Source organism: Castor canadensis, chromosome 6 (assembly GCF_047511655.1).
Source record: "Castor canadensis chromosome 6, mCasCan1.hap1v2, whole genome shotgun sequence".
NCBI lineage: Eukaryota > Metazoa > Chordata > Mammalia > Rodentia > Castoridae > Castor > Castor canadensis.
The window spans coordinates 37,061,456-37,186,630 of record NC_133391.1 but is presented as its reverse complement, the minus strand read 5'-3'; the positions used below and the strand labels follow the sequence as shown (position 1 = coordinate 37,186,630).

The 125,175-nt window shown below is 46.1% G+C and overlaps 6 protein-coding genes, 3 non-coding genes and 1 pseudogene across 26 annotated transcripts; 4 read left to right on the top strand and 6 right to left on the bottom strand.

Annotated features, from left to right (window-relative positions):
• Nucleotides 1-29,928: 29,928 nt before the first annotated feature.
• Mrpl51 (mitochondrial ribosomal protein L51) lies at nucleotides 29,929-31,558 on the bottom strand. The gene is made up of 3 exons (XM_020158203.2): nucleotides 31,319-31,558; nucleotides 31,124-31,234; nucleotides 29,929-30,540 (listed from the first exon to the last, which is right to left on the bottom strand). Exons 1-3 carry the CDS (start codon nucleotides 31,392-31,394, stop codon nucleotides 30,344-30,346), a joined length of 384 nt encoding a protein of 127 aa, XP_020013792.1. The 5' UTR covers nucleotides 31,395-31,558; the 3' UTR covers nucleotides 29,929-30,343.
• Nucleotides 30,669-30,800, top strand: LOC141424518 (small nucleolar RNA SNORA51). Its single transcript, XR_012449428.1, has one exon. It is a non-coding gene; the product is annotated as a small nucleolar RNA SNORA51 (small nucleolar RNA).
• A 71-nt stretch (nucleotides 31,559-31,629) lies between the features above and the next one.
• Nucleotides 31,630-58,954, top strand: Ncapd2 (non-SMC condensin I complex subunit D2). The gene is made up of 32 exons (XM_020158254.2): nucleotides 31,630-32,448; nucleotides 33,274-33,423; nucleotides 40,221-40,296; nucleotides 40,565-40,623; nucleotides 41,098-41,279; nucleotides 41,566-41,708; nucleotides 43,336-43,463; nucleotides 43,537-43,660; nucleotides 43,844-43,991; nucleotides 45,990-46,187; nucleotides 46,712-46,846; nucleotides 46,944-47,031; nucleotides 47,125-47,305; nucleotides 48,645-48,769; nucleotides 49,100-49,324; nucleotides 49,826-50,000; nucleotides 50,239-50,323; nucleotides 52,618-52,751; nucleotides 53,060-53,192; nucleotides 53,279-53,363; nucleotides 53,441-53,608; nucleotides 53,890-54,062; nucleotides 54,703-54,817; nucleotides 54,890-55,013; nucleotides 55,101-55,256; nucleotides 55,585-55,762; nucleotides 55,842-55,936; nucleotides 56,475-56,555; nucleotides 56,701-56,884; nucleotides 58,026-58,152; nucleotides 58,258-58,413; nucleotides 58,614-58,954. Exons 2-32 carry the CDS (start codon nucleotides 33,297-33,299, stop codon nucleotides 58,694-58,696), a joined length of 4,191 nt encoding a protein of 1,396 aa, XP_020013843.2. The 5' UTR covers nucleotides 31,630-32,448; nucleotides 33,274-33,296; the 3' UTR covers nucleotides 58,697-58,954.
• Nucleotides 34,572-35,147, bottom strand: LOC109682782 (prefoldin subunit 2 pseudogene; annotated as a pseudogene).
• On the top strand, nucleotides 40,695-41,020 carry LOC141424569 (small nucleolar RNA U85). The gene has a single exon (XR_012449467.1). It is a non-coding gene; the product is annotated as a small nucleolar RNA U85 (small nucleolar RNA).
• A 2,382-nt stretch (nucleotides 58,955-61,336) lies between the features above and the next one.
• Nucleotides 61,337-65,780, top strand: Gapdh (glyceraldehyde-3-phosphate dehydrogenase). The gene is made up of 12 exons (XM_020158266.2): nucleotides 61,337-61,456; nucleotides 61,713-61,753; nucleotides 63,676-63,775; nucleotides 63,852-63,958; nucleotides 64,061-64,151; nucleotides 64,278-64,393; nucleotides 64,484-64,565; nucleotides 64,716-64,867; nucleotides 64,953-65,031; nucleotides 65,123-65,206; nucleotides 65,292-65,389; nucleotides 65,505-65,780. Exons 2-12 carry the CDS (start codon nucleotides 61,731-61,733, stop codon nucleotides 65,572-65,574), a joined length of 1,002 nt encoding a protein of 333 aa, XP_020013855.1. The 5' UTR covers nucleotides 61,337-61,456; nucleotides 61,713-61,730; the 3' UTR covers nucleotides 65,575-65,780.
• On the bottom strand, nucleotides 65,505-79,129 carry Iffo1 (intermediate filament family orphan 1). 6 transcript variants are annotated; one of them, XM_020158265.2, is made up of 10 exons: nucleotides 78,284-79,125; nucleotides 74,703-74,763; nucleotides 74,488-74,583; nucleotides 73,577-73,717; nucleotides 73,291-73,299; nucleotides 72,516-72,697; nucleotides 72,271-72,391; nucleotides 71,919-72,014; nucleotides 68,772-68,902; nucleotides 65,505-67,660 (listed from the first exon to the last, which is right to left on the bottom strand). In XM_020158265.2, the coding sequence occupies exons 1-10, from the start codon at nucleotides 79,048-79,050 to the stop codon at nucleotides 67,558-67,560; spliced, it is 1,707 nt and encodes a 568-aa protein (XP_020013854.1). In that variant the 5' UTR covers nucleotides 79,051-79,125; the 3' UTR covers nucleotides 65,505-67,557. The 6 variants fall into 6 exon arrangements, with proteins under 6 accessions (XP_020013854.1, XP_020013849.1, XP_020013852.1 ...); XM_020158260.2 differs by lacking the exon at nucleotides 73,291-73,299 and having other exon boundaries at nucleotides 72,516-72,673; nucleotides 78,284-79,123; XM_020158263.2 differs by lacking the exon at nucleotides 73,291-73,299 and having other exon boundaries at nucleotides 71,919-72,011; nucleotides 72,516-72,673; nucleotides 78,284-79,123.
• A 458-nt stretch (nucleotides 79,130-79,587) lies between these two features.
• Nucleotides 79,588-90,056, bottom strand: Nop2 (NOP2 nucleolar protein). Of its 2 annotated transcripts, none has more exons than XM_074076212.1 (16): nucleotides 89,910-90,056; nucleotides 89,576-89,685; nucleotides 88,132-88,177; nucleotides 87,884-87,972; nucleotides 87,465-87,697; nucleotides 85,539-85,594; nucleotides 85,267-85,421; nucleotides 84,968-85,167; nucleotides 84,736-84,825; nucleotides 83,686-83,773; nucleotides 83,469-83,609; nucleotides 82,322-82,461; nucleotides 82,080-82,169; nucleotides 81,854-81,976; nucleotides 81,461-81,689; nucleotides 79,588-80,299 (listed from the first exon to the last, which is right to left on the bottom strand). In XM_074076212.1, exons 2-16 carry the CDS (start codon nucleotides 89,679-89,681, stop codon nucleotides 79,710-79,712), a joined length of 2,376 nt encoding a protein of 791 aa, XP_073932313.1. In that variant the 5' UTR covers nucleotides 89,682-89,685; nucleotides 89,910-90,056; the 3' UTR covers nucleotides 79,588-79,709. The 2 variants fall into 2 exon arrangements, with proteins under 2 accessions (XP_073932313.1, XP_020013793.1); XM_020158204.2 differs by having other exon boundaries at nucleotides 79,588-80,284.
• Nucleotides 90,057-91,044: 988 nt separating this feature from the next.
• Chd4 (chromodomain helicase DNA binding protein 4) lies at nucleotides 91,045-121,707 on the bottom strand. Of its 12 annotated transcripts, none has more exons than XM_074076204.1 (40): nucleotides 121,548-121,707; nucleotides 120,528-120,705; nucleotides 116,911-117,032; nucleotides 116,498-116,713; nucleotides 116,166-116,284; nucleotides 115,822-116,063; nucleotides 115,464-115,591; nucleotides 115,098-115,233; nucleotides 114,786-114,964; nucleotides 114,338-114,577; nucleotides 113,280-113,483; nucleotides 112,967-113,172; nucleotides 112,512-112,643; nucleotides 112,331-112,427; nucleotides 111,359-111,550; nucleotides 110,690-110,890; nucleotides 110,382-110,519; nucleotides 110,001-110,122; nucleotides 109,698-109,871; nucleotides 109,224-109,365; nucleotides 109,003-109,134; nucleotides 108,773-108,890; nucleotides 106,910-107,034; nucleotides 106,383-106,620; nucleotides 106,058-106,233; nucleotides 101,101-101,281; nucleotides 100,930-101,016; nucleotides 100,752-100,840; nucleotides 100,517-100,650; nucleotides 100,048-100,192; nucleotides 99,775-99,940; nucleotides 99,416-99,513; nucleotides 99,188-99,314; nucleotides 98,751-98,822; nucleotides 98,327-98,464; nucleotides 97,982-98,090; nucleotides 97,742-97,874; nucleotides 93,072-93,270; nucleotides 91,832-91,995; nucleotides 91,045-91,660 (listed from the first exon to the last, which is right to left on the bottom strand). In XM_074076204.1, exons 2-40 carry the CDS (start codon nucleotides 120,625-120,627, stop codon nucleotides 91,643-91,645), a joined length of 5,739 nt encoding a protein of 1,912 aa, XP_073932305.1. In that variant the 5' UTR covers nucleotides 120,628-120,705; nucleotides 121,548-121,707; the 3' UTR covers nucleotides 91,045-91,642. The 12 variants fall into 12 exon arrangements, with proteins under 12 accessions (XP_073932305.1, XP_020013863.1, XP_073932306.1 ...); XM_020158274.2 differs by having other exon boundaries at nucleotides 93,075-93,270; XM_074076205.1 differs by having other exon boundaries at nucleotides 101,101-101,278.
• LOC141424549 (small Cajal body-specific RNA 11) lies at nucleotides 99,598-99,738 on the bottom strand. Its single transcript, XR_012449450.1, has one exon.
• Nucleotides 121,708-125,175: the final 3,468 nt, after the last annotated feature.

The following is a 125,175-nucleotide window of genomic DNA, read 5'->3' as shown; positions in this document are numbered from 1 at the left end:
TTTAAAAATAAAAAGTATCAATAAATTTTAACTGCTTCCTTACCACTTAGAATTTTTATCTTACATTTTGACTTAGATTTATATGCATATAAATTTTTATAGTTCTCTCTCATACATACCTAAAAATGAAAATTTAAAAAGAGTAACACAGTAACTTTATACATACAGCTTCACATTCAGAGACTGATTCTTTAAGGGGTTTTGGTTGTTTTGTTGGTTTGGTTTTTTGAGACCAGAGTCTGGCTATGTAGACCACGCTCGCTTCAAAGTCCTATGTAACACCAGCTAGCCTTGAACTCGCGATTCTCTTGCCACTACTTCCCCACTGCTGGGATTATGTGTACACCTCTTTGCCTGGCTCTCAGACTGATTCTCCCTCCACTCATCACCACAGTTCCCACTACCAGGTTTTGAACTCAGGGCTTTGCACTTGCTGGGCAGATGCCCTACAGCTAAAGAAAGCCACACCCCCAGCCCTCAGAAAGTGATCCTCCATGATTCAGGTTTTGCACTCGGTTTAGATGAGTTTCCACACCCTGTGGTCCTGTGTGCATGCCATCCAGACCTTTGGTGATGCAGCATTTCCTAAGAGACAGAAAGTGTTCCTCTTATGGCTCTGGAATTTTCTTCCCAGCTTCAGACTCATTTTTCAAGTTTAATGCTCATGAGAAAACATGACAAATACAGTATGACTAATGTCTGACTAATAGCTAAAGAGAATCATCCCAGTGTAGGAGTGTGGAAAGCAGAGTACGAGAAACTGTGAGAACTTGACATGAGCACAGCTATGCCCAATAATGTGCAGGCTGGGATGGGCACAGCCCCCAGCCACAGAAAGGGGAGAAGGTAAAATGCAGCACAGCTGCTTTTCCTGAAATGTTAACATCCAGAGTGTAGCAATCGCAGGTTCCCCCTATCCTAATAACTACAGTGTCACGCTGCCCAGAGAACTGCTGCTTTACATCCTGGTTTACCACTGTATATAATACACTCACTGGAGGTGATGGGGGCTGTTGTGTGTCTCCATCAGAGCGCCCAGCCCACCTGACCCCAGCTTTCTGCATGTTTGTCTTTTGTCTTTTGTTCTTTCTCAATCTCCTATAGTTCCCAGTTAGGTTTCTAGGACGAGCTCACACAGGCCATGAGATAGGAGACGTTAAAATGCCAAAACAACGAAAAAAGTAAGTGGCTTCTATACCAATGGGATATAATACACAGCTTCCAGTCTTGCTCGCCCTCCTATCCATCCAATAGAAGCCACTAACGTAACCTATCCAATATCACAATCCTGCTTAAAACTCTTAAGCAATTGCTCTTAAAAGCATAATGTATTGGTCCCTCTCTTCCCACTCCAGAGAGGGCCTGCTTTCACTCAATTAAAAGTGTACTCCTTTCCTAATAAACTTCACCATCACTTTCACAACATTTCCTCCTAAATTCTTTTCTCTAAAAAAAGTATAATGTGTTAAAAATCTATTTATCGCATCCCATTCCTAAAATCACATCAAAAATGACAATTTGTAAAAAAAAAAAAAAAAGTGAAAATAGTGTATAAACCTTCACTCTTCACAGATGGATGGAACTGTTACCTGCAGAATGAATGCCATTACCCACCTTCTCTCCCTTACAGAATTTTAAATCATTTGGTTATTTTAAAATTAGAGATTTTCAAATAAGTATAGATTCACATGAGATGATCAAAACAACAACAACAGAAATACAGACAGGTTCTCCTATACTTTACCCTATTGCCCCAGTGGTAATGAAACCCAAGTTTTGGACTCTAGGCTCCAAATTGAAACTTAGTCTTCCATATGTCAAGTCTGGCCACTCACCCATATACACCAAATAAAGAGACATTAGTGTGGATGGGGAGAGAAAGGAGATTTATTACACGGCTCAGGACACTCAATGGGAAGAGGCACAGTAAGCATTCAACCCATCTTCACCCATCTTCCAGGTACAGACATGAGTTTTAGGTTTAAATAGAAAAAGAATTGGGACAGGGGACAAAAGTTTATGCTTAGTTACAGTCCAGTCACAAGTGCAGCCTTATTCTTTAGGGGTTCCAGAGAAGTTGTTACCCAAGACATTGTCACCTGGCAGGTAATCTATCCTGAGGAGGCGCTCCTGTTAGAAGTAGTTTCCATTCCTTGTCATAGAGATGTTATCAGTTCTGTCCTTCCCGGAACCCAAGATGATTGTAAAGTGACTGCAGAGAGAATAGCTTAGAAAGACAAATGCAAAATGAAGGCAGGGATGCCTTCATTTATCCTGCTTTTAGTTAACTGTGGGTCCAAGTAAGGAGTGCAGTGCTTTTCAGCAAAAGTAGTTTAAGCACCTCTTACAGTAACAGCTTGTAAAAACACACTACAATATTAAAACCACATCGTTTATCAGAACTCATTAGTTTGATATATACTAATTTATAGGTTAGTGGCAGGGGAGGTAGGTTTGTGCAATTTTATTACGTGTAGACGAATGTAATCACCTCCACAGTTAGGACACAGAACTATTAACTTACCACAAGGCTCCCTCATGCTACCTCTTTTACAACCCCTCCCGTCTCTAACCCTAGCAATATCTATAACTTTATTTCAAAAGTATTATGTAAATGTGACCATATAGTATATAACCCTTTGAAGTTGGCCTTTTTTCACTCATTGTAATACCCTTGAGATCCATCCAAGTTATTATATCAGTAGTTTTCATTGCTGAGTAGTACTCCATTTTGTTTAACCATTTACTTACTGTTACTTTGCTTTTGCACCTTTGTCAAATCAGTTGGGAGGGATAAAGAGGAATGATGGATGGGATTAATTCAAGTATGATATATTTGATATATTTTAAGAACTTGTGCTGAAGTTGTAGAGCACCTGCATAGTAAGAACAAAGCCCTGAGTTCAAATCCTGGTACACCAAAGTAAAAATCAGTTGTAGGTGCTGGTGATGTAGTTCAGTGGTAAAGTACTGGCCTAACATTTGCAAAACCCTGGGTTTGATTACCAGCACTGAAAATAAAATCAATTATATACATTTGCATGGGTCTATTTTAGGGTTCTCCATTCAGTTCCACTGACCTATGTGTTTATTCTTCTGTCTTTATTACTGTAGCTGTACAGTAAGCCTCATCATTGAGAAGAGTTACTTCTTCCACTTTGTTCTTCTATTTCACAATTACTTTAGCAGGTTCAGGTCCTTTACCTGAAGAGTTTTTGTTCTTGTTGTTTGTTTGTTGGAGATGGGTCTTGCTATTTTGCCCAGAATGGTCAAGTGATACTCCCTCCTCAGCCTCCTGAGTGCTGGGATTACATCCACAGGGCATTTTAAACATATTCGTGAGTTGACAAGAAAGCAAAGACTGTCTAAAGACCATAAATAAGTGACAGCCGGTACTCAGAGAGGAATCTGAAGAAGGTGAGTTTGAACATGTTGGTTTCTAGGTTGCCCCCCTAGAGGAGGAGACAAAGCATAGTGCTTACTCAGGGTTGGAAATCTGATAGAAGTCTCCTATGTGAAGCTGGAACCCCAAAGGCTACATCTCATTTAGAGTGGATTTTTTAAAAAGCTAGCACCCAAACCACCCCTAGGGAACCTCAGAGCAAATCACCTGGAAACCAGGTGCCTACTGGACTTTGTATTTTTCCCTTCAAATATTTGCAGAGAATTTATAACCTCAAGCTGTGTTTTTCTTTTCCTGCCTGAATTTGTTGTTCTCTTTTGAATGCGTTTCGTATCTCTTCTTCCTAAGAACAAAATGACAAGAATCAAGAGTGGTTTGGGGTTGATAGTTCCACCAGGCACCTGGTAGAAGGCAAAACCTCCTTGGATGAGCATCTTCAATCTAGGCCTTGGGGAATTTCCACAGACACAGTTCCAAGGGAAGTAAGTTGTGGCCCCAAACTGAAAACAAACAAGGAAGAAAGTGCCAAGAGTAAGAACCAGTAGAGACAGAGACAGGAATTAAGGAAATTAGAAAATCAAGCCAAATACTCCAATGTCTGATTAATAAAGGATCTAAAAGGAGAAAGCAGGATATATGACAGAAGGCAGAGAACAGTGTGTGTATATTGAATATAGAAGAAATACACTGGAAGTTTCCTAAATTGAATGAGCCTCTCCAGATCAAATTGTGTGTTGTGCCTGGCACAATGAAAGAAAGATAATCACATCAAGACAATTTTTTCTGCAATCTCAGAACAGAGAAGAGAGGATCCTAAAATATTCCAAAAACAGAATATAAATGAAACAGAAACCAGAATGGCATCACAATACAAGATTAGAAGACCATGTATCAGTGCCTTTAAAATTATGAAAAAAGGACTATTAACCTAGAATTCTATAACAACCAAGCTATAAATAAAAGATGAGGGTATCTGGGTGTGGTGTAATCTCAGCACTGGGTAGGTTTATTCAGGAGGATCATTTGAGGTCAGGAGTTCAAGTCCAGACTTAGCACTGTAGCAAGACCCTTCCTCGAGAAAAAGAGAGTAAGTCAGGCCATGGTGGCTCATGTCTGTAGTCCTAGCTACTTGCAATACTGAGATCTGGAAGTTCCAGTTGTGAGGCCAGCCCAAGCAAATAGTTCAAGAGACCCAATGTCAAAATAACTGTCTCATGCCTCTAATCCAATTGACAAAATTATAAGTGTATACATTAAAAAGAATGCTACTTATAACTTAAGGAAAAACAAAAGGCCAGATAAGAAATAGGAGTTATGTCACATGTCAACTGATTTTCCACAAGGGTGCCAAGACCATTCAATGGGGAAGGATAGTCTTCTTGGAACTGATGCTACAACTGCCTATCCACATGCAAAAGAATGAAGTTGGATCTTCACCTCACAGCACATTCAAACATGAAAGCTATCAAGCACTAGGATCTAAGTTCAAACTCCAGTTTCGCCAAAAAAATTTTAAAAGAAAATTTAAAAAGCCAGACATTAACTCAAAATATGGTGATGCATGTCTGTATTCCCAGCTACTTGGGAGATAGAGGCAGGTTTGGAGGTCAAGGACAGCTGGGCCAAGTTAGTGAGACCATGTCTCAAAACAAAACAAAACCAAAAGGGCCAGGGGTAAAGCCCAAGTGGTAGAGTACTTACCTAGCAAGCTCAGGGCCCTCAGTTCAATCCCTAGAACCAGCAAATACTACAGCACAAATGAAAGAAAAATTTGCACATAGCCAAGAACTGGTGGCTCAGGCCTGTAATCCTAGCTATTCGGGAGGCAGATATCGAGAGGATCGAAGTTTGAAGCCAGCCTAGGCAAAAGTTTGTGAGATCCTATCTGGAAAAAATTCATCACACAAAAGGTCTGGTGGAGTGGCTCAAGGTATAAGCTCTGAATTCAAACCTCAAACCCCAGTGCTATAAAAAAAACTTACACATAAATGTACATAGCAGCATTATTTAGAATAGCTAAAAGTGGAAAGAACCCAAATGTCTATCAACTGATAAATGGATAAATTTAATGTGGTATATCAATTTGCTGGAAAATTATTTTGCAAGAAAGAGGAATGAAGTACAAATACATGCTACAACAAAGTGAACCTTGAAAGCACTATGCTAAGAGAAAGAAGCCAGTCCCAAAGAATCACATACTGTACAACACAGCTTATATGAAATACCAAGAATAAGAAAGTATACAAAATGGATTAGTGTCATCTAGAACTGAAGAGGAAAGGGTAATTGGAAGTGATGAGTAAGAGGTGTGGGGTTTCATTTCAGGGTGATGATGAAAATTTTCTAAAATTTGTTATTGTTGTGATGGATGCACAACTCTGTGAACGTACTAAAAGTTACTGAAATTAGTAAGTTGTATGGTATATAAATTATAGCCCAATAAAGATATAACTATTTTAATAAGAAGCACAAATCCCACTATATACATGGCTCAGTAATAATATTTTAAAATTCTAATAATATAAACACTGTCTTCTGATTTATGCCAAAATCATGACATACCTATAATAAAGAGGACTGAGAAGTATAAGACAAAAGAAGGAAGGGGATATAAATCCAGTATCTTGACAAGATGAGTAGTTAATACAGGTTACAGATTTCCTCTTACAAAATCAAACCTGGAGAATCTATAGAAGCTATAAGGAATCATGAATTTCAAGAATTACCAACAAGCCAGACACCAGTGGCTCACACCCATAATCTCAAGAGGCAGAGATCAGAAAGATCGCAGTTTGAAACAAGCACAGAGCAGATAGTTTGCAACACCCTATCTCGAAAATACATAACACAAAAAGGGATGATGGAATGGATCAAGTTGTAGAGCACCTGCCTAGCAAGTATGAAGTCCTGGGTTCAAATCACAGTACAACCAAAAAAAAAAAAAAAACACAAAAAAGGCAACAACAGCAGCATGAGAATGCCCTGGGAAAACAAAGTCTATTGTTAGGAATCGAATTGTGTCCTTCAAAAATTCATATGCTGGATCCATAAACCCCAGTATTTCAGAATGTGACTTTATTTGCAAATGGGGTTGTTGCAAATGTAATTAGCTAAGTTGGGGTCATGCTGGAGGAGTCTGCGCCTCCAATTCAGTCTGAATGGTGTATTTCGAAAATAGGGAAATCTGCACACAGACAGTCTGTGCCATGTGACAATGAAGGCAGAGATCAAGGCAATGTGTCTACAAGCCAAGGAATACCAAAGACTGCAGCAAACCACCACAAGCGAGGACAGAGGCACAACAGATTCTCCCTCACGGTCCTCAGAAGGACTAACCTTGCCAACACCTTGATCTGACTTCTAGCCTCTGCAACTTTGAGACAATACATTTCTGCACCTTAGGCCACCCAACCTGTGCCACTCTGTTAAAGCAAACTTAGCAAGCTAATACAGTTACCATATGTATATGCTTGTGTGTATACATATATATATATATATATATATACATGTACATCCATGTGTGTATTTGTATATATATTTTTTGGCTCGGACTGGGATGTGAACTCAGGACTTTGCACTTGTAAAGAAGCACTCTACCACGTCAGTCCCTTTTGCTGTGGTTATTTTGAAGATGTGTTCTCAGGAAATATTTGCCCCAGCTAGCCTGGAACCTCAATCCTCCCAATTTCAGCCTCCCAAGTAGCTAAGATTATAGGTGTGAACCACTAGTGCCTTACTTATGCATATATTATACATAATATATGTGTGTGTGATAGGTGATAGGAATATCAAAGAGACTTGAGAGTATGCTAAAATGTGACTTGTTACAGATACTGATAAGGTTAAGAAACCACAGGACAGCTGGTGGAGTGTCTCAAGCAGTGAGAGTGTTAGCCTAGCAACAAAAAGAAAGAAAGAAACCAAAGGGGTTCCCAGCTACTCAGGAGGTGGAGATGGGGAGGATGGAGATTCAAGGCCAGCCTGGGCAAAAAGTTATTGAGACCCCATCTCAACCAACCAATAGCTGGGCATGGTGGGGTGTGCCTGTCATCCAGCTACTGAGGGAAGCATAATTGGGAGGATTACAGTCCAGACCAGTCTGGGCAAAAATGTGAGACCCTATCCCCAAAATAGCTAAAGCAAAAGGACAAGAGATGTGGCTCAATTGGTACAGCGCCTGCCTTTCAAGCATGAGGCCGTGAGTTCAAACCCCATTATTGCAAAAGAAATTTGTTAGTTTTTGCTAGATTTTTTTTAATTGACAAATAAAAATCATGTATGTTTATGCTATACAACATGATGTTTCAAAATATATATACATGTGGTATAGCTAAACTGAGTTAATTAACCTATGCATTACCTCACATACTTTTTCTTTTTAAGTGTTACAAAGCATTGTTATTAACTATAGTCAAGCTCTCTGGAACTTATTATTTTTGCAATACTGGGGATCAAACCCAGGGCCTAGCACTTGCTAGGCAAGCACTTACTATTTGGGATACACGCTTACCCATGTTCTCTGGAACTTATCCCTGAAACTTTGTGGCCTTTGACCAACATAACCCCATCATACTCCCCCTGCTTCCAGGACATTTTCATTATCCCCCTGCAAAAAATCTGTACATGTTAGAATTCACTCTCCATTCCTCACCCTTATCATATCCCCAGCAGCAACAGTTAATCTATATTCTGTCTCTGTGGATTTATCTGTTCTGAACATATCATCTAAATGGAATCACCTAATGTGTAGCCTTTTATGACTGACTTCTTTCATTTAGCTTGTTTTCAAGGTTCATCCATGTTGTAATATATAACACTACATTCTTTCTTATGACTGAATAATATTCTGTTGTATCAAAATACAACTTACCCATTCATCAGCTGATGGTCATTTGGGTTGTTTTCCTCTTTTGGCTATTGTGAATAATGTCCTTATTTATGTTTGTGATCAAGTCTTTATATGGATACATGTTTTCAGTTCTCTTGGTTATGAACCTAGGAGTGGGGTTACTGGGTCATATTGTAACTCTACATTTAACTTTTTTGTTTCACAAAAACAGGGTTTTCCAAAGTGGCTGCAGCATTTTATTTAAGGCTAAATGCTAACAGTTCTCTACAGTCCTCATAATCTGACTCTTGCCTCCATTTCCTGCCCTATCTTTAGGCACACATAGAAGCTCCACTAATAAATATCACTCATAGTTTTCCCATGCATAGCATACTATTTCTCACCTCTGAGCCTTTGTTTCTGCTTCATCTGGCTGGAAAGCTGATTAGCCTCCACTCTTTTAAGACAGACTACTCAGGCATTGCCTCCACCAGGAAGCCCTCTCTGCCCCTTTCCTGCTTCCCCCATTAGGATATACCTATTAACTGATTTCTCACTTATAGCAGCTGAAATTTTCCAAGACCTACTTGAAGTGCCATCTCTTCAACTAATACCTTTTCTGACCCCCTAAAAAGAACTTCTTATAGAACTCTAATCTTCCTACACAATTATATTGAAATTTATGTTTTTGTTTATATAGTCATTCTACACAAGTAGGATGAAGTATACTTGCAAGCAGGAACCAGCCCCATTGAAGGATGGACTGCAGGAGGCCCCAAAAGGTAATAATTAGCCAAGGAGACACTTCTCCTTCCCAGGAGACCTGAGAGACATCTCCGCCCTCAGGCAATACACGAGAGAGACTATAAACACCAATCTCCAACCTGACCCACAGGACCACTGATTTCTAGGTCCCCCTGAATGCCCCCATGCAGTCTTTCTCTTCTCTTCTCTAGAAACAAAATCTTTCCCACCTCTGTTGCTGGAGTTTGCCTGTGCTTTTATTCTCAGAGTGGACCCAAGAACCCTGAACACCTAAAATTCCTGCATGTGTCATCTGTGCATCATATTTGGCAACATACAAAAGGACAAGTCTTCACCTGAGGTTGGTACGGATTGCGCCAAACTGGAGAAGACTGTCTAGGAAGTGACTGTGATCATCCCGCACTCCGATGGAGTCTGTCTTCCTGGAGAGACCACCACAGCTTAGCTACGGTGAACCTCTCAGGCCGACTTTCTGTCTCTCTCTCTCTCTCTCTCTCTCTCTCTCTCTCTCTCTCTCGTTAAGGAGGGTTTCTCCCTCAGGAACCTGAGGAAAAGCTCCGAGCCCATTACAGCTGTAAGGCAAGCAACAGGGGGAAATCAGGGGCTTGCTGGGGGCTTATACTGGACTGCCAATGCTACATGGGCAAAGCCAGACTTCAGTGCACTGAGGCTTTTTCCCTCTCAACTCTTGACTCCCTCCCTCCTTAAACTCTCTGCCTTTCAAGATCTGACCCACTTAGGAGGAGGTCCAAAAACAGCCGGTGGAAAGGAAAGTTTCTCTTCAAGCTAAAAGGATGCTCTGGCCAGGGCAACTCCCCGGTGACACCCGAAGGCTGGAGATGCAACTTCCTGACCCACCCTGAGGCTCCAAAGGCAGCTAAATCTCAGACCCCTCCAGCCAGGTCTGCAGCAAAAAGACAATCAGATCTCTACACTTTCTTCACAGTTCCCATGGCCCGAGAGTGGAGGTCACCCTCACTTCCAGTGCTCCAATACTGCCCTCAGGCAGAATCGACCTGGGCAGCAGTGGTGACCAAAAATCCCTCATGTGTTGAGCCTGGAAACTCTCTTTCCCCCAATACTCAGCCTCTCCTTCCTCTTTCCCAAGTAGTTCAGGATGAGTAGCCTCCCCCTTTGTTCTAAACAGCAGTGGGCTTCCTTCTTCAGTGAATCTGGGAGAGATCCTTACATCTGTGAGAGACACCAGAAAGTGCTACCCTCTAACTTGGCTTAACTGTCTTTGTCAAGCATCTAGTTAAACTAGTTAAGCAGGCTCTGCAGTCTGCCCTCAAGGGGAAAAAAAAGTTAAAGGGACATCTGGTTAAGCAGGTCCCATAGTCTGTCCTCAGGAAAAAAAACAGTTAAAGGGATAGAGACCTCACAGTCTTCACCATTTTTGTTCTTACCACAATGAAAGAAAAAAACAATGCCTTCAGATGCTCCCTGTATTTTCATAGAAAATATATATATGCCTCATAGGGTATACAGGGGACAAGAGTCTACCTCATCAGGAGTCCCCATCCACGCCTCCACAGGGGTCCTCCCTCTGGCCATGTATGCTCTCTTGGTTACTTTGATAGAGTTGTTTTTAAATTATAAGCCTTCAGCTGGTAGAGGAGAACCAGGTACCTGGGTCACAGGGCAAACAGGCAAGTCAAAATGAATAGATAAGAAATTGATCAGGGTTCATTCTGGTGGGGTGGCTGCAACCGGAGTACCTAGATGTCTTCCTCACAGCCTTAGCCACAGATGGCAGTGACAAGAGAGCACAAGAGAGCAGTATGCCCTCTCCCACATAGAGTTTCTCCTCACCTGGGGACACCTAGGTAAAAGGAGAAAACCTCTGTTAAGGTAATCAATTTTCCCTTGTTTCCCTTTTTTAGATGGGGAATCAAGCCTCAAGGATCCAGGAAGAATCCCCTCTTGCCTGCTTACTAAAACATTAGAAAGATCTTGATCCAGAAAATCTTCAACAAAAGCGACTCAAGATTTACTGCACCCAGGCCTGGCCACAGTATCCCCTGAGAGATGAGGAAAGATGGCCAGAAGGAGGTAGCATTAATTATAATACCATTCTTCAATTAGATATGTTCTGTAAAAAGGAGGGAAAGTGGACTGAAGTCCCATATATTCAACTTTTCTTTTTCCTTAGCAACCACCCAAAATGGCTGAACAAACGCAGGCTAGATACCCAGACCATGGTGACCCTTTGAAAAAGCCCTCAAACTCCCTTGAGGAACCAGAACCAAAAAATGGTCCAATGCTCCATCAGCTCCCCGTCTTCCCCTTTACCCAGCTACCTCACACACCCAACATCATCCCATAAGACTCTACCCCCTCCAGTTAATTCCTGGAGGGGATAGGGCTCATGTTCCTTTTAGAGTAAGTGAACTTAAAGAAATAAAAAAGGATTTAGGAAATTACACAGAAAACCCAGATCAGTACATTTAGGCATTCAGAGAAGTTGGCCAAAACTTTGAACTGTGCTGGAAAGATGTAATGCTGTTGCTATCACAGACCCTTACTTCTCTGGAGAAATAGCAAGTACTAGATCAGGCAGCCACAGCCAGAGCCCAGTTTCACTTAAATAAGTGTGACCCAACAAACCTATCTCAGACTGGGTCCTCACAGCAGGAGGAGGAGGAGGGAGAAGACAAAGACACTGGATACCTAAAAGGGAACCCCAATTCCCAATTATGACAGGAGACCAGGCAGTCCCTAGGTATGATCCTAAATGGAACACTGAAAATGGCAAGGATGAATGGACCCGTAGCCACTTCATCCACTGCATTCTTGAGGGTCTAAGGAGAGCCAAGGTAAAACCCCTTAATTACTCCCAAGTCATGACTGCACAGCAAGGACCCTTAGAAACCCCAGTAGCTTGCCTACAGACACTTAAAGATGCTTTACAAAAGCATACCAATATTGTATCGGAGTCACAGGAGGAGATCATCCTAAAAGATAAATTTCTAACAGTCAGCCCCAGATATCCATAGAGCACTTCAAAAACTGGTGACTGAAGGGAGCAGATATCTAGACCAAAAGGTCCATATAGCCACATCTGTATGCTATAATAGGGACTTAGAAAAAGAAAAGAAGGATGTGGAGAGGGAAAAGAGAAAGGATAAACGGCAGGAGGCTCTGGTGGCAATGCTCAGAGAGGCTCCCCTGGGGCAGAATCCAAACCCGAGGACATCCTTTCAATGTGGACAGGCAGGCCATTTTAAGAGGGAGTGCCCCTGAAGGAAGCTACCCCCAGGACCCTGCCCCATTTGTCAGGGAAAACATTGGAAGGCACACTGTCCTTGGTTCCTCTTAGGGAACCAAGGCCAGAGCCTCCCACCCAATAATGGGTCCCAAGGCCACCCATACAGGCTCCTGTAACCACTGTAAACGCAGGGGAGCCCCGGGTTATATTTACTATCCAAAAGCACATGGTCAGCCTCCTTATCGATACCGGAGCCAACATTTCAGCTATTCCTTTCTCTCCTGGACCCAGGTCCTCCAAGAAAATTACTGTTCAAGGCATATCAGACCATCCCCTAGAGTGTTATTTCACTCAGTCTCTAGCCTGCTCCTGGGGAGACTTCCACTTCTGTCACTCCTTTTTAATTGTCCCAGAAACCCCCACTCCTCTGCTAGGAAGAGACCTTCTATCTAAATTGGGGTACAGCTCCTTTTACCCCCAGGAGAGTACTTTTGCTTGCCTCTGATAGAGGAACAAGTAGACCCCACGGTGTGGATGGATGGACATACCATGGGACGGGCACAAACAGAGGTCCCAGTCTTAATTCATCTCAAGGACCTCTCTTGGTTTCCCCATCAAAAACAATATCCTTTAAAACCAGAAGTTAAGGAAGGGATAATTCCCATAATCAAAGACTTAAAAAGATAGGGACTGCTGATAGAATGTTCCAGCCCATATAATACTCCTATTCTTGGTGTCAGGAAGGTACCTAACAAATGGAGGCTACTCTAAGATCTCTGCCTGATCAATGAAGCAGTAGTGCCTCTCCACCTTGTAGTTCCAAATCCCTATATGCTTTTAGCCCAAATACCTCCAAGTACTGCTTACTACTCTGTCCTGGACTTAAAAGATGCCTTCTTTTGCATTCTCTTACATCCTAAAAGCCAACCTATCTTTGCCTTTCCGGACTCCACATGAAAGTCTGGAAAGGTCACCTGAACTGTCTTCCCCCAAGGATTCAGAGGCAGCCCCCATCTCTTTGGGTTGGCTCTAACCCAAGACTTGGCAGAATGGCAATATCCACAAGCTACTCTGCTACAATATGTAGATGACCTCCTGCTCTGTGGACTGACTGAGCCTGTCATTAAGGGAGCCACTGAATCCTTACTAAACTTCCTAGAAGATAGAGGATATAAAATCTAAAGAAAAAGCCCAATTGTGTCAGTCTAGGGTTACAAATTTAAGTCTTGTCCTAGAGAAAGAAATGAGGGCCCTAAGAGAAGATAGAATCCAGAATCCATCCAATCCTGATGTTTCCTGTACCTAAAACTCTAAAACAATTTAGGGGTGACAGGATACTGTAGAATTCAGATTCTGGGATATGCAGACCTAGCCAGGCCCTTATATAAAATCCTTAAAGAAGCACAGAAAGATCCCCAGCCCTTTATTGAAAGGGATGACAAGTTAGAAAATGCATTCCACCAGTTAAAAAAGGCTCTTATGACAGCTCCCACCCTGGGTCTCCCAGTATAGGACAAGTTTCAATTATATGTCTATGAAAAGGGAGACCTAGCCTTGGGAGTGGTGACTCAGCTCCAGGGCATCACTCCCCAGCCAGTAGGCTACTTAAGTAAAGAATTAGATCAGTAGCCAAAGGATGACCAGGATGTCTTTGAGTAGTCACTGCAGTTAGCATTCTAGTGCCTGAAGCTCAGAAACTTATCCTAAACTGGGCCCTAACAGTTTACACCCCACACGACCTAGGGGTAATTTTAAACTCAAAAGGAGAACTTTAGCTATCTGACATCCATCTACTTAAATACCAGGCCCAGCTTCTGGGAGAGACAGAAATAACTTTATTTTTTTTTTCTTTCATTTTTCTTTTATTATTCATATGTGCATACAAGGATTGGTTCATTTCTCCCCACTGCCCCCACCCCCTCCCTTACCACCCACTCCGCCCCCTCCCTCTCCCCCCACTCAATACCCAGCAGAAACTATTTTGCCCTTATTTCTAATTTTGTTGTAGAGAGAGTATAAGCGATAATAGGAAGGAACAAGGGTTTTTGCTGGTTGAGATAAGGATAGCTATACAGGGCATTGACTCACATTGATTTCCTGTGCGTGGGTGTTACCTTCTAGGTTAATTCTTTTTGATCTAACCTTTTCTCTAGTACCTGTTCCCCTTTTCCTATTGGCCTCAGTTGCTTTAAGGTATCTGCTTTAGTTTCTCTGCGTAAAGGGCAACAAATGCTAGCTAATTTTTTAGGTGTCTTACCTATCCTCACCCCTCCCTTGTGTGCTCTCACTTTTATCATGTGCTCATAGTCCAATCCCCTTGTTGTGTTTGCCCTTGATCTAATGTCCACATATGAGGGAGAACATACGATTTTTGGTCTTTTGGGCCAGGCTAACCTCACTCAGAATGATGTTCTCCAATTCCATCCATTTACCAGCGAATGATAACAAGAAATAACTTTAAAGACCTGTCAGAGCCTAAATCCTGTATCCCTTCTACCAGAGGCAGGAGAAATCCTGAACATTCATGTGAGGAGGTACTTATGGAGAATTATGTTGCCCTACCTGACTTAACTGATTGGCCCTTAAAAAGCCCAGATCTAGAAGGCAGTTTCTTTGTCAAGAATGATGTCAGCCATGCAGGATTTGCAGTTGTAACAGAATTTGGCATCCTCAAATCGGGTCCTCTTCCTATTAATACAAGGGCTCAATTGGCAGAATTAGTGGCCTAAAACTGTCAAAAGAACAGAGTCAACATCTATATAGACTCTAAGTATGCCTTCCCGATCCTACATGCTCATGCAGCCATATGGAAGGAAAGAGGAATGCTAACTACAACAGGATCTCCCATTAGACATGCTCATGACATACTAGCCCTCCTAAATGCTGTTCTATTGCCTAAAGAGGTTTTGGTGATTCATTATAGAGGTCACCAAAAAGGGGAAGATAACATAGCAAAGGGAACAAATTGGCTGATGAAGCAGCTAAATGGACAGGCATGCAGGATTATATAGCTGGCCCTCTCCTCTGGGAGAGGACTCTTCTTCTCCCAGAGAGACCACAATATTGATCAGAGAAAAGTAAGCAAGCCTCAGACCAAGGGTACCAGTTAGATCACCGGGTCTGGTGGTGTCCCCTGGAGGAAAGTTATGGCTCCCTGAGGCACTCCAATGGACAATTCTTAAGACTCTCCACCAGCTCTATCATTTGGGCTTAGACAATACTTTGGTTTTGGTTAACAAAATGTTTGGGGGGACTAAATTAAGGGACACTTCCAAACAAGTTGTACAGGAATGTGAAACATGCCAAAAAAAAAATATCCCAATAATAAAAGACTCCAGATGTCAGGAGCACAGAGACAGGGATCCTATCCTGGGGAAGACTGGCAACTAGACTTTATCCATATGCCAGAGGGACCAAAGCCAAAACTACTGTTAGTATTTGTGGACACACTCACTGGATGGATAGAGGCTTTTCCTTGCAGTACAGAATGTGGTAGGGAGGTGGTCCGAGTTCTAATCACAGAAATAATCCCTTGCTATGGCCTCCCTAAAAGCCTTCAAAGTGATAATGGGCCTACATTTAAGGCAGCAGTAACTCAGGGACTCTCTAGAGCACTAGGCATAGAATACCACCTCCACTGTGCTCCCAATCATCTAGAAAGGTAGAAAAAAAAATGAACTTTTAAAAAGACACCTGGCTAAATTGGCCCAAAAAACCCACTTCCCCTGGACCAAGCTCCTCCCTATTGCTCTCATCAAGCTCAGAAACATTCCAGGCAAGCAGGGCCTGACCCCTTTAGAATCTCTATATGACAGGCCCTTCCTAACCAATGACCTTCTTCTTGACCAAGAGACAGATCAGTTAATTTCCCACATCACTCAACTTGCTAAATTCCAACAAGCACCCTCGGAGACCAAACAAGCCACCCCTAGGGAGAATACAAAGGGACTCCCTCTCTTTTGCCCTGGTGACCTAGTCCTAACAAAGTCTCCAAATCCAACCTGGGACTTAAACACCCCACTCTAGGAGGGGCCACATCCAGTTATTCTGTCTACTCCGACGGCAGTGCGAGTGGCTGGCCTGAATTCCTGAATCCATCACTGAAGAGTCAAGGGCTGGAATTCCTCTGTGAATGTCACATCTCCACCTCCAGACCCAAAATTGGAGCCTGCCTCCTTCTCATATGAACCTTTGGATGGACTAAAACTGCTGTTCAAAAAGATGACAAATGACACCTACAGATACAGGTAAGTCACCTTCATGAGCCTTCTTGATCCAAACCTCCAATACCTCCTAATCAGTCTATTCATTTTGCTTGTAATTCCTTTGCGAATAGGGCTAGCTGCTTACCGCTCCTTCTAATTGGACTAGAACTCAAAAGACAGCATTAGCATGTTCCTTTTATTTCTAACTATATAGCCATGGGGCTTGGTCTTCTGGGTATGCTAGCACCCTGTATGGGAAGAGCTACAGCCCTTCATGGAAGACCAACAGGTTTTTAAATCTCTCTCGAGCATTTGCCCTTTAGTGGAGATTTTCTCCACTAAAAGACTCCTGGGTTTGCTATGAGAGCCTGACAACCACTCACTTGCTGACATGGGTCCTATTAAATTTCACTCAGGGTCCTTTCTCTTCTTTGATATTTCTCCTATGCCATGGTTCCTCTTACAGGGGTCCCATGGAAGAACCAGCCTATTATGTCTTACTCTTGGCTTGGGTTCATCTCTCAGATAAAAATTCAAATGTTTAATGTTTCTGTCCCAGACAGCTATATACCAGTTTGTCATTCATCAATAGAAGACCTGTGGCCTATATACCAAAAAAAGGACATATTTGACTTCATACCCTTAAAAGTGACTATCATCTCACAGCCAGCTGGTGCTGTATGAATACCTCTAAGGGCCCCACTTTTATGGGTCCCAAGATACTTAGGGCTAGTGCTTGTAATGGGAGCCTCATCTCAAAGCTGACCAAGTCCTCAAACCTCACTGGTAAAAACTCTTATTGCATACTTACTACTGGCCATCACAAATGCATCTTAACAAAATATACAACAGGGTTAAGAAAACTGTATTAACTCTACCTTTCCACCCCCTGTGCCTCCATCTTTTACCAGCAGTCTTAATGTCTCTGAGTACTTGTTTCCAGGAGACACCTCTCAAGCCCAGGCTAACAACACCCAAAGTATTTTATGCCTTGAGGAAGGGTATCTCTTTGTAGGGAGGTCATAGAAAAAGAACCAGGTACAGGGACTGCCATGTCTACACTCAAACCATACTCGAGGGAATTGGGCAATTGCCCAACTGATACCTAATCCTGAACATATTTCTTTTTGGAATAATACTATACTACAACAAACTGAATTTTCCCAACAAACAGGAACAATTTCCCATAGAGATAAAAGGGAGATAACAGCATTAATTGAAGCCCTAGCTGGAATCAGCTATGGGATAATTGTCAATCACATAACTGCAAAAAACCTAATCAAAGTAGTAGAGGACAACTCAGACCAGGTAGGCCTTGCTATTAAGGACATACAAAGGTCTTTGTCATCCCTTGCCTGTATGGTCATGGACCACTGCCTGGCCCTAGACTTTCTTTTGGCTAAACAAGGGGGGGGGGGTATGTGCCATCACCAATATTTCCTGTTGCACATATATAAACACTTCAGGCATTATAGAGGAATGCACAGACTATGTTCTTCAACAGGCTAAGTGGCTCCAGGAGCAATCTCCCAAAACTCAGGTTTCTACACAGGTATGGAACCAAATAAAATCCTGGCTCCCCCCCAGAACTTGGTTCCTACCCTTTCTGGGGCCTATAGTTGCCATTATTTTCTTACTTGTGTTTGGACCTTGCATCTTAAACTTACTTGTCAAGTTTGTTTCCTCATCTAGAATCCATCAAACTACAGATGCCCCTGATGGAGATAAAAACGACCTACTACCACGGTCCTCTCGATAACCCCTCTCATGGTCAGCCCTGATGCTGTGGGCCCCTTCATCACCCCCGGTCAGCAGGAAGCAGTCACTGAATAGACTTCTTTGTCCCTATCCCTAACAGCAGTTAGGGCAACCACTGAGAGGGGGAACTTGAAGAACAGACTGCAGGAGGTCCCAAAAGGTAATAATTGGCCAAGGAGACACTTCTCCTTCCCAGGAAATGTCTGTCCACACCTGAGAGATATCTCCACCCTCAGGCAATACACAAAAAAGGCTATAAAACCCAATCTCCAACCTGACCCACAGGACCACCAGTTTCCGGGTCCCCCTGCATACCCCACCATGCAGTCTGTCTCTTCTCTTCTCTACAAATAAAATCTTTCTGACCTCTGCTACTGAAGTCTGCCTGTGCTTTCATTCTCAGAGTGGACCCAAGAACCCTGAACACCTGAAATTCCTGCACGTGTCATCTGTGCATCACTATCTTGGTGATTTAAGTTCCTCCAAATAATCTTGCAAGTCATGGTTCAGTGTTTATTGAAGGAAAATGCTATAAACTGTTTTATACCCAAATCAATACTGTTCTGTTCTTGAAAACAAGACCTTTTGTATCTTCACAGCAGTAAGTGTTTTATGAATGCCTATTGAATTGAATTAATCTCTTCACTAAAAATCACCTATTCTATTAAAATGTGTGTCTTCTTCAAGCACCTTATACTTAGCAGTCTCAGATACTTGGTTTTATAATTCCAGTCCCACTAAATTATGCACAGTATTGTTGGGTCTGGAGACCTAAGACAGATGAGTGAGTATCCCATCCCCCATGGAGAGGAATATCATTCCTGCATCCTGAGGAGATGGAGGCCTGCATTCCTGCATCCTAAAGGAGAGAAACAGAGTCTGATAGATCTGCCACAGGGCTGATGAGCAAAATGCTTTCCAGATTGTTTCCCCTCCCCTAATAAAGGTGCAAACCAAACCAGATCACCTAAGAAAGCCCACAAATCCATGGCCAATGAGAAAAATCCACCTAACCCAGAGTTAGAAAGTCCATAAAGACCCCAGCGTTCACCTGAGCAGGGAGCGACCAGCTTCCGGGCTCCGCTGTGCTTCTCTAGCTGTAGCCTTTCCTTTCTCTCTGATAAATCCTACTTTATACACCAGCTTTGACTCATCACTCAGCTGCCTCACAAGCCAGTTCTCTGCCTGTGAAGGCAAGGACCCTCGACACCAGCATGTAACATTTTGGCAACATACAAAGTGACTTCCTTTCTTCTGGACCAACGTCGGTATGTCATGAGCACCAAACCAACAGGGGCATAGCTAAGGTGCGACTGTTTCGTGTCCAGCATCCTGCTGGATGTTCCTACTGGGGAAACCCCCTGCCGAGGACTAGCCAAAAGCAGACTTCCTTGCACTGCTCGCCCTGCCTGTATCTTCGTATCTTCCTGAGAGACTTTCTTGTCATGATGTTAAGCCAGCCACTCCTTGCCAACTCTGGCCTCAAGGCAATTCCAGCTCTGGGGGAGCTCAAGCTCCCTCCCTGGGGGCCAAGACCAAGCCCGGGGTTTATTTGGGTACACTTCATGCTACGTTTGGGGAGTCCTGATTGGTTATGGCACCTGACAACTGCTTCTCTTTTCCCCCCTGTCTAATGCCCCTTTCTGCCTGAGACAGTGACTGGAGAGTGGAGGTTTTGTGTTGCTGAAAGTGTTCCAATACCACTCAGTGGGAGCAACCTAGAAGCACACATTGCTAATCTCTCAGGCATCCCTCAGGCGTGTGTCATGCCTCCAGGCTCTGCCTTCCCCTCCCTTACCTAAGATGTCAGGACACTTTTTCTGCTCCCTCCCTGATCTCACCACTGTCCTTTCTCTCTGTCTGTCTTCCCCTCCCTGGGCTTACTGGGACCCTGACCTCCCATGAAAAACTTGTAGCTTATGACTTAAGTTATTCCCACTAGTTTGTCAGCCCCCTCGGTCCAAAGGCAACTTTAAATCAGCTGCTAGGTACCAGCGGAGGCAGAGATGCTTACAAAAAAAGAACTGGAGCCACCACACTCGCCCTAACTCTGCCCCCACAAAGGGAGGAGGGAAAACAAACAGGTGCACTCATGCACAGGGATGTCAGCCCCTGGGCACAATGGGAACGCCTGCCATAGCTAAGAGAATCCATAGAGAGGACCCAGCATACATCCAAAGCTGCCAGCCACACATGGCAGTGGCTGTGACCCGCTGCCACTCCCCCTAAAATGGATAAGAGAAAAAATAAATGTGCACAGGGATGTGTACACAGGGAAGGGAAAGGGGCAACAGGCCACAGGATTAGGCCTAGGCAGACAGGGTCACTTTTCCCGGGTGTGGGGTGTGGGGTGTGGGGTGTGGGGTGAGGGCAACGCCTTGCACAAGCCCTGCTCCCAGCCCCACCTCACGCCTCAGGCCACCAAACCCATCCCTTGTAAGCCAATTGTTAGCTCAAGGTTATGGTCTCAAAAAGCACTAATGTCACCTCCCAGGAACAGCAAAATGGGCGCTACTGTGGTCTCTAAATGTCTCATTTAAAATTTCCTATACTTTTGGCCTCAGCATAAATTTTCCCTCCAAATATTAGCACTAGTCGTCCCTTGTGGTACTGTTATTGTCCCGGGACGCCCTCTGAATGCCCTTCTCTGACTTTACAGGCAATTCATTCCTTTGTTAAGAAGTAGCCTTTATTAAAGAGGCTGCCTGCTGTTAGAAAAAAGGCAGAATCCTAGCGTTTGTTTTTTCTCTTCTCACTGTGTCGGTCAGGTGGTCTAACCCGACCAGGTCACTTTTCCTGGTCCTAACCACGGATGGTGGGGGGAAAGTCATGAGAGAGGGACGCCTGGTCTCATCATTCCCAGCCAGGACTCTGACAAGAAGGGAACTGACCCAGTTTGTTGTTGGCTTTCTGGATGGGACCTGTCCCTTCCAGTCTTCTGGCCAAGTACTCAAGTGGTCTCCGCTGGCCTGTCTATTAAAATGTTAAAAGGAAATGTTGGAAGCTTTGTACTGAGGCCTGGCCTCAGTATACCTTGGGTGACCAAGGGAAGTGGCTTTCACAGGGTTCATTAAATTGCAATACCATATTCAAATTACACCTTTCCTGTAAAAGGGAAGAAAAGTAAACTGAGGTCCCCTATACAAATTTTCTTTTATCTCCAAGACCACCCATATTGGCGCCATAATTGCTATCTAGATACTCAAACGCTGGCCATTCTTTGTAAGCCACAGGATACACAGGGGGAAGGAGGACCAGAAAAGCTTAGCAATGACAAGGTCCCCACCCCTACTGCTCCACCCTCTGCCCTACTTTCTAAGCCACCCTAATATTCAGAACCTCCTAATGGGTGCTTCCCCCTTCAACAGGCAATGGTAGGAAGAGGGCATATGATAGTTGTCCCCTTCCAACTATCATATCTAAGAGAAATTTAAAAAGATCTGGGTAGCTATATTGATGCACCAGATCACTACATCCAAGCCTTTATCTCTGTGATCCAAACCTTTAAATTGACATGAAAGGATATTATGCTTCTACTAGACCAAACTCTTTCCTCATTAGAAAAGCAATGGGTTCTGGTGCAGGCCACTAATACCCATGGGGATAAATGTGCCTATACCTACAGGGGCACAGGCAGTCCCCTTGAAAGATCCACATAAAAATCAGAATGGTGAAAGGGGCTGGTAAGATGGCTCAAGCAGTAGAGTGCTGCTTTGCAGGAATAAAGTCCTGAGTTCAAACCTCAGTACAGCCAAAGAAAAAAGATATTTGGGGCTGAGGACATAGCTCAGTGGGACAGTGTCTGCCCAGCATGTGCAAGGCCCTGGGTTCAATTCCCCAGCATTGCTAAATCCAAAAAAAAAAAATTGTGTGGAGGATGAATGGCGTCAATGCTACTTCATCCATCTCCTAGTGAAAGGGCTAAAAAGGACCAAAGTCAAACCTCTAAACTATTCCCAGGTGACTGTAGTACAGCAAGGCCTTGAAGAAAACCCCCTTACCTTTCTACAGCGTCTTAAGGACGCTATCAGAAAGCATACCACAGTGGACCCAGAGTCACAGGTGAGAGAGGTTCTCCTCAAAGATAAATTTCTAACAGTCAGCCCCAGATATTCATAAAAAACTCAAAGTCTGTGGCTGAAGGAAAAAAATCATTGAGCCAACTAATGCAGCTAGCCATGTCTGTATACTATAACCCAGAACCTTACTAATAGGAGAGAAAAAGAGACATCATGACCTCTCAAAAGGGGCCCTACCCAACTGGGATCTGCATCCCGAGCTTGCTACCATTGTGGTCAAGAGGGGCACTTTTGCAGAGAATGCCCAAAACGGGGGACAGCCTGGGAGACAGCCCCGCCCCCAATCAGGACCCTGCCCTCTCTGCAAGGGTAACCACTGGAGGTCTAAGTGCCCCCATCACCAGATGGAAGGCAAGGTGCCACCTCTTATAGATTGATGGGTCCCAGACTCCTGTCCACACTCCACTTCTTGGCATCAATGTTGAGGAGCCTCAGGGTAGCCATAATGGCAGAAAAGTAAAAGGTTATTTTCTGGCTAGACAGTAGAGCCCATTTCTCTTTCTTACCTTTCTCTCCCGGTACCCAGTCTAATGACAAGGTTATCGTTCGGGGTATATTTGGCCACCCCCTAGAGCAATATTTTACCTGGCCTCTGGCCTGCTCTTGGGGAGACCTCCTCTTCTGTCATTCTTTCCTCATAGTTCCTGAAACTCCAGTACCCCTGCTGGGATGGGATTTACATCTCAACTAAAAGCTCAAATTCTCCTTCCCGAGGCAACTATTTCTGTTGCCCCTTTCTTCAGGAACAAATAGATCCCACAGTGTGGACTGTTGGAATGACTGTAGGGTGAGCCAGGACTGCCCTATTCAAATAAAGCTCAAAGATCTTTCACAGTTTCCACACCAAAAACAATATCCCCTCAAGCCTGAGGGAGGAGGAGACTTTATGCCTGTCATAAATTCCTGAAAAAAACAAGAGCTACTAATTAGTTGTTCCAGCCCCCTATAACAAAATTCTTATAAAAGTTAATTTTAAAATACAAGTTACAAAGTAAACAAATGGAAAGGATATAGACAGGTATTGAGTGTATTTTTTTGAAAAGTTAATGAAAAAAAGGAATGTTTTTAGATGAGAAAGCATTTTGTAAAAAGAGAGTTTGTCTTAAAGATTGCTCCAAATATGGAGAGGCGGGATAAGGACAAACCATCAAAGGGCTCAAAATATTATATAAAGCTTCTGAGTAAATCTTAAAAGTGTATAATAAAAGCTGCAGTGTGTGAAAAAGTTAAAGTTGACTATAATCTAAGAGTTGCCTAAAAGATTTTTAGGGTCATATCAAACTAAAATCTAATTCTCAATTTCTACAAAACAACAAGGTTATCTTAATATTGTTCTTCTCTGAGTACCATCTACAAAAAAACTGTTACAGGGAAAGATTTTGTTAAAGTAATTACTTGTGTTTTCTGTTGATCTTGTCAAGCTTTAAGTGTCTATACTTTATCTAAATATGGTATAAACATTTATAAAGTTAAAAGTGTAAATTTATATAAAATAATGAGCTAAAGCTCTCTTTCATCCAAAAGTGTTACATTTAAACTTCATCCTCACAGTCAGCCCCCATTTGCCTTTGAAGATCCCACGAACCCTTCACAGCAACTAACCTAGACAGTTTTGCCACAGGGCTTAAGGACAGCCCTCATCTTTTTGGACAGGCCCTAACCAGAGACTTATTAGACTGGCACTACCCAGAGGCCACCCCTCTTCAATATATGGATGACTTACTTTTGTGCAGAGCCACAGAGCCCCTCATCTGCAGGGTGACTGAGTCCCTTTTAAACTTTCTGGCCTCCGGAGATACAAAGTCTCTAAGGAGAAGTTTCAATCAAACCTCCCACAGGTCACCTACCTAGGTGTGGTCTTAAAGGGATGGACTCACTCCCTCTCCCCAACAGCAGTTGGGTGCTTGTCTCAGAGCGGGGATTTGTTGGCTGTGGAGACCTAAGGCAGATGAGTGAGTATCCCATCCCCCATGGACAGCAATATCATTCCTGTGTCCTGATGATGCACGGATGACACACGCAGGAATTTCAGGTGCTCAGGGTTCTTGAGCCTGCTCTGAGAATGAAAGCACAGACAGACTCCAACAGCAGAGGTCAGAAAGATTTTATTTGTAGAGAAGAGAAGAGAAAGACAGCATATTGGAGAATGCAGGGGGACCCGGAAACCGGTGATCCCATGAGTCAGGGTAGGAAGTGGGTTTTATAGCCTTTTTTTTGCATTGCCTGAGGGTGGAGATGCCTTTCAGATGCAGACAAGAGTTCCCTAGGGAGGAGATGTGTCCCCTTGACCTCCCGTGGTCTGTCCTTCACTGAGGAGATGGAGGCTTGCATTCCTGCATTCTAAAGGAGAGAAACAGAGTCTGATAGATCTGCCACAGGGCTGATGAGCAAAATGCTCTCCAGATTGTTCCCTTCTCCCAATAAAGGTGCAAACCAAACCAGTTCACCTGAGAAAGCCCATGAATCCATGGCCAATGAGAAAAACCCACCTAACCCAGCGTTAAAAACCCCAGCCTTCACCTGTGCAGGGAGCAACCAGCTTCCGAGCTCCACTGTGCTTCTCTAGCTGTAGCCTTTCCTTTCTCTCTGATAAATCCTACTTTATACACCGGCTTTGACTCATCACTCAGCTGCCTCACGAGCCAGTTCTCTGCCTGTGAAGGCAAGGACCCTCAACACTGGCATGTAACAGTATCACAGCCATTTGCATGTATCAACCTCACTCCCCATTCTGTACACAGCTCCTCACTGACTTAGCCATCCCTCTGAAACTCACTCTTACATACATTTCCAGAATACAAACTGGAGGACTCTTGAAATTGTCTAGGGAAGAACATTTCACAGTGGTTCTCCTGGCCAATGCCCATCCTAATGCCTGTGTTCTTGCTCTCCTATTCTTAAGCTTCCTCCCTTGAATCATACTACACGTCTGCTATTGCTAATCAAAAATTTAACCAGTTGTACCTCCAGGGATACCAATCTCTCCGAAACACGAGGTTGGAGGATTGGCTCGAGACTCCTTATGACCTATGGCTACAAGGGACCTTCATCAACTTCAGGGAAGAGGAAATCTTCATTTTTGGAGCCTGGGTGTACGCCATCATGAGGCTCAGCACCCCAACATTGTTTGCCAACTAACACTCCCTTCCCCTACGCCGCCCCTTGCCAGCTTGAAGAAGCCAGAGCAAACACAACGCCCCCCTTTCTTAACAAACAAAAAAGGGAGGAATGTTGGCAATAATGGCGCCGATAGGTTTTGGTTCTTATTGCACCCTTCAGCTTCTGTCTCCCAGGGTCACAGTCCTGCCTCAAGTCTAGCTTGAATTCTCCTTCTGTCCCAACCTCCAATCAACATGAACCATAAGATCCTAACCAATCAGATCGGGTATTTAAGCCCCTGCCCCTCTCTCTCTCTCTCTCTCTCTCTCTCTCTCTCTCTCTCCCACCTGGCAATTGGTCAGATCAGTCCTCTCCACGTGGTCACTTTGGGGCCTACATTTGCCTACACATACAATTCACTTCCTCCAAATCCAATTATTTAATGAGTATTTATTAATCTACCCATACTTTTATTGCACATACTGTAAGGGGACAAGTGTGAGGTGAAATAAAATGGCAGAAATGTCCCCAGGGACAAACAACAGAAATAATCCTGATTATTACAAAGGGATGGATGACAGAAGTAACTTTGTTGTAAGTAAAGGAGCTAGGAAGGCATACTTAAAAGAAAAACATTTAGGGAGACTGAGAAACCAGCTTAGCACAGAGGTGCTGAGGCACAGTAGTTTCTCTTCCTAGATAAGGAAAACAAGGTAAAACATTCCTAAAGACAGCCACGCAAAGGAGTGAGATATAGACTCCTAAAAAGAGAGTAACAAAGCAAACGTTCCCAAGATAAATAAAAAGGGGTCTCATCTGAACAAGCAGTAGTCATAAAATGTAGGTGATAAGCATCAAAGACAGGACAGACCCTCTTGGAATGATCAGTCTGATAAGGATGGAGGGAGGGGAGCAATTAGATGGTCAGGCTTGACCAAGTCAGTTAGGCAGTCATTTACAGACAATGTTGAAGGCAGAGTGGGAGAGGGGTGCCTAAATTATCCTCTACATAATCTCATGAATTTTGCTTATCCTACAGTTTAGCTCTTTGGGCTTAGCTCTTTCACTAAGTCCTACCTGTCAGGGTGCTTTGCTATCCCTTCAATAAACTTTGTGTTTGCTTTACTGTTTTTTGTTTTGTTTTGTTTTGTGATACTAGGGCTTGAACTCAGGGCCTACACCTTGAGCCACTCCACCATTCCTTTTTTGTGAAGGGTTTTTTCGAGGTAGGGTTTGCCTGGGCTGGCTTTGAACTGAGATCCTCCTGATCCTCCTGATCTGCCTCCTAAGTAGCAAGGATTACAGACATGAGCCACAGATGCCTGGCTGCTTGCTTTACTCTTAATTCCTGGTCTGTGGCATGAACTTGCTTTAACTCTTAACTGCTTGTCCAGCACCTTCAATCATTGACTGCGCCAATTCAGTCCAGTATTAATACCAGAAGAAAAAGCCCTGAAAAAGATATAAAATGTAAGTGTGGAAGACTATCTATAAATGTCTGCCAATACTTTCTCAGATCGCTGTTACTGCATGCTGCTTCTCAGTTCAAAATACAGCATGCATTTCCTTACCCCCTTGAAGATAAGGTGGAGCAGCAGAATGTAGTACAAGTGACACCATGACTTCTTGGCCTCATTTCTATCCAGCCTTGCAACTTCTGTTTTTGCCCTTTGGGATCAAGCCTCTATGCAAGTAAGTCTGGGCTAGACTGCTGAGTAATACACGATGTGGGAAAGGAACCACAACAATGAGACACCAGACATGAGTGAAGACATTGCTTAGCCCCAGAAAGTTCACAGCTGAATACAACCTCCTGATCTACCCCAACACACAACAAAATGGAGCAGAATTAACCAGCAGAACCCAGATAAACTAGAAAATGTTAAGTATTGTTTTCAGTCATGGCTTACAGTGTATTGTTGTTTATCAATGGATCATTGAAACAAATGGATTTGGATCAAATAAGGTAATCACCCTAATTCCTCTACTTTCAAATCCCAACTTGTGTCTACAAGTAATTCATTTTCTCTTGTTTGCAATGTTCCTTTTACTCTTTTTGTTATTATTTTTTCTCTTTTGAGACAATTTTTCTATGTAGCCCATTCTAGCCTCAAAATTCCCAAGTGGTGGAACTACAAATGTGTGCTGCCTCACCCAACTTTTAATAATTTAAAAATCATTTTTTCAATTTTGGTTTTGTTTTGTTTGGGGGTTGTTTGGTGGTACTGGGTGTTGAACCCAGGGCCTTGAGTATGCTGGGCAAGTGCTTTACCACTTGAGCGTAAACACTAGATCTTTATTTTTGAGTTGAGGTCTCAATTACTTTGCCCAAGTTGGCCTTGAACACAAGATCCTCCTGCCTCTGCCTTCCAGTAGCTGATTACAGGTATGTTCCACCATGCCTGGTCGAAAGCCTTTCTTTCTCTTTCCTTCTTTCTTTCTCTCCTCCCTTCTTTCCCTCCCTTTCTTTCCTTTTTATGGCACTGGAGTTTGAAATCAGGGCCTCACATTTTCTTAGCAGGCATTCTACCAATTGAGCCACACCAGCCCTGTTTTGTGCTGAGTATTTTCACGATAGGGTCTCATGAACTATTTGCCCAGGTTGACTTCAATGTGCGATCCTCCTGATCTCTGCCTGCTAAGGAGTTAGGATTAGTGGTGTGAGCCACAGCACCAAGCTAAAGCTTATGTTCTTTATCAACAGTTTATACCAGAGACTTGCTCATATCAACCTCAAGAAGCTTTCTGAGAAACATGTATCTCTTTTAGCCCAATATTTTTCTTATTTCATCAGGAATGTATTTGTTGACTCACTATTCTAGGCACTGGAAACATAGTAATTTAACCCTAATTGATACACAACTCTTTTTCTTCTCCCAATTGAGTAATGTTAAAGTTATTCAACTTTCATAGCCAAGCAGATAGTGTCATACTACAATTCATTAGACCCACCTCTACAGCTCTCATCAAATTATGTCCTCCACCATGTACCACTGATCATTCTCTTCCACATCTGAAATGTTCTACAGCCTTTTCTGCTTTGCAAAATTCAGCCTTTTCCAAGAAGCCTCTACTGATTAGGCCAATCAAACATACTCTCTTTTATAGGTCATTTATAACCTACATCAGTGGTTTCCAAACATGGCTGTTAGAGTCACCTGAGGAATTTTCTTTTCTTCTTTTGTGGTACTGGGGGTTGAACTCAGGGCCTCATGATTGCTAGGTAGGTGCTCTACCACTTGACCCACTCCACTAGCCCTTTTTTGTTGGATATTTTTGATAAGAGTCTCGTGAACCATTTGCACCAGCTGACTTCAAACTGAGATCTCTGCCTCTTAAGTAGCTATTACTACAAGTGTGACACCAGCACCTAGCTTGTGTTGATTATTTTTGAAATAGGGCCTTGCTTTATGCCCATGCTAGCCTGGACTTCGATCCTATTTGTGCTTTCCTACATAGTTGGGATGACAGGCATGAACCACTATGCCCAGCCATTGTTTGAGATGGGGGGGGTCTCAAAAACTTTTTACCCAACGTGGTCTTAAACCCTAATCCTCCTAATCAGCAAGGATTATAGGTTTGAGCCACCATGCTCTGCCTTTCTTAGGGCTTTTAAAATTACAGCAGTCATACTCTGAAAAAAGCAAAAGATTAAGCAATCTAAATGTAAGAATGGGACTGGCAGTGCTGTTGGAGTGGCTCAAGTGGTAGAGCGTTTGCCTAGCAATCATGAAGCCCTGAGTTCAAACTCCAGCACTGCCCTCCCCAAAAAAGAGAACAGGATTGGCTGAGTCATTATGGTACATTATGTGAGTATTTAAAACAATCTCCAAGTTCTATTACATAAAAAGCCAAGGTATGTATGTATGAAATGTTACTTTTTAAAAAATACATAAGCTTGTGCATGTACAGTAAATATGAAGATTAAAAAGGAACTTGAGTGCAAGGAAGAGGCTGCAAGAAAACTTTCCATCTGATATCTGATTACCCTCTTATAATTGTATTTATGGATAATTTTTAATTATTAAAAAAACAGGTAAAGGAGAATGATGGAGGGGGTAAATTCAGCAATGATATATTGTAAGAACTTTTGTAAATGTCACAATATACCCTCAGCACAATAATAAATAAATAAAAACATGCCTGAGGGAGTATGTAGACAAGTAGAACACTTGTCTAACATGTGGAAGGGCCATGAGTTTAATACCCAGCACAACAGTAACAACAAAAAACCTACATGGACGCCCATGACTCAGTTAATCTCTACTGATCAGTCCTTAGGGCCTGGGACCAGGCTTTTGAAATATTAAACTACCTACATGATTCTCTATGACCAGTCAGGCTTCATACCCCATCTATCTCACTAACATGGTACTATTAAAATGTGTAGGATATTCTACGCTTTTTTGCTCTTCCTATAATTTACCCTCAAGAGAAGTTACTATGCAGTATGGGGGTCCTAATATTTTTGATGAAAGTAATATAAAAAGTAGAATTCCATTTTTCTATTATATTTCATTTCATTTCTATTACATTTCATTTCAGTATAGAAGGATCTTTAGAAACACTTAAATGCCCAGTACTGAAAACAAAACAAAACACAAAAGCCTTTTAATACAAACATACCAAGACTAAGGGACAATTAAAAAATCATGATAGAGCACTTGCCTAGCTCATGCAAATTCCTGGATTTGATCCCAGGGTGTCAAAAAGTGGCAACAATAAACTGTTGTCACCAACTTTTGTTTTTTAAAAAAGCCATATAGTTACACTATAAAGGACAAGTGGTGAAGTCCAAATCTAAGACCCTAATACTTAGAGACAAGACAGGCTTTATAGTTTACAGGAATGAGTAGAAACAGCGCTTAGAGGAAAATAGTTATTTGAATATCAGATTCCAAGGAAGCCCCATTTTATTATTATTTCCTCATAGGGAAAAGTCCTGTTCCCCTTCTCCAGGGTGATAAATGTGCTTCTTCCAGTTTCCAGTTTTCTTCTCTACCGGTACTTCCCATGTCGGTTAAAATGTTTGTAGAGATAGCTGATACGTTTGTTAAGGTTGTGCAGGTCATCAAGGAACATCCTATTTCCAACCATCTTCTTCTTTCGGATACAACGCTGCAATTCATTCCCTTTCCAGCCTCGAAGCCATACCGGGCCTTTGATCAGTTCTTTGGGGTGCTTTTCAAAGTTTCCTGTAGAATGTGAGAGAACATACTAGTTTCAAGACAAGAGAACCCAACCTAGACCAGCTAAGACTTCAATCACAGTTGCATATTCCTATACATAAGGTATGACAGTATGGTATCAAGAGCACAGTCTTGGCCTCCTGGTGCTTACCACAGGCTGTGTTCTTACACTGACTGCATAAAAAGAGGAGACAAAGTAAACCTACTCCATATACACCTCGGCCCAGACCCTGTGCCTGTTCTGTACTGTGAACGGGGAGACAAGGGGGGACGGGAAAAAAAGTAAAGTCTTTGGAGCCAGGTATGTTTGGGTTTCAAATTCTGACACAGCCATTTACTAGTGTTGGAAAATTAACCTAACCTCTTGGTTCTCTCGGTTTCCTTACTTACAAAGTGATAATGTTAATGTGAGGATTAAATTAGATAACACACGGGGCACTTAGAACAGTGCCGCAAGCAATGACAACAGTTATATAAGTGCTTGCTTTTATTATTGGGAAGGTATCATTCTCTACACAAGTGAAAACGATAGACGTTCCAGTAAAACAGTGCTTCTGAAACTCGTATGGCGGGGCAGGTCAGGTCTTACCCAGGATTCCAATGTTGTCATATACTCCGAACATAGCCCTTTTCTCATTCCAACGATCGACCACTTTGGGGGGAGGAAGGGTAAGCCTTACACGGGACAATCCCGGAACACCTAAGTATTGGGTAGAAAAGAAAAGAATCAGCGCTGCTTACTAACTAGCGGATCTCGGGGCGTCTATCTACAGTAGTCACTTACCCAGAGAGAAACTTCTGCAGGCCAAGGGCACCCAGCCAAACAGGCTCCTACTTGCCCAAGAGAGGCCCCCTGTCATTGCGCTAGTCTCTCACTCTCAACTACACATCAAACGAGCCAGACAACGAGGACCCGGCGTGGCCTTCAAGAGCATTACAAAAGAGATAGTCCCGGCCGACCTCACGCTGGTAATGAGACGGAGGCAGCCATCTTGGGCTTTACCCAGGTAGCTTTGGGCGCAGGGCCCGCCTTGTCCACGCCTCCCCCAGCCACAAGACCCGCCCTCCGAGTTCCGGCCGGCCGAGGCCTGGACTGCCAGCCCTGTCTAGATGCTTCCGGTGTGCTCGCCTCAAGTTTTAGGTCGCCGGAAGCGCTGCGGTATGTTACTCGTGGCTGTGTAAGACTGCCCTGCACTGAAATTCCAAGAAAATTTACAGTGTCCCGTTTTCTTGGGCATCCTCAACTGTGAGGGAAATAAAGGATCAGAACCTGAAACCCGGAGCTTTGAAATATTCAAAGACCAAGCCTTTTCTGTGCCCCACCGCAGTCTTGCGTTTCGGTAGTTTTTATTACTCCCATTTTACACGGCAGGAGATTGGAGGCTCGGTGACGTGATGGATGTCACATAGCGGAGATGGCAGAACCTGATTAGAACCCAATCCTAAAACGCAGCCTGGACTTGCCACCTGACCTGGGAGTGGCTAAGGGGCATTACCACTGCCCAACTAGGAAGGCGACACCCCTGACAGGAACTGCTAGGGTCTCCTGCCCACAGACTGCCGCAAGGCAGGAACCTGAGCATCAGCCTGCAGCGTCCCTCCGCGGGAGGCGCAGGGGCGGAGCCTGGCTAAGTCCCGCCCCTCGTCCGCGCGCTCCGGCTTCCGCGCTAAAATTGGCCGGCCTCTCTAGCCAGCGTCGCGATTGGTTCCCGTGCAGCGGTTGGGGTTTGAATTCTGTGTTGGTGGCTTTGCCCGCGCGGTCACTGGCTCGGAGGCGGGTCTTTGCCTCAGCCTTCCGAGGATTGGCCAGTTTCTCCGCCAATTTGAAAACTGCTTCACTGATTGGTGCGTATTGTGCACTCGTGTTTTTGTGGAACCATTTCAGCCAGTCGACCAGAGTCAGAGGAGCCGCGGGTAAGGAGAGATGTGGTATGGGCAAGGGGCTGGGAGTGAAAGACTGAGAAAATCGGGTACGGACAATATGATGTAGGCTCGGGCAATACGCAGTCGGCAGGGAGGTCGAGGAGGATCATTCTTGCGGTCTGATGTGGTGGAAACAGTGTCTGACAGATCTGAAACAGATTGTGTGTTAATTTGGGCAAATCGCTTAACCGTAAATTTAATCGGGTTGCATTATTATGCACTGCGTGGGATTGAAATGAGGAGCGTTAGGTCGTATATGAAATACAGCCTAACCGAACCTGGCACAGGATGAGCAACTAGGTAACGTTCCTGCTTTCCCGTTATGGAGCCAGGACACCAACTAACCCATGCTGGGCCACTGCATTCTCCTTGGCTTAAGGCGTTTTACATATTAAGATAGAAATAATGACGCTAGCTTTACATATTGAGGTGTCACTGCAGTTCTTTAAGCACTTTTATACCCCCTTCATTCATTTGATCCTCAGAGCAACTTTGTGAAGTTACCAGAGGTTGCTAGCAGAGGCCCAGGGGTTACGTGACAACGTGACCAATTGACAGAGTCATGGATGACAAGAATTAGATTCTAGACCAGGGCTGATGTCTTCTTTTGTGTGTGTATATGTTACTAAGGTTTTGGACTCGGGGCCTTGCCCTTGAGCCACGCCCCCAGACTTCATCTCCTTTCACAACTTCAAAAATAATAGAAGCTTGTTGTAAGACTAAAAAAACATACATATTGGAAGAGGGGAAATAATTGAACCAGATAAAAAGACATCTTAGATTTATATCCTGGCTTTTTTGCTGTTTGATTTCTAGTCCTGTGAGCCAGTGGAAGAAGGATGCCTCCCCAACTGTATGAGTTCCATCTTCCCTTATCACCAGAGGAGTTGTTAAAAAGTGGAGGTGTGAATCAATATGTTGTACAAGAGGTACTGTCTATCAAACATCTGCCGTCCCAGCTTAGAGGTAAGACTCCATGACTACCGTTGTATCTAGCATCACACATGTAACACATTGTCCTTTCTGTTTTGTTACCGTGTGAAGTGAAGCTCCATGAGGACAACAAACATGTCTTTCTCATTCTGTTTTCTCCCTGGCATTCCATGAGATTCATGACACAGGGTACACTCATTGGCTGTCTTTCCTGAATTTTTCAATAAACAGTCTTGGTGATTATGGTTCCTCTTTGGGAGAAACTGTTTTAGATCTTTATCCCTTACCAAAATAAAGTTCTGGTAGATTTAAGAGTCATAGGAGATGCACAATGAGGCCAGCCTGGGCAAGCAAGAACCCATTTTAACAACATGCTGGATGTGGTAGAACACATCTGTAATCCCAGCTACATGGGAGGTGTAGGTAGGAGAATCATGGTCTGAGGCTGGCCCAGGCAAAAGCAGGAGACCTTATCTGAAAAATAACTAAAAGAAAAAGGGCTGGGATGTGGCTCAAGTGGTAGAGTTCTTGCCTAGCAAGTGCGAATCTATGAGTTCAAATCCCAGTACTGTCCAAAAAAAGTTACAGAAGATAGCTTTGTCAAGTCTGGCCTTTTTTAGGTAACACTTTTTTAGAGTCTAGATATCTTGTTTCCATTATGTGCAATAAAGGAAAAACAGTATACAGCTACCATACCAAATGAACTACAGTCATGCCTTGTTTAACAAAAGGGATGTGGGGATAGCCGAGAATCCTATTGTCAGGTGACTTCATCATTATGGGAACATTTTAAAGTACCCTTGCACAAACCTAGATGGTATAGCCTACTACACATTTAGGTTATATGGTATAACCTATTGCTCCTAAAGCCATAGTAAATAAAACAACAGGAGATTAAATGAAGAACAAGAGAAAATAATGCAATTAAATGAATATGTGAGGCTGCTTCTGGAATAACATGGAAAACCATTTTATGATCAGCTTTTTAGCATAAATTGTGCAAAGGCATTTCATTGTGATAATTGTGTACCTACATATAATGTTGCTTGTGCAAATTTATCCTATCTATAGGATAAACTTTTTTTTCTGATCAAAACATTTAATTAACAAAAACAAAATATTACAATAGCAGAGAAAATAATAATAATAAAGAGAAAAGTATCAGTGGGAGTCAAGGTAAAAAAAAAAAAAAAATTGCAGAGGCCTTGGTCTCTAGGAAACCAGCACTCCAGCTGAGCTGGCCTTAGCCCCAGCCCCTTCTGAGTTTTCCTTGGCTGCTGGCTTCTCATCTTCCCCCATGAGACGAATGTTGTGCTTTTCCTAGAGCTCATTGAGTTCTTTTCCCTTTGCTTGAAGTTGCTATGGAAGTGTCTCAATGATCTTCTGTATCTGCTCCTTGTTATTCTCCAAGGCAGGCAGCACCTCTTTGACAGTCTGTTCTACCAGCACACCTCCAACCATGCGGTAGCACTTGTGGGTTTCATCAGCCTCTTTCAGTGTATCAATCACTAGGCTATGCTCATTCAACTCCATCTCCAGCTCAGCTGTTTTGGATGCCAGGCCGATTGAAGCCAGCAATTACCTGCTCGGCCGACACTGCCCCCTTGCCCAAGCCACTCTTGCTGCTCTTCTAAACCTTTTTTTTTCCTTTGTTTTTCTGGGGTTTTTTTCTTTTTAAACTTTTTTTTTGGTGGGACTGGGATTTGAACTCATGGCTTCGGGTTTGCAAAGCAGGCACTCTACCACTTGAGCTACACTTCCAGTCCATTTTGCTCTGATTATTTTGGAGATGGAGATGGGGGGGGGGTGGTCTCTTAAACTACTTGCCCAGGCTGGCCTTGAACCTCAATCCTCCTGATCTCAGCCTCCCTAGTAGCTAAGATTATAGGTGTGAGCTAAATTTTTTCCTTTCTGGCTAAATTTTTTCCTTTCTTTTAGTAGTTTGTTTTTTTAAATAAGTAAAAGAAATATACTCTAAAAGGTCCTGGTACAGTGGCTCATACCTGTAATCCCAGCTACTTGGGAGGCAACGTCCAGGCAAAAAGCACAAGATCCTATCTGAAAAATAACTATACCTGAAAAGGGCGTGGCTAAAGTAGCCCAAGACCTGAGTTCAAACCCTAGAACTGCCAAATTAAATAAATAATACATTTAAAAGTATGGTATACTAAATACATAAACCAGTAACAGTCATCTGTTATCAAATATATACTATACATAATTGTGCTATATACTTTTGTAGGACTTGTAGTATAGTAGGTTTGTTTACACCAACATCACCACAAATATGTGAGTAACGCATTGTGTAAATTTTATAATGGCTGCAACAACACTAGGAATACTAACTTTTCAACTCTATTGTAACCTTACAAGACCACCATCACATGCAATCCCTCACTGACCTCAAGGACAGTATGTGGCATGTGGTTGTATGTACAGTGTAGTTACCAACTGAAATCTACAAATGGTCAAAAACAACTTGTTTGTTACCAACAAGACCCCATAATGCCATTGTACTTTTGAAATTGGTTTGTGTCCGGTTGCTTTGTAAAGGTATATGTGGAATGGAGGACTTTGGAGCCAGGCTGCCTGGATGTGTGAATCTTGAATAAGTTAATGAATTCTCTCTGTGACCTAGTTCACTTACTGTCTCCTACAACGAGAAGGGTTGGTTAATGGAGCAGCTTGATAATATGACCTCAGCCTCTCTCCTCCTGGCCTTTGCGTTATGGCTGTCAGATGGTCCGAAAATGGGAAAGGGCATTTCTGTCTATGCTCTTTCTTTCTTAAAAACTTTTCCACAGCCTCCCGAGAGTCTTACTCAGAATTGGATCGTGTGCCAATTCCTCTAATTGCTGGTAAGGGAAATGGAACTGCCCAGATTAGCTAAACTGATAAAGCTTATTATCCAGGAGGCTTCCTAAACCTCAACATATCATTTGTGAGTCAGGAAGTACACCATTCTACCCATATTTTTAGATATGAGCATCACCAGTCACACATGCTGCATACTGTAGAAAATTGTGCTTCAGTTATTACAGTGCATCATTTTTAAAATGGATGGTATATTTATTTTGTGGTGCTAGGGATTGAACCCAGCGCCTGTGCATGTTAGGTAAGCGCTCTACCACTTGAACCATGCCCCCAGCACTTTTTAAATTTTGTTTGTGAGACAGCATCTGCTACCCAGGCTGGATGGTGATTTTTTTTTTTTTTTTGACCAGGCCAATAAGTTCATTAATTTTCTACATTTACCTTTCTCTCTTGCCTGGACAATGGCATCACCTCCTGAGTCTTTCTGCTTCTAGTTTTGCTGGTGATTGTTTTTGAATCCTCTTTAGGACAATTACATTGCTTGAATAAATTTGGTGTTTAGACTCTAAACACCAAATAATTTCTACTAAAATCAAACCATTTATTTCAGTCATGTGCTATATGCCAGATTTGTTGAGTTGTAGGGGTACAACAGTAAATAAAACAGACAAGATAACAAAATTCTTTCTCTCAAGGCAACTCAGAGGCATAAAAGTTTGAGAAGTACCGATCTCCAGAGGTTTTAGGTGAAGACTAGCTTCAGTGTGAGTACTCTGGAAAGCCATTGAGTTTTGAGCACAAGAGTGATATAGTGTGACATTTTTTATTTTGGCCATACTGAGGTTTGAACTTGGCCTTGTGCTTGCAAAGTAGGCACTGTACCACTTGAGCCATACCTCGAAAATTTTTTTTATTTATTTTTTTTTGCAGTACTAGGGCTTAAACTCAGGGCCTCTTTCTACCACTTCAGCCATGCCTCTAGCCCTGGTCTGACTTTTTTTTAATGTGTGTGGTACTGGAGCTTGAACTCAGGGCCTATACCTTCAACCACTCCACCAGCCCCTTTTTGAGATGGGTTTTTTTTTTTTGTTTTTTGTTTTTTGCTTTGAGATAGCGTCTTACAAACTATTTGCCTGAGCTGGCTCTGAACCACGATCCTCCTGATTTCTGCCTCCAGAGTAGCTAGAATTACAGGTGTGAGCTACCAGTACCTGGCTTGGTCTGACATTTAAACTTTTCTGTGTTGAGCAAAGGCTTTAAGAGGCAAAGAAAGAAGTAGGGGGAAGTAAAAGGTTATTTAAAAGCTGGGAAGATGAGAAAGAATCAGTAGAAGAAACTAAGGATCAGTCATTGGGACAGAAAATAAATGAAATTGCTAAATTAAGAGAATGTTTCAAATATGGTGGATGGTTTTATATTCATATATGAAAGTAGAAGAATGAAATCTGTTGAAATCGTTCTAAGGAAGGAAGGGGAAAGAGGGAGAAAGATGGAGGCAGTAAATATTAAATACATTGTAAATATCACAATGTATCCCACTGTACAACTATTATATGCTAATAAAACTTAAAAAAAAAGAATGTTTCAAAAACAGGAGAGGTGACATATTTATTACTGGGTTTAGAGATATGGCGATCTAATAACCTTGACAAAAGCAGATTCAAAGGAATGGCGGGTGGGGGGGAAATCGTGACTGGAATAGGTTTATGAGAAAATGAGAGGGGAGAGATTGGAGATGATGAGTTCAGATAATGGCTTCTTTTTAAAAATGGGACTCTTACCTGTGGTGTTCTCAGTGAGAATGATCAGGAAGGGAGAGAGAAAACCCAGGGTCTCACACATGCTAGGCAAGTGCTCTACCACTGCACACCTAGCCTACAACACTAAATTTGAGAAAAGTGATATGAATTCAACAATGCAAACACTATGCATAGAAAAGAGACTGAAAAAAAATAGCCAGATGTTAACAGTGCTTGTTCTTTCTCTTTTCCATTTTTCCATATTTTCCAGATTACAGAGGAAGTTTTTACAGAGTGACTAACAGCTTATACTTACTGAGTTTTGTTGTGTTTTATCCATTTTGTGCTGCTATAACAGAAAACCTGACACTGGGTAATTTGTAATGAACAGAAATTTGCAGCTTTTTTGGAGACTGGGAACTCCAAGATCAAGGAGCTAGCATCTTGTATTTTTGTTGTTGTTCTTTTTTTGTCTTTGTTTTTCTTTCTTTTGTTTTTGTGGCAAGCATCTTCTTGCTATATTATTACAGAGCAGAGGGCAGAAGGGCAACAGCACAAACCCAGTCCTGAGCCCCTTTTTAATTATTTGTTCATTTTGGTTTTTTGAGACCGAACAGGGTCTTGCTTTGTACTCCAGTAGTAATGAACCTATTCGGTGCCTAGAGCTTGATTTCTACAAACTATTCTCCCATAAAAGGAGCCAGGACTCCACTGAGAGTGGCTGATTCCAGGGCTGGGCCAGGGATAGTATGAGGTGAGCCTAGGACATCTTGTGATATAAGAAAGTAAGAGCAGAAGTGAAGCAAAGGAACGTCTAATGCCCAAGTATGGGACAGCTTGAGCAATAAAATAAATAGTAGTAGATGAAACACAGAATAAAAGGAACTATCCATGAGTCCATTTCAATATAAATAAGCAGTTTAATAAATAAAGAGAAAGGGTCAGCTCATCCATACAGTGGGATTCTCATGAGTAAGCATAGAAGGAATGATGGAAATAGAAAATAACTAATGAGTAAACACCGCAGTAATGATTGTGACGGGGGGGAAATATCCATGGATACTTAAATTAGTGACCACAACTATTATGTGAAGCAGGGTGTATACATAATTTCAAAGTATTTTCCCAAGATACAGTCATGCATAGCTTAACAAAATACATTTTGAGAGCTATCATTAGACAGTTTTGTCACTGTGTGAACATCATAGTGTAATGCTGTACAAACTAAGATGGCTGCTACATCACTGGTGATACAATCTTACGGGACCACTGCCATTGATGTGGTCCATCACTGACTGAAACATCATGTGTGCGTGGCTATGCTTATTAAATTACAAAGGAGAAATAACTTTAAACGTCAACAGTACTAATATTGTCATTGTCTATCTCTTTTCTTATGTTGCTGTTTGTTCATTTTTTGTTTTTTTTCTTCAGTACTAGGGACTGAACACAGGTCCTTGCACTTGCTAGGAAAGTGCTTTACCATTTGTGCCAGCCCCCACAACTGCTTTTTAGTTTTTGAGATAAGGTCTTGGTAACTGCCCAGAGGGGCCTCAAACTTGCAATTCCCTTGCCTGTGCCTCCTGAGCAGCTAGGATTGCCAGCACGTACTACCATGTCCAGTTCATCATGTACTTTCTTGATCTGATGGATGAGAAGGACCCAAGCCTTCCTTCTGTGGTAGTCTTCCCAAAATACATAACCTTAATATAATCATGAGAAAATATCAGGCAAGCCTAGTGTGGTGGTACATGCTTGTAATCCCAGCACTCAGGATGTAGAGGCAGGAGGATCACAAGGTTAAGTCTACCTAGGCTACACAGTGAGTTCAAGGCCAGCCTGGTATATATAGAGATACCCTGTCTCAAAACACCAAAGGCTGGGGATATAGCTTAGTGGTATAGTGCTCACTTAACATGCACAAGACCCTGGGTTCAATCCCTAACACTGCAAAAAAAAAAAAAGAAAAGAACAAAAAAAACCCAGCAACCCAAATTGAGGGACATTCTATATAATAACTCACTATTACTCTTCACAAGAATGTCAAGATCAAGGCTGGGGAATGTTAGCTCAAAGGATGAGTGTTTGCCTAGCATGCACAAGGCCTTGGGTTTGATCCCCATACCACCAAAAAAAAAAAAAAGAAAAAGTGTCAAGATCATGAAAGGTAAACATTGGAGAAGTCTAAGGAGACATCAATTGAATGCATTTTGAATAGGATTTACTAAAAAGGCCTCTTTTCCCCTCCTAACTGATCAGTTTCTTTCATCTTTGTAGCATTTCAAGCTGCCTTCCGAGCTCAGGGGCCCCTTGCTATGCTGCAGCACTTTGATACTATCTACAGCATTTTACAGTAAGTAAGATACGCAGCTGGTACTTTAAAAAGAACTGGTAGGCTGTTTGCCTAATTTTGCATGTTAGTCCTGAAATTCCAAATTACAGATTCACTAATAAGTGGCTCTGGGTGCTGATAGCTCTACTAACATGCTTTTACCCAACTTGCCAGAATATGTATTTATTCACATGTATTTTCAAGCAGTAGATTCCTCAACTTAGATGTGAACCGTTAGAATGGGCTCTGCAGGTCCCTGTCTCACCCCCTCACTTTCTTTCCCTCATAGTCACTTTCGAAGTATAGATCCTGGCCTCAAGGAAGACACTCTGGAATTCCTGATAAAAGGTGTTCATGGGTCAGGGGGTAGGGGATGGAACGTGTTTGTTTGTATGTTTACTGTTTCCTACATTTTATCAGCCAAGTGATGATATCAAGGCTGTTGTGATTCAGTTGGTTTGGCTAAGCCCAGGGGCCTTTGATCTATGAAGGTCTGTAATCTTGGTGGACGATACAGAGTTATGTGCGTTCACTGTAAGGGCAGACCAACAAGAACTTTTTCCTACTTTTGAACCACCTCTCTTTAATAGGGGTGATTCTTCCAGTTGCCAGGGAGAAATTGTGTCAGCTAGAGTGAGAGTAGGAACAAAACATGTTTAAGGTATCGGGGTCGAGGGTCTTACAGGACTTAGCTGTGTTATGGCCACTGAGAGATGAAACACAGATCTTTGGTAATCTGATGGCTGCAAGTGCTAGGTGTTTAGAAGTTGGGGTATATGAAGAAAGTGAGTGAAACCAACTCCCAGATTCTGCCTCCCACAGTGGTATCCCGCCACTCCCAGGAGCTTCCAGCCATCCTGGATGATTCAGCTTTGAGTGTATCAGATAGAAGTGCCCATCTAAATGCCCTCAAAATGAATTGCTATGCCCTAATACGCCTCTTGGAATCCTTTGAGACTGTAACCAGCCACACAAGCCTCATGAACCTGGACGTGGGTGGAAAGGTAATTCGGAGTTCCTGGCTCACATATATGGGGTAGGGTAATTGATGGGAAAGAAGAGAACCCAATGATTCTGAGAATGCTTATTGTCCTTATTGAGGGTTAGGAGGAAGTACTCAAAGGTTTCACAAAATCTCCTCTGACAAGTAGTTCTGTACTTTGGAATTTGTAGTGCTTCTCTATCACCTTCTCCTTGTCTTCATACTGGATCATTTGTGGATGTAGACTGGCAGATCTTCACCCTATTTGTTTCCTTACTTTTTCTAAATGCATACATGGTCATTTTTAGGGTAAGAAAGCCCGGACTAAGACAGCCCATGGCTTTGACTGGGAGGAAGAGAGACAACCAATTCTTCAGCTTTTAACACAGCTACTCCAGTTGGACATTCGTCACCTATGGAATCACTCAATAATTGAAGAGGAATTTGTCAGGTGGGTAGTTAGGATGGCTGCAGGTAATAGTGACTTATGAGGAATGAGCACTCTGTTGCTAGCTATGCCTTTTAAATGCTTCATTTCATGCCTCAGTTCTATTTCTAACACATAGAAATGTAATCATGACATGGAGTTGATAGGAAGAAGATGAAGGAATATTAGGAACAATGTGAATTTATCATCTCTAGTGCCCATTTATTTATAAATAAAAACATATTTACTAAGAATGAGATGGGCATTATATACCTTGGAAATAAAAGGTTTTGCCCTCTAGGAGTTTATATTATAGTAGAAGACAATGTGAAATATGCTGCATGTTTTATGGCTTATTACTATGGAGCAAAATAGAGGGGGATGGGAAGCTTAGTGGGAAGGGCTATGATTTTAAGCCAGCTGTTCTAGCAAGACCTCTTTGATATGGCAACATTTAAGCAAAGATCCAGAGGAGGTGAATGAGAGATTTGAGAATGTTTGGAGGAATAGCAAGAGCAAGAAAAAGGAATAGCAAGTGCAGTGAACCTCAGGATGGAGTATGTCCAGCATGTACCAATAATAGAGAGGCCTGAGAATCCATAGCTGAGAGAAGGTGAGGGGATAGGCTATGAGGTCAGGGGAACAGTGAGGAGCCAAACTGCAGAGCCTGGTAGGCCATCATACTGACTTTGGCAATTTTTCAGAGTGAGATGGGGCCACTCATAAGCAGAGCAGTTATCTGACTCACTTTCACAGGGTCATTCTGGCTATTGGATTGAAACAGACTATGGAGGAGAAAAGGGGGAAGTAACAGATCAGTTACAAGGGTGTCCCGGTAACTCAGGAAAGACCATGGAGTGACAGTGGTGATAGGAAGAAATAGTTGGATTCTGCACATTTTTTCTTATGGTAGAGCTTACAGGATTTGCTAACAGACTAGGCATCAGGCATGAGGGAGGTCACAGTCAAGGATGACTCCCACAGTCCTGGTCTGAGCATTTGGAAGAATGGAGCTGCTGTTAACTGAGGTATGGAGAGGCTGAGGGTATGTTTTTGGGGGAAGATCAAAGTTCTGCTTTGGACATACAAAGTTTGAGGTGCTTATTAGACATCAGGTCTTCTAGAGATACACATTTGGGAATATAATGTTATTTAAAGTCACGAGACTGAGGTCACTAGGTCAGTAAATGTAACTAGAAGGGAGCAGAAATCCATGGACTGTACCCCAGAGCATTCTACCATTAAGAGGGTGAGATGAGTAGGAACCAGCTAAAGAAACTGAGGAGGAAATCTGGTGTCTTGGAAGCCAAATGAAGCTATGTTCCAGGGAGCATCAGTTGTACCAAATGCAGCTGAAAGGTCTGTTAAGATAAGGACTGAATTGACTATTATATTTAACAATGAGAAGTCACTGGTGATTTTGTCCAATCTTTCTTATCATATGTTCTGGTTCTGGCATGATAACTCTGTCATGATAGCTGCTAATCTTGCTAGGGTCACCAAAGCAACTTTGTATGGAAAGTGATAGAATGAAAAATACTACAAGCCTTTGACTTTGGGGACTGTAGGATAGAATGAAGGAGGCTGAGAAACCCCTATTTGATTGACTCCAGACAGCTGATTTCATCCTTTCCATCTTTTCCTTTCTCAGTTTGGTTACTGGCTGTTGCTACCGCCTTCTGGAGAATCCCACCATTAGTCATCAGAAGAACCGCCCCACTCGGGAAGCTATAACACACCTGCTTGGGGTGGCCTTGACTCGTTACAACCATATGCTCAGTAAGTCATCCCCTACTTTGCCCACTGTCCCCTTATCCTTCTGCCATAATTCCTCATGGTTAGTACTCCACAGGTGCCACTGTGAAGATCATCCAGATGCTGCAGCACTTTGAACATCTGGCACCTGTACTGGTGGCAGCTGTGAGTCTGTGGGCAACAGATTATGGAATGAAGAGCATAGTGGGAGAGATTGTAAGGTGACTCTTCTTGAAGTTCCAATTCTCATTTTTATTGGGGAGGGGATAAAGAAAGGTTAGAAGTGTATTCTCTGTGCAACAATAGATTCCTTCAAGTATTAAATACCAGTCTTACCTTCTTCCCTTACTGGGAACTGATTAATTGAGCTATCTTGGCATGGCTGTGTTTTCTTCACTGTGTAGAGAAATTGGACAGAAATGTCCTCAAGAGCTGAGTCGGGACCCTTCAGGGGCAAAAAGCTTTGCAGCCTTCCTGACAGAACTAGCAGAACGAGTCCCAGCTGTCCTGATGTCCAGCATGTGCATTTTGCTAGATCATCTGGATGGAGAGGTAGGTAGTCCACTGGGGAATCGCAAGTTTTTCTAGGGGTTTTAAGTCCATTGTTGAAATATTGCCTTTTTTCCTTTTTCTTTTTTTAAAAAATGTGTTAGGGATGGAACCCAAGGGCCTTATACATGCTAAGCACATGCTTTGCAGCTCAGCTATGTCCTAAGCTGGAAAAATTGGGTTTGCGGGGGGGTGGGGTTCTGTTTTGTTTTGTTTGAGACAATGCCCTGTTATATAACCCAGGCTGGCCTCAAACTAACTCAGCGATCCTCCTGCTTCACCCTCCCAAGTTCTAGGATTACAGGCATGTACCAACGTGACTGGGTAAGGTTGTTTAATAGAATAAGAAAGTGGCTTTCATCCAGGCACTGGTGGCTCACACCTGTGAGCCTAGCTACTTGGTAGGCTGAGATCAGGAGGATTGTGGTTTGAGGCCAGCCTGGCAAATAGTTCACGAAATCCCATCTTTAAAAATAACCAGAGCAAGGGGCTGGTGGAGTAGCTCAAGTAGTAGAGTACCTGCCTAGCAAGTGTGAGGCCTTGAGTTCAAACCCCAGTACCTCCAAAAAAAAAAGTGAGCAAAAATAACTAGAGCAAAATGGACTGTAGATGTGGCCCAAGCTGTAGAGTGCCTGCTTTGGAAGCACGAAGCCCTGAGTTCAAACTCCAGTACCACCACCAAAAAAAAAAAAAAAAGTAGATTTCAGTCAGGTGTGGTGGCACACCTGTAATCCTAGCACTCAGGAGGCTGAGGCAGAAAGTAGCTTTCACATGAAGACAAGTTGACTAGGTTTATCACTGTGGCAGTTCCTTCCTGCAGAGAAGCAGATAACATTTACTGAGTAAAGGGCCTTTTATTGATCTTGCTTCAATATCACATTGGTTTTATCCAGGACTGATAAAGGAGATGACAGTTGTATAGCTTAAGTGTAGTGAGAGTGACTCAGCTTTGGTTCTGAGTCCCAGCCATTCCTCAGAGTGAAGACTCATACTGCCATCTGGCTTGCCTTGCTTTCTCTAAACAATGAGTCTTCTCAAATCAACCCATGTCACTTCTCAAATCTCTCATCCCTGGATGCTAACCTGGTTGCTTTCCAGATTGATCTTGGACATGCCTAGGTGAAAGTCAAGGTGAAAGGACAAAGTCAGTCCACTCAGTCATCTAATTTAAATTCTTGTGTAAGATTCTATTACCTGGCTCTTGGCCTGGCAAAAATCCCACATGCTGTTCTCTCCCAGATTTTGACTTACTTGGCACCTAAAGCTGATTTCTGCTTTTCTGTGTCTTACTTTTTGTCAGTAAATGGTAGGAAAGAGTGTGGGAAGGAAAGAGAATGTTTATTTGTAAGGATTGAAGGCTTTGAGACCTCATATGAAATAAATGTTTTTAAATGTGTATGTGGGTGGATAGACATGATTTCATATTCAAGTACAGGCTGAGTATTCCTAATCCTAATCTGAAACACTCTAAAATTTGAAACTTTTGAGGGTCAACATATCACAAGTAGAAAATTCCACACTATGAAATTTTGTTTCATGCACATAGTTATTAAAAATAACTTCAGACTATGTATATAAAGTATATCTGAAACATAAATGAATTTCATGTTTAGACTTGTGTCCCTCCCCAAGATATCTTATGTTTTTACAGATATTCCAAAATCTGAAAAAATCCAAAATGCATTTCAGATAAGGAATACTCAACCTGTACCACCATGCTACCTGGGTGAGCCTCATAAGGAGAAATTGGTTTTGGCTCTTATTATTTTTTCCATATGGTCTCAGCAAACATGTCCTCATTGGGATTCAGTGTTTTCCTCTGACTTTAGGAGTAAAATACCTAGACACTTGGCCAGAAAAGATATAGCTAAGCACAAGCAAGCTTAACATTTACAAAGTTAAATGGCTTTGTCTTACTTTCTGCCTAGACAGTCAGAAGAGTTTAAGGAAAGGAGAGTTGGAGAAGTACAGAGGTTCAAACCACCTTTGCTTCTCTCTTAGAATTACATGATGCGCAATGCTGTGCTAGCAGCCATGGCAGAGATGGTGCTGCAAGTTCTAAATGGCGATCAACTGGAAGAAGCAGCCCGAGAAACTAGAGACCAGTTCTTGGACACCTTGCAAGCTCATGGCCATGATGTTAACTCTTTTGTTCGAAGCCGCGTTTTGCAGCTCTTCACCAGAATCGTCCAGCAAAAGGTGAGCAGTTTTCTATGTGATAAGTGCATGTAGAACCTTTATAGATAGGCCAAAGTAAAGAAAATATCTGTAAAGGATGACAGAGGAGGTGAATTTAAGATATATTGTAAGCACTTTTGTAAATGTCACAATGTATCCCCAATTTTAATATACAATAATATAAAATTATATTAAAATTTAAAAAATAAAAATAAAATATTAGAGCCAAAAAAAGACAAGAAAATTTCTGTCCCAAAGAGAAATTCACAGATTTTACTACCAATAATTGGTACAATAATGTACCAATATTGTAATGTAGTTACAATAATAAAAGTCTTCCTCTGCTAAGGAAAGGATGCCTGGAATTAAGGAATATAATGTAGCTTATCTACTAGAAAGAGTACTGCTTATATATTTTTATAATCCCATAGAAAGGTTTCTTTAGAATGAGTTGGTAGCTTAGTTTAGAGTATATTTCAACGATCATCTTGAGCAGAATGGATGATGTGGGATATGAGCTGATCCTTCTCTTTCTATCTACCTAGGCCCTCCCCCTGACTCGTTTCCAAGCAGTAGTGGCTTTAGCAGTGGGACGTCTGGCAGACAAGTCAGTGCTAGTATGTAAAAACGCCATCCAGCTACTGGCCAGCTTTCTAGCCAATAATCCCTTCTCATGCAGGGTAAGTAGACTTGGTTGATCAAAAAAGAGAAGTAATGAAATGGAAGCAAGGATGCAATTATGTCACTTATTACCTGATATTCATTCTACCCTGATAGCTTAGTGACACTGACCTTGCTGGACCACTGCAGAAGGAGACCCAGAAATTACAAGAAATGAGGGCCCAGAGGCAAACTGCAGCTGCCTGTGAGTAGCTCCTGCCTAGGAGTCCTCACCCAGATAGCCTTCTCCCTATAGGGAGAAACTCTGTAAAAGAGACTAAGCAAGACTCTTATTCAGCCACAGCACTAGACCCAGAAGAGGAGTGGGAAGCCATGCAGCCAGAATTGACGTCTACTCTGCAGCAGCTTCTAAAGTTTCCCCAGGAAGAAGAGGTGATGCCTGAGCAAATTGCTAATACAGAGACCTCAGAAGAGGTGAAAGGACGCATCCATCAATTACTTGCCAAAGCTAATTACAAGTATGTGAAAGAAAGAAAGAAATGTTCACTAATGATCTGTGTGGGTTTAGAGACAACCATTGAGAAACTTAAAAATACATTGTACTTAAGTATGCTGCCATCAGATGATGATGGTAGGTATTTTCATTGTACTACCCTGGGTCTGACCAAAGGCATAGTACAAGCTGGACACTGGTGCCTCATGCCTGTAATCCTAGCTACTTGGGAGGCTAAGATGGGGAGGATCAAGATTCAAGGCCAGCCCCATTAAATACTTTGCAAGACCCTATCTCCAAAATAACCACAGCAAAATGGACAGGGGGAGTGGCTCAAGCAGTACAGCACTTGCTTTGCAAGCTCAAAGTGATAGAATTCTCCACTCATTTGTCTATTACCTTGCTTTTATCATTTAATTATGGATTAGTGATTTTTTAAAATATGTATAAATGGTTCCCCTACACCCCCACCCCTTTTTTGGTGCTAGGTATGGAATCCAGGGCCTTGTGATGCCAAGTACCATGCCTCTTTTTTTTTTTTTTTTTTTTTTTTTTTTTTTGCTGACCTGGACAGTAGCCATTAACATATATTTAATATTAAATTTTTAAAATTAATGAAAAATTTAGTTTCAAAGGCAGGCATGCTGAGGAGAATTTTTTTTCCTTTATTCATTTATTTATATGTGCATACATTGTTTGGGCCATTTCTCCTCTCTGCTTCCCCACCCCCTCATTATTTTTTATAGTTATGTAGAATCCCATTATGTGGCAACCAGGTGTGATGGCACAAACGTAATCCCAGCACTTGGGAGGCTGAGACAGGAGGATTGTGAATTTGAGGCCAGCATGAGCTACAGGAGACCCTGTCTCAAAAAAGAAGAAGAAAAGCCTGGTGGTGTGGCTCAGTAGTAAAGTACCTACCTAGCAAACACAGGTCCTCAGTTCTGAGTTCAAACCCTAGTAATGCAAAAAAAAAAATTGATGAAAGAATCCCATTGGGGGAGTTGGCAAAGTGGCTCAAGTAGTAGCACACAAAGCCTCAAAAAAAAATCCCACTGCATGAATGTGCCATAAAGTAACAAATTATTGAAAGTTACTGTTTCCAAACATTTACTTAGCAAAGATTTTAAACATGTGTTTGGAGTAGGTTTGTGATTTTAACAAGTTTAGCAAGTTTTTTAAGACTGTAGTAGAAGCTTAGTGTTTTGGGCCCTGCCTCTTAGCAGGTGCTGTTTGACTTTTAAAGCATGAGCTGTGTTCCTTTTCTTCGGGGCACTGGTGGAATTATGAGGTGGGATCCCTTACAAAAGGCTGGAGCACACTCTTCTGGGTGCTAATTTGGTGACAGGCTGGTGTGCTTTCAGGCAGGCCATCACTCTTGCTCGAGAAGCTATGGGCCACTTCCAGGAGTCTGAACCCTTCAGTCTTACAGAACCAGAGGAGTCAGAGGAGAACAGGTTTCTGCATCTCCTAGGAATTATCTTCAAAGGTAATCCTTTCCCTTCAGTCAATAAACAAAACATTTCACCTAGTATTTATTTTGCAGATACTGGCCTGACTAACAGACCTGGGGTAGAAAGAGGCAGAGGGAAGTTGGCAGCGCGTCTGCTCTAGAATGGGAGCAGCCCAGGCACAGAGTGACTGCCAAACTGTAGATCTTTAGGATTCTTATTTGAGAAATGAACCAAAATATTTTAGAATAGGTTCTAACTTCATACTTCACATAGTAGAAAGAAATATCCAGGAATGTTGCTAGCTATAGAATCCCCCATGCACACCCGAACAAAAACTACTCTATACTTACTTCCCTAACTCCTAGGCCCAGCAGCTTCCACACAGGGGTTGGATAGGAACATGGCCCCAGGACAGACTGTCTGCAAAGAAACCACCAGTGTGTCAGAGCCTGAGCGATCCAGGAAGACTGATGAGCTGGTGAAGCAGGAGATGCTGGTGCAGTACCTGCAGGATGCCTACAGCTTCTCACAGAAGATTACAGAGGCCATTGGCATCATCAGCAAGATGATGTATGAAAACACAACGACAGGTAGGTCAGGGTCTCATTCGGTAAGGACTGGGCTGTGGGGTCAGAGATACCTATCGGCTCCTGTAAAAGGCAGAGGCTGAGCTGGGTGCTCTTGACTCACACCTCTAATCCTAGCTACTTGTGAGGCTAACATTTGGAGGATTATGGTTTGAGTCCAGTCTGAGCAAACAGTTTGCAAGACCTCATCTCCAAAATAATCAGACCAAAAGGGACTGGAAGTGTGGCTCAGGTGGTAGAGCACTTACTTTGCAGTGCAAGCTATGAGTTCAAACCCCAGTTCCACCGAAAAATAATAAACAAAAATCTTTCTGTTGCCTTCTGTTTGCTTTATGTAGCCCCCTTATAACTTAGATATTTTAACACATCTAGTGTTGCATGGTACAACATTACAGGAGGAGTTGACATTGTCAGGGAAAAAGAAAAAGGCCTCTACTTGTGTGTTGCTATGTTAAGAAGGGGTATTTTGCCAGGTGGATTGGTACATTGTCTGTGTCTTCTCAGTGGTGCAGGAGGTGGTTGAGTTCTTTGCGATGGGATTCCAGTTTGGGGTGCCCCAGGCCCTGTTTGGGGTGCGCCGCATGCTGCCTCTCATCTGGTCTAAGGAGCCTGGTGTCAGAGAAGCTGTGCTTAACGCCTACCGCCAACTCTACCTCAATCCCAAAGGGGACTCTGCTAGGTATGTGAGGTTCTTCTATTTGCTGACTTTTTGAGGTCAGCTTCTCACAGGGTTTTTCTAGACTCCTAAAGAGGAGGGACATCCTTCCAAGTAACTTCTGAGGTCTATAACAGCTCAGATAGGCTCCAGTGAATCCTATCTAAGCAGCTGTTTGACTGTGTTGGGACAACCCTCATAACCAATTGCCAAGTTCACCTTCCCATTCTGTAATGACCACTGATCTCTGCTGTTCCCACAGAGCCAAGGCCCAGGCTTTGATTCAGAATCTCTCTTTGTTGCTAATGGATGCCTCAGTTGGAACCATTCAGTGTCTTGAGGAAATTGTAAGTTTACTCGCTTCATCTTTCTTTATTCATTCAGCAAGTATTAGCAAGTATTTACAGTGTGTTCAGCAATCTACTCAGCCTGACATTTGTTTTCACATTCCTGACTTTGAAAGAACCAGTAGCCTGTGTGATGACCAGAAACACAAAATGTTATTAGAAAAAGCAGCAAGTAGATAACCAAGTATACAGAGCAAGTGGCACAACAGTAACATAGCAGCAGCACTTTTGTGCCATTTCATATTGCTAGGCACAGTTCATGTCAGAGCACCTCACTCATATTAACCTGCTTAGTCCTCAACAACCCTGTGGAGTAGCATTTTACAATGAGAAATCTGTGAGGCTTAGGAAGAGGTAAAGGAACTTGGCTAGTTACAGGTAGTTAGTGACCCAGGCCATAAAAACTCCAAAAAATATATTCAGCTTCTATGCCATCCGGGGGAATACCAGGTGGGAAAGAGCCCTTTGAAGTAGCATGGCCAAGGAAAGCTCTATGAAGGCAGTAGGACTTAACATGGGGCTTAAAAGGTAAGGAGGCAGGAGTTTCAGACAAAACCCAAGAAAGTACACAGCTTCTGCTGTAGAATGAGAAAGTTTGTGTTCTGGCTCAAATTGTTATCTGTGAAAGATGAAGTTGGAAATGTAGGTGGAAACTAAGTTGTGAAGGTCCCTGTATGCCTTCAAGAGTTCAGCATTGGCCAGGCACAGTGGCACATGCCTGTAGCCAGCTACTCAGAAGGCAGAGATTGGAAGGATTGTGGTTTGAGGCCAGCCCAAGCAAAAAGTAGTAAGACCACATCTCAAGAAAAAAAAAAAAACTGAGCATGGTGGCTTCCATCTATAATCACATCTAGGTAGCAGGCACAAACACCACCAAAAAAAAAAAAGGACCCAAGAGTCCAGAATTGGCCAGATGTGGTGGCACACACAGCTATAGCTATAGGAAACAGAGATGGGGAGGATCATTAGTTCAATGCCAGTCCCAGCAAAAAGTTAGCAAGATCCCATCTTAACAAACAAGCCAGGCATGGTGGCACATGTCTGTGATCCTAGATGTGTGGGAGGATTAAGGTGGGTGAATCAGTCTGAGGCCAGCCCTAGGCAAAAATCTGAAAAATAACAAAATGAAGAAGGGTTGTGGTTGTGACCCAAGTAGTAGAGAAGCCCTGAGTTAAAACCCCAGTACCACACAAAAAAAAAATTAGTAGTCCAGGATTTTACCCTTGTTAGCCAGCAACCCCAGCATTTTAATGAGGTGACTCCCCTCTGGACATGTACACTATGGGGACATGGTGGTGGTGTTGACTGCGGGCTTCCCCTTGGAGGAGCACTGCTGCCCACTACACTGTGCATCTTACTGGGGAAAAGGAGAGAACCTTTTCCAACTGGCCCAAGATCTCCCAGAGTGGCTACTGTTAGGACACTGCTGTAGGCAGGCGTTGTTTAATCATCGATGAGCAGCAGGGGTATGACAGGTGAAAGCAAGTGTTCAGGAGAGGACCTGGCTGAGGAGAGCCACGGACAGGACAGGAAAGTTGCTGGAGGCTATAGAAGGTGTGCACTAACAAGAGCAAGACTCTAGTCTGGAGGAATAGCTGCCGAGTTGAACTTACTAGAAGACAAACTGGGAAAGAAAAATAGGTAGCTCTAAGTGGATGATTCATAAAAAGAAGCGTCTGAAATTTTATGCAAATTTAATTAAGAGGGTGTTGGTACTGTTAGCAAAATAAAAAGGCAAGGAAGGATGATGGCTTCCATTTTGGAAAGCTTGAGTTTGTGATCACAGCAGGAAAACTTACTAGAAATCTCCAGAATGTAATCAGAACTATAGATCCACATAGAATTTGAAACATTTAGGGTTTTTTTTTTATTTTGTTTTGTTGGTACTGAGGTTTGAACTCAGGGCCTCACACTTGCTATGTAGGTGCCCTGCCACTTGAGCCATTCTGCCAACCCTGTTTTGTGTTGGGTATTTTCGAGGGTCTCATGAACTATTTACCCGGACAGCTTCAAACCATGATCCTCCTGATCTCTGCCTCCTGAGTAGCTAGAATTACAGGTGTGAGCCATCAGCACCTGGCTAATAAGTGTAGTTTTGAGGCAGGAAATAGAAAAGCAGAGAATGGAGTGGGAAGTACCTCGCCAAGCCTCTGCTTTACATGGTGAGCTTCCTTCTTCTTTCTTCATTCTGATGTGCTGCCTTTACCCACTCATGTTCTCAATCTTGTTTTTAAATAAGTGGACCAAAAGGAATGGTTGGTTTATGGCTTGAGCCCTATTTCTTTTCTCCTCAGATCTGTGAGTTTGTGCAGAAGGATGAGTTGAAACCATCAGTGACTCATCTACTGTGGGAGCAAGTCACCGAGAAGGTCCCCTGCTCTCCTCTGGAGCGCTGTTCGTCTGTCATGCTTCTTGGCATGATGGCACGGTGAGGCTCAGATCTAACAGGCAGTAGGGTGGAAGAAGAAAGGAAAGTTGAGAAGATTCCTCTTTTATAGTAGTCACAATCAAGCCCAGCTGGGCTCTGCTGGTAGCTGACTGCCTAAATGAAGAGTACCAGCTCCCTGCCCAGCAGAAATGGATTCACTAGAAAAAGAGGGATCTGAGGGGCTGGCCCTGGGTCAGAGCCTGGCTGTAGTGTTCTAGGACTGTAGACACCCCATGTTGGGTACCGGCCTTATCCCCCACAGAATCCTGTCCAGGACTGCCTTTAACTCTATGGCTTCCTTCCCCTAGAGGAAAACCAGAAATTGTGGGAAGCAACTTAGACATGCTGGTGAGCGTAGGATTGGCTGAGAAGGTTCCACAGGACTACAGGCTGGCCCAACAGGTGTGCTGTGCCATTGCCAACATCTCGGACAGGAGAAAGGTATGTGGTGGTTACAACCAAACTGCGAGAGTGGAGATCCTTCTATCCGCCCTCCACACACTTGCATTCTGTCTTGTTCTCTACAGCCTTCTCTGGGCAAACGACACCCTCCCTTCAGGCTGCCTCAGGAGCACAGGTTGTTTGAGCGACTTCAGGAGTTGGTAACAAAAGGTGAGCTTTCCAAAAGGCCCTTGGACAGAACTGGGCCCTTTGCCTGCAGTGAATAATTTCTCCCTTCTCCTATATAGGCTTTGCCCACCCAGACCCACTCTGGATTCCATTCAAAGAAGTGGCAGTGACCCTCACCTACCAAATGGCAGAGGGCCCAGAGGTGATCTGTGCCCAGATGTTGCAGGGCTGTGCAAAGCAGGCCCTGGAGAAGCTAGAAGAAAAAAACACCAGCCAGGAGGACCCCAGTAAGTGGCAGAGGGGTGATGGGCTGAGGGCAGATAGAGGGGAGGGCACCAGCTTCTGCTATCTTCCCTGCAGGGACAGAAGGTAGTCACCAGCATCTTCTGCTTCCCCTCAGCCCACACTGCCTATTTCAGTCCAAGTTGAAGTTGGACTAGTTAGCACCACCATCCCCGTCACCATGTCTTATTCCTTCACTATTCTGAGTAGCACACAAGCAAGAGGACGATCAGTAAGCTTGTGGGACTTGACTTTGTCTCTTCTCCCTGCCTTCCCTCTCCTGCAGAGGAGACTATTCCAGTGCTCCCAACCTTCCTGCTGATGAACCTGTTGTCACTGGCTGGGGATGTGGCCTTGCAGCAGCTTGTACATTTGGAACAGGCAGTGAGTGGAGAGCTCTGTCGGCGCCGAGTTCTGCAGGAAGAACAGGAGCACAAGACTAAGGACCCCAAGGAAAAGGTGACTGGGGCGTCTGAGCAAGGGGTTTATGCCCTGAGCATTTCCTAAATTTGTCTCATGACCTTAGGTCAGAACATTTCCTGCTTCTCTGCTATTAAGTGAAGAACCTGCCTTTTTGTTGCTATTCCCCCTAGGTAAGATTATTGTCAACAGACATGTAACAGTCTGCCCATGCTCACCCAGGAAGGAGTTTTAGGTAAATATAGACTGCACCTCAGTGTAAAATACAGGCTGTGTTTCTCCCATCAGCCTTTGCTACTGGCCTGGCACCTAAATGGGACCTTGTGTCCTCTATACTGGAGGAATTTGTGTCGGCAGAAAAGTAAGACAGAGTCTTGGAGCAGTGGGGGTAGTCTAATGTCTGTGACCTTGACCCACTGTCTAGTGTGAGCTGTTGGTTTACATATATATTAAATTATATCATCTGTGAGGATGAATTAATAAGAGGTGTAGAAACCTGCCTTTAGCAACTTTAAAACAAATAACAGGGGACCAAGTTATTTACAGTTAACAGGAATTCTTTCTCTTTTCAGCCACCTTTGGCAATTCTGTGGATGGTTTTGTAGACTTTGTCATTCTTCAAATCTGTTCATGCAAAATGGTGTTAAAATAAAATCAGAAATGTCTCTGATCACTCTAGAATACAAGCTCTGAGACCACCATGGAGGAGGAGCTGGGGCTGGTTGGGGGTGCCACTGCTGATGACACAGAGGCAGAACTAATCCGAAATATCTGCGAGATGGAACTGCTGGATGGTAAGAAAAATTGCTGTGTGACCACTCCACTTGAGATAGCCTATCCCCAACCTAGAGTTGTTCTTCCAATAGGCAAACAGGTACTGGCTGCTTTTGTTCCACTTCTGCTTAAAGTCTGCAACAACCCTGGCCTCTACAGCAACCCAGACCTCTCTGCAGCTGCTTCGCTTGCCCTTGGCAAGTTCTGCATGATCAGGTAAGTAAGCCCTGAGTTAGTACTGCCTCAAGAAGGATGGAAAATGTGGCTTTCCTGTTTCTCTAATGATTCTCTTCTTGCCCCTAGCTCGACTTTCTGTGACTCTCAGCTTCGTCTTCTGTTCACCATGCTGGAAAAGTCTTCCCTCCCCATAGTCCGGTCTAACCTCATGGTTGCCACTGGGGATCTGGCCATCCGCTTCCCCAACTTGGTGGACCCCTGGACACCTCATCTGTATGCTCGGTAAGAGATCCATCCTTCGCAATACTTCAGACTCACTGAGAGCTCCTGGGGTCTGTCATGGCAGTATGATGGTCACGAAGACTTCCCCTAGTCTGAGGCATTACCTTCAGCATCTGCTAGACACTTGCTTTGACAGGCTCCAGGCTAAATGGACCCTGTGGGAATTGAAGCTTCTGTCTTCTTGTCTTTTCCCCTAACTCTTGCTTCCTACTCTAGACAGTGTTCTAGCTGCTTCTTGAATGACATACTTGGAATAATAGAGCGGGCATTTCCTAGCAATTTTTGGGTGTAGCCCAGAGGTCCCAGTGACTTGAGATTTCCTTCCTAGTCTACGGGACCCAGCTCAGCAAGTACGGAAGACAGCTGGCCTGGTGATGACGCATCTGATCTTGAAGGACATGGTGAAGGTGAAGGGGCAGGTGAGCGAGATGGCTGTGCTACTCATCGACCCTGTGCCTCAGATTGCCGCCCTGGCCAAGAACTTCTTCAATGAGCTCTCCCACAAGGTGAGCCACAGGCAGCTTGGGGCTTGGTGCCAAGGAAGTATGTAGGTCATGCCATCTAAAGATTCTTTCTCTCGTGCAGGGCAATGCAATCTACAATCTCCTTCCCGATATCATCAGCCGCCTGGCAGACCCTGAGGGCGGGGTGGAGGAGGAGCCTTTCCACACCATCATGAAGTACAGCTGCCTGGGCCTCAGGGCACAGTCTCCCTATAGCATATCTGGGGCACTTAGGAATTGAATTCCAGATCTGCTTTATTTCACTTATTTACTTAGGATGCTGGGCATGAAACCAGGGCTTCAGGCATGCTAAACAAGTGCTCTACCATTGTCTCCAGCCCCAGTGCTTTTTAGCTGTATAGCCTTCAATAACTTGACACCTCTGTCCCTGTTTCCTCCTCCATAAAAGGTTTATACTACTTACTCAAAGTTCTTGAGATTAGGAAATAAGATACCCACCACAGTGGTAGACACATACTCGTGCTCACAAGTAACAGTTGTTCTTGGCAATGTTCATTTGCAGTGAAAATTACTAGCGAGGGGCTTCTCTGGTTTCTGGAAGAGGCAAGAGGAGCAGTGAGGCTGGTGGGGGGAGGGGCATGGACGTTCTAGTAAGGACAGATTAGGTGGTACCAGCAGAGGGCCCAGGTAGGTCCTAGTGGGTGAGGATGGAATTGCCCAGGCCGATCACAAAGCCTCCCTCCCCTCCCGGCAGGCAGCTCCTCTCCTATATCACAAAGGACAAGCAGACTGAGAGCTTGGTGGAGAAGCTGTGTCAGCGCTTCCGAACAGCCCGGTACACTGCCTTCCCTGAGAGACTTTGGGCTCAGAAAGGGACCCTGTGTGGGAAAAGAGACCCCAGTGGCATCCCTGGGACCAGGGGCCGCCAATGGGTAGGATGAGCTTTGAACTGCTCCTCACAATGCTCCTTTCACCTGTAGAGCTGAGCGGCAGTACAGGGACCTGGCCTACTGTGTGTCACAGCTGCCCCTCACAGAGCGAGGCCTCCGTAAGATGCTCGACAGTTTCAACTGCTTTGGAGATAAACTGTCCGATCAATCTGTCTTCAGTGCTTTCTTATCTGTTGTGGGCAAGCTGCGGCGTGGGGCCAAGCCCGAGGGCAAGGTGAGTGGCATGGGGACACTGGCCTTGCTGGCCTCTAGTACTGGTTACATGGTCTGTTCTCCTAAGCAGTGTTCCAAGGCTCTTGTAAGCCATGTTCCTCCCTTGTTCCTAGCTTGACTACAACCAAGTAACCAGTGACATGAGACCAGATCCTTCTGTCTCCAATTCCTGTTTCCTTTTTTAAATAGGCTTTTTTAGAGCAGTTTTAGGCAAAACTGAATGATAAATACAGAGTTCCTGTGTAACCCACATATCCCCCCCACATAACCTCCCACCATCAGCTTCCTGGTACAGAGTGGTCCTTTGTTAACAGTCTACATGGACCTGAAGGAAGGAATGACTGACAGATCATAGCACTCTAAGTCCACACTTTTCTTTAGTGTTCACTACATAAAAATGACACTCACCCATCATTACAGTATCACAGAACAGTTTCACTGCCTAAATAGCTGTGGTCCACCTATTCTGCCTCGCCTCCCCCTCATCCCCTGGCAAGCACTGACCTTTTTACTCCCTCCAGATTTGCCTTTTCCAGAACATCATATAGTTGGCCTTTTGTTGTTGTTGTTATTATTGTTGTTGTTGTTGTTTGGTGGCGCTGGGGTTTGAACTCAGGGCCTCATGCTTGCTAGGCAGGCACTCTATCACTCCAGCCACTCTATATTTTGTAGAGCTTTTTTTTTTTATATCGGGATCAAATCCATGGCCTTGCACATGCCCAACCATTGCTCTACCACTGAGCTACATCCCCAGCCCCAGAATATCACAGAGTTGGAATTGAATAGTATGTAGCCCTTTCATATTGGCGTCTTTCACTTAGCAGTAGACATTTAAGGTTCTTCATATCTTTCATGGCCCTGTTTCTTTTTCTTTTTTTTATTATGGTGGGACTGGGTTTGAATTCAGGGCCTCACACTTGCTAGGCAAGGGCTCTACCACTTGAGCCACTCCTGTTTTTTTGTGTTGGATATTTAGGGTCTCACAAACTATTTGCCCAGGTTGGCTTCGAACCACCATCCTCCTAAGCAGCTAGAATTACTGGCATGAACCACCTCCGCCTGGTGGCCCTGTTTCTTTTTAACCAGAGAAATAACCATATGCCCACCAGGCCTATTCTTAAATCTCCTTTTTTCCCCTCCAGGCTGTCATAGACGAATTTGAGCAGAAACTTCGGGCCTGTCACACCAGAGGGCTGGATGGAATAGAGGAGCTTGAGATCAACCAAGGAGGTAGCCAGCGAGCCCCATCAGCCAGGAAACAATCCACTGGTATGAGAGGCAGCCCCCAGGTAGTGAGCCCAGACTGGGCCCTCCCCACAAGCAACAGCCAGCTTTTCTTTTTGTTTAAAAAGCCTGTTTCTTTGCCTTTTCTAGTCTCCAGGCTGCAGCCTCTGGCTTCTGCAGCCTCAGACAATGACTTTGTCACACCTGAGCCTCGCCATTCTACTCGTCGGCTTCTGAACACTCAGCAGCGCACTTCCAAGAAGAAACCCAGAATTGTCTTCTCAAGCGATGAGTCCAGTGAGGAAGGTAATGATGCTCCCTCCAGGACAGCTGTGTTTGGTGGGGTCCTGCCATGTAGCCTGATTGGGTATAGATTTCTCTGCCTTCCTCCCTGTGCAGCTTGGGTTTATGTCTTCAGTATTGTCTGGAACTGTCATTTGTTCTCTGAGATGTTTTGCACCATCTTTATGATTCAGCTTTTCTTATCACTACAATTCTTTAAATAGAGCTTTCAGCAGAGATGACAGAAGATGAGACACCCAAGAAAACTACCCCCATCCGCAGAGCATCTCGAAGGCCCAGGTCTTAGTAGGTGGCGCAGGTCCTCAGAGGAGGTCGTCTTGCCTATTCCCCTCCCTGCTGTGCAGGCTACCTTGTGGAATGATCTTGAATTCCAGTCCTATTCCCTTGTAAAATGTGTATTTGTCTCCTTGTTTTTTAATATGTACGTGACCTTAAATTGCAAGGCACTTCTTAAACCAACATATCTGAATGGAGTTGAGCTGCTTTCACTTTGTTTGTCAGTCCCCTTGTTTTCTAGCCAATAAATGTTTTTATAGACTTTTAAGCATTCTGTCCTAAGTGTATCTCTGTTTCCTATTCCATGTTAGCCCAGGCGCAGGCAGCAGACAGGGTTATCAACCCAGAGAAAAAAGGAGCCCAGGAGTCCTGAAGTCCCCACATCTCACATGAGCGTCCTGCCCTTCACTACATCTTGTACAAGTGACAAGATGGCCCACTGTGGAAAACTATGCAGTCTCTTGTCTGCATCAGGGGTTCTCAACCTAGGCATGACTTTGCACCCCCCGCAGAAGACATTTGACAATGTCTGGAGATGTTTTTTGTGCCTGGGAGGCAGGGGGATGCTACCAGCATCCAATGAGTGAAAGCCAGAGAAGGATGTTGCTCATTGTCCTCCATGCACAGGACAGCCCCATGACACAAGTATTTGACCCAAAATGTCAACAGTGCTGAAGTTGAGAAATCCTGCTCTAGACCAAGGGTTGTTTCCTCCTGTGCCCTACCCCACCCCCACCCCCACCTGTGTTCCCTACTTCCATCACTGAAGACTGGCAACTGACCTGGCCTGGCTGGTGAAAGGGCAAGTCACCATTCCCTCAAGGTCTGCCTACCAGGCCTCCTTATGCCTTGCACTGGCCTAGAAGCCTGGACCCCCTCCCCAGGTCTTCCGCCTGCTGAGTCACCTAAACAGGAGGCAGCTAGCCTGCCATCATAACCACATTCTGTTGTCATGACAACAGCACACTGCATCAGATGTGCTCCCAGCCTCTTTTCTGGGGGGGCGGAGGGTGCAAAGGACAGCAATAACAAATGACAAACCTAAGGAAAAAGGGAAGAGGGTACCTCAGAATCAATCTGGGTTAGGGCAGGAGTAAGGAGGGCTCTAAAGGACCTTAGCAGGGAAAAGGTTAACGCTCTTGGCTGAGCCCTTGCAGGAGGGGAGCAGGAAAGAATGCTGACTCCCCAGCACCCCTCACCATCCTGGGGCCCCACTTGGCTTGCTCCCACTGCTCAGGAAAAGCCCAGGCACCAACCAGCTGCCAGACATGGAACCAGTGGTGTCCAAGTTGGAAGGGCAAGCCCAGAAAGGCAAGAGACTGGGTGCGGTGCAGCACTGCAGGTTCCTTGCCAAGCTTTTAAGCAAAGGTTATCACCAGGCCGGCTAAACTTAGCCACAGGCTTTCCAGCTAGAAGGGCAGGGGGCTGGTCTCAGGTTACGCTGGCCCAGCAAAAGGGCCTCAGGATCCCCCTGCCCTGCCCTGCACTGATGGCCAGTGCCCACCCACCTCCACCCTTTCCAAGCCCTCATTCCTTTCAGGAGTTCAGAACCCAGTCTTTCTTCATGCTGGCCCATGCTCTCTACCCCTCTAGGAGGGAAAGGGCCTTTCCCTGCCCTCCTGTGTGTGGAAAGGGACTGGGGACCTGTGGCCATGGCCTCCCACTTTTCCCTTCTTCTGGACTCACCCTCCCCCAACATGCCGCAGGATAGCCAGGAAAGGGGCGTCCCTGGGCCTTGGTCCTGGCCGCACGTCCCAGAATGGGGAGGGACTTCCGCTCTCACGTCCCGCTCTCCACCCTGGGCTGCAATGGGTGAAAGGAGCTCTGTCTTCCAGCCTGGGCGGCGCAGCCCTTAGGTTCCCAGGAGCGGCTCTGCCCAGCCCTCAGCAGCGATGCTGTCCTTCCCTGGGGCCCCCCTCGCCGTCCAGGGGAGCAGCTGGTGCACACAGGGACTGGCTTGTCTGTCCCAATTATCAGGTCTACAGGCTGCCCAGGCTGCAGGACAATCGCGACCTTCTGTCCCGCGCAGGAACCTCCCCCTCAGGCCTCCTCCCTTGCCTCCATCTCCAGGCCCCCATTGCCCAGTGTCCAGCCCAGGTCCCCAGCCTCGGCCTCCAGCCAGGAGGTGGGGGCTGGGAAGGGCCCCCGCAGGAGGCAGAGGCGCCCCACCTGGGCCTTTTCTTCAGATGTTCCCGTGTCACTACCGAAGAGCCTCGAGGAGGAGAACCTCAACTTTCCCTCCTTGCAGTCTTTGAAAGAAAAGGGAGCGGGATGGCCGCGTGCAACCGCGAACCGCCCCAGGCTCCAGCATCAATCTCCCACCCCAACAGCCCCCAGGGACCTCCCGTTTCATCCGTGCAACATCTTTAACATCCCTGGGTCTTAGATGTCATCGATGCGCACCAAGGATAACGTCCTCTGCATCCCTTCATTCCTGTCCTGGGAATCATCAGTGGCCACCTCTCCAGCGGGCCAATCTCAGTCCCCTCCCCCTCTCCGTCCCCAGTCCACACGCTTGGTGCGTGCACATTTCAAGAACGAGGCTGGTGCAAAAAAAAAAAAAAAGCGCTACAGAGGCCCCGCTACTCGCGGCTTTACGGGCGCACGTAGCTCAGGCCTCAGAGCCCTTGGGCTGCGACTGGACGAGCGAGGCGGGAGGCGGGGACCGCGTCACTCACCCCGGTTCCTATAAATGGAGCCAGCAGCCACCTCCGGTGCTCTCTGCTCCTCCCCGTTCGACAGATAGCCGCATCTTCTCTTGCTGTGCCAGGTGAAAACGTAAAGGACGCCACCAGCTCTCGGGGCAATCGGACACGGAGCGGGGGAGGAGGGGCAGACGGGCACGGCCGGGTCTGGCGGCGCTGGTGCGGGGTCGCGCGGGCCGGGGATCCGCAATGCGGGCCAGGAGGGGACGTGATGCGGCGCGCGGTGGGAATGGAGGCCCGAGGAGGAGCGGGGGGGAGGGAACAGCGGCCGCGCCCGGGGTCCCTCGGGCCGCACTGATGCTCACCTTCCTCTTCCCGCAGCCACGTCCCTAAGACACGATGGTGAAGGTCGGAGTGAACGGGTGAGTAAGAGGCCGGGCTAGGGTGGGGCCCCGGCCGCCACCGAATTGCGTCTGTAGGTCAGGCCTGCCCGGGGACTCTGCAGTCGCGTGGGGAGGTGGGTGGGGTGGTGGCACCCTGCAAGGAGACCTCAAGGTCAGCAGCGCCCGGACCTGGCTAAGGCGTCCGCAGGGCCTCGTGCCCTGTTCCCCAGCTGTTGCGCCTCATGTAACTGGCCGCCAGGAGTCTGCAGACAAATAGTCCCCCATTCTCGCTCGTGATCCATCCCTTAATCCCTTGGCTGCGGCTTCTTTCTTTTCGCGCCCTGTGGGGTCACGTGTCATTAGGGGCGCCCCCTCCTCCCGCCCCTTTCCTCCTCCCGGGTGCACAGGGATGCGAGATGCAGGGCTTGGTGCATCATGAGCTGAGGGTTGTCCCTTGCGGTAACCGGCCGCCATGTTGCAACGGGGAAGGAAATGAATGAACCCCCGTTAGGAAACCTTGCTTCGCCCTTCTGTCTTCCTCCTTCCTAGCCTGTGACTAACCCTCCCGCTCCTCCTTCAGCGGGGTGGAGTGTCCTTTATCCGGTAAACCAAGTGAAGCAAGGCTTTTGCCACTCGTGCTCTACAAAGAGCTGGACCTCAAAATCTAGCCTTCAAGCCCAGTTTCCCTTCAAGATGCTTTTTCTAGATAGTTCTTGATGAATCTAAGAAGTGAATTTATGGGGAGGGTCCTTTTGTGTATCACCCCCCCACATCCCCCAAACCCATACCTCCAGAGGTGTGGTAGCTCTGGCTTAGTGCCAAATCTGGGAAGCTGAGTCATAGTGGTTAGAAAAGAAATTTCCACCACAAAATGGCTCTAGTGGTAGCAGCCCCTTCGCTGACTGGATCACCTAGCTCTTCCCATGGCAGCCTAGCACTGACCCAAACCCTATAGGTCAGGCTGTAAAGGTCACTGGAGGATTAGGTGTCTGAGCCTCACAATCCTACCCTTCTCCCCATTCCATCTTCCAGAAACCAGATCTCCCCACTCCACTCTAATCTGAGGTTAAATTTAGCTTCCTGACCTTTCTGCTGCTGGGGACCTGGGCTTTTGCTTTCCTCTACCCCCTTCCTCCCGCTCACATCTGTTGCTCCCACTCATGATTTTTAGCTAGGAAGGGCAGGTAGTTTAGCAAATTAAGGATCCTGGAATGAAGGGGTTGAAAACCAACTGGTTTTGTCAGTCCCTTTCCCTTTTAAGGGATGGACTGACCCTGTCCAGTGAATTCTGACCTTTGTGCCTGCCCTTTGAGTTTGGTGATGCTGAGTGCACAAGTCTTCGCCATCCATGGGGGTGTGGCCTGAGTTGGGCCAGGCAGAAACAAGCCTTCCCAGAGCATGGGTAGTGGGGTTGATGAATGCCATGTGTCAGGCTTGTGCCCAGACTGGGTGGCAATGTGCCCCACATCGCCACTTCTTGCAGGACTTGAGATGACTGGGGGTTGGGCAAGTCTTTGGACCTAATCACCTCTTGGACAGGAAAGGAGCCTCCACTTTAAGGCTCTGCTGTAAAGCCAGACCAGCCTGGCAGGATTGCTCAAGGAAGATCAAATTAGATCTCTTGGGATTTTCCGGGGGGTTGGGGGGGTTGGAGGTGGAGATTAGCCCACCATACAAAGAATTCCAGAATGTTCCAAAAAACAGAACTTGAATTTCCTGCCCACATAAATGAAATGGGTTGGCATCATTTAGGTTTCATAAGCAATCTGGGGATGATATAGGGTATACAGGAGGGTATGTGTGGATTACACACAATATGATGCTATTTTATATAAGGGTCTTGGGCATCCACTGATTTGAGATACCAAGAGCATCTGTACTCTTTGGAGGAAGGGTGAGTGAGCCCAGAGCTGCTTACATACCTGTTCTGTACTCCCTCCTTACATTTTTCTCTCATCTAGATTTGGTCGAATTGGGCGCCTGGTCACCAGGGCTGCTTTCAACTCTGGCAAAGTGGATATTGTTGCCATCAATGACCCATTCATTGACCTCAACTACATGGTGAGAGCTGCCCCTACAGGTGGTGGGAGGCACAGCCTGCTGAAGGCAGCGCCATGACACCTTGCTTGTTTCCCAGGTCTACATGTTCCAATATGATTCCACCCATGGCAAGTTCAATGGCACAGTGAAGGCTGAGAACGGGAAGCTTGTCATCAATGGGAAGGCCATCTCCATCTTCCAGGAGTAAGTGGAAGGAGGATGGGAAACTTGCTTTGGGGAGATGGGGTGCCCATCTCTGTTAAATGGCACCTCACATCCTTGAACACTTTTCTGTTCCTCTCATAGGCGAGATCCCGCCAACATCAAATGGGGTGATGCTGGTGCTGAGTACGTCGTGGAATCCACTGGAGTCTTCACTACCATGGAGAAGGCTGGGGTAAGGGGCCGGAAGGCTGAAGATGGGGGCAATTTGCCCCTGGGATTTGGTGCAGCCTAAAATATGAGGGGGTGATATGGTAGCCAGGAAGACAGCCTGGGTGTGTAACCCATTTCTCCTGCACAGGCTCACTTGAAGGGTGGAGCCAAAAGGGTCATAATCTCTGCCCCTTCTGCTGATGCCCCCATGTTTGTGATGGGTGTGAACCATGAGAAGTACGACAACTCCCTGAAGATCGTCAGGTGAGACCAATGGAGGGCTGTGAAGTTGGGTGGGCGGAGCTGAATGTTGCAAGGTAGAAGAGTCCCTCAGACTTGCTTCCCTCTCTTCAGCAATGCCTCCTGCACCACCAACTGCTTAGCACCCCTGGCCAAGGTCATCCATGACAACTTTGGCATCGTGGAAGGACTCATGGTATGTGAATGATGGGAAATGGAACATCATTCATTCATTGTTCACCCAGGATTGCATCCTTCTCTCCTTTGACCTCCCTGGGTTGGGGGTCATAAGGGGTGCTGTGGTGGGTTCCCTGCAGTGCCTCACTCCCTGTTCCTTGCTTTTTAGACCACAGTCCATGCCATCACTGCCACCCAGAAGACTGTAGATGGCCCCTCTGGTAAACTGTGGCGCGATGGCCGTGGGGCTGCCCAAAACATCATCCCTGCCTCCACTGGCGCTGCCAAGGCTGTGGGCAAGGTCATCCCGGAGCTAAATGGGTGAGGCTTTGCTGCTGGGGAAGCGGGGAAAGCTGGTAGAGGGCCAGGAACAACTGGGACTGACATGACAGTCTCCTGTCTACAGGAAGCTCACTGGCATGGCCTTCCGTGTACCCACCCCCAATGTTTCAGTGGTGGATCTGACCTGCCGCCTGGAGAAAGCAGTATGTCTGGGTTGGTGGACTATGGGTTTGTCTCTGGTGTAATGATGGTGAGGCTGGAGTGTGAATATCTATCTTGGTTTTGCCTTCCTAGGCCAAATATGATGACATCAAGAAGGTGGTGAAGCAGGCATCGGAAGGCCCCCTAAAGGGCATCCTGGGCTACACCGAGGACCAGGTACCTATAGAACTGGGAGTCTGGTGTTCTTGCAGCCCTACTGAACAGAGCTGGGTTCCCATACTTAGTCCTGTCCCTTCTCCAGGTTGTCTCCTGCGATTTCAACAGTGACACCCACTCTTCCACCTTTGATGCTGGGGCTGGCATTGCCCTCAATGATCACTTTGTCAAGCTCATTTCTTGGTATGTGGTTGTGGGGGGAGTTGTGTGCCAAGGCTTTTAAAGAAGTACTGAGGGTCTGGTGCCCTCTGGTGGATGGCTCAGGGAAACAGCACTTAACCCTCTTGATCATCCCTAGGTATGACAACGAATTTGGCTACAGCAACAGGGTGGTGGATCTTATGGTCCACATGGCATCTAAGGAGTAAGAGCCCCTGGACCACCCACCCCAGCAAGAACTCTAGAGGAAGAGAGAGGCCCTCAGCTGCTGGGGAGTCCCTGCCCCCACTAAGTCCCCCAACACACTGAGAATCTCCCCTCCTCACAGTTTCCATCCCAGACCCCCTGAAGAAGGGGAGGAGCTTACAGCCCTACTTCCATCAGTACCATCAATAAAGTTCACTGCACCCAGCCACCTCTTGTTCTGTTTTTGTTCATTTTCTGGTGTTGGGGATTGAGCCCAGGACTTAAGACATGCTAGGCAAGCACTGTAGCACTCGCTATGCCAAGCCTGTTTATCCTATAGCCGAGGGGAGAGAAGCTGGCATACAGGGTTAGAGCACCTTCCTCACAGAGGTATATCTGCCCTGCCCTTGGAGCCTCTGGTTGCTACAGAAAGCCAGTGCCACCACTGCGTGAGATTTCTCACTACAGGGAGAACTTTCACCTGGCTCCCCTATCAGAAAACTGCTGTCTGGCAGGTCAGGAGGGTGACACTGAAACAGGAAGTTGGGGCTTTGGCACATGGCTGTATGGCCTTGACTGGTTGCCCAACTTCACAGTGTATTACTGAGTGTGCATTTGTAGCTCTGTAGGTTTTTTGTTTGGAGGCACAGCCTCTGCTTCCCACGTGCTGAGGTTGCAGGATGCACCACCAGCCTGCCTTGGCTGTAGAAGTTATTTACCTTTGTGATGTGTATCTGCAAAATAAGGCTATGACAGGGCTCAGCTCCTAAGGTCATTAGATTAAATCCAGCAAAACTAGGCATGTAAAAGCATACCCAGTGTAGTAATGACAAGATGAAAATTCCGGTAAGGATGAAAGCTGGATGGGGATGTGTTGGGATTTGTATCCTTAGGTAAGACGCAACAGGCCCGGCTTGCAGCTGGGGAGCTGGGCCCAGACCCTGCTCTGCAAGTTGGAGGCTGCTGGGCAAGTTACCTGTGACCCACACTACATGTGTGCATTTGTTAGATGGAGGTGACAGAAACAGTACCACATTCTTCAGTTAGGATTCTAGGGTGAATATCAGTGCTTAAAACAGTGACACAGAAGTGCTCAATAAATACTTGCTGCTTCTTATTATTAAAGATTCCATTGAAATGTCAGCATAGTCCCCTATACCGAGGTATTCTGAATTGCATCTCCCCGCTTTCTCCAAGCTTTTCCAAGCCAGGGACATCTTAGCCTGTTGGCTTTATGAATGATGGATGGAGGAGGCACATCTTCAGCTGAAGCTTGAAGAAACAAAGACTCTGAGCACACCTGCACGCCCATGCCCCCCACACACAGCAGCTTCTTTTTCTGTCATTCAGCCGCTGACTAGGAGACAAGAGCTTCTTCCCTTTAAGATGGAGGTCCCTTTAATGTGTGGCACTTATCTGAAGGAAGGGTTGCAGCCACATACACTGTAGTCAGCAGGTAGGCAGCAGGGAGCACATGGACAGCCCAACAGAGCGCCCTGGGCAGTCCTCCTTTCCCATGCTGGAGGGAAGCCCCCTCCAGTTGTGTGTGTTGCACAAGACACTAGAAAACGCCAGCTGAATCCACTTCATACCAGTTCCTGGGCCAGTTAGCACCAGCTCAGAATTAAAGACAGTAAGTGGGCTATAGTCCCCAGGGGCGGAGGGCAGTTCCCACATTCACGTTTCTTACACAGTGGAGAAGTGAGGGGCCACAAGCACTCTGGCAGCATCCCAAAGATGGAGAAGTAGCAGACACCCGCATGTGAAGGCAGGAGAGCCCCAACTGTGCTGGGAGTTGCCTGGAAAGAATAGGCCCAAACCTAGCTCCACACACTACAGAGACCTGGGGAGGTCAAGGACCGAGGGAGAAAGCCCAAGAGAGGAGTCCCAGGCCCCAGAGCCAGCCATGGTGCAGTGGTATAAATGACATGCCCTCTGCAAGCCCCGCCTTGCCTCAGTGAGCTCCCAGCAGGGAGGGATGCAGGAGGCCCAGGAGGAGTTGGGCCCTATCTCATGGAGTTGTCAGATGAGGCATCCCGATCAGAGTCCTCAGTCTCGCTCTGCGGCGGCGGGTCGCTAAGCGGGACCGCAGTGAAAGCAGGAGACTTTCTAGAAGAAAACACCAGTTGTCACTTTGGGGCAGGCAGAAAGCCTGATGAGGCGGGTGTGCCTCTTCCTGGGGCCTTATTCTCTGGCAGATGGGTACATTAACATGAGAGAGCAGGGGACCACCAGGGTGGGGGGTACAGGGAAAGGAAGATGGGGAGGATTCTTTCTTCCCACACAACTTGATGGGGGGAAATGGTCTCTGTGTTTATCTTGGGGACTCTGGGAGGCTTAGAGGTCAGAAGTGTCTGAAATTACAGCATGAGAGATGTCACCTGAATCTAATTATACTGACACTAGGACTGCTGGCTTTATGTCTATATGTAATTTGGGGAGGTGGTTGTTGTTTGTTTTTGAGGCACGGTCTCACTATATTGCCCAGACTGGCCCCAAACTCCTAGGCTCAAGAGATCATCCTGCTTCTGCCTTCAAAGTAGCTGGGACTACAGGCCCAAGCCACTGTGCCTGGCTTATCTGTAATACTTTCTATGATTTTTTAAAATTTTGTTTATTGGTGCACAATTTATGCAGGGTCAAATGCAAAAATCATAGCATCATGACTTTTAGATAAAATCATAGATTTTAGATTTTTAGACTTTAGATAAAACTCAGCCCCCATATCTCTTCTGCTTTTTGCCAGTTTTTAAGCCGTCTTTAACCAGGGAGCCCCCAGAGTTGGGGCACTGGTAGATTTCATCCAACTGCCACAGAGGAAGAGACAACTGCTATTCTGAGCCAGACATATGTGTGACCTCCAAGGGCAGCCCCACATTAAGAAGTGACCCGGTGGCAGGGTTCATGCCTATAATCCTAGCTACACAGGAGACAGAGATCAGGACAGTGGTTTGAGGCCAGCCTAGGCAAATAGTTCTAGCAAATAGTTCTATCTCAAAAATCTCCCACTTGGCAGAGTGGCTCAAGTGGGAGAATACCAGCAAAGCAAGCATGAGGCCCTAAGTTCAAACCCCAGTCCAGCCAAAATAAATAAATAAATAAATGAATAAAAGGGAAGTGACTCAGTCACAGTCCAGGCTTGCAAGCACAGGGCTCTGTTCCACCCCTCCTTTCCTGCCTACCCTGGGAGGCCGCCACCAGAGAAAGTGAAAGCCCTCACCGGTCTCCCGACTGGGTGATGAGCCGGCGGCAGGTCTCCATCTGCACATCCAGGCCCCGCTTCATACTGCACATCTCCATGTACTCATGCAGGTGCCGGTTCATGTCATTCTTGGCTGTGGCCAGCTCCAGCTACGGTAGGACAGGGCAGGGCCAGCAGGGTTAGCAGGCCTGGGGCAGGCAGGGGAGGCAGCACCTCTACGTCTTCAACCAGGAGGCTAACACATCAAGAACACTACTGGCTAGGGTCCCATACAGCCATGGTTAAAAGCTCAGACTTAAAAAGAAATCAGATGAGCCAGGTGCCACTGGCAGGATGGAGCAAGTTCTAAACTGTGTGGGCAGGATGGAGCGAGCTCTAAGCCTGTGGCCTGCCTGGCTCACTCCCTAGGATTCCCTCATCCCTTGGGCTCAGCTCATTCCTTCTTCTCTGTATGATGATGATCCCAGTCTGCCTCCCTAACTTGTGAGCTCCTTTGAGGGTGGGCAGAGGATCTTATTCATCTCTGCAGGCCTACCACTCCCTTGATGGGAACTAATTAACTATAAAATATCTAAAGACTCATGGCAATAGGAAAAAAACTTGTTGCACTATTAAGAGGCTCAATTCTCTTACCATTTCTTCCTTCCTACTTTATTTTCTCACTGGAAATGTAAGTCATTTCCAGATACTAAAAGAAAGATGGGCTGGAGACCTGCCTAGTAAGCATGAAATTAAGTTCAAATCCCAGTACTGCCAAAAAAAAAAAAGACTGCCACACTGAATGGCCTACTGATTACAAGATGTATCCTCCCAACTTTGTAAATCTTGTGTGTGGAAAAATGAAGGGGCTCAAAATCAGTTGGAAGACAGCTTCCCTCCCAGAGCCCAACTCTGCAGCCAGAAGACTGAAGCAGAGTGAGAAGCGAGGCTGAGGCAGAAAAATATCTGGGTCAGAGACAATCTGCTACCTCTCTTTGTTTTGGGTACAAAGGCCAGGGGCCTGAGGGACCGGAATCAAACTGCTGGGAAGTGATTTGCTTGACTGCCTAAGAGCAAAGAGAAAAGGGAGGAAAGTGCCCATGAAGAATGTGCCTGGGACAGAAAGGAAGCCACCCATAACAAATCCAAGCTGGACAGAAAGAGGATGGGAACTGGGAGGAAGAAGGAAATGGGTCACACGACCAGACAAAAAGGACAGCCAGGACACTGGCATTCAGGGTGAGAGGGTGGCTGGGTGGGCCAAACACCCTCGTGAGGATTGCTGGAAGGGCACATTTGTTCCCACAGCACCAAGAGAGGCACACATGAGGCTGTCAGCTCTCCAATCAGCTGCCACCTCATCCCCTTGACCTGTTACTCCTCCTGGGGAAAGCCACAGGGGAGAGGGCTAGATCCACTTTTCAGGGGGAAAGGGAAGAAGGAAGTGAAGCAAAAAATGTTTTATCAAAATACAAGGCTAGTACTGCCAGCAGTGGCAGTGCCTTAAACATACACATTTCAGGCAGGGATGAGGCAAGCAGAGGATGTCCAGGTTAGGGGACATCTTTCTCAGCCTACCTTGAAAACTCCAGACTGTGTGTGGTGACCAGAGGAGTAGGGTTGTAAGGATGAGAGATGGAGAGAGGCTGGGGGGTGTGTTGAGGGGGTTCAGAAGAAAACTCCCTCCCACCCTGCACTCTGGGCCTCGGCTTTACCAACCAATAATGGGGACTGGTCCTTGCCTCTCCCCGTGACCCTGATAGATGGACAGTCACAAGCATAAAGGTGTCTTCAGTGCTCCAAGTGGATCCCTCGGAGCAGCCCTGCAACCAGAGCCACCAAGTCAGCACCCCCAGCTTGCCCCTCATGTCATTCTGCCAGGAGAGGGGAGAAGTCAGACGATTTGCAAACAGCTTCAAAGGCACACTTCCCATGGGGATGTCCTTTTCTTTCTCACCAGGCCATGTTCTCAACGAGGCACTTCTGGTCAGGGGACCAGCCTAACAGAGACAGCAGCTCCAGATCGTTACCTGGTTGAAGGTACAGTGCAAACACCGAACCTTAAGAGATAGGAATAGCTTGGAGAGGGACCAGACAGCAACACAGTTGTACACTGAAAAATGGAGATCAGTTCTCCCTGCCATGTGTGGCCTTAGCTAGTAGCAGAACTCTGGTGTGCCTCTGAAACTTACCATTTGTCTGCCTGGGCTAAAAACCAAAAGAACTGGTTTAACTTAGAGGAACAGGACCATCTGATATATGTTAGAAGAATGTGTATGTAGAAAAACCACTTTTTAACTTCCTTCTTAAAATGAGGCAAAATGAGTGCAATAAGAGTAGGAATCTGCTGTGTGGGCCTGGGGAAAGCCGCAAGTCAGAGGTCTGCTGCCTCACCCCCACATCAGGGTCATGGCAAGAGCTGCAGGACATGCACACATGTTCCATTCACTTCTCCTCCTATGGCAACTCCATTCTGCAGCTCCATCAATCTTTCTTGTAGCACCTGAGGGCCTATAGTCCACCTGCCATTTCTAAAAGGCTGCCCAAGGCTCAGGAATGAAGAAGGAGATTCTCTATGAGCTCCAAGGCTGAGCTGAGAAGGTAGGAAATCCCTCTCTGAGGGCTACAGAACTACCAGCATTCAAGGTAACAAACAATGCCTACTATGGTACACTCACTATGAACCAGATCCTGCCAAAGCTCCACATGTATCTTACTTCATTTGATCTTCCTCCCAACCCTGGAGGGTGTGGGGATGGGAGTGGTTACTCAAATCCTCATTTGACAAATAAAGAAACAGGCTCAAAGCTAGGTGTGATTGTGCATGCCTGTAATCTTAGCACTCGGAAGGCTGAGGCTGGAGCATCACTAGCTCCAGGCCAGCCTTGGCTACAAGGTAACACCGTCTCAAATTAACATCACAAGAAGAAACAGACTCAGAGAGAATAAGTAACTTGTTCAAAGAAGATGGTGATAAGTGACTCAGCCAAGATCTGAACCTACATCTGCTTCCAGAGACTGAGGTCTCGAAGACCCTCCAGAGGTACCCCAGCTTGAGGGTCACTCCTCCTGGAAACAGAGAGGGGAGGCCCTAGTCCCTAGGCTCCAGCATCAGGAGAGTGCTGTACCTATAGCCTGGCTTGTACCACTGGGGATGGGTCTCTTGGCTCAAGTACATGCCCTTACCTCTATCTGGTCAATGGTTTCCTGATATTCCTTCTCCCGGGTTTTAAACAAGGACTCGGTATCTTTAATCACCTTCTCCAGACTGTCTTCTTGCTGCTGGAGGAGAAAGGGAAGCAAGGGGAGGCCAACCAGGAAGGGACAGGATGGGAGCATAACACAGGGCCAAGATGGGGAGAGAGAGAAAAGTCAGGTTAGAAGAACTGGAGAAAAGAAAAGGAAAAAGGGGCAGACGCAAGGGAAGGATGAAGGCCACACTGGGGGTACAGAGCAAGGAGTGAGGGGAGGGGAGGCAGACAGATGGCAGGCTGGAGAGGCAGAGCCAAAGGGGCCTGAGGCCAGGAGGGGAGGTTACCTCTCCCTGGGCCTCTGCGGCTGCCATGGCATAGCCTGAGAAATCCTCCCAAAGCAGCAGGGTCTCCTCAGTCTCCTCCCAAGTCAGGCTGTCACAGTCGTCCTCAAAATCATACTCCCTCCTAGAGACGGAACCCGTGTGTAAGGGCACTGGGGCCTCTGTCGGGGAGGGGACTGGGGGAGCTCCGGCCTCGGGGACAGGGACAGGTCTGGTGCGGGCAGCTGGGACGGGCCTGTGGGACTCACAGCTGGCTGAGCATGCGCTGCATCTCCTCGTTGATGCTGAGGGCTGTGCTCTCCTCCTCGTCCCCCTCAGGCTGGCGGGGCCCATCACTCTCCGACAGGGAGGAATCCTCCTCCAGGGCAGCCTTGCGCTCCCGCTTCCGCCCCCCCATGGACGGGACCTTAATGGGAAACAAGTGCAGAGACTACAGAGACGAGGCCGGGTGCATGAGGAGAGAGGGCGGTGGGGGAGGCGGGGAGGCCGGCAGGGTGGGAGTGGGGAAGCAAAATCCAGCAGGAAGGGTGGGGCAGACAGAAAAGACACAGTTACATGACAGGAACAGAAACACACAGAGTCACCAAGAGACAGGCAGACACACACAGATGAGCGGGGCTGCAGACTGAGAAGGAAGAAATGGAGAAAATAGAGCAGTAAGATAAGGGGAGAAATGGCTCGTTATGACCACATTAAGATGTGTCTAATGGCTAAAGAGGAATTGCTTTCCAAAAATAAATAAATAAAAGTCTCCCTGATAAAAAAGACTCAACTAAAAACAAAGTTTTAGGCTGTAAGGAGGATGAGGGTTTCGTGTTTACAAAGGAGAGCTTGAATCCCATCCAGATCTGGAAGGCCAGAGGGAGAAGGGAGAGGAAGAAATGAAATAAAGAGAAAAGGAGATTAAAAATGGGGAAGAGCAAGGAAAACTGAAAGGATAGAAGATATCTGTGCTGAAGAGCCCAGCCTGGTGGTTTAGACTGGGACTGGGACATTAATAAGCTTGCGTGAGATCAAACTAACCAGCTTCTTCTATGGAGTAGCAAGAGAGAAGATGAAAGGAAGAGAGAGGAGAGAAGCAGACAGAGGAGGGGGGAGAGGGGGAGATGGCGTTAGAAACAGCTTCTAAAATTCTCTCCTGAGGTTGTTCTTTGCCTCCCAGCCTAGTCCCACCAAGGGCCCCAGGGGCCAGATAAGGTCCCCCAAGAAGGGAGCGGGGGGCAGGGCCTATGCTCCAGGCCAGCCACCATGGAAGCTTCTCTGCCTGCCCCAGCCTCCCCTGAAAGCTGAGGACAGCCAGGCTTCTCACCTGGAACATCTGGATCATGTCCTCACAGTTGCGCTGCTGAGCCACATCACACAGCTTGGCCGTGATGTCGATGCGGCGGCAGATGTCCATATCCACCTTCATGGCCTTTTCCTGGATCTTGGTGTCCAGTTCTGACAGGTTCTGCCAGAAACATGCACAGGGAAGAGTGGGCAGCTGCCCAGTACTTCAGGCAAAGTAACCATCCTTCTTGTTTGTCACTGCTCTTACCTCCTGCATGAAGTCTCCAAACCACTAGGGAACATCCCTTTTCCCAGGGATGGAAACACTCTGAAAATCCATTAGGCTGCTTATGAGCTGGCACCCTAGCCAGGGCAAGCCCAGGGCCTCCCTCATACCAACAGCAGTCCTTACTCCCCTGGAACTTGTGTTCTCAGAGACAAAAGAGACCACTGGGAGTTGTAAGACTAGAGAAAGCACTGGAATAGTAGTGACAACAGCTGGCATTTGCTTAGCACTAAGCACATGCCAGACACTGTCCAAGTACACTATAATCTTCAGGATAACCCTGCAAAGTACACACCTTTATTTTCCCCATTCCAAAGGGAGGCTGAGGAGGACTCAGTGGTGAGGAATTGGCTGAAGGCCACATTAACAAGCCACAGAGCCAGCACCTGAACCTACATAGCTGCCTCTAGAGCTATGCCCCTCCTAACACCCTCTGGAAATGGCAAGGCTCTATTGCCTCTGTGACATTCGTGAGCCTTTTGTTCCTTCTTTGTCTAGTGAATTAAGAAGGTGACCAGGGGAAGAAAAGCAAAACCAAAAAAAAAAAAAAAAAACCAGAATGGCAAAGTAAGAGAAAGAGCAGCAGACAGGACAGCAACAGGCCAGAAGCAGCAAGGCTGGCTTCCTGGTCCAAACTACATGAGGCCCCCAAGGGCTGAACTCACATTGCTCATGAGCCCCTTGAAGACCACCAGCTCAGCTTTCAACTGCTCCACCTTCATGGCTAGCTCCTCTTGGCAGGCATCAGCCTCCTGTGCTTCCTATAGTCAGGAGAAAATCTTGACATTAGGGCACTGCCAATGCGGAAAGAAGGTAAACATGACAAGAAGGGGCAGGGAGATGGCACAGGGCAAGGGGCCAGTGGGGGGGCCACCCTCACCTCCTGGAGCTCATTCACTCGCTCTTGCAGCTGTATCCGCACCGTGTATTCCTCTTCCCACCTGACAGACATTGGGAAGAGGAAGAGAACATAGGTCCAGAGTCCCTCTTGCTCCTAACAGCCCCCTGTCTCTGGCTTGGGCATCAGTTCCCACGTCTGGCTCCCTAGATGGGGATTTGCCTCCAACAGGAACATGTGGCTAGCTGCAGCTGTCAGGCAGCTCAACCTTCCTGGCAAGGGTCAAGTTCACCAGCTGGCTGCCTGGAACCTCCAGGCCATGTATCAGGAACTATATTTAAGAACAACTGCTGTCGCCCTGGTCATCTGCAATGCCCATCCCCGCTGGGGCCCCAACTCCACCAGCTGTCTGGCTGGCCTCATCCCCCACCTCCTGCCTATCCCAGACCATCAGGCCCACCCGGCCCAGTGTCCCACCTTCAGTGGCACAGATCCGGTCTCCCGCCTCCTGCCCGCACCAGAACAGAGCTCGTTAGCCTGCTGCCCTGCCTCCTGGGAATCATTTAACCTTGGGAAAGCATCTGCAGGACACAGGCCAGATCAAGAGCTGCTGAGAGGCCTGGTGGGGCACACTCACAGTCTTGCCCCTGCCCAGAGCCCCTCGATGTGAACCACAGAGGCGAAGGGCTGGCCATCAGGGGTCAGGGATTACTAAGCACCTCCACCCCAAGGGAGGGAACCAGAGCATGACAAGGTGCCTTGCTGAAGGGGAATGAGAGCCGGGGCCAAACCTCCTGATCCAGAATTCAGAGACAAAGACCATGGGGAACCTGAGAGACATTCTTGGCCACAGGGCAAGGCACACAGGGCATTATTCTAGGCTGGGTGCATGCTCCATTCCATCATAGAGATGGAAGCAGGGCCAGTAATGCCTAGAACTTGGCCCTGTCAGTTCAGGACCCCCAGGGTTGGCTGAAATGGCAGCACGTCTCAAACCCTGTCCATGTAAGTTCAGTGGCTCTTGGCCTGGTCTTCAGAGGCTTCTTTCAGACTGAGAACAGAGGGGATGTGCAGAGGACAGCAAGGATGCTAGAATCCCAGAGAAGTCTCTGCAGCCAGGAGGAAGCCCTTTCTGCCCCTTCCCTCCATCCTCATCCTCCTTGGTCCCCTGTCTCCTTGCTCTCCTGTGTTCTTCACAGCCACACTGCGGTATTCCTAATAATAACTCCTGCCATCATTCCCCCTCCTGGTCCCTCCCACTTACACTGACAGACAAACCGCCAGCCTGGACACCACCCTGAAGGCTCACCAAGCATCCTAGCTCCTGTCCTTCCTCATTCCCTGTCCCCTTCCCTGCCAGCCCCCCTCATGTCATTCTCCTTTTGCTCTGGCACTGAAGGGCCCTAGTACTACCATCTGGCTATACATTCTCTTAGATAAGACATTTATCTTTTCTGGGCCTTGGTTTCTTCATCTGCACCATGAAGGCATGGGATATGGTACCCTATGTGTCTGAACTCCATGGGTCCCTGGAGGAAGCCAACAAGACGGACAGGGACTCATAATCCTAGACAAGATACATTAGGGAGGACAGGAAGTACTATTTGACAGTGAACTCAACAAATTCAGGTGGAAACATAGGAAGTTAATTAAAGATGAAGATTATAAACTCTTACAGAGTAAGGAAAATCTAAAAAGGAACCATCTAGGAGCTCACTAGGATTCTATTCGTGCTCCAGCCAGACTTTCACACAAACAGGTTCATTATGACCACCATTCACATTGGCTCTTTTTCCCTTAATGTGAGTAGAATTTGAGCAATCTCTGTGTGTTCTGCATTTACGAAATGCCTCTTCTGCATCCCTGGGCTGAAGACAGATTGCAGGGTCCATTACTGTACTGGAAAAACTGAGACCCAGGAAAAGGTCACACCAGGCAGGGGGGCTGAAAATAGAACCCAGGAGGTCTCAGCTCCTTCCCAGTTTGGTACTCAAGCCACCCCCATGTCTTCCGGCCTAAACACGGGAGGCACAGTGTTACTATAAAGAGACCAGGAGGAGGACAGGGGATCTGGGGTGGAAGAATAAGTACTGCCAGTGCCACATACGGTAAGACTCCAGCCACAGGCCCTCTGCACAGCAGTATACTGCAGAGCGATGAGCTAATCAATCCCCAAGGAATAACTCTTTGCTGCCCTGGACAGCTGAACCAAGGACAAACATCCTTTCAGTGGGGAGGAGAAAAAAAAAAAAAGCCCTGAGAAGAGCAGTTGTTTCTGTGGCTATGGATGAATTCCATAGAACTGTCTATGTTCCACTACTGACTGTGTTAACTCCTGCAGGGGCAGGCTAGCTCTGGGTGGCACCCAGATAATGGCTTAGAGACAACTGAAACCCTCAAGGACAATTATAACATGCACCACAACCAAGAGAGTCTAGTAGGTTACTGATCCCTGAAGGTCATCCCCAGACCCACCAAAGTACCTTCCTAGAGAATCCAGCCAATCCTCACCCACTGCTAGCCAGACACCAATCCTTGCTACACTGGGCTGCAATAGTAGTCCCAGGCCAGACCACAAGGGGTCACAGTAGCTGAGGGGAGGCTGGAGGCCCAAACTTAGGCATCCCTTTGACTGTCATCTCCTTACTCCTCAACCATGGCCAGGTCAGTCTACAGAGTGCTGCCTGTGCCCCTGCTCCTGTTGTATCGGCCTGGTTACCAACCATTTAAGGAATCCACTTGGTATACAGCAGCACTCTAGTATCACATTCATTCGCCTCACACCCTCTACTATCCAACTGGGATAAGGGTTCTCAGAAAGCCAAACTTCATCCTCAGAACACACTGGGTTGACATTCGGCTGCTTACAGCGTTAGGCTGTGTCCAAATTCCCAACTTTTTCCTACTCCATCCCTTTGCTGGCTCAGAGTACCCCCACCAGTCCTATGACAAATTATCAGTCCCTTTCCCTTGCCGTACAGAATTCCCTTTACTCTTTCTTCACTGTTTCTTTGACTTCATGCAATGCCTTAAGGTCCTGGAGCCTTCTGTAGGGAACCAGATTGAGTACCTGGCTTCTGTGGACATTCCTTGGGGAAACTCTGGGCAGTAACAGGACCATCCAACGCAGGGTGCAGCCCCTCACTACCACCTTCCATTTTCACTTAATTTAGCCTCCAAGTTAAAGCTTTATCCCTTGCCTCCTACTTTTGATCAGTGTTGGAACTTAGGTCCTAAAAAACACCTTAAGGATTGAGACTATAACAATTAGGACTCCCGATATAATACCATTGGTCTCTTTCACACCTCACAAAACCCCCACAGTTGGCACCTTCAATGGAACACTGCAGTTTGCGGGAGACAGAAATGCCAGAAGGAAAGTATAAATTCCCCAGTGACTTGGGTGTTTTCTGTCACGAGTTTGACGTCTGCATTCTTTGTGGATTTAGGCCCTCAGCATCCAATCTTTTCTGAGCTCCTCATTACACATCAGGAACTTTACTCACTGTTATTCCCGGGTCCCCACTGCCCTCACCTGGGAACCCCACACCAATTCCCGACACCCGCCCCCACTTTATGTGCAGAATGTCACTGAGCCCTGTTTCAACCTTCCTGGTCCCTACCTCCGCTTGTACTCGTCCCGCTCCCGCTTCACTTTGGCCAGCACGTTGTAGAGCGCACGAATCTCGGGAGTGATGGTGTCGATCTGGACACCCACCCCGTCAGGGTGCACCCACGACAGGCCAGGTCCTTGCACCAACGTGGGCTCCAGTCCTGGCCCGAATCGGCGTGCTTGCGAGAAGGACCAGATGGTGCCAGGCATGAAGCGGGCCGACGAAGACAAGGCGGTGGAGGTGGAGGTGGAGGACGAGTGGCCGGCCGCGGAGGGCGCGAGGGGGCCAGCGGGCGAGCGAGCAGACGAGCCCAGCACCCGCGCCGACGGGGGACAGACGGCAGCCGGGCGGGTGCCCAAGGGCAGCCCCAGGGGCCGGATGGGGCTGACGAAGCCGGTCTGCACGGCCTGGTCGCGGCGAGTCAGGCCCCGCGGGCCCTGCTTACCCTCCTCCAGCGCCTGCTGCAGCTGCTTTTCCAGCAGCCGGTTCCGGCGCTCCAGTTCGTGCACCTTAGCCAAGAAGCAGCGGAACCGGAGGTTCAGGGTCTTGAGCACGTTGATGTTAGAGCCCAGGTCGTTGCGAAGTGCCATGGCGGCAGGGGGCGCCGGGCCGGGCCCTGGCGGCGAGTAGGCAGCGGGGCCGACAGGGGCGAGTGGCGCCGGGGGCAAGTCCCCTCCCCCTGCGAAGTGGTCGCCTCCCAAGGGGTCCAGTGGCCCAGTCAGGCCCTGCTGCTCCTGCTGTAAGAGGAAGAGGTTGGGACCGAATAACGGATTCATGGCTGCGCCTTCTGCTGGGGGAGATGGAGACCGATGCAGCAGCAGGGATGGAGGGTGAGCAAGAAGAGCCAATGAGGTACCAGCGCAACTCGAGCGACCAATCAAAGAGCGCGGCAGGAAGGCAGAGGTCAGGGGGGCGGGCAGGGTTTACCAAGGAAAGGCCCCAATTGGAGGCTGAGCCCAGGACCTTTCGGGTCCAAGACAGAATGCGGAGCCGGGAGGAGTAGCGTGTGACCCGCCAGCCCTTCCCTAGCCAGCGCTGACTGCCTGGAACTCAGGCAGGGGAGCATAAAACCCAGGACCTCCCCTAGTCCAGCGGTTCTGATGGCAGTAAACCTGCCCATCATCCCTACACCCCTGTATCTTCCACTCCCCAAACACCCGAGATACTACCCCACACCTTTCCCTGGGGACAGCAAGGAGGGCAGAACCCTGAAACTGACCTGATACCTCAGGATCCCCAACTCTTCAGAAGATCCCAGACCAGCCTTCCCACCAGTTGCCAGTACCCAGTCCCCTCAAAAAACACACAGTGACCAGAGCTGATAAAATTGTGTATTAAATTTCATGTGTATGAACAGCAGGAACGCCATCCTCACAGAGCTCCAACCCAATGACAACGGCAGTGAACCAGCCCAGTCTTAGTTTCCCACATCCCTCTAAGACAGCAGAGGCTGCCTGCTGGCTACAGATTTTCTCCTCTTTGCTAGTGGGGGCCGGCTGGAACTGAAAGGAGACCCAGTGGGAGCTGGAGTTCCCTTAGAGGTGCCATTCTGTTTCTGCTGCTTTATTTTCTCAGTCCCTTTGGCCTTCCCAAGGGACTGATCACAGTTCTTAAGCCTTGGAGTGGCCTGAGTCTTAGAAAGGGATAGCACAGCAGGTGTTTCTGTGTCCACACCCACAAGAGGGGCTTTCTTCTTCTGGAATTTAAGAGCCTGTCGCTTTAGCTTGCCAGTCACCTTTGGTTCCCTTATCACTTTAGCTTTTCCAGCAGACTGACTGCTCTCCTGGAGCCTTGAGGATGCTTGGCCCTTTATGACAGAAGGTACAGCAGACAATTCTGACTCTGGCCCTTTGGAGATGCCATTCACCTTCTGGAGGGTGGCCTTTTTGGGATGCTGACGTTTCTCCAACTGCTGCTTTGCCTTTGCAGTCCCTTTGGCTTTTTTGTCTGGGTGGCTCTTCTCAGACTTGTTGGTGACCAGGTCAGGCATGTCTAGATCTGTAGGGGTAGCTGTTGGAGAATTTTCTGGGGTTAAAATGGAATGGTTTGAGAAAATGTCTCTCATCATTAAATGGTCTTGATTATTAGTAGAGGAAACAACCAGAGACTTTGCTATCTCTTGGCCAAGTATTCCACTTAATTAGGACCATGTCTAAGAAGTGATGACCTATTTTCATATTATTCAGACTGCATGGCCTTTACTCAAGCCCTGCTTGAACCTTGTGTTAAGAGAAAGGATCACTGCTTATCCCTGGGCCAAAAGGTTTTTACACAAAGCTATGCCCCCTTGAGGACAATAGATAACAAGACACCCCAAGGAGGAGATGAATAAACCTGAAGCACCTGACTTTATTTTTTTTTAAGTCAGAGAATTCAACTTTTTTTTTTCAACAAGGATTTTCATGAAATACAACAAAATAAGAAGGCCCACCCATGACAAGTAGAAACAAGATAGTAAGAGATCAATGAGGACTGAACTATTAAATATGTATAAATTTTGCTATTTCTTAAGATTTTTGTTAACATTCAGATTTGATTTTTATTAAGGGACACTGTTTAAAAAGAAAAAAATGGGGGGGGCAGGAAGGGGGTGCAGCTCAGTGGTACACCACTTGCCTAGCATGCAAGTATAAGACCTTGGGTTCAATGCCAGGCATGGTTAAAAAAAAAAAAAAATCAATTCAAATCAGAGTTGGTATTCAGAGCTCTTCTGTTCTCCAACTAACCCTAGGGTTATATACAGAGCACTCAAAGATGTTTCAGAAACCCCACCCTTCCCCCTGAGATCCAGGCCAGACTCCTCAAGATGGCAATTAAGTGTGACAGGCTCAGAAAACTGCTGATAGTTCTGTAGAATTCTGTGCCAACCCATTGCAGAGATGCTGGACCAACAGAGGCATATTACCGGTAAGTCAACCCTGGGCCAAGAAGGAAGTGAAACCACAACCTGCAAATGGAATGCATTTAGTGCTGACAACTGCAGCCACTTGGTAGAATAAGGAAAAGGCCCCCATCTGTGTGAACACTTTAACCTGTTCCAGGGTCAGGGCTAAAAATCAACTGCGGCTGGAATGAAAGGGGTTTCTCATCCAAGCATGCAAAGATTCCCTGAAGTCACACCATAGCCTTTAGAAAAGCAGAAAGAGCAAAGAGGGTAATGAAAGGGAGGAAGAGCAGATCACTTACCTGTTTGGGACTGAGGAATAGAATTGGAGAATTTCTTGAACTTGGCAATAAAGAAACCATCCATATTGTGGGTGTGAGGGTAGAAGCGTCGGGTAGAACGCAGGGTAGGGTGGAAGCGCCTTTCTCGAAAGCGGGTAAAACCTTCCTGACCAAAGTCCAGGCCTGTGGGCACCAGCCGCACATTCCTCTTTTTCAAGGCATAGTCTACCACCCACTCGTTCTCTTCCACCTGGACAGTGAGGAAGACAAAGTAAACAGGAAGGAGTAAGCAGAGCTAAAGCTGAAGGGAGCCCTTAGAGCCCAACAGCCTCCCAGCCTGCCCTGTCAGCCCTGTCAGCTCTGTCAGCCCTGTCAGCTCTGCCCTCCCCTGCTCTTCGAGGGCAGAAGTCTCACCATGATAGAACACGTGCAGTAGACCAGGTAACCTCCTGTCTTGGATGTGGCATTGACAGAGTCAATAGCACTCAGGAGCAACTCTTTCTGAAGGTGAGCACAGCGCAGAATGTCCTTCTCATCCTGTCTCAAAGAGACCCAGGAGTGAGGGAATTTCATAATGTAGCCTCAGAAGGAGTGAGTGACTGCCCTAGGTGCTCAACTGGTCCCACCACCTATTCCTCACCTTGTTAGTCTTCACAGCTGGGTCTTTAGAGATGACTCCAGTGCCACTGCAAGGAGCATCCAGCAGTACTCGGTCAAAGCCCCCTACCACCTAGGGGAAAAGGGTAAGTCAATTAATTACATGGCTTCTGCAGCATGCAGTGTACCATTTGCTTCCTGGGGGCAGGGCTCAACATTCTCATGTTAGGAAGGGGAAGGTAAATTGGAAAAAACCTCAGGAAAGATAAAGAGGGAGAATCCCACCTTGGGGAACTGGCGTCCATCATAGTGGCTAATAATGGTGTTGGTGACTCCCAATCGGTGTAGATTGCCCACAACACTCTTGAGCCGCTCAGCACTGGCATCATTGGCAAGGATCACACCTGTGTTCTTCATCAGTTGAGCTAAGGAGGAAGGGGTCCAGTGCTGAGCAGTCAGCTCCTCTCTCTCCTCACTTCCTATCTACCCTCCAGACCAGGAAGACTCTGGTGAAGTCTTACCCCTTTCAAGGCAAATCTAGCTCTCCCCTGCTTACTACATAGGTCTATCCAGCCTGGTGATGAACAAGCCCACCAATGTGGCTTCCATTTTCCTGACTGTCTTTCTGGCCCTACAGACTAAATTATTCCCGTTACATAATCACAGCTTTGCCAGGCACTGGTGGCTCACACCTATAATCCTAACTACTCAGGAGGCAGAGATCAGGAGGATCTTGGTTCAAAGCCAGCCTGGACAAAGAGTTCCTGAGACTCTATCTAGAAAAACCCTTCACAAAAAAGGGCTGGTAGGGTGGCTCAAGGTGTAGGCCCTGAGTCAAGCCCCAGTACCACAAAAAAAAAAAAAAAAAAAATTAAAAAAAAGTAGTAACAGCTTAAACAATAGTGGACTGCTTATTAGTTACTAAACACTATACCAAGGACTTCTATATACATTATTTCAATCCTCATAAGCCAAGCATCATATAAGAGCCAACCCAGGCAAAAGTACATTTTCACAGATGACAGAAGAAAACAAGAGGCCTGCCCAGTCAGCATAGTTAAGTGATACAGTTGACCTTGGAGCCCAGGCCAACTCCAGAAACTGCTCCTCCCTCTCTGCTAGCTGTTTGTACACTAGTACCAAGGAGTCATCAGCCCTGTCTACTTACTTTTTTTTGGGGCGGGGGAAGAAGGGACACTGATATTTGAACTCAGGGCTTTGCACTTGCAAATGGGCCTCCAGTTCATTTTGGTCTCATTATTTTGTAGATAGGATCTTGAGAGCTAGGCTGGCCTTGAACCTCAATCCTCCTGCTCTCAGTCTCCTAAGTAGCTAGGATTACATGCAAGAGCCACTGGCGGCTGGTTGAGTCCTATCTAACTTTCAAAAGCAGAGAACCAAATGAAGCCCACCCAGCCTGCCCTTCACATACCTATGTAACTTGTCTTTCCTCCAGGAGCACAACACATGTCCAGGATCCGCTCATGTTCCTGGGGTGCCAAGGCCACAATGGGCAACATGCTGGAGGCTCCCTGCAGCATATAGTGCCCAGCCAGGTACTCAGGAGTAGCACCTATGCAAGAGAACTGCCCTGTAACAAGCTGGCACAAGGAAAGGAACAGAAGGGCAACTGGGCAGGCAACACTTACCAATGGGCACTGAAGAATCATATACTACAAGTCCAGTCTTTGACCATTTGCCCAAGGGATCCAGGTTAACCCCACGATTAATTAGAGCCTAAAGAAGTATAAAGATGAAAAAACCTCATAAGCTACTCTAACTAGAAAACAGATGGAGATATGAAAACCTGATCCATGCCTATCAAGTGTGGGGCCCTGAGTTCAAAACCCAAAAGAAAACCTGGCCCTACCAGCAGGTCCAACAACTCCTATAGCACTCCCAACAGCCAGCAGAATCACTGAACAGCTCCTCCCCCTCTTATCCCATCCATGTGTTCATTCTCATATTCATTCTCTCTCTCTCTCTTGTCCTTCCTTGTCCTTTTTGTAGTATGATGGATGGAACCCCAGGGCCTTGTGCATAGTAGGCAAGCATTCTACCACTGAGCTACACCCCCAATCCCTGCCCTTTTTTCTTAACCGCAGGTTCCTAACTCAAGCTCTGAACTTCATCCCAATGGGGCATGCTGTCCTCCTGGTTCTTTCACTTCCTGGAAGTGAACTCTGATTTTCAGAGTGGCTCAGTCTCCTCATTCAAAACCTTAACGTTACTGGTTATAATACATTAAAGATAATTACTAGGTTATCTTTACAGCAGAAGATACACAATATGCAAGACCACACTACTGACTTTAGGACAGGGGTCTTTAACCTAGGATCCCTAAATCCTGGCAATGAGCTTAAAACACTGTTTGTACATCTTTTTTCCAGGGACAGGAATCCATTTCACAATGACCTTCCTCAAATCTTCTTAGAAGGCAGCAGTTTACCCTAAGGCAGATGCCTCAGCCTGGTTATAGAGAATAGAGGTTGGAAAGTTATGTTTCCCATTCCACAGAGGTCCATGCACTCAGTCTGCCAGACAGATACCAGGCCTCTCTCCATTTGCTTGCCACAATCAGGCTTCCACAAAGATATGTTTAAAATTTAGGTCCTAAGAACCCACCCAGCCAGGGCAGACAGAGCCATCTCCAGGTAGGGGTTGGTCACGCCCTGAGATAATCAACTCTGACTCCTCACCTGAGCAAGGTCCCGGCGTCGAGTTTTCAAGGTATTGGTCCGGAGGGTGATGGGACGAGGTACCTCATTGGCTTCTAAGAACTCTATTAGCTGCATTAGAGGCAAGATAGCATGGACTAAGTCAGGCCAGCCGAAGCACTCAGTCAAAGAGAGCAAGGGGGCTGAACGTCTTCTTCACATCAGGTACGAATACGAGAAAAGCAGAAAAGACATTAGACTGGCAAGCCAGTACCTCAGACAAAGGGAAGAGCTCCATAAGTTTGCCAAGCAGGAAGTCTCCATATGAGTAATAAGTGGCCAGGTCCTTCTGAAGCCGATTCAAATATTCAGAACGAGACCGACCTTCTTCCCGCTGAGCCCCAAAATCACGCAGCACTCCCACTATATCCTGAATCCGCTTGTGAACTCGTTGCAGGTCTGGAGCCTGAGCATGTGGGCCAGTTAAGGAACTGTTTCATGAAGTTCTAGGGCTGGGAAATCCCCTCTCCCAAAGCACTTTTCTCCTACCCTCACCCTATGCTGGAAGGATATCCTGCTCCATATCCCCGGAAGAGGGCAGCACAAAGTGCTCCTCCTCGTCCACATTGATCTGCAGGCTTCCATCTGTTTCACCATCCTTTCTGGGGCCTGACTCAGGAAATATTTCCTCGTCTTCCTCTTCATCAGTCTCCTCACTCCACTGGTCCCTAGAAACAGGTCCAGGAACAGTGATTCACATACCAAAACAGACACCTCCTCCTTCCGCACAGCCTCCTCTATCCCAGCTGCTGCCTAAGCAGAATCCTAACAGTATCCAAACTCACCCAGCAGCAGCTTCCTGAGCCTTCTGCTTCTGAGCAGCTCTTTCAATGGGCAGCAACTGAAAATAGGGACAAAGGACTGATAATGCAAGTTCACCCATCTGTCATCCCATGTCAAACTTTCTATCCCAGTAGTTTATTTTTTCCAAAATATAAATGTAGCACTTATTCTCAGAAGCAAATACGGAAATTAAAGAAATGAGTAAGATCTGACACAGAAGCTAGAAATGTAGCTCAATGGTAGAGCACTTGCCTTGCATGTAAGACCCTAGGTTTGATTCCTGAACACACACAAAAAAATCTTGACGCATGGACACTGCTAAAACTAAATGATGAGTTAATAGGAGTCCATTACATTGCTCTTCCTACTTTTATGTATATTTCCTTTTCTTCTAGCACCACTTGGCTCTGTATTTCTTCTCTTTTTTTTTTTGGTGGTACTGGGGTTTGAACTCATTCATGATCTCACGCTTCCCACGCAGATGCTCTACCACTTGAGCCACTCCACCAGCCTGTTCTGTGTTAGGTTCAAGACAGGATCTCAAGAACTGTTTACCTGGGGCTGGCTCCAAACTGAGATCCTCCTGATCTCTACAAGGATTATGCACATGAGTCACCAGTACCCAGGTGTATTTCCCTTTTTGATTAAGACCAAAAAAAAAAAAAAAAGAGAGAAAGCTCTCAGAGTGGCTCAAGGGGTAGAGCATCTGCCTAGCAAGCATGAGGCCCTGAGTTCAAACCCCAGCACCACCCCCCACCCAAAAAAAAAAGGAAAAAAGAAAAGCCAAGTATAGTAGTACATGCCTGTGATTCCGACATTTAGGAAGCTGAAGCAGGAGAATCCCAAGTTTAAGGCCAGCATGGGTTACATAGAGAAACCTCCATCTCAAAAAACAAAACCATAAACACTCATATGCAAAAAAGGAATCAGAAAGTGCTCTTGGGTCCCATTTTTGCCATATTTTCCTCCAGACTTACTCTATTATCTGTAACATAGTTCAAATCACAGTGCACTTTCAAGTTTGTTTCTTGTTTTTAATTTTCGGTTAGATGAAAAGCATTTTCAGAGATATAATGGCCAATCATATGTACAACTATAACCTACTTAAGCATACTGAATATTTTGGAAGTTTCCAGAGTTTTTGCCATTGTGACTCACATGGTACTTGCACATGGTGATTCTGAGGGAGGAGGGGATGGGAAAGAGTGAAAATAGGGATTTTCAGCAACATATTTACATGCTAAGTGTGTGATGATTTCTTGCACCTCATTAATTAACCTTTGCCTACCTTTTAGATTCCTGCCTAACAGAAAATTAGTAGGTCAAAGGGAAGAAACTTTTTGAGACAGTCTTGCAATACTGCCCAGATTGGTCTTGAACTTTTGGGCTCAAGGGCCCCTCCTGCCTGACCTTCCCAAGTAACCAGGGCTAAAAGTGTGTACCACCTCACACAGGCAGAAAGAAATTTTTTAAGTTCTTAGGCAAAAATTGTTTTATAAGAAATGTTTCTGCATGTCTGTTCCCATTAGTGGGGTGCAAAAGTGTTTATCCAGCTTCCGCATGTTCATGATCATCTTTGTCTTTTAAATGCTCTATCCTACCTTTAAAACTTGTGTGCTGAGACCATATCAGCCCACAAGGAAGCAATGATGAAGCGCTAGAGTGACTTTCAACAGTCAGGTCAAAGATATTTGTCACTGAGGAGTCTCAACAGTTTCTACTGGAAAGAAACTAAAGGCAAGGGAGTGTAGTGGTACACACTTGTAATACCGACACTCAGGAGGCTAAGGCAGGAGGATCATTGGTTCTAGACTAGCCTGGACTGCAAAAGGAAACGGAGAAGGAGATGAAAAGATAAGAGAAAAAAGAGAAGAGAACAACTAAAAGGTAAAGATCTACTTGTGAATACCCCAAGAAGTGACTCTTACCTTTTCACCTGCATCCTCATCCTCTGATCTGGAGTCAGCTCCATAGTCATCAACCATATCAGCATCACTGTCCTCAGAGCCCCAGAGGTCCCCCTGGTTCACCACACCATCTTCTTCAGAGTCTTCCTCCTCCTCTTCCTCGTCACTGCTATGTGGTGGGGCTGGGCGCTTCTTACCTCGACCAGTGTTAATTAAGGACTGGGCTCTCTTCTCACCAGGTGTCTGGACTGCTCCTAAAAATATTCCCAAGGGTTTGTAGATTCCTGGACTAGAGGCAAGCACACTCCTTGACCCATACCTCTGGAGCCTTACTTTCTACTCCTAAGATCATTCTTTGCTCCTTTCACTCCAGAAATGCTCAGCCCTGTCCAGGACCCAGAAGACTGCTCACGTAGCACCTAGTTCCTGTGTTCACTGACCTTTTGGTAGCTTTCCAGGTAATGTTTTGGTCCCAGGAGATTTGTTTGTCTTAGAGACTTCAAAAGACCCCAACCTCCTCTTGGCTGCCCTGAAAAGATATAAGTAGTGAGGAAATGGGAACACGCCTCCAGGCTCCACCATCTCCCATCAGGGTATCATGACAGTTCACAATTAGCCCTCTCCATCCAACTATCCCACGTGACTAAAGAATAATCCAATTTACCTAGGTCTGGACATCCACACTTACCTCTTTCGAGCACGACTAGACAGCCTCTTGGAATTTTCATCACTAGCTGTGTGGGAAAAAAAAAAAGTTATAGAAAAATGAAAATGAGAAATAGGAACGGAAATGTGAGAAGAAAATTGGTAATTAAAAGAAGTAGAGAGTTGGGGATTTGGCTAAGTAGTAGACCCCAGGTCTCAATGCCCAGAACTATAAAATAAGCAAACAAGAAAATTTAAAAATTAAAGGGAATAATTATAACTTAGTCCACAATACCAAGTTAGGAGGTAGCTACGTGTGAAGGAGCATATATCTCATATCAAAAGGTCCTGGGCCATCCCCAGCACCATCAAAATAAAAAAAGATGCAGGAGATGGAAGCACTCATCTGATCAACAGCTGAATCCAAACTGGACTTTCCTCCAGGTTTCAATAAACAGCATACTCACATCCTGGTAACAATATAGATTCAAAACTTACCAGGCTGGTGGAGTGGCTCAACTGGTAGAGACTAGCAAGTGTGAGGCCCTAAGTTCAAACCCCAGTACCACCAAAATAAAAAAATAATAATTCTTTTCTTCTGCCCTATCCTTTATTCTCAGTTTATTCAGTTACCACTTGTATACTTTTAACTTCACTAATGCTGTTTTTTATACTCTCCAAGAACTAAAAGGCAAGTCAGGTGCTGGTGGCTCATGCCTGGAGGAGGCAGATATCAGGAAGACAGCAGTTTGAAGTCAGCCCAAATAGTAAATAGTTCAAGGCTCTAACTTGAAAATATCCAACATTAATACAGGACTGGTGGAGTGGCTCAAGCAGTAGAGTTCCTGCCTAGCAAGCATGAAGCCTTGAGTTCAAAGCCCAGCACTGACAGGGAAAAAAAAAAAAAAAAAAACACACACACTCACAAATCTCAGCCCTGTCACTTAATAACTGTGTGCAAGACACTTAACCTCCAGCATCCAGTTGAATGAGGACTTACTAAAACTTCAATAAATTGCGTCTTTCATCTAATGCCCAACACAAAGTCCCTGCGATGTCTTTCTTCCCGTCAGTCCTCTGTGTACTAGTACTCACCATGTTGGGGACTCACACCCATGCTTTCATTCCATTCCTTCCATCAGGTAACTCAGTGACTAACTAGCCCGTCTCCTCTCCAACACCCCACTTGCAAAAATGTCACCCATTTTTCAAAACAAAGCTTAACAAAAGTTTTCTAAATTCTGCATGAGATGCCTTGCTAATAAACTGTACAACGCTAAACGTCACCTCTCCTTGCATGGGTACCTGTGTCCCAGCTGCGTTTTAAATAACTTTTAAATACGCGTGACAGTGTTCCGCTTATACTTATTTCCTAATAACTCATACACACCCCTGAACAGAAAGTTAACGCAGAGACTCAAAAGGGAAGGGGGCTGTGATACAGAATGGCGCAGAAGCTGGGGGTATCAAGGAGCTGCGACCCTCACCTGCAGGCAAGAATCTGACGAGCTCAGTCTCAGCGCTCTTCTGTTTTCGGGCCTTTCGGCCAGGCCCGCGCTTTTCTTTCTTTGTAGGATCCAACTTGCGCCCCATGGTACTGGGGAAAATAAAAACAGAAGACGCTGTTGCGCGCGTTGGAAAGGGAACACAGGACGCATGCTCGGCGACATCAGTGTGGGAAACCGTACCCCAACAGGCCCCTCAGGCCCAACCAAACCGCTCTCCCATGGACAATGGGCCCTGCACGTCCCGCCTCACGGCAGGTGAGCACGCTATCCTCGCCTCCCCGGATTCCTGCAGACCTCCGAAACCTCGGCTCACCGTGAGGGGGCTCCGGCCGGGACACCACGCAGCAAAGCTCGGCTCCACGTGCACCCGCAGAGCTCTTGACTGCCTCACGCCGCAGAAGCGACTCGCGCAGGCGCAGAGAGCACGCCGACTGCGCCCCGCCTCTTCCGGCCGCCGCGCCCGGAACGGACGCGCGGAGGTCCTGCCGCGTTTCCCAGCCCAGCGTGGGGAAGTGCTGAGCGCATTGCTCAGTCTGCCCCGCCCCTCCCTCTAGGCGTTTGCCTTTTTCTGTCAGAAAAGTTTTTTTTGGCGGAACTGGAACTTGAACTCAGGGCTTCACGCTTGCAAAGCAGGCGCTCTATCACTTGAGCCACACTTCCAGCCTAAACCAAGCATTGTGAAAGCTGTCCCCGGGGCTCGAACCTGGGCATAATAGCGGAGCCTCACCCTGGCATCCTCTGCTCTAGCTCGCAGTCCCATGCCACTTAACTCCTACTCCCTACCCGCTGACCAGGAAGCACCCTTCCTCATGGATGCCACCTCCCACCCCAAGTCCCCACCAGACTTCTGGCAAGAAAAACCTCCTTAGCCTCCCTTCAAACTAGCATTAAACTAGCATTAAACTAGCTGAAGAAACTGCTTCAATGGCTGGGCGCCTCAGGGTAGGCACTTGCCTAGCATGCAGGAGGAAGTAAAAACCATTCCATGCCAGGCTCTGGTGGCTTATGCCTGTAATCCTTGCTACTCAGGAGGAACCGGGTTCCAAGCCAGCCGGGGGCAAATAGTTTGCAAGACCCTATCTCGAAAAAACCCTGGAGTGGCTGAACCAGTAAGAGCACCTGCTTAGCAAGCGTAAGTTCAAACCCCGGTGCCGAAAGAAAAAAAAAATCCAAGCGCTACTGGTTTTGTCTTCACAACTCTGAGGTAGATTATCTTTGTGTAAAACATCGGCAGCCCAGCAATTGCTCGAGGTCACAAAGTTATGCCGCAGGCAGATTATCAGCCTCTCATTTTCCACAGGTGGTCACCCTTAGCCAGGAGCACAGTAGGGACGAACTCGGTTCTTCAGGGGTGACGTGGTCCTGTTTTCAACTACCCAGTTCTGGGGCTCTGTCCATACACACCCATCCACCTAAGCCTATACCCACACTGAATCAGAACACTAAAATACAAGGAAACTTTTATTTTTGATTTTCATCAAGAAATTTGCTGCGGTTTTTTATGCTTTTGGTTCTTTTTACTTTTTTTTTCTTTTTTTTTTCCACTTTATTTCATTTTAGCCGCTCAGTGGCTGGAGCCGCTGGGTTCCTGGTATTAAAAAGATGCCAACAGAGGTAGCTGTGTCTCGCCCAGGGGCCCGGCCCACTCTGAATACCCCAAAAAAGGAGAAAACACAAAATAAACCAACAAAATAAAACCAAAAAGAGGAAGAAATTCAGATCATTTTCTTCAAGCCTGGCAGGAACCCACAACAGTTTGTGTGTAACAGACGTTACAGTGGGAACAAGCCAGGGTCCAGAAGGCCAGCCTGCCAGCTCCCTGCAGATGGCGCCGGCGCTACTGCTGCATGTCTCTCCAGCAGGAAGGGCACCACTGCCCCTCACTCCCTCCCCTTCCCCAGTGCAAGGGGGCTGTTCCTTTACAATATGGAAGATGGGCAGAAGGAAAGCAAGGGTCTCTCAGGCCCTCAGGGGAGAAGCTGGGACAAGAGAAAGTGAGGAAGGTCACTGCTCAGCGGTGGAGGTGGTTATCCTCAATCTGGATCTTCACTGCTGCTGGGCTACCTATAGGGAAAGATAAGAGTCAGAATTCCAGACCCCAGGAATTACCAGATCCCAAGGGACTTCAGTGACAAGACAGTCCAACTACTAGTAGTAGTTACAGACAAGAACAAAGTTACAAGTTCCAGAATGGTTCTGTGGGAAGAATTGGCACATAGAAAAAAATGGTCCAACCTGCTGTGGGGGAGGTTCAGGTGCCCGGTTTGCCAAGCGGCTGAGAATGTTCCGCTCTGACATCTGTAACCTCACAGCAACTGGGGGAATTCGAGCAATGGTAGCTGGCAGTCGAGTCACATCAGCTTTCATGTCACTTAACAGTTCTTCCAGCTGTTTCAGAACTGCAGAGGGGAAAAACAGAGGTGGTGAGCTTGCGATGGTCAAGATGGAAATCCTTCTACCCTAGTGGACCAGCCATCGCAGTCCCACTGCTTCTTGGGTGACCAAGTGAATATGGTGTATTGCCTTTTGGCACTGAGTAAACTGACCTGTCATTCGGCCATGCTCAAATTCCTATTCATCATATACCAGTTCCAATTGTCCACAATTCACTACCCAGGCTGACCTTGAACTCCTGGGCTCAAGCCATCGTCCTGCCTCAGGAGCTGGGACTACTGGCCACCACACCTGGCTGATTACTGTTTTGGGAAGTTTTTTCCCCCAATAGTGGGAATTGAACCCGTGGCCTCAAGCATGCCAGGCAAGCACTCTACCATCTGAGCCACAACCCAGCCCTTTTGTTTATATTTAGTTTTTGACATAAGAGTCTCGGTACTTTTTGCTTGTGTTTGCTGATCATCCTACCTCCACCTCCCAAGTAACTGGACGTAAAAGCATGTGGCACACCACCTGCTTACTCTGCTTCTAACCTAATTATTTCTTCCTCTTGTATTTCCTCCAATTCCCCCTCTCCCTCCACCCCCACTTACCCAGGGGTCCAAAGATGAACCCAGGGCCTTGTGCCCCTCCACTTGCGAGAAACTCAGGCCTAGGGTTTCCTTTTCACAATTTTATCTTAGTCCTCTCCTTTCTGGATCTGTCTCCCACTTCCTTTGTGACAGCTATCTTTTCCTCATTTCACCCTCCACCTCCTCATAATGGTTTACTTTAATTAGAAGCAAAATGTTGAAAGGGGTCTAGAATTTGAAGGGATCTTAAATCACCTGAAGTTACCTCTAAAGTATCCCAGATGACACTCTATTATTCTGCTTTGCTTTCCATCTCATGAACCTGAATATATTAAGCTAAAAAAGACAAAGAACTACTGTCCTTGATGTCTCTAAGACAAAGATCCTCAGCACATTCTAAGCTCCAACCAGGCTCTGAAAACAATTTGGAAGCAAAAAGCCTATGGATATCAGGGAGGGGTTAGTGGGAAGGAAAGGCTGAATGGGCAGGAGGCAGGGGAGCCACTGGCTACCTTTGTGCAGGACTGCATTGGCTGGCTTGTTTCCTGCCATTGACTCCTTGGACAGGTGCTGGTGACTTTCCGCCAAACACTCCACTTCAGCAAAGCGGGTGTTCAGGGCCATGGAAGGGTGCGAGGGGTCCTCTGACATGTTCAGGTAAGCTGCCCTGCGCAGCTGTTCCTCAATTACCAGGGCTTGTTCTAAGAGCTGGACAAGGAGAAAGAAGAGATGGGAGTTGAACTGACAGTCACTTTGCTCACTTCTGAGGGGCCACTCAGCTCACAGCTTCCTCCAGGTTATAGGAACCTATAAAGAACTTCAGGGATTGTTCTCGACACCATTCCTCACCCAAGCAGTTCAACATTACATTATCTTTTTCTTCCCCTTTGGAGAACCACTTTTTTTTTTTTTTACAATTCTTTATTCTTTAGATTCTCTCATACAAAAATGACAAACTCAAATTCATGAACAAAAGCATACGATTAAAATAATAAAAAAAATCCCACCTCCTAGAGATATTGTCAAGATTCTGGTGCCTTTCTTTCAAGATTTTTTTATGCCTATCTTTTTTACATAATGGAGATCATGTGTAATATAATATATATAATGTGTATATATACACACACACTCAACCATGTTATGTTTCACTCAAAGTTATATAGTAGACATTTTTCTTTAACTACTCTTCGAATACATGGGGAGGAATTGTTTGTCTTTTAAATAAGAGACAGGATCTTGCTATGCTGCCCAGATGGGCCTCAAACTTACAACTCTCCTGCCTCATCCTCCCAATTAGAGGAAGTAAAGGCATGATGCAACACCATGACTAACAAAAAGTGATTCATCCTATGGATATACCTTCTGTATCACTTAGGTTCTTTTACTCTTTAAAAATACTATAATCTCAGCACTCAGGAAGCTGAGGCAGAATGATGGGGAATTCAAGGTCAGTCTGGGTTACATAGCAAAACCTTGTCTTTTTTGTCTGGTTGGTTTTTTTGGGCAGCATGGCATTTGAACTCAGGGCCTCACACTTGCTAGGCAGGGGTCTACCACTTAAGTCATTCCACCAGCCCTTTTTTATGATGGGTTTTTTCAAGATAGGGTCTCGCCATTAGCATCGCATCTGTCCGGGGCTGGCTTTGAACCGAGATCCTCCTGATCTCTGCCTCCTGAGTAGCTAGGATTACAGGCGTGAGCCACCAGCACCTGGCTGAGGGTACAGGAGTGTTGAATTCAGGCCTCCTGACTTGAGCCGTGTCTCTAGCCCTGCTTTAGTTTTGTTCAAGTAGGGGCTCACATTTTTTCTGGGCTGGCCTCAAATCTCTGCCTCCAAGAAGCTGGGATTATGGGAGCAGCTGTTGTTGCTATTCTATTTCTGTGAAGGGTATTTTGGAGATAGGGTCTCATGCACTATTTGCTGGCTTCGAACTGCAATCCTCCTGGATCTCTGCCTCCGAGTAGCTAGGATTATAGGCATGGCCACTGGCGCCCAGCTTTCTCTTTATTTCTGTATCTCACTCCCATTCCTTCCTTTTCCAAAAGGCAATCCTTCTAATACATTTACTGTGCTTTTTTGTGTGTGCTATTTTTTTTGGTGGTACTAGGATTTGAACTCAGGGCCTCATGCTTAATAAGCAGGTGCTATACCACTTGTGCCACTCCGCCAGTCTTTTGTGATGGTTTTTTCGAGATAAGGTCTCCAAAATGATTTGCCCATGCTGACTTTGAACCTTGATCCTCCTGATCTCTGCTTCCTGAGTAGCTAAGATTACCGACGTAAGCTACTGGTGCCCAGCTTTGTGTGTGTTCTTTAAGGCTGTGTTATTTCACACACATAGATTTAATTTACAAAATGCTTCCTGTACACACAAATGCTTTTCCCACTGCCCATCTTTTTAAAAGGTTCACTTGTGCTGTTACATGCACATGTATTGTTGCTTACCATTCCATGTGAATCCCTTTAGCTGTCCATTCTCCCAATGTTGAACATTTAGCTATCTTCAGGCCCCCACCACCAAAACGCTTACTGCACAATTAACACTCATACATATGTTGATGAAACCATGTAAGTTTTTCTTTGAAATATACCCCAAGAGGCAGAATGTTGTGGGGTTTTTTTTCTTGATAGGTATAGAGTTTGAACTAAAGGCTTCATGCTTGCAAAGCAGGCACTCTACCATTTGAGACATACCTCTAGTCCAGAATGCTGGTTCTTTTTCACATTTACTCACATGTGTATACATTGTTTGGGCTACCTCTCCCCCAGAATGTTGGTTCTTATGTTAGAAGTGTCCATTGTTTGTTTTGAACTCATGGTCACATGCATACTAAGGAAGCACAGTACTCCTGAGCTATGCTACATCCACAGCCCTTATCCATTGGTTCTCACCTAGATCCATTACAAGACAGCTAAAGGGACTGTATGAGAACTGGGCTGTTGTTTCCTAAAATTTGCCTCAGTCAGGGTTTACTAATTTATCCCCAAACAGATCAGGCATCTCCTTTCAATCTATATAGCATTTCCTTCTCCAGAACTCTTTCTGCCCCATACTATGAGTATTCTCCAGGATTCACCTTGGCTCACTACCATTTTTTTTGAGGCAGATCTCACTAATTTGCCCAAGCTGCTCTTAAACTTGCAATCTTCCTTCCTCAACTTCCTGGCTACTGGAATTATAGGCATGCACCACCAGTTGACAACTGTTGTTCTTTTAACACTTTCTCTCATGAGATGTCCCCTTTGAGTGTCAGCCTGCACTGCTCTACAGTTAATTTAATATTTCTCAAATGTGCACCATAGCACTGATGATGGTTCTGATCCCACTCATACATGGGATCAGACATGTAGTGGGGTAGGCACTGGGAGTGGCGTTGACTTAGGAGAAATACCAAGCAACTTGTCTAAAACTGAATTATCATTCTTTTCTACAAACTGTTCCCTCTCCTCTAAAAGGATAACCTTTCTCAGTGACTCAGGCTCAAAACATCAGTTATTTTTGGAGTTTGACTTACTCTTCTGTACATCACAATCTAGTAAATCAAGAGTTGGCAAACTATGGTCTGGGGACCAAATCTGGCTCATGGTCAGTTTTATATGGCTCAAGAGCTAAGAGTGGGTTTTGTAAGTTTTAAATGGCTGGGGGAAATTTCATGCAAATTACATGAAATTCAAAATACGTATGCATAAAGTTTTACTGGAATCCATCCATATTTACTCCATGCATCACCTGTGTTTACTTTCACACAACGACAGAGTTGAGTATCTGCAACAGAGACCACAAGGCCCACAAAGAATGATGTATTCATTACCTAGCCCTTTAATGGAAAGTTTGCTGACCCCTACAGTAAATTCCTAAGTACTGTGAATTCTTTTGTATTGTTTCCTTTATCCTTATCCTTAAAATTTTTCACAAATAGCATCACAGCCTGAGCCTGTAGTATCTTGTGACTATGTGATAGTTATAATCTCATTTCCCTTAATTCCATCAAAACTCTGTCCTTCAATGGCTGCCTATTAATATAGAGTAAAATCCAAACTTTCTTAAAGGTTCCTCACCTACTGACCTCTAGCCCTTACCTTTCTTTCCAACCTTGCACCATTTCCAACATGAATGTGTTCTACAATTCACCTGGACAATACGCTTTTCCAAAACACCCTAACCTACTCCGTTTGGTTCAAGCCCCCAATAATCTTTATTGCATTCATCAAAACTTAATTCCAGTGTCATCTTCTCAATAAAATCACTTATGAGCTCTCTCTCCCTGCTCCCCAGTTCCTGTGGAGACCTCAGTAGCCTCCCAACATACAGAATGGTATTCATTTGAAACTGAATGCTCCTCAGAAACCACACCTTATCTATCCTTGTGTCCTGTGCCAATTACTTAGTGTATAACACCTGAAGGCTTATTAGTATACATCTTTTTGTGTGTGTGTGTGTGTGTGTGTGTGTGTGTGTGTGTGTGGTACTGGGGTTTGAACTCAGGAGCTTGCACTTGCTAGACAGGTGCTCTACCACTTTTAGCTTTAGTTATTTTTCTTGCTTTTTTTTCTTTTTAGCTTTAGTTATTTTTCCAATAGGGTCTCATTTATATGTTTGAGTCAGTCCTGACTTCGAGCCTCCTACTTACATTTCCCATGTAGCTAGGAGCACCCACCTTTTATTGGTTGAGATGGGGGCAGTGGTTTCTCATGAACACTGGCCATGAACCACAATCCTCCCAATGTCCACCTCCAGAGTAACTGGAACTACAGGAGTGGAGCCACAGTGCCCAGGCATTAGTATATATTTTAGTCCCCAATTACACTCAACTGTGTCTTTTATTTTTTTTTTTCTCGGTTTTTTTTTTTTTGGTGGTACTGGGGTGAACTTGGGGGTCTCACGCTTGCTAAGCAGCCACACTACCACTTGAGCCCTTTTTTTGTGATGGATTTTGTTTTTTTTGAGATAGCGTCTCATGAACTGTTTGCCCAGGCTGGCTTCAAAACACAGTCCTCCTGCCCTCTGCCTCCTGAGTAGCTAGGATTACAGGCATGAGCCACTGGCACCTGGCTTAAGCTAGTTAATCATCAAGACTATGTCTTCATTTCTACTGCTGAAGTGACTTGGAAGCAAAATCAAAACTATGGCTGAATGAACACAATTCCAAACACTATATCCACCCCCATTATGCTCACCTTGAACCTTCGAGCTAGAAACTTATTCTTGATTTCTAAGAAATTGCCACGGTTCATTTCACCCTTGAAAGGCTCATTGAGAATGGCATAGCGTGGATCATTCTGGATGTCCTGCCACCGGGCATAGCCATGGCTATTGGAAAAGTGCTCAGGAAAAACAAAACAAGGCAAACAAGATCCTCAAACTTAAAGCCCAGAAAACCCCTCACCAACACCCAGTCTCAACTCAGGCAAGGATACTTTATGATACCAGCTAACAGCCAGTAATCATGCCGACGATGCCAGATCTCATAAGTCTTCTTAGTGACGGTGGCTGCCCGCTCCTCATTCTGCCAAAGGGAATGCAACTCTGAGGAGGAATTTTGGGAAGGATGGAGAGGGGAAAAAAAGGCAAATGTCTGTGAGATTTTAAAAACCTATTTATTACTGTTTCCCACCCCAGCTTAGTATAATTGCCTCTGGCTCTCTAATGCAAAACCCACAGGAGCACACAATCAGTCCACATTCTCTCTCTACCCTGGTCTCTGACAAGACCTCCAATTTCACCTCAATCCTTCTAATTTCCACAGGTTGTCATTTTCATACCAGTAAAACCACCATCGGCAATGTTGAACATGAAGCGCTGTTTGACATTTTTCTTCTGTTTCTCATCACTCAGTTCCTTGGGAGTCTCTCCATTCTGAAGCATCACCTCCTTTTTCTCTTCTTCTTCTTTCTTCTCTTCTATAGGATATGCAGAAGAAAAATGTCAGCTCCAAACAGAAGTCCAGCACCATGGCCCTTCCCCATAGCACTAAATGCTACAAGATACCCATCCAGCTCGACTCTGTCTACAAAGGGGTCTCCCAGACCCCAAAAAAGGTGCCACCAGCCCACTGACAACTAAATGTGAGACAGATGCAGTCTTATCTTGGGTATAGATATGGATAGTGATGCAGGGGCAGATTATATCCTTGCTTCTGGTTTTAAGAGTCCTACCAAACCAAAGTCAGCTTCTCCAAACACCAACCTTTGTCCTCTACCACAATAGGAGTCAGATCTATTGCTGACTTCTCCTCCACCTTCTCCACATCAGCAACACCTGGGAAACAGAAGGCACTGAGAATATACCTAAAGGAAGAGGACTGGGGGTGTGGCTCAAATGATATAGCACCTGCCTATCAAGCATAAGGCTCTGAGTTCAAACCCCACTACTGCAAAAAAAAAAAAAAAAAAACCAACTTCCTAAAGGAAGGGTATCTCCTCTGTTCCACAGTACTATTCAACTGGAACAGTACTAAATCTAAATCACTATGATTAGAGTCACAAAGATGTTGGGGGTGGGGCATAGTTTAGAAACAAGGGTGCAGGGTGTATCACTTCCTCCTGACACCCGTATAGCCTGGGGGAAGTCCAGGAGTGACTACAGTTCACACAGGAATCTTGAGTGCTTGCCAGTGTGGATACCTTTGGCCTCTGTCTCCATAGGTTCCTCTGTTCTCTCCTTCACCTCTGCCTTTTCCACTTTCTCCTCTCCCTCAGGAGGTTCAAGGACCTTTTCATCCTCTGAAGCAGAGGCAGGGGGCTGTGCACACTTCAACAAAGGAACAAAAGACAGAAGATGAAGCAGACAAGCCAATGCCTCAAAGGAAGAGTGGACTTAGCCGTTTGTTTTTAGTCACCCCCATCTCTCACCTCTACAGCCACCTCGGGGGTGGCAGATTTCACCTCCTTTTCACCTTCTGTGTTCTCTTCTTCTTTGAGGCTATTTTCCTCTATTTTTATCCCATCCTCTGCAGACCAATAAGAGACGATCAATTAGGAAGAAGGTCCTAGATCAGAGAGAAGGTCATGCCTTCCAGTTTGTCTCATCCTAAATTGTCCTCTCGTGCCTTTAAGAGCTAGCCCTATTCTTAGGACTGCCCTCCTAAACTGAGAGGGAAATTGCTGTGTGTCCTGCCAGACTACCCTGTTAAGAGCTGAGCACAGGGGAGCAGACAAAGTACAGGCCAGGACAAGGGAGGAACAGAAAATGGCAGGATGGACACACTTACCAGCAGGTGGGGCTGGTGCAGGAGTATTGGGCTGTGTGTCCCCTGGAGTAGAGGGTGTAGGAGTTTTTGGAGAGGGTGATCCTGGCTGGGACATTTTCTTATTTTCCTCTACTTCAGCCAGTTCAGGCATGCTCCAGCGCCCATTAACATGTTCAAACTCCTGAACCTGCAGTAAGAAACAAGAAGCTGAAGACCCAATTCCTATTCTGTTGCCCTCCCCTCCCATCCCAGTTTCCCTAGAAACCTTTAAAAATGGAAAGGCTTGGGGCTCACCTTCTTACGAATCAAGGACATGACACCGATCCTAGTAAGGACATGTTGGCGAGATAGTCCTTCTCGGGGGACACCATCAGCAAAAGTCTCAGCCCCATCTGCACCTGGCTCACATAAATGCCGCATAAAGAGAGAGACATAAGCCCTAAAGTAAAGAAGTAGAGAAACAGTTAAATTGAGTCCATGCCAACATCAGATTTTTCCCCATTAGGCACTATTTATTGTAGGCCATGAACATGGCTCCACCTTCAGGTAAGGCACACATCACACCGAAAGGCTAGTCCCCCCAGACCAGGGCCCAGGGTCTCGTCCAGGGAAGCCAGGAACACATTTCTCATCACTAATAGCTTTACCTGCCATCTTTAGCAGAGAAGATGCACCTTCCCCTGCACAGCCTAGACTAGGACTGTGGACTGGCCACGTGGTAGAGACCCTGGCTCTAGATCAATCGCCCCAGCCCTCAACTTACTTGAATTCTTTCTCTGATTTGCCTCGAAGATCCCTCACAAGCCACTGTGTGGTAAAAGCATCCTGAGGTGGCATCCCATATCGCATAATTGCATTAAGAAAGGCTTTTCTCTGACGAGCATTAAAACCAAGTACCTAGGACAAAAGGAACATTGGTGAGAAAGAGCAGGTCCCTCCACCCAAAGACCCACTATCTTTCATTCTCTCATTCCACCACAGTCGCATCCGGCACTTACTTCAATATTCCCACCAACACGGGCCAACAGAGGAGGCAATGGCTTATCTTTATCATTCCGCAGGCCCTTACGACTGGGCCTGCGGGGAGCTGCAAGAAGAAATAATAAATGAGTAACACTGATAAAGAGTAGGAAAAAAGCAGTATTTAGAAAACTAGTAGAGAGGCACAGTTCTCACCTTCTGAACGTTCATCAAAGTCTTCATCACCTTCCTCTGAGGCCACTGAGTAATCGGACTGGTTGTCGGACTGGTCGTCCTGCCAATCTGGAGGGAGAGAGGGCAGATGAGCGGGGCCCACTGCTCTAGTGGAACGGCCCATGGGTGGGGGGCGGGGCCGGCCACACACACCTCGGTCCTCCTGTGAGCCATCATTGTAGTTGACCTGTTTACGGATTCTTTTTCCTTTGCCCAGATTTCGGGCTAGGTCTTCCTGCTGCTGCTCATAATGGTGCCGCAGCAATTTCTCCCAGTAGTCAGGATCCACACTTTCTTCCTGTTTTATGATTTCCCGTTCTACCTCCTCTTCCTCCTGGGACAGAGGGAGGGCCAGGACTCAGGGGTGCTGAAGTCAGCACCACCAGCTACCCCTGGTCCTCACAGTCCCCCATTCTGCTAGCTCCTTTTTATGTCTGGATTCATATACACTTGGTGTACCTGGTTGGACCTAAGAACTTGGAAGAAATTTAATTGATAAGACACAGCTTCTCGTAAGTATATATAAGTTAGCAGTTGCCATAACTAAAGAAAAACAAGAGAGCGCTATTATCATGAAAGAAGAGACAGAATGCCTTCCTTTAACCCTTTCTACTGGGTCACATCCAGTTGGGAGACAGCAAAAAGAACAGAAAGGTTAGAGCCTTAGCAAGCTGAAGAGAGGGATTCTGAAACACTGCAAAAGATCTTCAAAGAGATAAAATAGACAGGCCAGAAGCCCTCTGTTCTTCATAAACTTCCTAAGTTTACCAACTATCTGCAAAGAGGAAAAAAAAAATTATGTCTAAATATTTATGCACCTCTGAAAATCTTATAATGTTACATATTTTTTTCAGACACTTCAGAGCTACTAAATCCTTCATGGTAAAATTAAACCACTGCTAATAGCATAATAGTAGAAACAATGTAAATGCATTACATTAAGTAAATTACAGCACAGGTTAAGCATCCCTAATCTAAGCATTTGAAATCTGGAATGTTGCAAAAATACAAACAAAGAATACTCTGAAAATCTAAACTGCCTTTTGAGCACAATGTCAATGCTCAAAGGTTTCAGATTTCAGCGCTGGCTTCAGCAGCACATATACTAAAATTTGAATGGTACAGAGACTAGCATGTCCCCAAGGATGAAATGCAAGGATAACACACAAATTCATGAAGCCTTCCATACTTTTCACCTGATGTGAGGACAGCCCAGCTCTCCCATGTGTAAATAAGAATCTAAACCTGGAGGTTTTTCATCCACTCCTATCCATTTGGGGCACTCCTTTTTCTGTGAAATATGTGACGATAATAAACTCGTTTAAAAAAATTTCAGATTTCAGAGTTTTGGATTAAGGTATACTCAACTGGTAAAGTCTATGCAAATATTCCAAAATCCAAAACTCCTATATCTAGCCAGGCACCAGTGGCCCACACCTGTAATCCTAGGTATTTGGGAGACTGAATCAGGAGGATAGAGGTTCGAGACCAACCTCGGCAAATAGCTTGCAAGACCCCATCTCCAAAATAACCAAAGCAAAATGGGCTGGAGGTGTGGATCAAACAGTTAAGGGCCTGCTTCGTAGCATGAAGCCTTGAGTTCAATCCCCAGTACCACCAAAACAACTCAACCTGAAAACAGTTCAAATAAAGGATACTCAACCTGTACTTCCCAACAAGGACATACTGCATAACCAAAAATGAAAAGGAAGGAAACTCTTTAATTTCTGACTTGAACAATATTCCCAAGATATATTAAGTGGTCAAAAGCACTTATGTATAAATTACTTCTGTGTTTAAAATAAAAAAGGATTGTGTATATAGTATGTGTATATATAGGTATATGTATAATATAAATGTGATTATATACATTCACATATTTGAATAGATAGACACGTGTGGTACTCAGTTTCCCTTTACAGTGACAGTACACCTGAGACGAACTTACAAAAAAGAAAGGTCTATTTTGGCTCCTGGTTTCAGGTTTTAGTCCATGATGGGGAGCACATGTATAGATACATACATATGTGTATATGTATATAAATAACATAAAACATAATACTATATGGTATATAACATATATAATATGTAATAAAATTATGTATGCATAATTTTAAGAGGTTTTTTTTGGATTTGGGAATATTTGCATAGACTTTACCAGTTGAGTATACGTAATCTAACATCTAAATTTTTTGAGCATTGACATCATGCTCAGAAGGCAGTTTTAATTTTGGGGACCTATTTTATATGTATGCACATAAAATATTTTTGGTCAGGTATTATGCCTTATAATCCCTTGGGAAGTTAAGGCAAAATTTTTTTCCAAAAAAATGTTTTTGGAAAGATACACAAAAACTGAAAACATTAGTTGTGTCCAGGAAAGGAACCAGGTAGAGGACAAGGGTAGAAAAGAGATACTTTTGGGGGGTGTGGCTCAAGTGGTAGAATACCTGCTTTGCAAGCACGAACCCCTGAGTTCAAATCCAAATCCCGCCACAAAAATTTAAAAAAAAATAGATGATTTTGGGTATTTTCTTTAAAAAAAAATACAGATTGGCAAATTACTATTTTTTATCTTTTGAGTATTTTTTTGTTTCATTGGCAGTTCTGGGGTTTGAACTCAGGGCCTTGCACTTGCTAGGAAAGTGTTCTACAACCTGAGCCATGCCCCTCAGCCCTTTTACCTGTTTATTTTTCAGATAGTCTTTCACACTTCGTGCCCAGGGTAGGCCCAGGACCATGACTCTCCTACTTCCACCTCCAACACAGCTAGGATTATAGGCATGCATCACCCTGCCCAGCTTATTCTTGAAATAGGGTCTCAGTAACATTTTGCATAAGCTGGCCTTGAGCCACGTTCCTCCCATCCTGCTTTGAGAGTAACTGGGATTACAGGATTTTCTTGGGTTTTTTTGTTTTGTTCTGGTGGTACTGAGTTTTGAACTCAGGACCTCAAGCTTGATAGGCAGGGGTTGTACCACTTGAGCCATGCCTATAGACCTTTTTGCTTTACCTTTCAGCTAGGATCTTCTGGTTTTTGCACAGGTCTGTCTGGTTAGCTGGGATCACAGGCACGTGCCATCATGCACAGCTTCTTTATTGACATGGGTCTTGCTAACTTTTTGCCCGGGCTAGCCTCAAACCATTATCTCTCCCCCTCCCCAATCTCTCCCTTTGGAGTAGCAGCTGGGATTATAGAGAAGTGAGTCACCATGCCCAACTTTTATGGGACAAGGTCTCACTTACTCTGTAGCCCAGGCTGGCCTAGAATTCAAAATGAAGGCCAGGCTAGCCTCAAACTCATAATCCTCTTCCCTCAGTCTCCCAAGTGCTGGGATTACAGAAAGCACCACCATGACCAGTTTGTTGTCTTTTGAATTTTGAATCATATTGCTACAGTTTGGATGAATGTCTTCCAAAGGCCCATATGCCATAAAAGCCTGTTTGGCAGCCTATGGTGCTACTGGGAGCTGGTGCAACCTTTTAAGAGTTTTCCCAATGAGACAAAATTAGGACACTGGGGGCAGAGGGTGCCCTTGAAGTTACTGGGATCCCAGCACCCCTCTTCTTCTCTATTTGCTTCCTTGCTGCCATGAAATAAGCAGCTCTCTCTACCACAGGTTGAAAAGCAACAGGGCCTACTGAACGTAGACTAGAACCTCTGAAAACATCAGCCAAAATAGTAAAGTTTATCTCAGAGATATTTTTACACTTACACTTGTGTGAAGTCCTACCTATTAAAAAAATATAAAAATATCTTAGGGTCTGGGCATTGTAGCTTAGTAATGGAACATTTGTGTAGTATGCATAAAGCATTGGGTTCCATCCCCAGCACCTCCTCCCTAAAAAAAATCTGCAAAGAAGTAAACAGCAGCTGCAGAGGACAACTTGTACACTGGTGCAGTCACTAGCACATTATCCACCTAGCACGTGCTGTCCTAGCCACTCACATCTATGAAACACGTGCTTCTGAAAAGAATGGGATCTCCCATCAGAGGAGCAGGTGGTGGTCTATACACCTACATCACACTTTTCAGTCAGTTACACAAAGCTGTGATTAGAAACATCACTTTCAAGAACAAAGAGAATAGTTATATTGGCAGAAAAACACAGCAAGAAAGATGGTTCTGCATTGGAGGATGAGAAAAGATGGCAAAAACCACCAGAAATCGACACCAATTTGAAGAATCCTGAGCCAAGACTAGGGTGTGGTAGACTGCCTGCCTAGCAAGTCAGGCCCTGAGTTCAAACTCTGGTAATATTCCCCCACTCCCCTGCACCCCTCAACACACAAAGAACCTTGAACCACGTGGTTTAAAAGGGACCAACGAAGAAAGCAAATTTTCCTTTTACTGTTACACCCCTGTCTATCATTTGGGGGACAAAAAATATTACAACAAACCGTGTATCTCTGTTATTAGTATTTTTTACTTTTTACTATAAAAGATTAAGAAAAAAGAGAAAAACTGTCTTTTATAAATTATAGACAAGGTATCTCATCTCCTGCCTTTCTCTAGAGACTTGAAGTAGCATTCAAAAATGTGTAAAATTTATAAACTGGCTCAAGCAGTACAGTGCTTGCCTGACCACTGTGAAGCCCGAGTTTAAACCGCCCCCCGCAAAAGAAAAAAGAAATTAAAATGAAACCAGGTGTAGTGGCTCATGTCTGTAATCCCAACTACACAGGAGGCATAGGTAGGAAGATCACAGGCCCAGGCTAGCCCGAACAAAAACACAAGACCCTATTTGAAAAATAACCTAAAACAACAAAACAGAGCTGGATGTGGCTCAAGTGGCAGAGCGCTTGCTAACAGGCACAAGGCTCTGAGTTCAAACTCCAGTACCACCTGAGAGAAACAGACACACTGCAACTCTGGTAAAGAGTCAGCATAGCCACTGGGTGTGTAAAATCTGCCTGTACCTTTCCTGACAGCCAAGGTGAAGATGAGAATGCAGTCCCCTATCTTTGCTTTCAAGAAAGAGATGTATCAATTCATCAATGTGCTAATTTGCTTACTGATGTTCTCCGCTTGCCTCAAATACTATCTTGATCTAAGTTCAACTTTCAAATCAATCACCAGGCACAGCACTGCCTCGGACCCATACTCACCCCCATTTCTTCTTCCCGCACCACATACTGGGCCACCTTGAATGAGCTCAGATATTCATTCATGCCTTGCAATTCGGTGTCTTCAGTCTCATCCTGGTTACGGTCCAGCAGTCGTTCAATGGCCTTATCATCATAATGGATAACACTGCTATCTTCTCCCTCTTTATTGTCTCCTCCTATAAAGAATCAGGGGCCCATAACCCCAAAGTCAACTTCAGCAACTGCAGTGGAAAAAGCAGGTCTCACAGGACCCTTGGTATCAAAGATACTCTCCACCCTTTGAAAGGCCACACCCCACCACAAAACAAGCTCCTGACTAGCTCACCTCCATCTGTGGCTTCATCCTTGAATAGTTCCTCAGTGCCAAATTTGAGGATATCATCAAGCTCCTGTTTAGACATAGATCCAGTCTTGGAGCCCAGCCCAGGCCGCACCACTAGATGCGTCAGCATCATTTTCTTCTTTGCCACCTGCGTGATGCGCTCTTCTACTGATGCACGGGTCACAAACCGGTATATCATCACTTTCTTATTTTGCCCAATACGGTGAGCTCTGCTAAAGGCCTGGAATTGAGCAAGAAGTAAGACCAGTCATCATATTCCTGCTGCCACACCTGCCTTGACTCTCACATAAGTTAAATGCAATAAAAGCTCTGCCATACGAAACTTCCTTCTGCACCCCTACCCCCAAACACCAACCTCAATCGTGTTACCCAAAATAGGACAATAACTAACCCAAACTCTCTGGCTTCTAATAAGGTAAATGACATTAAAAAAAAAAAAAAGCATTGTTTCTTCATCAACAAATTCCACACGGCTGCCTGAGTCTCCCCAGGCTGCTAACTCTGCTCACCTGAATGTCGTTGTGAGGGTTCCAGTCAGAGTCATATATGATAACTGTGTCAGCAGTGGCCAGATTGATCCCAAGGCCCCCAGCACGAGTGGAAAGCAAGAAGCAGAACTGTTGGGCACCCGGCGCTAAGAAAAGAACCAAAAACACCATTAGAAGTGTCTCCTAAATCCCAAGTAATACAGAGAAAGAATGTCAGGAATACAGAACAAATTAGGCAAATACCACAGAAATAACTGTTGTAAGCAAGATCCCCTGAGGGATACTGAAATTGGCATGAAAATTTAAGAACAACCAGAATATTAGCACAGTCTCAAGTACCTCCCTCAAAATATTTTTATAAGTTATAATGGGAAAAAGTTAACTTTACAGTAGAGAATCTCAGGTGCCACCTTAACCAAGTCATCAACGATCACAGGAAATGAAACGTATGACTATATCATGTCACCCCCAATATGATACAGCATCAGTTCCATGGTATTCGTGTCTAAAATGTCTAATCAAAGCAAGCAGAAACATCAGACAAACCCAAACTTAAAAGACACATTTCAAAGTAATTCATCAAGCCAGGCACCAGTGACCTACAATCCTAGCTACTCAGGAGACAGAGATCAGGAGGATCATGGTTCGAAGCCAGCCCAGGCAAACAGTACACGAGACCCTATCTCAAAAAAAAGCCCATCACCAAAAAGGGCTGATGGAGTAGCTCAAGGTGTAGGCCCTGAGTTCAAACCACAAAAAAAAAAAATTGATCAGTACTCATCAAAAATATCAGTTCTCATCATGAAAGAACAGGAAAAAAAAAAAAAACTGAAGAAATGTCACAGACAGAAAGAGGCACAGTAATTAAATGCAATGTGGAATCTGGGATTGGATCCTGAAACAGAAAACAGGACATTAAGGGAAACACTGGTGACATTTAGTTAAGGTTTGTAGTTAAGAGTATGACACCAATGTTAAATTCATGGTTTTGCCAGGCACCGGTGGTTCACGCCTGTAATCCTAGCTACTCAGGAGACATAGATCACGAGGATCAAGGTTCAAAGCCAGCCCAGGCAAATAGTTTGTGAGACCTATCTTGAAAAAAAAACCCAAAACAAAGCAGGGCTGGTGGAATGGCTCAAGTTGTAGGCCTGGAGTTCAAACCCCAATACTGCAAAAAAAAAAAAAAAATATCCTGGTTTTGTAATTATACTGTGGTTTTAAAATTTGTTATTATTAAAAGAAGCAGGGTGAAGGAGATACATAAACTCTCTGTACTGTTTCCTAACTTTTAAAAAGTCCAAAATTTTTTCAAAATAGAAAGCTGAGCCAGGTGCCAGTGGCTCACACCTGTAATCCTAGCTACTTAAGAGGCAGAGATTAGAAGGACTGCGGTTCAAAGCCAGTCTGGACAAATAGCTCAAAAGATCTCATCTCGAAAAAAATCCATCACAAAAAGAAAAGGGCGGGGGATGAATTGGTGGAGTGGCTCAAGGTATATTCCCTGAGTTGAAAACCCAGTACCGCAAAAAAAAAAAAAAAGTTCAGAAAAAAAAGATGTCTACTGAAACAGACAAGTCTGCCACTAACTTGGTATTTGAACTTCAACAAATCTGATCCCTCTAAACCTCAAGATGCAATGAGGAAGGTTAGATAAAATGCTTTTTTCTAGCAGAAAGAACAAAGGCTCCAAATGGGAGGGAAAAAAAATCTCTTAGGAATAGTCCAATTCATTCTTCCAGTTGGAATATTCCAAAAACTTTCCTACTGAATATCAATTGATGAAGACCCAAAAGAACTGCACAGAGATGCGTAAGAACAAGTGATCAGTCCAAAGGTACAAGAGGATGGGGACATCTACAACTAAACCACTCCTTCTCTTACCATTGAAGCGGTCAATGGCCTCTTGACGCATGTTCCCAGTGATTCCACCATCAATACGTTCATATTTATAACCTTCGTGTTCCAAGAAATCTTCTAACAAGTCCAGCATCTTGGTCATCTGTAAAAGGAATATCTTCATTATGGAGGAGTCAGGTGATGATCCTTTTCCTCATGTCACTGAGGGCTGTCCATTATTGTTCCCAAAACTCCTAGGCAGGCACACATCATACCTGGGAGAAGATAAGTACACGATGCCCACCCTCTTTAAGGTTCTTCAGCATCTTCTGTAACAGTAACAATTTCCCAGAGGCTCTAATTAGGGCACTGCCATCATACATGCCATTAGGCATCTTAGGGGCTTCCTGAGAACAGAAGCAAAGGAAAAAATACTGAAAGAAAGCCCCAGGGAGGATTTACAAACAAGAGAGGGACAAGAGGTGACACAACATACCATTGCTGCCACAGGGAAGAGGTATGGGTGGTTGCAGCACTTCTTAAGATCCATCACCACATTTAGCAGAGAAACCTGGTTGCCACCACCTCGAGCATTGAGTGCTTCAAAATTTCTAGTGAGGATGTACTTATAGTACTTCCTTTGGAGAAGACAGAACAATAGGTCAGAATGAACAGCCTTTAAATGACTAATAACCAGCCCCACGGTCTGAGGTCTTCTTTCCAACACATTTCACTTTGGGGCTAAGGAAACCTAAGAACAAGCACCATCATCGTGCTAAATGAGGGAATGTATAACTAAGAACTACATGATGCTGCAGCTCCCTGGCATCAAGTTTCTTTAGGTCCTGCTTGCTCCTGTCACCAGATGCCTTGTAGGTGAGTTGGGGGAAGGATGAGACACACTTTGTGGACTGGCAGATGTCTATCATTTTGCAAAATGGGGTCAGTGTTTCTACCCCTTCAAACTCACTTCTGCATAGGGCTCAGTTCCACACGCACAATCAGTTCTGTCTTGGACGGCATGTTCTTGAACACATCAGCTTTGAGCCGCCGCAACATGTGAGGCCCCAACATATCGTGTAGTTTTTTAATCTGATCCTCTTTGGCGATATCAGCAAACTCCTCCAAGAAGCCTTCCAAATTGCTTCAGAGAGAAGAGACAATGTTGTTGTTGGTGGGGGAGAAATGAAAAAAAGGAGGAGATATAGAAGTTGGACAACATGAAGAATTAAAAGGAGAATCATGAGCTGACTATGGATAAACACACACTTACTGGAACCTCTCAGGGGTGAGAAAGTTGAGAAGATGAAACAATTCCTCGAGATTGTTTTGTAACGGAGTCCCAGTCAGCAGCAGCTTGTGCTGTAGTGAGTAACCATTCAAAACCCGGAAGAACTGGTGAAGTAGATGAAGAGAGATGAAACTCAAAAAAACAAGGGCACTAGTGTATCTCTGCTTCATTGCTCAATAGATAGTTCAGCCTCTCACCCCACTCCCATCATCATTTTTAAATTAAGGACTGGTCACCAAGGGCTATCATATTTGAGGAAGGAGACAGAGAGCTTTTTTCCCTTTTCTCTCTGCCTTGGTTTCCCCTAACAAGTAGGTGGTGGTATTAGAAGACTTAAACTGGGGACTATAACTCCCTCCTCACCTTAGACTGATTGTTCTTCAACCGATGGGCTTCATCCACAATGAGGCAGGCCCAATCAATAGAACCCAAGATGGCCATATCAATGGTGATCAACTCGTAGGATGTCAGCAACACATGGAATTTCACAGATGCCTCTTTCTGCATGAGTACAACCTGGTCACTAGTGGCCCACACCTCCAGTATAAGCACCACCACTCCCCACTCCCAGGGTTATCCTTTTGCCTCACCCAGAACAAGGTGACAAGGAGGCAAACTAAGCCCAAAACTGCCACTCTCTCTCTAGAGGTAGCCTCCTCCCACTGAGATACCTTCATACGGGAGGCCTTCTTGCCACCACGAATGGCATTGTCTTCAAAGGAGAACTCATTCTCCCGGATGATGGCTCGGCTGTCCTTGTCACCCACATAGGTCACCACATACATATCAGGAGCCCACATTTCAAACTCTCGCTCCCAATTGATGATGGTAGAAAGAGGAGCACTCACTAGGAAAGGGCCTTTGGAATGACCCTTGGAAGAAGAAAAAGGGTGAATCAGGACTAAGGGTCCCATCACAATGCGCCCCAGCACCCACTACCCCCCAGCTTCTCAAACAAAGCCAAGGCCTGGCATCTTCACTGCTGCCTCTCCCCTCCACCCTTCTCATTTATAAAAAAGTCTTACCCACTCCTTTTCAAAAGCCATGGTCCACCTTCACAGAGAGCCTTTCCCTACTAATTAAACCCAAAATTCTGCTGACCTCAGCACACATGTGTTTTCCCCAGGACTGTGGATCATGAACCCATTGCTAATTCTACCATGGCTCCACCCCACCGAATCTTCCTCTATGAGCCTTTGTCTATCTTTCTATCCCTCAGTAGTGTTCATCTGGGTCAGAGGCCAATTTCTTTCCTCCCTTTCCTCTTTCCTCATAGTACAAAAAAAAACCACAAGTACAAAGTACCCACACAAAAAACAAACAGCTCCTGCTGTCCTCACCTCCTTGTAGAGAGAATAGAGAAAGACTGCTGTCTGTACAGTTTTTCCAAGGCCCATCTCATCAGCCAAGATGGTGTCTGTGCCCTGAGCCCAGGAGAAGCGCAACCAGTTCAAGCCCTCCATTTGGTAAGGGTGTAGGGTTCCACCTGTGGCATCCAGGTACTCTGGCTGTCGCTCATACTTCACTGTTGGCTGAAGAATGAAATAGAGAAGTCAAGAACTGGCAAGGAATTCCCTTTTTCCAAATTTGACAGTAGCTGCTTCCTCCTCAAATGTCCCAGAGAGAGCTACAAAAAATTGGGAAAGCTGGGCATGGTGGTACACACCTATAATCCCAACACTTAGGAGGCTGAGCAGAAAGATCCTGAATTCCAGACCAGCCTGGGCTACAAAGCAAGGCCCTATCTCAAAAAAACAATAAAAATGCACACAAAAAGGAGGGTTATTGCATTTGTGTACAGTTTAGGATCCTACAAAAAGCAAGGCAACTAACTTGCCAAGCTGCCCTGATCTCAGTCCTACATTGATCACTGAAAAAACAAACAAACAAAAAAAACCCACATCAAAACTCCCTAACAATAATTTTACTGATCAAGATCTACCAAGTGAATAATCATGTCCCTTCTAGATTCATTTTTTTTAACCTTACCTGCCTTCAATATTATACTATATAAACAAAACCCAGAGGAATTGAGACGAGAATTAAGGGGCAAAGATGCAAGTTTCAAAAAGTTTGATTATGTGACTCCTCCCTAGATAATCATACAACTGCTTTTTGCTAATGGTAGAAAGAGAAAGTAACTGTAGTGGTATCTGACTTAGAGAGATGTGGGTAAGTGGACTTCTTAATGCATTCTGAACTATAACATTATGTGCAGGTGGTTACTTGCAACACCATCATCAGACTGGGACAGACAAGCTATAGACCACCCTAGTCAACAAACTGTGCCGTCCTCTTCTGTCCCAACTCACATCAACCGTTGGAGTCTCAGGAGGCCTCTCCAGTTTCCTCAGCTTCACCTTCTTGAGCTTCTTGCCTGGTCTTCCTTCCTCACCCCTCATCAGCTCCCTAAGGAAGGAAGAAGACATCCTACAGCTGCACAGAGTCCTTTTCAAAAAGAAACAACTATACTCCTCTCCTCAAATCACTCACCTGTGATTCCAGTAGCTCTGCTTAAACAGGTCATAGTCCTGTATCTCCACATCCTCACTCTCCCAAGATGCCTGGTCATAGGGTAAGTCCCGCCACTTGATCAAGTAGTGGACATGGCCCTTCTTATCCACACTACAAGGTCAGGAGAGAAAACCCTCAGAGCCAGAGGCAACTCTCCTTGCCTCCCAAATCAGCCTTGCTCTCAAAAACTGACATATGTTTCACACTACTCTAAATATGCCACAGATCCCACAGGGCCTCTATTATGCCTATCTTTGGATCAAAAATTATCTCTAATCTATACTCTCCTATGGCTCAAATTCCAGGATTCAGTCATTTAATTAAAATACAGAACGAATTCCAAGAGTAAGTTACTGGCAACATCCATTTTTTAACACCTCTAGCAGAAGTCTCCATGGACATATATGCCTACCTCCAGTGGGCCCCAAGGGTACCTGTGGTTGAGAATTCGGTGGATCATCATCCACTCGGGTTTTATTCCATAACGATAAAAGCGTTCCTCCATCTCTGCAAACTTGGGATCCTTGTTCTTTCGCTTTCGGCTCTTCTCTTCATCACCACCAAAGTCACCAGAAGGTGGCTCATCCATATCATTCTTCCGCTGATAATTTCGGAACATCACTTGACAGTGCAGTTCCAACTGGGAACAGGAAGAGAAAGTAAGTCAGAGAAAGGAGCTTTGTCCACTCTGCCACAAGGCTGTTTTCTTCAGTGCTGCCCCACATCTCCAGCCTGTCCCAGGCTCACCTGCAGTTCTGACACCCAGGAGCAGTGCCAATAAGACATGCCTTGCCATTTCACAAAAAACTGCCGCTCTGGCCGCCCCTCCAAGGGCTTGGGGGAGGGAGTGTTGGGATCAGCATCTGGAGGCCGAGGCACTGGTGTGGGAGACGGTGGCTGACCCCATTTCCAGATCAGGATCTTCTGCACTTTACCTTTTAGAGCCGGACACTAAGGAAAAAAAAAAAAGAGGATAACTTAACCACAGTTTTAAACCATGGGGAGAAAATAGTACAGCCCACAACCTCAATTTTGTCAAAGGATCATTAAAATCAAGCAAAATCTAATCTGAGGACCTTCTTAGAGAAAAAACATTAGAATTTTCTCATTTGGGGTTTGTACGATACCATCACACTCCTTCATGCCTAACAGACCCAGTACCTAGACAGTAACCTAAAATAAGTGGACATAAAAAACTGACAGACCTATAGCCCAGCATCTCTTAAGCAGTCTAAAAAGTAAGTGGCCATATTAAACACTCTAAGCTACCAAGAACCTGACGCAGGGCATCAGGACAGGAAAAGACACTCTATATTAGAACACTACTTCATCTCTCTTAAGATGGCTGACAAAACTAAGTGCCGGTGGCTCATGCCTATAACCCTAGCTACTTCGGAGGCTGAGATTGGGAGGATCACAGTTTGAGGCCAGCCCTAACAAATACATCGCGAGACCCGCCCCCCCATTTCCAAAACAACTAGAGCAAAATGGACTGGAAGTATGATTCAAGTAATGGCGCACTTGCTTTGCAAGCACAAAACCTTGGGTTCAAACCCCAGTTCCACTGGGAAAAAAAAAAAAAAAGGGCTGGCAAGACAGCAACTCCTCTGTTCAAAGTTAATTCTGTTTTCCCACGAAAACGGTGCCCCAAGAGTTCATGAAGACAGCAAACAGCTGTCTCAGAGCTGTCCGATGACCTCTGCTGCACCTCAGTCTCACAATATTTAGGCATTGCGAGGGAAACCCTTCTGCCAGGCGACACTTCCCACGTCTTGCACCCTCCTGGCTGAAGAAAAGCTGCTCACCGTACAACGGGGACAGAGCCATTCACCATTGGGGATCTCTGGCAGTGGGGGATTCAGGCAGTGGATATGGTAGGAAGAGGGACAGGTGTCACAGCACAGCAGCTCTCCCCCATCCTTGCAGACACGACAGAATTCCATATGGTGGTCATCCTCCTCTTCAGGGTCTCCCCCAACCTCCTCCAGGATCTCCTCGCCCTCTGAATTGTCCTCTTTTGCCTCCCACTGGATGCCTTCCTTCTCCTGCAGGAAAAGACCAGAGATTCAGATTATTACCACCCCACCCCACCGCCATCCCAAACCAGCATCTTGCCCATTGCTCCTTTGGCTGCTTCCCAAAGCTCACAACCAGCAGTACCACCATTTCTGTTTCCACTCAGGCCCAAAGGAGCTTTACAGTCCCACCCTTTCTCTTGCGGGTGCCCAGGGGCCACAGTGGCCAGGTACTCACACAGTGTGGGCAGCTCCACTTGCCCTCGGGGGCCTTCTCCATGTCCGGATCCAGGCACACCATGTGGTAGGCTCGGGGACAGGTATCACACAGGATGATCTCACCGCCTTGCTGGCACACCTCGCAATAGTCCTGGTGGTCTGTCTCATAACCATCCACAGCAGTCACCTCCTCCTCGCCTGGGCAAGGAAGAGGGAAAGCCCAGTTATTAGAAAAAAACCACCTCCCCCCAACCCCTATCTCCTAAGGGAGATTCTTCCCCAGCCATTCCCACCTTATCCCATTACACACAGACACGGAAAAGAAACACACCTTTCTTTTTCTTTTTAGTGGTTCGGAGTTTCTTGCGGCTTCGACTACTGCGGCTGGTGGAACCATCAGAAACAGAATAGCTATTGATACTGGCATCATCCAAGTCAGATTCCACATCTAAGTCGTCATCCTCACTCTGGCAGAATGAAAAGGAATAAGATTAAAAGTTCAAGCCCAGGAGAAGGAGAGTAGTGAAGAGAGGGGGTTGCTCCCTCACCAGGGGTCCTGGGACCCCAGCTAGAACTACAAAGGACCACACACCTGCCTAAGGCCAATTGCTGGTGTTCCTATGTGCCTGACAAGTGGTAACATTCTTTCTATTACACACAGTTCCCTCCTCCCCAAAGGTATGGGCCAGGGTCTCACCGAGGATCTCTTACGCTTGGAACCAAAACCTCCCAGCTTGATTTTCAGGGGTGCTACTTTCTTGGGTTTAGGCTTCTTGGCATCAGGTACACGAGGGCTGCCCTTGGGCTTCCTCCGAGCATTGGGACCTAAAATCAGGATACATCCAAATATTTATCACAGGGCAACTGACAGAGAAAATAAAATCTTCACCTAAGCTTGCTTCACCATGTCTAGCCTCCCAAACCTCCCTCCTAAATCCAAGACCCACTCCTTCCTCTGGTCTCCTACTAGGATTGGCACAAAAGCATTCCTATGCTCTCTGTCCTTAGACTCCTAGGCCCACCCTAATACCTCTTCCACTGAACCCCATTCTCACCTTTGCCCTCCTTGGTCTTGGCCTTGCGGATAGGCACCTCCACAGGAGGAGGTGGTGGTGCAACCTCAGTGGCTGTCACCATGCTCTCCACCACAGCCACTGCTGCCGCCGCTGCTGCTGCCACTGAAGCCCCAGAGCTGCCTTTGAAGGGGTTGTTGGTACTGAATTCCCTCCACTTTGCACCCAAAACCATCATCATCTTAGAGACAGCAATCTTGGGGTTTTTGGCAGCAATGAGGGGTCTAGTAGAGAAGAAGAAAGATTTAAGAATAAGAGGGAGGAAAAAGCAGCAAGACATCATAGAAGGACTCTTCTCTCCCATCTCTGAGACCCTCCTGGTTTACCGGACAAACTGGCTGAAGGCCTTGTAGTTGGTGAGGGTTCGGTAGTCCTCCTCTGAGAACACATGGTCAATGTCTTCCATGCCCCAGTCTTCCAGAAGTTGAGCAGATGATTTAGGCTCCTACACAGAAAGCATGGTCAAGGACATGCCACCTAGTGCCCAGACGTGCTAAGGGAGTCTGAGTTAAAAGTATAGCTTGCAAAAGCAGGGAATGAGAGAACTAAGAGGAAATCATTAGTAATAGGTGGAGACATCTTCTGAAGGGCAGTAGAATATCTGGGAAACCAAGGACAGGGGTTAACAGGATGAAGAAGAGGATGAAGGACGAGGCACCTTTGAATCATCGTCATCATCATCCTCCTCCTCTTCCTCCTTCCGCTTGGATTTGCTCTTCTTCTCTTTCTTAGGTCCAAGCTTCTTCTTCTTCTTCTTGCCAGGGGTATAGTCGCTGCCCTCACTGTCTGAACGCAGAGCCACCTCTTCCTCCTCCTCCACAAACTCTGGTCCCTCCCCAGAGCTGTCCCCCAGCTGCCGGCATAAGAGCAAACGCTGGAGCAGGGAAGGGGGAGAGCGAGACAGACACACACATGCTACACACATGCTGACCTCAGGACAGCCCTGAGGCTCATCCCCAGGACTAGGCCCATGGCACCAGAAGAAGAAACAAACACCTTCAGCCCTGCAACCCTTCTTGGAGTGCCTCCCATCTTCCTCTCATCCCTCATCACATTCAGTCACCCACTCACCTCCTTTTTTTGGCGCTTGCTCTTAGGGATTTTAGGGTCCCGAGGTTTCTTAGGCTTTTTCTTCTTCTTGAGCTTTGGAGTCTCTGCTTCTGACAAATCCTCTTCCGGGTCCTCTTCGTTTTCTACATATACATGGCAAAGTCATAGTCAGAGAAAAGACCAATAGCAAAAGGGTAGGGCCTAATCCAGGGGTTTAAATTGTATTCCCACCTCTTGTCCCAGATTCCTCTGAAGAGAACTGCTATACTCTCCAGAGAAGGAAGCTGATACCCAGGACAAAAACAGACAAAGAGAGAGCTGTATATACCCGAAATAGGCCTGCCAGGCCAGACCAGGCCCACCTCGGGCAGCTGTCCAGGCTGCTGCCTCTTTTCCCCACTCCTTCAGCAGCCCTCTAGATGTTCACCGGTGCAGCTGAATCAAGCTGCCTAGAGTTTAGCAAGCAAGAGAACTAGATTGAAGCCTCCTGCAACTGGCAGCAAGCTGTCCACAAGCCACAGGATGAGCATGGAAGGTCTTTACTCAGAAGGCAATAACCATAGAACACACTTCCCCAAGATCCCAGAATACTTGGTTCAGGGGTCCCAGAAACCACACCCCTCTAACTTCTTTGGGGTCATCACTGCTCAGAACAACCAGGATCCTCCAGCCTTAGGTTCAGTTGCCAGCCCAACCTGACACCCAATCACAATTTCCCTTCTCCATCTCCAGTCCTATTGCTCCTACCCAGCTTCTCCTGGGTCAGCAGCCTCTTCTCCCCAGGGGCCCAAATCAGCCCAGCTGTCACCATCTCCCCCTCCCAATCCTCCTCCCATCTGGCTCCACCTCCTCCCTGGCTGGAAGCACACACAAAGCCTGGGTAACAGTGGAGCTCCTGGGCAGGGATAGGTGGGAAGGGGCATGAGGGGGAGGAGAAGGCCAGGAGGCAGCTTCCTTTGTAACAGACATTCACACCAGCTCCCAGTTCCCTCCTCCCTCATCTTTCTCCCTCTTCCCAAACCACCCCCGCCCAAGGTGGGGGGGAGTAGAGAAGGGAGTGGAAAGAAGGGAGTGCCTCACCCACTGAGGAGAGGGAAAATGGCTCCTGACCACAGAAGCCAGCCCAGGCACCCAGCTGCCAACATAGGACAGACAGGAAGTGGCAGGGAGGGGGTGGGGTTGACAGAGGTAGCTGGGGAAAGCTTACCCTCACAGAAGTCTTCCCAAATTATTACCTGGCCCCAGGTTCAAGTGTCACTGATCTCTAACACTTACTCTGTAATGAAACTGTTCACAAGGTCACCCTAATGTCCCCCTAGGCAAGGAAACCAAGACAAACATGAAGAAGAATACTGTGAAAGAGACTAGGTCACTCCTCAATCTTAATTATTTTTTTCAAATCACCAGAACCAAGACTTAACAAAGGCTCAGGAGCTGTGGTCAGAGCATAGAACCTTCTTCCCAAGTTACAGATAAAGCTTGAGAAATGGGAACCCAAAAGAAGTCTCAAAGCTCAGTTTTATCATCCCCACCATGTCTTATCCAACATATGGGGATCAGGTGCACACCAAAAAGTAGTGGAACCTAGATAATGACTGCCAACAGTGTATGTTCCCTTCAATTCTACACATTCTCTTAGTTCATGACCCCAAGAACTAGCCCTAAAATGCCTCTGCCTCCACCATTCCTGAGCTAGACAGATCCTAGGGAACCTGAGACATTAGGCTGGACAAAGCCCCATCAGCCTCCCCTTCTCACTCAGCCTAAGATCAGGCCAGGAGCTAGAAAGCTCCTCCCATTCCCTAGGGAATGGAACACCAGCCTGCATCTCACCAGAAAGAATATTTTCTTAAGGGCTTCTCCCCAGTAATCCCCATGTCACCTCCCAACCAGCTACATCTCCATTCTTCCTCTTTGCCTCCATAAAAACTAAACATGGAGCCAAGGACAAGTCCATGAAGGCGAAAGGAACATCCTTGCACTCCATACAACCCCCAAACTTCTCAGACAAATAAAGTGCTCAAATGGCAAGAAACAAACTGGCTGAGATAGAAAGGAAGATTTGGGAAAGGGGCAGGAAGGGTGTGGCAAGTGGAAAAACTGGGTCATTCTACACCTTGGGGGCAGAGTTCACCATGGGAGACTGCGCAGCTCCCAGTCAATTTGAGGGCAACCCCAGACCAAGGAGCCAATGGAAGGCCAAGATATGAACAACAGTGACTGGGCAGTACTACTTTTCATGCCCCTCACACAAAGGACGAAAAGAAGGTGAGCCTTGCCCTTACTACCACAACTTTTCACGCCCCACCTTGAGTAGCCCCATCTTGGGTATAGGCATAGAAATCTGCCACCCTCCCCCTCACAGTGATAGTTCTCCAGCCTAGGCCAACAGCTGAAAACTCAACCACAAGACTGGCTGGGCTCTTAATGGCCTCAGGTTGAAGTTAAGAATTCTAAGTTAGAAAATACCAAATGTGAAAGCATTTGTCAGACCACCTCAACTTCCAGCTGCAGCTCAGAGAAGGCAGAAGTGAAAGACATTCCATGAAAAACAAAAACAGGACCACAAAGCCCTAGAATGAGAAGAAAACCTGAAGCAGAGTAAATGGGAGAAATGTTACATAGAAAGAAAAAAGGCTAGAAACTGGAGGAAAAAAAGAAGGTCAAGGAAACAAGTAGGTGACTTAGCTATAGGGCTCTGAGAAGGAAAGAAAAAAACAACCACTTAGAAGCATGACATTAACCATCATTTGAGGACAGACAGAGCTACTCCAATCAGGTATGGTGGTTATAATCATACAAGTTTGGCCAGTCTAGGGAACCACCCCAAAACACAGATAGCACAACCCCTAACACACCTACACAAACACCTCACACCGCCAGTCCAAACCCCAGCAACCTCTCAGAGGCCAAACCCTCTAGGAAAGAAGCCAGGATTCTTTCCATTCACCAGAGGGAGAGGGGTGCCCTCCCTTCTTCTGCCCCTCCTTACTAGAAAATGCATCCTCCCCTAGACCCGATCCCTTCCCCACTCAAAACATTCCAGCAATCCGCCTGGCTAAAAGCGCTCTAGATCCGCTAAGGAGCGCGATTCAAACTTCACAGTTGAAAACAGCACAGAAAACCGGTAACTGATCAGAAGCTAAATATAATCCCACAAGTAACCAGCACTCTCTTTCCTTTCCCGCAGCAACCACAGGATCTGATCGGACTAGCACAGATGCCAGGCTGGGCTCCTGCAACAGAAATCTTCAAGGCCCCCTCGACCACCACCAAATAGCCTCCGGAGGTTCCAGCTACCTGCATTCCTCCAAGGACCCGCACAACTGCTAGACTAGAGAGCTCCCTCAACTGGGAACTGCGGAGCATTCAAGACAGACGAGCGCAGCCCGCTTGCATCTGGGTCCGCGGTGCCCGGGAGGCACATGGCTTCCACCACACACACACACACACACACACACACACACCCCACCCCCGCCCCACACCAGAGCTCTGCAGAAGGGAACCGCTCCCTTCGGATGCCCTCCACCTCGGGCTCCGCACATAGCCAAGCGAGCAGCACCACCCTGCCTCACCGGACTCTCTGGGCAGGGACCCAAAGCCTCCTTCCTGCCCTGGGCCCTTGGGAAAGATGTTACCTGGGTGGGGTGGGGGCAGGCTGTTGTTCAAAAGTGCATCCATATCCTCCTCCTCGCTGCCCGCTGAGCAGGGGGACGGGGAGCCCAGGCCCGACGCCATCCCCTTCCGCTCCCGGCCAGGGAATTGGCCCAGCTGCTCCTGCCTGCGGCCTGGGGCCCTCTACACAGGCCCGAGTCACTGTGCGGGGGAGGGGGGGAGAGAGAACAGTCAGTGACGCGCACTGTCCCCCTCCCCCATCCGCTCTTTCCGCCCCCCACCCCAGCCACCCTAGCAGGGCACCCGAACCACTCAGGCTGAACTTAGTTCCACACTCCTCGGGGGCAGCCCGGAAGCCGGCTCCCCAGCAGGAGCCCCCACGAAGAGAGGGAGCGACGCCCCCGAAGTCAGGCTGGTGCAAGCTTGGGGAGGGGACAAGCCGGGCTGGACCGAGCCGGGTGTGACGAGGAAAGGGGTCCGAGTGGCCGAGGCGCGGGGGAAGGGTGGCCGGGGGAGGTGGCAGGAGGCGAGGAGTTCGGGGACACAAGGTCACTTGGGAGTGGGGGGGGCGCCTCCCTGCGCCTGGGGAGGGGCCAGTCCCCAGACAGGGCAGCTCTCCAAAGGCTGTCCTCTGGGACAACTCAGGTTCTCAGCCGGAACCGCGAGGACCAGGGGGCGTGGAGGCTCGGGCGCTGCAGGGGTCCCCAGCCAGGGACACCGGGGGCCCGAGCGCTTCTACTGGGAAGGGGGCCGGGCCACGTGTCCCGGGGGGCAAGTGAGCAAAGGGTGAGGGGGCGAGCGCCGGGCATTGTGGGAGCCCGAGCCCGAGGTGGGGGTCGCGAGGTATAAGGCTCGGGCAAGGTTAGGAAGGGGGATGGGGGAGGCCGGGACCCTGCAGGGAAGGGAGAGGAAGGGTCGGCTCCTCAGGGCAGGGGGCGGTCCGCGGATCCAGGACCGGCTGAAGAAGGGACAGGTGAAGGGATGACTCTGGGGCTTGTCGGGCTGTGAGGGGCGTCTCTCTGGGAGCCCCGCGCTTTCCTCACCCCAGAGCCGCCGCAGGTCGCGCAGGGTCCGGCCCGGTGTCACTCCCGCTCCGGCTCCTCCTCGCCGCGGCCGAAGGGGGGAAAATGGCTCCGGCTCCGGCGTCGCCTCTTAAAGGGCCCGAAACACCGGCCGGGAAATCCCACCGCACAGGCCCCGCCCCCCCACGGACAGCCCATAATAACCTCAACCAACTCCAACCCCCCCTCCACTACCTCCACCCTCCTCCCTAGGTCTCCCGGGCAACCCCCGCCCCCTCGTCGCTCAGGCAACCAATGGCCACGCCCCTTCGAGCGCGCGCGCGCGTGTCACCCGGGCAACCGCCCACCTCCTGGCCATCCCATAATACACACGGACACCCCACATACACACACCCGGGCCTCCCCACTCCATACACACGTATGTCTGGGGGCTGCTGACATCCAATATTGCAAACCTTTTGCAACTAACCTTATCACCACCTCAAACATCCCATAATAACCATCCCTTGCCAACTTCTTCACTCTTGGCCCTAATGCTAACATCCCATAATAACTCCTCACCCCTCCCTCCTCATGGCCATCCCATAATAAGCACCTCTCCCAGTACTTCAGCCTCATATCCCATAATACTCATTCCCATCCCCCACAGACATCCCATAATAACTACTCTTCATCCACCCCCAGTTTGATATCCCATAATAGTCAGAAACTCCCCCCCACTCCACACACTACAACAACGGACACTCGGCCTCCTCCCACACACATCCCGTAATAATCAGTCTCCCACTTTCTATACTGATATCCCATAATAACCAATCCCCTAGAGCTGCCCTCAGTCCCTGCAGGCTAGGGTCTAAGTGCTCATATCACCACCTCCAGCCTTCAGTCTCCTTCTAGTTCTATGGTCCATAATAACCACTCCTTCCCTAATCAAAGAGATACTCCCTAATGATCATTAGCCTTACTGTCACCCCACAGACGGACATCTAACTCTCCTTTCACCAACACTGGAAAAATAACCCATAATTTTACTCCACCCACACGCTAAACCCATGGTCAACCAGGTATATACCATAATATTTCCAGCACAACCCAGTGTCATATCCCATAATTCTCCATCTACACTCCACCATCCCTATATCCTTCAATCCAGGTATCCCATAATATTCTTACCTCCTCCATCTCCAGAAACTGTCAGTCTATTCCAACTCCCAGAGCAGAGAGGGTGGAGCAAACTACCCACACTACCCTGTCCCCACCCCCACTTGCACACACACACACACACACACACACACACACACACACCCCTTATTCCCTTTCTGGGCCAAAGCAGTATCCTGGCCTTAAAGTCTCTTGATGTCCAGGACCCTAGGTTCTCATCTCATCATTTCCAGACACTTTGCTAGCTAACCTAGAGCCCCACCCAATCCCACCAAAATCCAGGTATATTCCAGATGTTTATCTCCAGCTCTTAAAATTTTGAGTAAGAACAAGCAAACACCATGCTGGATCAGATGAAACATTTGCATAAAGTTTAACTCACCCTCGACCATCCCATACTAATTATAAACTCCCATCCAAAGACTATTTCTCAACATTCCAACAGTCCTGTCTCCAGCCCCCTCACTCTTCCCCTCACGCTGGGAACCATTCCAGGCCCCTCCTATGGATGCATATCCCATTATAATGTGAACTGAAGATCCTTCTACATGTACACCAAGAGCTGAGCCCTGCTTTCCCTCTACTCACCACTACTCATGTTCATGCAACATATTCTGACAGAGTACCTAGCATGGACACCACGAAGAATGCAATGACACAGCTGCCTCCCTTCAGAGAAGTATAAACAACCAAATGATGGTACACGATAGAATGTTTGGTGTCAAAGGAGAACTGCTGAGTACTATTTCCCAAAGTCCTGTCACAGAGATAAAATAAATCCCAACTGGTCTCAGGAGAGATCATATCCTGGTAGAGTTCTGGGTGGTCTTTCTAGAGGCTGGAAGGTATTTCAAAAGGGTTTATGGGAATTGAGTGGTCAAGATAAATCTCCTGCAAAGTATAACACCTGCAATCCCAGTACTCAGGAGGCTGAAGCAGGAGGATAAAGAGTTCCAGGCTAGTCTGGGCTACATAATGAGAACTCTATCTAAAAAAAAAAAAAAGGGCAGGCACTGGTGGTTCATTCCTGAATCCTGGCTTCTTGGGGGGCTGAAATTGGGAGGACTGCCTTGGCTGCTTTATGTTTTCTTTTTCTTTGGCAGTGCTGGGGTTTGAACTTAGGGTCTCATGCTTGCTAGGCAGGCACTCTGCCACTTGAGCCACTCCACCAGCCATTTTTATGTGGGTATTTTTTGGGATAGGGTTTCACAAACTATTTGCCCTGGCTGGCTTTGAACCACCATCCTCCTGAGTAGCTAGAATTGCAGGTCAGGTGTGAGCCACCAGCATCCAGCAGGGCAAATAGTTTGTAAGACCCTCCTCATCTCCAAAACAAGCAAGAGAAAGCAAAATAGATTAGAGGTGTGGCTCGTGCAGTATAGTACCTGCTTTGCAAGCACAAAGCCCTGAATTCAAACACTGGTCCCACCAAAAAAATAAGATAAGCTCCTAAAATCTGGGGATATAGCTTAATGGTAGAATGCTTGTCTTGCATGTGCATGGCCCTGAATTTGATCACCCCATCCCCAGCATCACAAAAAAAAAAAAAAAGAATGAATGATGAATGAAAGATGGGGGGGGGCAAGAAAGGAAGAAAGGATGGATCTTCTGTCTATTCCCTACATACTAAGGGATTTTGATTTTTGGCAAGCAGTGTTCATCCAGCATTCCTAATACTGAAATTCGATAATATCATCGACATGCCATACTTGCTATCATTATTGGTTTTTGAGACAGTCTCCATATATAGCCCATACAGGCTTTGAACTCATGATCCTCCTGCCTCAGCCTCCTTAGTGCTGAGACTATACAGGTACATGCCACCATGCCAGCTTTTGCTACTCTCATTCTTGAATACCAAATTATATTCATGCTCAATGTCCCACATTTTTCAATCACTTTCACATTTTATATCCTGAACTCTCATAAATGCCTCCAATTGCCCCATCTTGATCTTGTTGAGGCCTCGTTCTCCACTCAAAAAAGAAAATCTTTTGGCCCTCCAAGACCCTGAGTCCATCAGCTTTTCACTTTTCCCTTTCGTTAGCCCAGAGAATCAGGACCTGAGAGAAAATCAATGTCCCAGCCCCACTGCCTTGCAGCCCCTGAACTCCATGCCAGACATACATACTATCCACTGCTCTCCTCTGCCTTTTTCACACAGGCCCAAGACCTACAGAAGTGGGATAAGTTGAAAAGCAGCCAGACCTTCCATCATAGGAAGGGCCTGTCCTCATGCCATCTTAGCATTGCCTTGCCTGCTCATCTCACTTCCTAGAGAGAGGGCCTACCCACATCACTCTGATCCAGAGAGGCAAGAGCAAGCTTGTCACTGGACATTAGTGGCTCATGCCTGTAATCCTAGCTACTTGGGGGACTGAGATGGGGAAGATCGTGGTATGAGCCTGGTCAAATAGTTCATGAGACCCCCCCATCTCCAAAATAACTAGAGCAAAAATGGACTGGAAGTGTGGCTTAAGTGGTAGAG

Coding starts and splice junctions, on each gene's coding strand:
- Mrpl51 (XM_020158203.2), bottom strand. CDS start 31,394: ATGACAGGGGGCCTCTCTTGGGCAAGTAGGAGCCTGTTTGGCTGGGTG. Junction 31,235..31,318: donor CTGCAGAAGTTTCTCTCTGG/GTAAGTGACTAC, acceptor CCCAATACTTAG/GTGTTCCGGGATTGTCCCGT. Junction 30,541..31,123: donor TGACAACATTGGAATCCTGG/GTAAGACCTGAC, acceptor CACATTCTACAG/GAAACTTTGAAAAGCACCCC.
- Ncapd2 (XM_020158254.2), top strand. CDS start 33,297: ATGCCTCCCCAACTGTATGAGTTCCATCTTCCCTTATCACCAGAGGAG. Junction 43,464..43,536: donor TCGTTACAACCATATGCTCA/GTAAGTCATCCC, acceptor AGTACTCCACAG/GTGCCACTGTGAAGATCATC. Junction 47,032..47,124: donor GAGGCAAACTGCAGCTGCCT/GTGAGTAGCTCC, acceptor ACTCTTATTCAG/CCACAGCACTAGACCCAGAA.
- Gapdh (XM_020158266.2), top strand. CDS start 61,731: ATGGTGAAGGTCGGAGTGAACGG. Junction 61,754..63,675: donor GTGAAGGTCGGAGTGAACGG/GTGAGTAAGAGG, acceptor TCTCTCATCTAG/ATTTGGTCGAATTGGGCGCC. Junction 65,207..65,291: donor TGGGCTACACCGAGGACCAG/GTACCTATAGAA, acceptor TCCCTTCTCCAG/GTTGTCTCCTGCGATTTCAA.
- Iffo1 (XM_020158265.2), bottom strand. CDS start 79,050: ATGAATCCGTTATTCGGTCCCAACCTCTTCCTCTTACAGCAGGAGCAG. Junction 72,015..72,270: donor CCGCAGAGGCCCAGGGAGAG/GTAACCTCCCCT, acceptor TTTCTCCTCCAG/CAGCAAGAAGACAGTCTGGA. Junction 68,903..71,918: donor AAACCATTGACCAGATAGAG/GTAAGGGCATGT, acceptor GTCCTACCGTAG/CTGGAGCTGGCCACAGCCAA.
- Nop2 (XM_074076212.1), bottom strand. CDS start 89,681: ATGGGGCGCAAGTTGGATCCTACAAAGAAAGAAAAGCGCGGGCCTGGC. Junction 84,826..84,967: donor AGCTCTTCCCTTTGTCTGAG/GTACTGGCTTGC, acceptor CCTCTAATGCAG/CTAATAGAGTTCTTAGAAGC. Junction 81,690..81,853: donor ACTGCACGTGTTCTATCATG/GTGAGACTTCTG, acceptor CTCACTGTCCAG/GTGGAAGAGAACGAGTGGGT.
- Chd4 (XM_020158273.2), bottom strand. CDS start 120,627: ATGGCGTCGGGCCTGGGCTCCCCGTCCCCCTGCTCAGCGGGCAGCGAG. Junction 100,841..100,929: donor CTTTGATGAACGTTCAGAAG/GTGAGAACTGTG, acceptor TTCTTCTTGCAG/CTCCCCGCAGGCCCAGTCGT. Junction 99,514..99,774: donor TGCACCAGCCCCACCTGCTG/GTAAGTGTGTCC, acceptor ATTGGTCTGCAG/AGGATGGGATAAAAATAGAG.